Source organism: Pieris rapae, chromosome 22, assembly GCF_905147795.1.
Source record: "Pieris rapae chromosome 22, ilPieRapa1.1, whole genome shotgun sequence".
Lineage (NCBI taxonomy): Eukaryota > Metazoa > Arthropoda > Insecta > Lepidoptera > Pieridae > Pieris > Pieris rapae.
The window spans coordinates 1,173,484-1,297,713 of record NC_059530.1 but is presented as its reverse complement, the minus strand read 5'-3'; the positions used below and the strand labels follow the sequence as shown (position 1 = coordinate 1,297,713).

General features: G+C 34.2%; 7 protein-coding genes, 2 long non-coding RNA genes and 3 other non-coding genes across 19 annotated transcripts; 7 read left to right on the top strand and 5 right to left on the bottom strand.

Annotated features, from left to right (window-relative positions):
- Positions 1-5,813: 5,813 nt before the first annotated feature.
- Positions 5,814-32,232, top strand: LOC110995989. The gene is made up of 12 exons (XM_022263465.2): positions 5,814-5,958; positions 6,661-6,732; positions 8,198-8,376; positions 8,859-8,997; positions 17,954-18,087; positions 18,786-19,702; positions 20,979-21,107; positions 22,951-23,075; positions 24,680-24,843; positions 30,987-31,134; positions 31,571-31,716; positions 32,092-32,232. The coding sequence occupies exons 1-12, from the start codon at positions 5,877-5,879 to the stop codon at positions 32,224-32,226; spliced, it is 2,370 nt and encodes a 789-aa protein (XP_022119157.2). The 5' UTR covers positions 5,814-5,876; the 3' UTR covers positions 32,227-32,232.
- LOC110995991 (putative aminopeptidase W07G4.4) lies at positions 14,485-17,029 on the top strand. Its single transcript, XM_022263467.2, has one exon. It carries the CDS (start codon positions 14,528-14,530, stop codon positions 16,061-16,063), a length of 1,536 nt encoding a protein of 511 aa, XP_022119159.1. The 5' UTR covers positions 14,485-14,527; the 3' UTR covers positions 16,064-17,029.
- Positions 27,584-30,978, top strand: LOC110995990 (heat shock protein 68). The gene is made up of 3 exons (XM_022263466.2): positions 27,584-28,626; positions 29,724-29,818; positions 29,973-30,978. Exon 1 carries the CDS (start codon positions 27,697-27,699, stop codon positions 28,618-28,620), a length of 924 nt encoding a protein of 307 aa, XP_022119158.2. The 5' UTR covers positions 27,584-27,696; the 3' UTR covers positions 28,621-28,626; positions 29,724-29,818; positions 29,973-30,978.
- Positions 32,233-35,090: 2,858 nt separating the features above from the next.
- LOC123690180 lies at positions 35,091-38,327 on the top strand. Its single transcript, XM_045633286.1, has 4 exons — positions 35,091-35,863; positions 36,876-36,985; positions 37,431-37,556; positions 37,848-38,327. Exons 1-4 carry the CDS (start codon positions 35,302-35,304, stop codon positions 38,325-38,327), a joined length of 1,278 nt encoding a protein of 425 aa, XP_045489242.1. The 5' UTR covers positions 35,091-35,301.
- A 512-nt stretch (positions 38,328-38,839) lies between these two features.
- LOC110996007 (myoneurin) lies at positions 38,840-46,258 on the bottom strand. 4 transcript variants are annotated; one of them, XM_045633259.1, is made up of 9 exons: positions 46,224-46,258; positions 46,084-46,147; positions 45,595-45,704; positions 44,360-45,320; positions 43,050-43,255; positions 42,132-42,254; positions 40,586-40,780; positions 39,604-39,811; positions 38,846-38,932 (listed from the first exon to the last, which is right to left on the bottom strand). In XM_045633259.1, the coding sequence occupies exons 3-9, from the start codon at positions 45,645-45,647 to the stop codon at positions 38,849-38,851; spliced, it is 1,830 nt and encodes a 609-aa protein (XP_045489215.1). In that variant the 5' UTR covers positions 45,648-45,704; positions 46,084-46,147; positions 46,224-46,258; the 3' UTR covers positions 38,846-38,848. The 4 variants fall into 4 exon arrangements, with proteins under 4 accessions (XP_022119179.2, XP_045489215.1, XP_022119180.2 ...); XM_022263487.2 differs by lacking the exon at positions 46,224-46,258 and having other exon boundaries at positions 38,840-38,932; positions 46,084-46,223; XM_022263488.2 differs by lacking the exons at positions 46,084-46,147; positions 46,224-46,258 and adding an exon at positions 45,938-46,077.
- Positions 43,474-43,547, bottom strand: Trnan-guu. The gene has a single exon. It is a non-coding gene; the product is annotated as a tRNA-Asn (tRNA).
- A 787-nt stretch (positions 46,259-47,045) lies between the features above and the next one.
- LOC110996003 (oxysterol-binding protein-related protein 8) lies at positions 47,046-86,736 on the top strand. Of its 5 annotated transcripts, XM_045633244.1 has the most exons (22): positions 47,046-47,195; positions 47,352-47,478; positions 58,990-59,081; positions 59,471-59,534; positions 59,988-60,091; positions 61,217-61,387; positions 62,061-62,147; positions 62,416-62,560; positions 63,705-63,825; positions 66,291-66,391; positions 76,041-76,222; positions 76,763-76,941; positions 77,514-77,691; positions 78,132-78,228; positions 78,477-78,616; positions 79,056-79,112; positions 79,470-79,595; positions 80,382-80,522; positions 81,268-81,388; positions 81,857-81,899; positions 82,685-82,855; positions 84,028-86,736. In XM_045633244.1, exons 2-22 carry the CDS (start codon positions 47,436-47,438, stop codon positions 84,275-84,277), a joined length of 2,613 nt encoding a protein of 870 aa, XP_045489200.1. In that variant the 5' UTR covers positions 47,046-47,195; positions 47,352-47,435; the 3' UTR covers positions 84,278-86,736. The 5 variants fall into 5 exon arrangements, with proteins under 5 accessions (XP_045489200.1, XP_045489201.1, XP_045489199.1 ...); XM_045633245.1 differs by having other exon boundaries at positions 47,046-47,478; positions 76,068-76,222; XM_045633243.1 differs by having other exon boundaries at positions 47,046-47,478.
- On the top strand, positions 55,097-57,646 carry LOC123690173. Its single transcript, XR_006750972.1, has 3 exons — positions 55,097-55,491; positions 56,782-57,077; positions 57,622-57,646. It is a non-coding gene; the product is annotated as an uncharacterized LOC123690173 (long non-coding RNA).
- Positions 58,294-58,367, top strand: Trnan-guu. The gene has a single exon. It is a non-coding gene; the product is annotated as a tRNA-Asn (tRNA).
- Trnac-gca lies at positions 60,353-60,424 on the bottom strand. The gene has a single exon. It is a non-coding gene; the product is annotated as a tRNA-Cys (tRNA).
- Positions 86,737-87,276: 540 nt separating the features above from the next.
- On the bottom strand, positions 87,277-88,349 carry LOC123690166. The gene is made up of 2 exons (XR_006750963.1): positions 88,286-88,349; positions 87,277-88,038 (listed from the first exon to the last, which is right to left on the bottom strand). It is a non-coding gene; the product is annotated as an uncharacterized LOC123690166 (long non-coding RNA).
- Positions 88,350-93,064: 4,715 nt separating this feature from the next.
- On the bottom strand, positions 93,065-123,420 carry LOC110996006. Its single transcript, XM_022263485.2, has 28 exons — positions 123,348-123,420; positions 119,330-119,421; positions 118,148-118,204; positions 115,271-115,417; positions 114,215-114,296; positions 113,211-113,332; positions 112,091-112,260; positions 111,369-111,475; positions 110,094-110,201; positions 109,322-109,394; positions 108,545-108,726; positions 104,865-104,944; positions 104,249-104,361; positions 103,657-103,811; positions 102,945-103,038; positions 102,504-102,610; positions 101,252-101,389; positions 100,846-100,949; positions 100,252-100,453; positions 98,682-98,764; positions 98,288-98,382; positions 97,602-97,740; positions 96,677-96,866; positions 96,332-96,458; positions 95,432-95,589; positions 94,263-94,349; positions 93,563-93,671; positions 93,065-93,294 (listed from the first exon to the last, which is right to left on the bottom strand). The coding sequence occupies exons 2-28, from the start codon at positions 119,391-119,393 to the stop codon at positions 93,166-93,168; spliced, it is 3,222 nt and encodes a 1,073-aa protein (XP_022119177.2). The 5' UTR covers positions 119,394-119,421; positions 123,348-123,420; the 3' UTR covers positions 93,065-93,165.
- Between the last annotated feature and the right edge of the window lie 810 nt (positions 123,421-124,230).

Here is a 124,230-nt window from a genome sequence, read left to right as displayed (position 1 = left end):
ACTGAATGCTTAAATGATAAAATGAATATAGGCTGCGTCTTTCTCGATATGACAAAGGCTTTTGACTTTGTATGTCAAGATTTTTAAAAAATCCAATGCTACGGGATAAGAAGTACTTAATGCCTGTAACTGGGTGAAAACCCTTGAAAACCGAATGCAATGAGTATGGAACATCTCAGGCAGTATTTTGGCTCCACAACTTTTTCTAATATGTATATATAAATGACCTCCAAGATGCTATACACCAGAACTGCATACTATTATTGAGTCCTGACGTAACTACACTTAAGAACGAACGAGATTTAAAAAAGAATTAAATCTCAAGACGTCGCCATTATAATAATAATAATAATAATAAACCTTTAATTTCTTGCAATTTTATCAGGTTACATGTGTAGTTTTAAGCAAGAAAGAAATAATAGTAAAGACATTAATTACACTTGTTTCCGATTAATTTAGAAAATAGTTTAAATGTATAACTAGGTTTGTTTTGCATGAACCCCTCCTCAAGTGAAGGTGAAGGCCTCCTCTAAAGAACTCCATGAGTCTCTATCTTGAGCTATTTGCGGCCAGCAGGTACCAGCTGTTTTTATCAGCTCGTCTGCCCATCTTGTGAGCGGTCTGCCTTTGGGACGTTTGCCGATTGGACCTTTCCACGTTGTTACCCTGTTAGTCCATCTCTCGTCCTTTAACCTCGCTACGTGCCCAGCCCACTTCCATTTCAATTTCTTAGCGTAGGTTAGAGCATCAGACGCTTTTGTGGTTTCTCTAATTTTTGTGTGGCGTATTTTTTGCATCTTTTTAATATTCAGCATACTTCGCTCTATTCCTCGTTGGCAGGTAGTGATTTTGCTTTTTAATTTAGATGTATATTTCCAAGTTTGACAAGCGTATGTTAGACAAGGTAGGAGGCATGACGTCATGACTTTTGTTTTAACATTTATTGGCATGTTGCTTTTGAATATCTCTTTTAAGGACCAGTACTTGTTCCAAGTGTTTTGCACTCTTCTTTCTGCTTCTAGTTCGTTTTGTTTTCTGCTGAAGCCCATTTGTTTTCCGAGGTAGATGTAATTTTCTGTATAATTCAGAGTTTCGTTTTCCACTGATATTCTTTTCTGTATACTATTTGTCATGACCATGGTTTTCGAGAGATTCATTTCTAGTCCTACTTGTTTACTGGCTGTGTTCAGTGAGTCAATCATGCTTTGTAATTGTGTGCTTGATTCTGACATCAGAACCAAGTCATCTGCGAAGCGTAGGTGGGATAAATACTTGCCATTGATGTTTAGTCCTGTCTTTTCCCAGTTGAATCTTCTTATTATTGACTCTAAGATAGATATAAATAGTTTTGGAGACAGGGGGTCGCCTTGCTTTACGCCTCTTTCGATGGAAAACGTAGGGCCAGTGGATTCCAGCTTTATTTTTGCTGTACTACCTTTGTAGATGTTTCTGATTATATCTATATATTCTTGTTCAACTTTTTGAGCTTGCAGAGCGGTCCAGATACTTGAATGTGACACAGTATCGAAAGCTTTTTTATAATCGACATATGCGATGTAGAGTGTTCTTTGCTTCTCTTGATATTTTTCTGTTATTTGTTCGAGAGTATGTATATGATCTATTGTTGAAAAGCGCTTGCGGAAGCCTGCTTGTTCGACTGGTTGCTGTGCTTCTATTGTGACACTTATTCTTTTGTTAATTATACAGGAAAACAGTTTATAAATACATGAGACTAAGCTAATAGGCCTGTAGTTTGTGATATCTTTTGAGTCCCCTTTTTTGTAAATTAAGATAATTTCCGACTCCGTCCACTGCGACGGTATTTCGGCAGTTTTTAATACAAGGTTAAATAAATATGTTAGTGGGGGAGTCAGTAGCGGCCTGGCAACCTTTATGGCTTCATTTGTAATGCCGTCTGGTCCAGGGCTTTTGTCGAGCTTTAGCCTTTTTATTTCTTGCGTGACTTCTCTTTCAGTTATTGGTGTTATGTTTCCGCTCTTATTTGTAGAGTAAGTGTCATTTGCATTTCTATAGCTAGTTTGCTCGTTTCCTTGGGCTTTATATAGGGTTTTATAGAAGTGGGTTGCTACATCTATAATTTCTTTGCGATTATTTACAATTTTGTCTTTGCTGTTTAAGCCTTCTATCCAATATTTATTTGTTCTTAATTCTTTAAGGGCCTTTTTTGAGCTTCCTGCTTTTTCCAAGTGGTTTTTTATAGTTTTCGATCTGTAGTTTTTGTAATCATGTTTGATGTATTTACTTATTAGTTTGTATAGAGCTGATAGTTCGTTTCTTGAGGCTCGAGTTTTTATCTTAGCATGTTGTAACTCTTGTCTTCTCTTGATAAGTGCTAGAGTACGCTCTTTTAGAACTTTATGTTTACTTTTTGGTACTTCGTTGGATGTTCGAGCGTCCTGTAAACTCTGGGTTATAGCCTTAGTTAATGTGTCATAGAAATACTGTACTGGTGTATTTTCTTGGTATTTATTTATATCCTGTAACTGAGATGCTATGTTTTGTTTGTAAGATCTCATTTCTTCTTCAGTTTTCAGTGATGAAAGTCGGTTACTTCTGTACGTTGTGCGTTTTTTCTTTTGCTTTGTGAGAGACATTGTTGCTCTGATTGCCCTGTGGTCTGACGGGTAGTTCAGATTTAAAACTTCTATGTTTTGAAGGATATTTGGTTGATTTGACAAAATGTAATCTATTTCATTTTTGTATTTACCATTTGGTGATCGCCAGGTCCATCTTTGGTTTGGTTTTTTGTGGAAGAAAGTATTTAAGATGGCAAGGTTGTGTTCAAGGGCAAAATCAATTAGCCTCTGACCTCTCTGGTATCTTTCCCCATACCCGTTTGGTTTCATTATTAGGTGTTCTTCTTTTCGCGGTTGTCCTATTTTCGCGTTAAAGTCGCCCATTATTATATACTTTTTATGAGCTTGGTCTAGGGCTCTATTAATATTCGAGTAGAAGGTGTTAATCTCTTCTTCACTCGCAGTTTCAGTCGGTGCGTATATTTGTATAATCGACATGGACATTCCTTGTATGTTTAAGTTTAATAATGCTACTCTCTCGTTTATGCCCAAGAAGCTTTCAATCCAGTTCTTACGTGTTTTATTTATTATGAAACCGACTCCATATTTGCCAGGTGTGTGTCCTGTGTGACATAGTACGAAATTATTGTATTCTTCTATCCGGGTACCCGCCCTTCTTATTTCACACAATCCAATTATGTCGTATTTGACTCTAGTGATTGCTTCGCTAAGTTCAATTAGGCGTTCGTAGGTAGATAAAGTTCTGACGTTGTAAGATAATATGTAGAGCTGGTCTTTCTTCTTTTTAGTTGAGTTAAGTATTTCTAGGGATTTAGTTTCTTTCGTTGAAGAATGTTGAAGTTTTTTCTTTAGAGGGTTTTGGTCTTGATCTTCCACGGTGACCAGCCGGGTTGGAAGATGGTTTTCGTCGTTTAGTTGAAATTTATTAGATGTTGTATCTTTGAGGGAGGGGATTGTTAATTGCTATGAGTGTAAGCTACTGGCTGTTTTGTCGTTGATTTGTTTATTGGCGTTATTTTTCGCTAGGTAGCTTAGTATGCTTGGTTTTAGAATTCCTTCTGAGACACTGTTTGATCGAGGTAAAGATGGGTTGGATTGGTTTATTTTGTTTTTCTTGGTGGCTCTCGTGTTGTTACCAACTAGTCCTTGAGACTTGGGATCTGACTCTGGTGAATTCGCCAGTGATCTTTTGTTGTTTGATTTTAGTACAATGAGTTTATCGTATTTTATTGTGACTTTATTTCCTTTCTCACGCTCTTTATTCGCTTCTTCTTGTAATTCTTTCCTTTTTTCCAATATGTATTTAGGGTAGTCTTCGTTCAAATAGTATTGGGTATCTTTCAATAATCTTTTTTGCTTGAGAATACTGACCTTTAAACCAAGGGTAGAAAAAGTCACCTTTATTGGCCGGGGTTTATCACCTTTCTTTCCCAGTCTCTTTGTTTCCTGAATATCTCGGCAATTCAGTTTTAAGGACAGTTTTTCATTTATAAAGTGCAATATATTGTTCTCCAAGCTATGGTACGACGTCTCGTCCTCTTCAATACCGAAGAAAATTATATTTCTTTGTCTTGCTTGTTTTTCCATAAATTGAATTCTTTTTTCTTGTTGTTCAACTTTTTCATTCAAGATCTGGTGTTTTCCTTCCAGAATTGTAAATTTTTCTTCTAGTTTGTTGGTTATGTTATGTGTTATTTGTTCTGTCACCCTTTCACCATTTTTCTGAATTTCAATTTTTTGTGCGTTCAGTTCTTTTTGGATATTTTCTAAAGCTTTCATAATTTCCTCCATGGTGACTATTTTTGTTTTGATACTCGTGGCGCCCTCTAGTAGGACTGGGTAGTATTATTTGATCTGTTGTACGCTCTGTAGCGAACAAGTCTAGTCGAAGGTAGTGCGTTCCTTTTCAAATAGATGGCGCTGTACTACAATTCTTTATTCTATGACAAGGGAAGTTGCAGATTCATTCAGGTGTGAGGTTATGTTTCTCAAAAAACGAGATAATTTTCACCATCCACTATTTATTTGCACTCCGGGTCTTCGGCACTTTCATAAGTTAGCACTGGTACAGTTTAAGTTCTTGGATTAGCGAGAGTAGACTTGAAGAGCTTCGAAATTGTTGTTTCTTTACACTTCAGATTTTTGTGGATTTTTCTGTATTATTCGTTAACTTAGAGTCTTGCCTTCACTATATAGACTTAATCACTAGTTTATAGTCATTTGTACGATTTTGTTATCACTAAATTCACTTTTATTATAATTTTTAGTAACTTTTTATACGGACTGTGTTGTTTACCGCGTCTCAGTAGCGCCCTCCCTCCCTTATCATCGTCGCCATTAACTGGATGAAATAAAATATTCATTTTCAGACATATAACTCAAAAACAGAACAATTTACAATATAAAAGCAATATACTAAACATAATGAACGAGTGCGTATTTTTAGGTAATGAATAACACTAGATGAATTTTGAAAAATTACCTACAGTGCTTCGTTTATGTGTTAAAACGTATAGGGATAATAGTTAGCCATACTATATTAGCTGCTTATCATGCATATGTCCCATCTATACTTAGATATGGAAGTATAGTTTGGGGAATTCGGTCGATGTCGATAGGGTATTTAGCAGTATAGAGTGAACATAGTAGACTAAAGTTGGGACGGCTAATGGCGACGTGTATCTCGCTCGTATAGGCTTAATTAATTAAATTTAATCAGTTAGTTAATTGTATTAAATACTTTGTTTGTTTCTTCCCTTTTGTCAATCTTTTTGTTATATAATGTATCATGTATTCCATCTGTGGCTATGTTCTCGGTGTATTTGTTTGCTATTATATGTAATTTGTGTTAGCTGTAGGAGTACGAAATAAATAAATAAATATATTTGTATTAAGTTTCTCATGTAAATAAAATACATTTTTGTAATGAGAAATAAAGTTACTTAACATTAATATACGAACTTTCAGTTGTACTACTATATTATTTTCGTACCATAATCATGCAATAAATAAATGAAATATATATAATAGAGGAAATAAAAATATTATAAAATATCTGGTTTTGTTTCCGAATATAAAACTCAAAAATTGATGTAAACGACTTTATGTTGAATAGTTTATATTGACGTCATAAATTCGAAAAGTATGTATAATGTTCATCAATTCGTTCGCGTTCTATCGGTTTTTAATTTGCAAAAGTACATGCGAGCGAGTAGGTATATAATAAAAAATCAAATCACAGTTTTATAAGCTCTACTAACTTTTACGAGCCGCAATAAAAACAAATGAAACTGCATTTCAAAGAGAAAATTCGCCACAATGATGTCGACATTTTATTTAATTTTTCTATTTAGTAATTTTATATTAGTTATATGTAAAATAGAAAATTTTGATGACGAACGTAAGTATATTTCAAATGATAAGGAAAGTAGTTTATTTTATTGCACGAGTCAATGGACTCATCTATTTTTCGTGTTTAAAAAGTGTGTGTGTTTGTCGAATAGTAAGACAAACACACACGCAGAATAAACTGCGGAATGCAGCTCAGTTTAATATTTATTTTATACAAAAACAATTTAAGCTATTCTAATTGTTGAGTAGGTATATAAAGCAGAATTTTTAGGTTCTATTCCCTGTGAATAATTGTTTCGGATTGATAGGCTTTAATTTATCAATGAAACAGTCTCATATTGAGAGTGTCCATGGGCGGCGGTATCACTTAACATCAGGTGAGCCTCCTGCCCGTTTGCCCCCTGTTCTATAAAAAAAATATATATAACATATGAATTGATGGCAAAACAATGGCAGCACACGTTGGCATTAATATTTTTGCGTCCCCCATCACATATATTATATTTATACTTACTACATTCAATTGTATTTCTTCTCGTCCAATCAGATTTAAAAATAGTTTGTACGGCAAGGTGTCGAGAAAAAAGTTAATAATTAGTTCTAACTCCCACACTTTACATTTGGTTCGTTATTAATGAAGCAATTTCTGAATAGCGTGCACCTATAAAGCATTGTACCATGGGGTTACATTTGGGTTAGGGAATTGAATATCTACGTAACAGGTACTCGTAAAAATTAATTATAATTACAGTTTCCCCGCAACGTCGTTTCGTCTACTGGCCCAATGCAACAGTGCCTTTTTATATAAACTCTGATCATTTTGGTAAGTCCTTGCTATATTTAATAAGAGAGTAAGATGACCAAAACACCTACCGAGGTTGTGGTGAGGTGGAGTTGGAATTATTAATTTATTTTCTGGTTGTTAGGACCACATTTTGAATCCTCTCATACTATGAAGCATTTAATTTAGAAATCCTACAACGAAATGTACTTTATAATACGAGCAAAGTATGAAGTTACAATGCATATCACGAATTGATAATTTTCAATTTTGAATCAACCAAAATCTAGGCAACGCACTCGCGAGCCCTCTAGCATCGAGAGTGTCCATGGGCGGCGGTATCACTTAACATCAGGTGAGCCTCCTGCCCGTTTGCCCTGTTCTAAAAAAAAAAGAACATAAATGTAAGCAAAATTAAAACAGCAACAATATTGAAATTAACAAATTACAAATGAAATATTAAAACTAAATCTAAAAAATGTAAAAATCTAAAGATTAGGTTGAATTGAATGTTGAATAACACTGTTCGGTTAAAAACGTAAGTTGGAAATGTATGAGGTGGTGCATCAGTGAAGTTTTTTCCACATAATTCGACAAACGCCTGCACCCAATAATTAGCCCACAATCTCAGATTGTTTTTAATCTGAGATCAGACCGTAACAGTCGATCGATCTCCTATCTGCATCCCAATAACCAAACCCTACGAAGGCAATCCATTTTTGGCGACGGATATGCAATCTCTTCACTCTTTACACTTATATTTGATAATCAAAATACACCACATAAAGTGAAGAAAACCGTACAAATAATATTAAAATATACATGTCTATGTTTAAAACATATCAAATAGCTTTTTAATTATTTTAATAAGTGGTGTATGTTAAAATCTTAAGATAGGATATTGGCAGAGTTGAACTGTCATTTTCATACAAAGGTCAATCCACATACACCGATCCGACCTCCCATGGATAGCTTGCATCGACAGATGGCGACAATCCGTTGATTTGGCACACTTTAAAAAAAATGGATTAAGATGTCTATCTCAAATGGTTAAAAATGGATTAAGATAGGTTATTTGGTTTGGGCGTTAGACTAACTTAATATCTATTATTTGAGACTGGGAGCTAGATAGTCCGTAAGCAGTATTCGTGAGAATACGCGTGGGTTTTTCTCTTTTCAACGTTACATTTGTTTTTTTTATTTTTTTTTAATAGAACAGGGGGCAAACGGGCAGGAGGCTCACCTGAAGATAAGTGATACCGCCGCCCATGGACACTCTCAATGCCAGAGGGCTCGCGAGTGCCGTGCCGGCCTTTTAAGAATTGGTACGCTCTTTTCTTGAAGGACCGTAAGTCGAATTGGTTCGGAAATACTTCAGTCGGCAGCTGGTTCTACAAAGTGATTAGGTTGAATTGAATTGAAAATTCAATTGTTTCCGAAATATTAAAACTTAAACGACCAGCCGTGTGAAGCCTTGACACCTGACAGGTGCGGTCTTAATTTTCAGATGCAGAACAGTCGCTATCAATTTTGTCCTCCCTGTCTCTCTTCGCGTTCAAAACGTGTCTCAAGTTCGCGCCTGTAATGGCTGAACCTGTCAATCATCACGTCCTTTTAATTGAAAATCCCAACGGAAGACGAAAATGCGATGTGAACAACGAAGCTCACAGTTTTGAAGAACCACATGTAAGTATCCCGGCACGGGATCTATATGTGGAAATTTGGATTGGTTTGTAAGAAAAGTTTTAGATCTTTGAACTGTCTCACTCATCAGTGGGCTGACTCTGCGACCCAAAAAGTGTCATGGCGTCCAAAATAAGAAACTTCTAGCTCTTCCTGACTTACACCTTCAGAAGGTTTCTATGTCGACCACTGAAGGAAGCTTACATAAGTTGTCTATTTTTTTATATATTTTTTTTTATTTTTATTTTTTTTTATTTAAGTATTCCTACAGCTAATCACTAAACAATATCCAAACAATTACATTACACACAAAAGCCAAAACGGATATTTTTCATTATATCGTATAATGGTCTAAGATCAGGCTGCAGGTGCGCTGTCGAATACTCGCAACCGACAGCTAGGGATGTCAATGGTTTAAAAAAATGAACGGGATGTTCGCACGGATCTAAGAAAAGAGCACTTAACGTGTTAACGAATATTTCCAGCGTCTAACTCTTGGCTACGAGTGCCTCAAGTCACCAGACATCGACATGATGATAATGAGGGCACTTGGCTTCCCCTTCGAACATAATCGAGCCAGTCGCGATGTGTTCATTGATGTGCAGTTCGAGAATATTGAATCAGGTAAGTCAATTCAATGTAAATTTATTGGATTTAAAAGTGTTTTTAACCTTTTAACACACACACTTTTAAACTAAAATATTGCGCCTAGTACATGCGCTGTCGGAAAAAATCATTTTATGCCTTAATCTGATGTTAATTATTTATGGTTTAAAATTTACGGCAGTTATGTTAGTGCACAGTCTTGACACCCTTAAGAAAAAGTAACAATTTTCCCAATATTTAAATATCTATTAATGTTATAATTTATTGTAGTCTTTTTACTTGCAAATTTTAATATACCATTACCCTTAGAGATCAACCTAGATTTTTTATTAATTATAAGTATATAATAATAGTAATTATGACTATTGTATATTTATTCGTAAAAATCGTAATCTACTCTGAGTAAATTTACTGTGCACTTTGCACATCTCGTTCTGAAACTGCTTATCTCTTGTTCAGTCTTAGTCGTATCTTTATATTTTATAAAAATCTTCTTCTTGCGCATTTCTCTTGATCACTTGAAAATGAATCACAAATGTGTTGGAGTGCGCGTAACTCAACAACGCCTAGACCAATTTTACCAATTCCTTTTAATGTTCGTTGAGGTCCAAAGATGGTTTTTACGGCGAGAAAAAATCTAGTAATTTCCGGGAAAACCCTAAAAACATCTCTTTTCCCTATACAAACGTTTCCTAATTAAAATTTACAGTCAATTTGAAATTTATTGCTGTTCACTAAAGTTAATAATATAAAAATAAAATATGTTATTCCGAGTCATTAAATTTGAATCTTTAGATAGTCTTGTACGGGGAAATTTCAGCCTGCGTTTGTTCCGAGTATTAACATTGCACGTATTTTCTATTCTAGTAAACTTATCACTATTGTATATATACATAATGTTTTCATGAATATATTGCAAGGGAAAGATAAGTATATTAATTTTCTTGAGTTTATCTCTCAGAGATTCCCTACATTTTAAGTTATAGATTGCACAAATCTTCTGCAGGATGAAAATAGTTTCGACATCAGCAGCATGACCCCATAATAATAAGCCATAAGTCATTAAGCTGTGACAGTAACTAAAATAAATTATCATGTCGGTTAATAACCTGTGTAACTAAATGTTATGTAGTTGAGACACAGAATTTAAAAAAAATTGTCATTTTTCGGTGCCCATTGTCCCTTTAGATTAATTTTCCCATCAGGTTTCAACCCTACTACCTTCGCCTCTTAGATTGAAGCAGACACCCCAGTCGGGGTTTTTAGTGGGTCACAGAAGGGTGGCCAAAGTTGGTGAAAGCGAAGATACTTTGGTCACCCGAGCTGAACTTCATACACCGCCCTATCAGGGTGAAGGTTCTGTTTTTTGCGTTGATATAAAATAGGTCCGAAAAAACACTGCCACATTCCAAATCTTTTTGATAGTAAGAATTCTGTCGGGTATATAATAATTATGACTCATCAATCATAAGATTAGCTTTTACATTTTTGTGATAATATTTTTTTAGTTAATTTTTAATGCACTTCTTTTACTTTTCTCTCAATAAGTATGCCATTTTTTTCACACTAGGAAGAAATCGCTTGTTAACGATAAGGCCTCATAACTTATGTAAGTTTCTAAATGTATGTTTTAGGTGTATATAAATAAATAAAAAATCAGTGGCGCTACAACCTTTTTAGGTCCTGGCCTCAGATTTCTGAATCTGTTTCATGATCATTTTTAAATCTAATAGACACGTAGGTGATCAGCCTCCAGTGACACACGTCGTCGACTTTTTGGGTCTAAGAAATGTTGAGCAAATGTTAAATTTGCAAATAGAATGAAAGTCCATTGGTGCACAGCCGGGGATCGAACCTACGACCTCAGGTATGAGAGTCACACGCTGAAGCCACTAGGCCAACACTGCTCAATATAATAAAAGTATGTAAATAAATAAGTAATATTTTTGAATTACTTTAATTTATTATCTTAAGTTATCAGAAGAAATATAATATGTATAACTGAAACTAAAAAAACCATTTATGCCATGAGTTATACGAGTACATAAACATGTCTGCACTAGTGTAGTAGGTGTACCTACTTATCTGTAACCTGTGTTGACATTTACTTGTAAATAATACATATATACAGTGGCATTGTCTCCTTATCAAAGTTTCTGTAAATACGAGAAATATATCATTAATTCCATTGTGTTTGTAAACGTTTTAAAATTGACGCTTTGAGTAAATAATCACACATTAATCTATGGTCACTTTAGGTGTAATATTTTAAAAATGATCTCTCAAGGGAAAATCTTTTTAAAAACGGAATGTCTAGTTTAGAGTTCCCCAAACTTTTTTGTGTCGTAAACCCCTTGCCATGTTTTTCCGTGTTGGGTAGACCCCCTATTTACCTGATTCTATTGATTTCTAACTGTAGTGAAGTTTAGTGTTAAAAACTTAAAGTAAAAGCACATGTTAATTTATACATTTATTAATAGAATTGGTTTTTTTGTTTTCCCCAGTTCAAAATGTAATGTGACCACAAAGCGAATACCAACATCCTACAACTTACACAATTTTATGAACATATATAATATTTTTTTTTTACTTCATAGGTACTTTTATAAATAATTTATATGTTTTGATATCATAAGATAGGATGACGTAAGTAAATAGGTACTATCAGTGAAATGTTGAGATCCACTATCGTGGACCCACATTTTCTTTTCATGGACCCCCAAATTTTTTTTTGGTGACGTAGACCCCTTGCAGATTGTCATAGACCCCTAGGGGTCGATATATACCACTTTGGGAATCACTGGTCTAGTCCCTAAAATTTATCTGTTTACAGAAAACAATACAGTCTTCAGAGCGCCATTATTCTAAACTAAATTACTCGATACGATGTTATTTTACTAGCACTAGTGTTTTAAAAGAGTACTCATCTTTGCCGATGAGTAGGGATGTCCACCAAGGCAAATGTCATAACGTATAATAAGTGATAGCATCTTATATTCCATAATAAACATATTTTATTTTTCATACACCTGTCTTTGGATAGTGCGAGTAAATAAAACATTTTACAAATATAATTTCACGTTGCATATACAGTTGCATAACAGTGTCGTCCCTTTTTCGGAAGGTTTAAAATTAGCAGATTGTTTCACATTCCGTCTGCAAAAACCAACCTAGGAGTTCAGCCATTCGAATTCCAATTCTCCGCGAATAAAACAAAATAAACACTTCTTAATCGGTAATGGGATCACACTATAAAAAAAGCGTTATTTAGGAAAAAAACCTAAAATTAGAAGTGCAGTAATTATGTTATTGTAAATTTTATGTTCACGGTAATTGTCTTGTGATTAAGAATATATAACTTGTAAAAATGTAGAAAATGCATGATGTAGTGTACTTTAATAATTACACTATAAATGTAATTATTAGAAATTAAAAACTAGATAATAATTAATTAATACTCTAGGCTCCGAATATAATTTTGTCCCATTCAGTGTCGAGACCCTTGGTCCGTGGGTTCCTAGCGCTATAAGGCTTTTTAGGGAAATGTAAGTCGACATCTCAGGAGACCGTAGACCTGGCAGCTACTTCGGATAAAGAATTAGTCTAGCTTTTCAAAGGGGAAACGCTGCCAGTACATTCGGAACCTTGCTTAAAGGGACTCCTTTTAATAATATATTTTAGTAATTACATTTTAAGGTTAGGTATTTGTTAATATTTAGAAATTATCAATATTAATTATTAGTTATAATTAATAATTCGGTAACAGATAAAAAAAGATAAATCGCTTACCTTTTAATGCGTGAAATGCTAATCATATATCAATAATAATATATCATATTATGTAAGCAACAATTTTAAAGATTATTTTTGAATTTTGAAATATCGGATTATAGGATTTGTACAGTTATATATACAAAACTTAACAAACATTGATTATTTCGTATATTATCGTAATGTTTATTTATTTATTTACAAACGTTTACCAACGCCCGGCACACTAATTGAAGGCTAGCGTTGAATCACAAAAAAAAAAACCAAAATACTTTAATACATTTTTTAATAATTGATAACTTAACTAAATACTTATGACAAATAAGTCGGCCCGATATTAGGGGCAAGACAATTATCTATATTATACTTAATACTATCAAGTTTAACCGGTCCGATATTAGGTATCCGATCAAAAGCCTTCGGTGTTTTTTTTTAATGGAATCTCGCTGTTGGCCTTAAGGGCCTTTACAGCTCAGAACGGGCTGTTTGACGAGCTTAGCTCAGCCTGAAAGGGCGGGTTTCCCGGACGGAACTCACTGGAGTGAGTGAAGTACAAAAGTAAAGGTCCTCGCCTTCCCCGGTGAAGGCGGTTTTTTACCCTAGTCTGTTGTTTATCACTGCTGTTATTATTTTTGGCCGTGCGGGCGGGCCTCCGGTTTACGTTGTTCGTCTAATTTTATCAAGGTGTTGCGTCAGAGGGGTACCGGTATTAGCTAGGCGGGGCAAAAGGAGTGCAATGGATATGTGACACACTGATACATTGGTACAAGAAAACATAAATACAACTAATAATGTGACAACAAATACGAAAAGAAAAAAAAATATCAATTTATATTTAATTAATAATAAATTTAATTATAAAGAAATGATCTAGGTTTATTTTCGTATTTCGAGGCAACTTTTTCTATAATTATAATACTAATAATTCAACTAATACCTCAATAATACAGATTATAGAGCCAAAAATATGGTGGGCTCATGACATAACAGAAAAGGCAGGAAAAGACTGCTAGCCTATTACCGGAAAAGGAATTATCTATATTCTATCTATATTATTTATATTTTCCACCTCACAATAAAAGATGTGAAAGTATTAGAAGAGGCGGGAAGATTCTGATTTTGTATATTATTTGCCGTTTCAAATTTTAAATTTCAGATTTTTTTAGTATTTTTTAAATGTATATTTCTTCTCTTTGTCTATCCACGTACTTATTTATTGTTTCAAATATATTGTTTATCTATTTATCTGTTTTGGCTTTATCTATTTTCTTAGTGTTTTGTTTTATAATATGTATATAAGCTGTAAGATTACTTATAATTACATAAATAAATACAGGCATCTGGAAACCATATACCTAACCGACTATACATTAAGCCATAATTAAATACTAAGAACCTTTGAAATGGAAATTATGGACAATGCTTTATTATTATTATTTTTGGTGATAGGCCAGTATTTTATGGGTATCTTGTAGAAATTTGCGGGTTTTTCATGGTGGATTTAATATTATTGCTTTTTGAAGGATGATGTAAATGGTTTCAGGTAGATCTAATAATTTGATAGATTCGTGTAATTAATCCCAATCCTTTTAATTTCATTTTCATGGTCTGTATATTTTTGTGTGTAACTTATTATTCAAAGCAGAAGCGATTTATAAAGTTTTCACAGAGCTATTTTAAAATAATTATTGGAACGCAAAGTCACGGCCCGCACAGCACCAGATAACATTTATCATACATTAAGTACGATCACTTCGTATCAGTGAGTGCCGGCGCCATGTTGGTTCAAGAATTTAAATTGTACGAGAATATTTTTATTGAAACGAATATACAAGCGGCGAATTACGATGGAGTTATTTTTATTCTATATCCACAAGAGATGAATGTGGACCTTCCGTGCCATATAAACAGCTTTATAGACAACATTTCGAAGCTGGACAAACATATATACAAAGTGCCTACAGTCTGGAATTGTGACTATGTGTCAGGAGGCCGTCTTGTACTCTCTCCAACGGGAAAGATAACGCCATACCATGACGTAAGTGTCATTAGAGATGCAGCCAAGAAGGGTATGGCTAGAGCGTTAGACGCTGGAATGAAGAAACCACTGCTGGTCATTGAAAATGTGGTCAATTTCCCAGATGGACAACTCGTCGGTATCCTTGGTGCGTTGGAAGCTATGTATGTGCCATTACAAGTTCGCGAGTTTAAGGACTCGAAGAATTTTATCCATATAGGATTCCATTCTGATGAAAAAATTACTGAAGCATTCGAGAAGGTTGTGAGAAATGCTTTGGCGTTGGAGAGATCGAGGATATTTGCGCGTGACATCGCTGGAGGGGATCCAGAAAGAATGGCACCTGCTAAAATTGTTGAGTATGTGAAGCACTCGTTCGCTGGTGACACCAACATAAGCATCAACGTCATTGAAGATCAAGAGGTAATTGCGAAGGAATATCCTCTGTTAGCAGCTGTATCAAGGGCTGCCAATAATGTCGAAAGACATAAAGCGAGAGTTGTAGAAATTCATTACAATCCTTCTATTCCAAGCCGCGTGATTGAAACCCTATTGTTGGTTGGTAAAGGAGTGACATACGACACAGGCGGAGCAGATGTTAAGATTTCCGGTAGGATGGCTGGCATGTCAAGAGACAAAAGTGGTGCTGCAGCGGTAGCAGGCTTTTTAAAAGCTTGCTCCATTTTAAAACCACCACATCTTAAAGTTACTGGCGTACTATGTCTATGCAGGAACTCAATTGGTGAAGATTCGTATGTAGCAGATGAGTTGCTCATATCCAGAAGTGGTAAGTCTGTACGAGTGACGAACACAGATGCAGAAGGCCGCCTGGCAATGGCGGATTCGGTGTTCAAATGTTCAGAGATTGCACTAAAGGAACTCAATCCACATATCTACACAATTGCTACGTTGACAGGCCACGCCAGGGCGTGCTATGGAAACTATACAGCTGCGATGGACAATCACAGCGCGAAAGCCGCAAACCACTCAGGCAAATTGCTGTTCAGTGGTTCCAGGATGGCTGAAGGCATCGAAGTTTCCACCGTCAGAGCTGAAGACTTGGCTATCAATAATGGTAAATGTAAGGGAGACGATTTGGTTCAGTACGACACTGATGCGAAATGTCGTAACCATCAGTTGGCTGCTGGTTTCTTAATCAAAGTGGGTGGTGTTGAGGAGAATAACATTAAATACACACATTTGGACATCGCTGGTGGCGCTGGCTGTTTCCCTGAGGAGCCAACTGCTGTACCTATTCTGACACTGTGCCACGCCCATAAAGTTTTGACTATGTAATTTAATATAATACTGTTTTATCGTAAACCAATAATCAAGGTTTCGCGTGCCACAATTGCGTGGTCACGGGTGACTGAAGATGTTAAATGTATCAGTATCAATACACGCGATTCCATGACCTTAATAACATATAATTACCTAACCGCCAACGAGGCTTAGTTAAGGAGACAGGCTCGAAATCCAGAGTTTGATTTCCAGTAGAATGTTATTTATAGGGAATAAAACATTGGATATTTTAGTTAATATATTTTTATATTTAATCAGATAAAACAGTATTGTATTTTTACCAAAAATGGTAATAAGAAAATGTGTATTGAATCATGATTTTTCAATTATAAAAGTCAGGTTAAGGGAAAATGTTTTAATTATTTATAGCGTACTAAATACTTTAAATAGGTATTGTCTGTTTCATTATTTTGCCTTAAAATATTCGTAGTTCGTAGTTATTCATGGTTAAGTACGATAAAAATAGATACTCAGGATAAATAAAAAACTATATTTCTACATAGATTATATAAATGTTTTATTATACAGTTTTTCATTATTACATAGCAAGAATTATAATAATTAAATGATATATAGAAAATTAAATCAAACTTAAAAACTTAAGGTGTTGTGGCAGTGTACCTAGTACAGTACTTTTACGTTGAGCGAGGAAGTACCAGCTCCGTGGTTACCGATTGTACCTATACAGAATACACAAATTAGTTTTTATTCAAATCAATTTATTATTAAAATTTCATACTAAACAATTATACACTTTTTAATAATATACTTTATTGAATTTGTTTATACGCCGCCATAGACATGGACAATCTAATTTCTTTAAATAATTATTGCATAATGTTATTATGTTTTATTAACTGCGCATTCAAAACCATATTCAAATTGCTTGTACCTGTCCCATACCTCTACCCCCTAGATAATAAAAAAGACTACAAATTGTATTCAGAATAAATTTCACTTAATATAATTTCAAAACAAAAATTATCAGCTAGATAATATCTGCATTGCATTTGCTTGGCAACATTACAAAATTTTCTTATCATAGTAATCGATTTATTGCTACTTTTAAAGTATATTTTCATTATACATATATATAATTAAATACACAAAAAAAGATGTTGCATTAATATAACCTCATTTCGAGTTCTACTAAAACATAAAAAATAATGTTTATTTGTGCCTGGTACCTAAATCGTTTAATGTTTAACCCGAGCCATTATCTATCCCATGGACACCACAAAACAAATTCACACACAAATAAAATGAATTTATTTCTACATAAAATGAATTACACACACTCAGTCCCTCCGTTGGCTCTGCGATCCAAGAAGTTTGGCATCCGAAATGAGAATTTTTCAGCACTCGCTGGTTGTACCACCGCCAATTATTGAGTGGCGGTACCAAGGCTGACCTTCTGGTCTCCAACCTTGAAGCTCAGTTCAGCCGCTTTAACCGACCGTCCATGTGCTCAAGGCCTTACATTGTTAAGGGCCTATCCGACACATAATCCGCTGTTTTGCTAATTTTTTGCTAACAATAAGGATGTGTAATATTATTATTATTTAATTTTTTGTAACATTTATGTGTACTATAAATGTATTTATATTAGAAAAGAGAGAGAACATATACTGTGGATATAGAATATTATGATGTAGTGGACTTCAATAAATAATTTGCAGAGATGACTAGCCTTTACCTGACACATTTTATGTTGAGAGTGAGGTTTAGAGAGAAGTATGACTCCATTATGTCAATATCCAATACATTTTTGACATACAATAATCAGATTTAGCTCAAAATCTCGATGGTTTTCTTCTCTTTTTTCTCAGTTTGAGAATCGCTTAGTTATCAAACACTGAACATAGTACTTATATATATTCTCAGGTCATATAGATCTATTCACAAAGGATTTGAGGCTGCCCCCAGAATTAAGAAGTTTGTCCTACGATGTGAACAGTGTTCTGCATTTTGGCGATCGGGAATTTAGCAAGAATGGACATAGGACCATTATATTTAAGGTAATTTGATAAAACAGTGTTAATTCTGATTGCCTAATGCATCTGTGACATTATACCTAAGGTTGATAAAGGGAAATTGTTAATTATTTAGCTTACTTCAATTGATTTGCTCCAGTTCATACAATTTGTTTGACTCAAAACTTGGCGGTTAAAAAGAGGGCGGAGAGTTTATTGCCCGCTTGACGCCCTTGACTTGCGGACTGTTAGTAATTGTTGATTTGACTCAATTCAACATCAATGTTATTTAATTCTTATTTTACTTGATTACCTATATGAATAAAGTTATTTTGAGTTTTAGTTTAACTGGAACTTGAACATAAAAGCTTATAAATTTTTTTAGGTAAATTAGTTTTTTTTTATAGAACAGGGGCAAACGGGCAGGAGGCTCACCTGATGTTAAGTGATACCGCCGCTCATGGATGCCAGAGGGTATTGAGAGTGTCCACGTAGCATGTAGTATGTAGTAGTGTAGGATTATAGCTTATTTAGCTGGTCAGTGAATTTTTTTTCGCATTTGCCATATGTTTAAATTGTATTCAAAACTGTTAGTTGATCAGTGTTAGATTTTTTATAGAAATCGTTATATTGGTAATACTAATTATATTTTACTACGTTTATTATTAATTTTTCAAAAATTTGAAAACTTTACTCAAACCCAAACTCTCCATTGAAATATTGACGCAATATCTGATTTTTAGGATCGCAACACAAAACAAAATAGAATCGGCCTAACGACTTCGGATCTTCGGAAGATTGAGATTGTCTATGGTCCAGAGTGCCAAAAGCGTGACCGCCAGGCCAAAATAGATTTATGTCAACACTACCCTGGAATAATACGTAAAAAACGAAACATCGACCTAGAACATACTAGAAGCCTTCGAGTCAATCCCGACATCACTCCACCACCAGAAAACCTGACAGAAGAAGTATCTAAAAGTATCAAAGACCTTGGTATACACGATGAAGTACAAAACGTAATAGAAGACGTCTATAAAATAACATCATTAGCTTTAAAAAACGCTAGAATCAAATACTGCAATGATTCTAAAGAGCCCCTCCGCTCGGACTCGAAAAGAGAAGATAAAAGTCCCAAAGCAGATATACTAGGTATCATTGAAGTTATAACGGAGTATACACAAAACATAGTTGATAACGCACTAACGAATTTGACTGAGTTCTGCGAAACATCACAGTCTATGGACAAATACGTCAGATCTAGATGTAGCTGGTACGATTCGAATAATGGTAGGTGTAGACAATACTTTAAATCCACCAAATTTGGCGCAGTTAAGTATTCTACTCAACATAGGCCTGTTTATTTCCAATCGACTAAGCATAAAGGCAGAGCTGTTGTGTATAACTATGCGCCTATGGGCTATAGAGCGGGACCAGAAAATAGCACTGATAATACATCAATTGAAAGAACAAAAAGAATTGTTGCCATTGATATAACAGCCGCTGTAGATGAAGTAAAAACTACTAAACATGTAACAGAAAAAGCAAGTGACACAGATAATATTGAAACGCCAAAATCTATTTTAAGAATGGCAACAACGATTAATTCCCAAAAGAAAAAGAATTACGCGCCAATAATGCGAAGATCGTATAAGAATAGGTAAGACATTTTAAAATTAAACGATCTAATGATAACAGTCTTTATATTTATCTCAAACATAATTCCCGTTTTATAAAAATATAAACTAACGACTGAAATCATAAAATATTTGTTATTCAGTAATAATTTTTTGATGTTAATTATATATGAACGAAACTATAGCTACACGGATCACAAATCATAGATTTTGGTATTATTTCTTAAATACAGTAGGAAATGAGGTTTTATAAGCTTACTAGCAGACTCGGCCAAGCGTTGCTGTGGCTAAGGTTTTCGTTTTAACACAGCGCCATCTGTTAGACTTGTATCAAATAATAAACAAATATTTGCAATAAAATAATTGCGGGTATAAATTGAGATGTAAGTTATCCTATCTTTTAAGTTAGATCAAACCACACACGGTGTGCCTTTAATTATATATTTATATTTAATTTAATTTAAAATTTTATATTTATATTTAATTTACAAACATCGTGACAGGAGATTTATATATATGTACTAGCAGACTCGGCCAAGCGTTGCTGGGGCTAAGGTTTTTGTTATATTATGTGAAAGGTAGATAGATAGCTTTGGTACGTTGGTACTTTTAACACAGCGCCAACTGTATCAAATAATAAACAAATAATTTGCAATAAAATCAAATTGCGACTATAATTAAAGATCTAAGCTGTCCTATCTCTTAAGTTGGACCAGACTGCGTACGGTGTGCAAATTTGATTGAAATTGGTTCGGTAGTTTAGAAGTCCATCGCGGACAAACATCGTGACAGGAGATTTATATATATTAAGATTAAGAATTAAGATATAACGAGATGGGGATAAATCAAAAAATATATAATAAATTAGAAGTTACGGTAGAATTTAGTTGAATGAAGTCAAAATGTATTTAGATATTCATGAACTTTGAAACCCTTATTATTATAATATATTCTTCGTAAAAGGATATTTTAACTTTGTTCTAAGACGTACGTTATTTCATTATTAGGTTATTTTACCTTACGTTTGTATACCATATATCGTGGCAGATTTTCCCCCCAGTTTCGGATCATCACATCTAAATTGTTATATACAGGCCCACACATTTACTTTTTTTAAGATTGAGCATTAAAATGCTGAATGTACTGCCTTTTAAAGCCTTGATTTTCACACTTCTGCCATCAGTCTCGCAAAAAAATTGCCGAGTCCGCTAGTAGGTTCTTTGGTAAAATCTATTTAAATATGGCCCTATGTTAAAATGTGACATTTCGTTTTATACTGATGGAGACGAATATTTCAAGACCCGATGACGATGATTCACAACAGAAGAGAACTAGAAGATTACGCCACAGAAAGAGACCGCACAGAACTGAAGAAGACAGTGAGAAATTAGAGATTGTAGAAAGGAATATCGATGCAGACCAACAAAGGTACGTTTTTTTATTTTAAAGCCGAGAAACAAAATCAAGAAATGAGCTAAACAAATCTCCTATAAATCTTCATGATTGCTTTTGTAGTTTTGTAGGTAAAATACCAAAAGGGAGGTAATACTGACAGACCTTTCATAGTTGTGTCAACCAAGGGTGTATATTTTGATCGAAAGGCTTTCTTTGTTTTATAAGCGCGACGATCATCGTCGAAGTTAGCAGAAGAGTTAGTTAGAAGTTAGCCTACGTATTAATAGCATTTATTATATTGTTATACGGTCAATATAAGAAATCTGAAGTGATGTTTGGGTTGAACCCCTCCTGCCTCATCATCGTACGAGACGTATTAAATCAAAATTTCATCCGCATCACCTTGCTGGCTCGAAGCTGGCGGTTTCTATCGCGAGACATTTTCTTTTGCATTCTAGCGAACTGTGAAATCGACGGAGATACTAACTCTGATACACCCTCTAAACTTGGCTTGTTTGCCTATAAATCATAAAATAAATATCCTCTATTAAATAAAGCATCCGGTTGATCCAGGAATTTTACAAAAACATTAAACAAATAAATAAATGAATGTGAACGTATAGTAGATAATTATATTATATCAAATGATACATTACTTATCAGCTTATTAGGTATTATAAAGTTTTCTACTGATTTAAAGAAAACAAAACTGCGTAAGCTAAAACTGTGGTCAGCTTTGAACCAGATTTCTGTACCTTTCTCGGTATTATTTTGTGTATGAGCAGGTGATCAGCCTTCTGTGCCTGACACACTACCGGCTTCCTTCACGGAACGAGCCAGTGTCTCTAAGGTATGAGAGTCACATGGTGAAACAATTCTGGGATACCTAATATCCCAGTTCTGAAATCTCTGTTCTCGGATCCGAGAGGAGCGGGTAATAATACATTGCCCACTGCCCATGCGCTCACTCGGATCGGTGCGAGCATACCCATGTTTCGTTTACAAACATATTAATATACACTCATACATATTTTCAAACATTCAAATTTACTAAATCAAAATTCGCCATAAAAAGTTTTGGATTTCGGCTATTACTTTGTATCGATTGTTTTATTATTCAATGAGTTAATATAATTTGGGAGAAAATCATCGCTGCACTTCTTATATCCAAGCTTTATTGGCGATTGAAAAGAGTGGCGGATAGATTCATGACAGTTCTTCTTTGACGTTTATAAGTGTACTTGTTTACCTATATGAATATAGATTTTAAGTTTGAGTTTAGTACTTTAATTATTTATTCACACTTCATTGCTAGAAAGAAACACAAAAAACACAATATATATAAATTACAAGGGATGCAACGGGCGGCCTTATCGCTAACAAGCGATCTCTTCCAGGCAACCGTAGTAAGAAAAGAAAACAATAAATAAAAAAATGATGAGTGCAAGAAGTGCATAACCAGAAGTTATATAAAAAACAAAATATATTTATATTAATCTATAGAACCTTAATCTAGAGAAAATAAAAAAAAACAATATTGATAGCTAACTAAAACTAAAAAGCTAATCTTACAGATTAGAGAATAGCAAATAGTGAATTACATTTACAAAACGAACAGGAGATACAAGAATTACACAGGTCACGATTGATCAGGATATGATAAGGTTAGGAAATATTTATGTAAATATTTCCTAGTTCCATATTGCACATGACACATTGCATTGCATGTAAATGTCAAAAATAATACTCTAGCCTCATATGTAAATGAATTGCACCGTTATAACGAATAAATTCCTGTTCCCGCTCATCATAAAGAACAATTGTACCCAATATATAAAGTATTTTCCTCATATATAACATTGTTCCGATATTCCAGTCCTAGAAAAGAAAAGAGAAAGAAAATTCCAAGGGTCAAGCTGTCAGCGCAAAACAAAGAGTTCTATAACGAGAGGAAATGGCAGGAAAATGTCGTGAGATATATCATAACTGATAATGGAAAGTGTATGTTTTTTTTTTCAATCAATTCATCTTATATGTAAAATTCTCGTGTCGCGGTGTTTGTGGTTAAACTCCTCCGAAACGGCTTACCCGATTCTCATGAAATTTTGAGTGCATATTGGGATGGTCTGAGAATCGGACAACATCTATTTTTCATCCCCCTAAATTTTAAGGGTAATCCACCCCTTTTTTTTCAATTTTAGATAAATTATTTTTTTGTGCTACAGAATTAGTAAATACATATAACCCTTTACAATCAACCCCCATTTTTTAGTTAATTATTAAAAACTTATGTTGTGAACTCTGCGGTTTATACAGAGAAAAATTCACAGAACAACCTAAAAAGATTTTATTCCGGAAAACCGAACAGTCTCTGGGATAGCATAGCAAAATGTTCCATGTTGGTATGTACTAAACAGTTAGGCTCAGTAAAATCTCATTAAATCTCAAGTAGACACGCAGTTCGCGGGGGCAGCTAGTAAATATATGTATATGTATATGAGCCGTACATTGTGCTCAGTCAGACTTTCTTAGTTTCATAAGCGTGGCTACCTAGAGTCGGAGTTACGCGAGACTCTTTAACTGTTATATTGCATTCATTTTTTACATAGCAATTATCATTTTATTATTTAGCTTACCTATATTGTATTGTTGTACGCGAGTGGTATAGAGTAAACTACAAATCTTATATTATTTAAAGCACCCCTGATGACCCTGAACCGTACAATTAATAATAATAATAATAATAATAATTTATTTATTTTTCTCCCTTAAACATTAACAATAATAATTCTTAATATAGTAACAGTATTGGGAGACTGGTTTCCAAACTAGGTAAGAACCTGTAATATGGATAACCAGGCTTCCATTCCATAGCATATACATAACAAAAAGGAAGTTTGTAAGGGATTGTGTATGTGAGTGTGTGTGATAGTGGGGAAGGGTACGCATGCGTGTGTTAGTGAGTGTTAAAGGGTGTTTGACATGACAAGAACATATTATGTGAAAATTATTATTTTATAATGAAAATATATATTTTGTATATGTATTTTTATTGTATACTAGGCCCCGTGAACATCGTTTCTCCATAATGCCTAGTCTGCCTTTTAAGTACACACTATCATGGAATATTTTGCTACACTGTCCTAGTGACAAACCAGAGTCCTTAACTATCAAATTAAAAGGGTTGATGAACATTAAGGGTTGTATGTAATTTGTATGTTTAAAGAAAGTAAAAACACAAAACATATAGGAAAAAAATTGTTTATTATTATTAAGCATAATTATTTTCATAAGAATCGGTCGAGCTGTTTCGGAGGAGTATGAGAACGAACATTTTATATATTATATAGAGATTTTATATATAGGGGGCAAACGAGCCTACCGGGCACCCAGTAAGGGCTGTTATCACAGCCCATGGTCATGCATTTATTTCTCTTTATACGTTTAATGTGGTTTATAAACAAGAGAAGATAATATGAGCCTCAAAAGGCTTCCATTTATAATCGGACCGCTTGAACATAAACAATGATCGATTCTTATGACAGATGACAGTTGTCGCCACGCAACGCAAAATCTTGTTGAGGCCTGATGAAATCTATTTCCAGATAACATAGAAGATGTAAGGTCTCGTCTAGAAGAAGTGAACAGAATATTGATGAAGAAGACTTGCGTCCGCTTGGAGGAGATCAGTGATGAGGATCAGTTCCACGATTACTTGGTGCTAGACACAAGTCCTGATTACGTCACAGGCAGAGTTGGTGGGAGACAGGTGAGTAAAGCATTATCAGTTGATTTGAGAAACTTCCCATCGGGTTCATCATCTCCTGGGCCAGTGCAGTCGAAATTTTAGAATTAATAATAAATACGCGTATAATATCATCAAAGCGGTTTAGTTAAACGTGTATAAGCGTACATAAAGGCCGGCAACACACCGGGTCGCCGCGGTTGCAGGTGTAGGCATCAAATACAAAAGTATTATAAAAGATATAAATGATTTTAGATGTGATCAGTATCTATATAATAATTACTGGAAATCGAACTCCATATCTCCAATTAATACCCCATATCTAGCGGTGTTGGCCGAGTGGCTTCAGAGTGCAATAGTCATCCCAGAGGTCGTAGGTTCGATTTCCGGCAATGGAGTTTCTATGTGCGCATTTAACATTCGCTCGTACGGTGAAAGAAAACATCGTGAGGAAACCCGCTGGCCTATTGACAAATTATCATGAAACAGATACATAAATCTGAGGCCTAGAGCTATAAATATTTTGCCTCTGATATCCTCCATCCCTTATTACTTTATTGTATTCATTTATTTGAGACACAAAAATGTGTCTGTACAAAAACTTAATTTAATTAACACATTAAATGGTTTCAATACAATTATAGTAACTAATTACGGTCACAGCATAAATCTCTCTGTTGCAATATGGTATATTATTGTATTCTTTTTGATCCGTCTTTGTACGAAGGCGCCTGTTTTATCTCGATAGGCATCGCGCCTTCATCATTCATAAAGAAATTGACAATAGACTAGAAAAAAAATCACGTCAAGGAGGTTCATAATCTATTGATATGTGTATTGATATTTCTAAAAAAGAAATTTCTCGACAGAGCGGAAATTTTGAAACTCTGACCTATAAAAGGTCATTGACCCCGATTTTGGTTTCTCCAACTCATGTTGTATAGAAAACTTTTTAAATACTTATGTATAATTTTACATGCATCATTAAATATTTTTATACTGGACTAATATTAAGCTTATTCAACTATAAAAAATATGATGAAATCAGTAGTAGTAGTTATGAATATTTTAACATATAAACGTCTTTACAAATAGGTTTTTTGGTCAACGATGTCAATATTTTTTTACAAAGAATTTTTGAATCATCGAGCTTTTTTCTAAAATTCCGAAAATTGTCAGTACATAATAAATCTGCCCAATAACCAAAGAATATATTTCCAAGATGTATAAATAACTGTAATTCGGGTTGTTTTCATAAATAATATTGTTATTCAATTCAAATTGGCGCCTTGTAAACTTGGTAAACAGAGACAACAATATAAGTTTTTATTAGGAAAACAGAGACGGAGAATGGTTACGTCTGTCTATTGGCTATGTGTTAGATATTGCTATACCTGCGACAGATCTAGGGCTGCCATGCTTAAAACATTTACCCCATTCTGGGGAATACATTCAATATTAATATCATTAGTGTATAAATGTTTACCTATAATTAGTTTGTTATAATAAATGTTGGAAACATTTCATCGATTGTGATAAACTTAGTTTATATTCTAAGTTAAAAATCGTAAAACGTGTAATGTTACATACACAAATATATAGAAACTAAGCAACTGGCAATTTTATCAATTTATATATGTTTAGTAAGAAAATAACAAATAAAACTATTTCCATTATTATATTCGAAGCATTGCATTGCACATATGCAATTATATTACATATGTCAAGGTAATTTAAATTCCTTAAGCTGGCAACCCATTTCTGGCATATTCGGTGGATACAGGTTCCTGATTGGTAGATACGGTTCTAGAAATCTCTGCATTTCATTCGTAGTATAATATAAGCGCGCGCTAAACTTGACATCAGCTTTAATGTTGTTCGATTTTCAAATCGGTACTTTATAGTAGCATAATGGTGGCAGTGGGTATTGACTTAGGAACTACTTATTCGTGTGTGGCAGTGTGGGAAAATAACAATGTGAAAGTGATTGTAAATGAACAAGGCAATCGAACAACACCATCATTCGTTGCGTTCACACATCGCGAGCGTGTAATCGGCCAAGCGGCGAAAAACCAGGCCGCTGTCAATCCAAAAAACACAGTTTCTGCTGCTAAACGCCTCATCGGACGTAGATACGATGATGTGGGTCTTCAAATGGACCTACGGCACTACCCCTTCAAAGTGATCAACGAAAATGGTAAGCCAAAGATCCTAGTCGAGTATAAGGGCAAGATGCGGTCGTTTTCACCCGAAGAAATTAGTTCTATGATACTTTTCAGGATGAAGGAGGTTGCCGAGGCGTATTTAGGTAAGACTGTCGATAAGGCCGTGATAACTGTGCCAGCTTATTTTACAGATGCTCAACGGCAGGCGACTAGATTGGCTGGGAGTATTGCTGGCTTAGAAGTTATTAGAATAATTAATGAACCGACCGCCGCCGCGCTCGCGTTTGGTTATGATAAGAAATTTAGCGGTGAACGAAACGTTTTGATTTACGATTTAGGTGGTGGCACTTTTGACGTTTCTATTTTAACTATAAGTGATTCTGTTTATGAAGTCAAGGCGACAGCTGGAAATTCGCGGCTCGGTGGAGAAGACTTTGATAATAGATTAGTAGCGTATTTCGCCGAGGACTTCAAAAATCGCCACGGCAAAGAGGTGCTTAGATACGGCAAGTGCTTGAAACGTTTAAAATCCGCGGCTGAGAAAGTCAAATTAAGTTTGACCTCAGCAGCTGAGGCTACAGTGCACATTGAATCTTTATACGACCGCATTGATTATCATAATCGCATTTCAAGAGTGTTATTCGAAGACCTATGCTCTGATCTGTTTGAGGATACAATCAAACCAATAGAGAAAGCCCTAAAAGATGCTCGTATGTTAAAAAGCCACATTCATGACATTGTATTAGTTGGAGGCAGTACTCGAATACCAAAGATAAAAGATCTCTTAAAGGAGTTTTTTAATAAAGACCTAACTAGTTCTATCAACCCAGAAGAGGCCATCGCCTGCGGTGCAGCGATTCAAGCAGCAATCCTGTCTGGACATACAAATGAAATCAATAATTTGCTTCTAGTCGATGTTGTGCCATTATCTTTAGGTGTTGAAACAGCAAGGGGCATGATGTTCAAAGTAATAGAACGTAACACGCCAATACCATGCCGTAAAGTCAAGGAAATCACCACTTTGGAAGATTACCAGAATTGTATGACAATAGAAGTGTTCGAGGGCGAAAGAACACTGACAAAAGACAATATTTTATTAGGTGTATTTGAGCTGAATGACATTCCGCCAGCACCGAGGGGAGTTGCCAAAATCGATGTAATTTTCGATATAGATGCAAATGGCATTTTAAAAGTTTCAGCACGTGATAAGCGCACAGGCAATTGTGAGACTATCACTATAGAAAATTCGCATCGTTTAAGTAATAATGACGTAAGCAGAATGATCGCTAATGCTGAGAAGTTTCGAGAAGAAGATATCGAGAATAGAAAAAGATTGGAGGTCAGGAATCAGTTGGAGACTTATATTTATGGGGTTAAGCAGACTGTGGTCGATAGCTTGGAGAGTCTGAGTAGCAACGAGTGTGCATTTTTGATTGGGGAATGCAAAGACGCTATCGCCTGGGTAGAAGAGAACATGGACTGTCTTCGAGAGGAGTATGAGAGAAAGATGTCGGAATTGCTACGTCGTTGGTCTGCTACTATAAGTAAATTGAATCAGAGATGGAGGCATCGTGCTAAAAGACAGAGAAGTGAAAACATAGAGAACGAAGCGACAACAATTACGGAGGTTGATTAGGTTTAGGTATGTTTTTTTTTAATTTGGTATAGTACCAATCTATGAGACTTTTTTTACAATTAAATAATTAAAAAGATAACGTACAAACTTTAATAATGTTCCTTACTTTTTTAATTATAAGCCATTGTTATATTCTTTACCTATATTTATAGATATGTCAACAATAAATCAGCATCCAAATCCGTGAATTCGTTTATCGATGCACACATACAGTAACATTTATAATCCAACTTTTTATCCAGAGTTAAAAACTCAAATTTAATAGAACTATTGAGATAAGTTAACATTAACATTAGTTGTACAAAACTTGTAATCATGTACATTATATTTATCTAGTAATATGACGTATGAATATATCATTTATGATGGGCGAGTATTATTGTCAATAGAATTTTTGTTTCCGTATCTGGACCGAAAGCTAATTTTAATCGCTTCACAGATAATGTACGTGTGTAATGTGAAATGTGAAAGTGAAATGATCGTCAGTACACCTGACATTTCAGATAAAGTATGAAGTTTTCTTTAGGTATATAAAGTTTGTAATGCTTATTCGTTGTAAATACAACAAGGACAAAAAAACTAGATTTTGAATTAAATGAGAATGTAATGAAAGCAGCGCTAATGTCAAACGCACGTGACAGGTCTTTTAAACTGTCAAAACTGTTACACATGATCCATAAATAATTTTATTGAGTACTAGCAGACTCGGCCAAGCGTTGCTGTGGCTAAGGTTTTTGTTATATTACATAGTAGTAAATTAATCAAGGGAAACGGTAGGAGAACTTATGTGAAACGTTGGTACCACGACACGGACCTAAACTAAACTACCTTTAACTCAGCGCCATCTGTTAGAATTGTATCAAATAATAAACAAATGTTAATGTTATCGTAATTTTAGTAAGGATGCCTATTTTTTTTGAAAATGAAATATAGCCTATGTCACTCAGGAATGATGTAGCTTTCCAACAGTGAAAGAATTTTTCAAATATGCCAAGTAGTTTCGGAGCCTATTCAATTCATACAAACAAACAAACAAACAAAAAATCAAACCATTCCTCTTTATAATATATTGAGTATGAGTAAGACTGTCTTTTTGTTTTCAGGATTATTCTGTGTTGGAAAATGCGCATTATAATAAGAATTAAAAATTAAAATTTAAGAGTAGTTCTAGAATTTCAGATCACCAATTTTCTAGAAGGTAAGTTTTGGTATAGTCTATTTTTACTATAAGGTCTTCATTTTCATTTTGCATAGATAAAAAATCTTCAAAAACTTTTTCGTCTCTTTCTAATTGTGTTGCTTATACTGTGATATAAAGAGAGCGAATGTTTAACAATATCGATAAATTTCAGGTTTAATCAAGGACTACATTTACCCCATAATGCCATATGGGTCATACATCTAGAATATTTTGAAAAATAGCTTTATTACTTTTGCCTACCTCAATTTGTAATTAAATTAATTAATTTAAAATATAGTAAGCAAAATATACAGTGTTTTATTTTTAATCTCCAAAACATCTTAGTAAGTATATTTCCAAGTAAAAACTTATATTGTTTCCTTCTCGGCACCTAAGGGAGTGTTCAAGTATTACGTCACTCAATTTTTAGAGATTCTTGACCCCCTCCATGTATCTCGCCGTAATATTTTTCTGTACCCAATAGTAAAACGTTTCGTTACCACCCAGTGACTCATTAAACCTAAAAGTTGTATGTGGTGTATAGTATCGGAAAGTCGAAAATAATATTAACAATAATGCATAATTCAATCCCCGACCCGCATTGTAACTTTTCGCCCCCCCCCCCCCTCAAATTCGTAACGTAGTACTTGAACACTCCCTAATGCCGTTTAACTTTCGTACATTGGGTGGTGATAGTAACAATAGATAGAAACCTAGAGGCGTCACATCACTCGTTCGTAAGAAGATTCTTGCTTATTAGAAAAACAATCACGGAACAGATACATAAATCTGAGGCCCAGACCTAAAAGGTTAGCGTTACTGCTCTGTACGATACGGGTCAATTTATTTACCACACACACACACACAATCCTACCAATGTATTTTAATATTTGCGTTCAGTAAAGTTCCATTTTTCCGTGTTCCTGTCACGATCCACTATGAAGATAGTTAAATGTTTGTATCTATTCATTCCTATAATTGAGATATGACGTAATATATATAAAATAACACTCTCAATGTGTGACGGAACTTTAGCGACATCATTGAATATCGATCTTTATTTAATTGTCTAGAGATTTAATTAACTCTCTGATTTAACGGGAACTGTATAAATAAACCAAACCATATAAATTCTGACATATAGGGTTTGCAAGTTGCGTTTTATTATTTACGTTTATTTTCCCAGGTATTCGGCGCTCTAGAATTATTTGAAGGCGGGCAACACAAGCAATATGCCGCCATGATGGTTATGGCCATGCTTGGATTCTACTTCGAAGTATCACGTCATGACAGAGACGAACATATACGAGTACATAACAGACATATACGTGCGGGTAAGGGCGAATTCGTAAACAAAAAAACACATTAAATCAAGGAAATTAAGTAAAGTTTTTCCTTAACTTAAACCTTATTAGGATCATTATTGTAAATTACACAGTAACGATACGTTTCTGAAGTCTAAAAGCATATTTAAAAAGTTCTGCTCTAAGGCGGAAAATATTGGTCATAAAACATTATTCAAACGCCCGTCTGAAGTGATCTAAGGATTAATTTTATTCATGTCTATTATATTTATATTCATTTTACTTTATTTTAAATTATTAAATGCATGCTTACAAGATTGAGTCAATGTGTGACTTCCGTATGTCACATCTATTTTGACATGTTATTCATAGACTCCATTCGGTACTTTGACGTTTAAGGCTTTGAAAGATTAACTATTTGACTAATTACCAAAGAAATAATTAAGTGAAATCATATAATCTTCAGATAAATTGCATCATTTCGAAAAGATCCGTTCTGACGCCACGCTACCTTTGCCATACGACTATGAAAGCGCAACACACCCAGCTTGGCAGTTCTGGAGGAGGCTAGGCAAGAAAGGAATATCTTCTGTCGCTACTTATAAAGATAAGGTAAGAAAGGCGTTCAGTATTGGCTGTGGATTTGTGGACTTAAATTTCTATTTGCGGATACGTACGATAAAGAAAAACATCGTGAGGAAACAGATACAGAACTCTGAGGCCAGTGCAGTGCCTCTGTTTTTGTTTGAAGGGTATGAATATTCAATGTGTGAAAGGTGTTGAGATATCTTTAACTGATTAAATATAATGACGGCGAAGTAAATTGGCGCTGTTTTATTTTAACCCTCGCTTAAGCTAAAATGCATAATACCTTCCTTAAATCAGTTGATAACCATTTAATTTACTGTTATATTTGAGTTAAATCGATCTTTAAAATATATTTTTCTTTTGATAAAGATTAAATATTATTAATGTTTTTTTTACCAGGATCCAGACGGAAGCATAATGAAATCCTTAGGCCAACATGAGCAACTACTATCTAAATACGATATAATAAAAATTAATAGTGTTTATGGTATAGACTGTTTTGTAAACCAACGACGAATGAAGATTAAAGCGTAATAATTGTGTTTGTCTTTGTTTCACCTCCTAAAGATAATATTTTTTAAATAAAGAATAGTCGATTATGCATCATCTGTAATTTAATCCAATTATTTGACAACTCTTTCAGTGTAATAAATGTGCCTTGTCAAATAAATAGGTCGTTAATTACCTACTAAAAATATACATATCACTTAAATAAAAAATAAAAAAATTTGGGGTTGCCATATATAAAACGCTAAATTAAACAAATATGTATTGACATTTATATTTATTGAAAATTACGCCTCAATATTCTGTTTTGTCAAACTAATATCACTCTTACTTATAACGTCGTAGATGGTAACATTGCCCGCATATTGCCGTCGTTCAATGACGCATTTTTCTGCATAGATTATCATACCTACAGCTAAAAAAAAATAATTAAGTTTTTTTTAAATCTTATTGTGTTACTTGTTTTTATTTATATAGCCGAAAGGTAAGTTTTTCAAACAGGATATTATAGAAGTTTAAAATTAATTAAGCAGTTTCAATATCTTATCTCAACTCCTTATACTAATAGTATTTATTATATAAATGTTAAATAATAGTAGCATTGTTAAACAAAACATTTCTACGTTATAGCAGATTATTTAATTTTTTGTTGGTAGTCCGACTAGATGAGTGAGTCGCTCGCTGCGATTTATTTTTAAGACATGCCTAGGTAAGAAACTTTCTTAGGAATAATTATTACCTCAATCTTCAAAAGTAAAGAAACAGCAAATTAGAAAACACAAAATACCTGGTCTTTCAACAGCAAACGTAGTCATTCTCTCAATTTTATGCTCTTGTTTCCAATGAAAAAACATTCTCTTGATTATCGCTATGACTAAAGCTATCATGAAAATACTTATTCCGAATAAAATTGTGTATAATGCCATGTATACCACAATTTATTAAAAACATATTTTTGTTAATGTACAAAAATAAATAAAATGACAAATCAAAATAAACAATAATTTACGATCTATGGTAAATAATAGATATCTTAGTTCTAGAGCCATAGACAAACCTGTTAGATATACTATTGTGAATCTGTGTTTTGTATGTAATCTGAACAAACTCTATGGACGGAAATAGCGGGAAAATATGATGTTTACTCATGGTTCACTGCCCTTTCCGATTATTTATTTCTTAATATTTTTTTATAAAACTTTATACATAAGAATAATATTAACATCATAATCAATGTGAACTGTTAGTTAATAATTTTTAAATAATATGGAACAAAATTACGGTACATATTCTGTTATTGCAAATAGTAATGTGCATTTTATGTTGTTTCTGTAAATAAAAAAAATATTCCTTTCAGTTGAGCTTTTGTTGCAAAAATACCGCTTAGCAGTCGTATTGGCTGTATTACGAAATAAACCAAATAATATAAGTATAGAAGATTACATAATGGAATTGAAAAATAATTTACGGGAAAGTGAGTCACAAGCAATTAGTGTCAATGAGGACGATTTTAATATAAGCGATGAAGAAATAAATTTAAATACTTTATCTTTAAATATCGATGACAATTCCAATGAAAGTGTGACGATTTTGCAAAATTTCGAAAAGATATTGGAAAACGAGGATTTAAATTTAACAGATGTGGATAATGAGGTAATTTAATCCTTTTTATCAGAATTAAAATTATTATATAAACTATTTTTTCGTTATTCAATAGTTTTTCATAAATGTAGCTGAGTCATGAATCTTACCTTAAATAATTGTTTAGTTGTTCCTTGTAAACGATGACTTAACTAACATTTGAACTTTATGTGATAAACGAGTATATTTTTTTTTTATAGAACAGGGGGCAAACGGGCAGGAGGCTCACCTGATGTTAAGTGATACCGCCGCCCGTGGACACTCAAAATCTACCTGTATAATATACGGGTACAAATGTACCTTCAACTTTAAAAAAATACTGTCTGAGTTACGCAAATGCCATTTCAATTTCTTTGTCCTTTGTCTTTCATGTAGTCCAATGTGCTACCGATGGAACAATCATATTTTAATATTGGCTTATCAGATTACAAATGTTTCTAAATCATAAAAATGTCAGGGCCAGTTTCTTATTGAAATAGCACATAGCCATGGCTTTGGGTTCGAATTGATTGACGTGGATTAAGTGATACCTAGATGATCTTATGTTCCAAAATAAACGTATTTTTTTTTCCTGAAGCCTTTCCTATGTCTAACTATTGTCATCTGTAATATCCTTAACGTGCTGGTTGCCTCTCAATGTTTCAAGTATTAATTGCATACATTGATAGAAAAGTCTGGTACAAAGCCAGGTTTTGTACCTACCATCTCAGGGTCTAAAGGACACAGGCATTTTACACGGTTCTTTTAAGTCCTCAATTAAATCTATTCAACGATAAACATATATCCTTGAAAATATTCCTACGCTCCAAATATTTGCAGAGTTTATTACACGCAGCTAACTCGCCAGCCTCCCAAGATAATGAAAATGTTAGTTTACCTATACAACCAAAAATACAAACAAATACTAATTTAGAATTTGGAACGTTGGATAAGGAATTAAAACAAAGATTGGAAAATAATTTATTAAAAGAGATTGAAAATAACCAGCCTCAATCGATATCTACTAACATACTTGAAGCACAAGCCTCAAACTCGTGCTATACTCAAAACTACACACACATAAGTCAAAGCCAAGATTGTATTTCCGTACAACCGAATTATTTAAACAATAAGAAAATTCTCGATATGAAAAGAAAAAACGAAATTGAACACAGTGGACTAGAAAATAGAGTTGATTCTGAAATACAAGTTCACGTAAGAAAAAAATTAAAACCAATTGTGTACACAGAGAGTATTATAGATGTAAACAGTGTCCAAACAGCTGAAACACAATATGAATCTCCAAAAGTAATTCAAGTTTCAAACGAAATTAAAAACGTCCAAACACAAATAGATCATATAAACCCGAAAACGATAGAATGTTCAAATACTATAAATTCGCCACAAAACAATATTATAATATTGGAGAATGCTACTTTAAAACCGAAAGATGTTAATTTTGATGAATCCAATGAAATACAAATGATCGATAATATTATTTTTGAATCGCAAAATACTGTAACATCAAATGTAATTCAAAATTCAACACAGATAAGAGAGATGACTGATAACTCAAATAATATTTTTGAAGAAAGCCAAAATGTACTGACATTAGAATCTCCGTGCGTTAGCGCACAAATCTATAGCAGTCAAAATGAGTTGATATACTTAAAAAACAAATGCGACTCACTTTTTGATACAAATCTTCAAAATATAGAAAGCAATGGAGATATTAAAGTAAAAAATACTAATTTAAATAAAATAACACCTGGAGACAAATTGAAAACGAATGTCAATACTGAAAATGATTTAAAAGAATCAAAAACAAATAATACTTATGAAAACGAAGCTATTAATACAAATACTGAAAATTCACGATTTAATGACTTCGAATTGAACGAAAGTGATGATTTAACGGAATCTCAAGGGGAAGTAATACCATTCAAAGTGATGGGGGAATTTAATAAAATTAAAGCCTATTTAAATAAAATTGATGTTGATAGCCATGCATCAGATTCTGGTTTTAAAAGCAGATCATCAACTGGTAATATGCAATTTAAGTATATATTTAAAATTACGAGTGAAATTTATGTGTTATAAATTATTATTGATAATGATACATTTATATATCGGCAATTGGTTTAGGGTGGAAGTGTTTTGTTGTTTTAATGGGAAATTTCATTAATATCGGGGTGAATCCTTTTTATATAACAGAGCAAACAGGAAGATGGCTCACAGACAAGTGATACCGCCGCCCATGGACACTCTTAATGCCAAAGCACGGGTGCGTTACCGGTCTTTTAAGATACGCTCTTTTCAACGACCTTATATATGTCGAATTGATTCAGAAATATTTCAGTGGGTATCTGGTTCCCCACAGTGGTGAATATCAAATTGCTCATTTAGAAATATATTTTTTTGATTGCTTTTACATAAATAAAAAAAACACTATATTCCACTTAAAACGACTATACGAGTACAGGTTGCATGACTGTAGAAATTCCGTTTAATTTCTTACTACAGCAATTTATAAGCATTTACGTACGCAAACTGTTCTGAAGCAAACAGGTACAAAGGTTTCTGTGCCTATCACAGGTCATCATTTAATTGAGCAAATTTCACATATTATATTAGTGGTGGAGAGTTTATTGCCTTGCCTTCTCTTCCGTTCTAAGCCCTTGATTTGACAACTGGCAGTTCATAAGTGTACAGTATGTTACCTATATGAATAAATGAATTTTGACTTTGACTTATCAAAACCAGAATTAATTAACTCGATGATCAAATTTCAATTAAATACATTCTTCACAATCTTTTACATCTACGTACTTTATATGAATATGTTTGGATATTGTCATAATTTCTAAAAAATTAAACGTTTTTTCAATTCTATATAATATATTCTATCTATATATAATATACTCATAGATGTATATTATATATAAGGTTGACCACAATGAATGTTGTAATATGTGTAATGTGGTATTTGTTTTGGGTCAAATAAAGAATCTTTTTATTTATTATTTATTTATTTTATTTATTCTTATTGTTTTTAGCATCTCAATCTACGCACTGGCTTAACCAGTCCTCACATTGCCTATTCAGGTACCTAAGTCAAACACCGCTTTTTGATTCTACCGTCGAAATTAATTACGAAATCGCTAAGGTACCCTCTTTTAACTAACTTATAAAATGTATTAAAATCAGTAGGGCTAAAACTTTTTCAGGTTATGGGATTATATCTTGATTATATAGATTATATAATCAAGATATAATCCCATATATAAAGAATATAGATTATATTCTTGATCATTTATCATGTGATTGATCAGCCTTCTGTGCCTGACACACGTCATTTTGGGCCTAAGACATGTCGGTTTCCTCACGATGTTTTCCTTCACCGTTCGAGCAAATTAAATGCGCACATAGGATAGTCCATTGGTGCACAGCCGGGTATCGAACCTACGACCTCAGGCATGAGAGTCGCACGCTGAAGCCACTAGGCCAACACTGCTCAATGATTAACCAAATATTAAAAAAAACCTATGTATCGTGTCTTTGTTAAGTTGCAAAAATAGTTTTTGTTAGTTTTATCTTCAACAAATTTTCAGGTCCTAGGTGAACTTATAGATAGATTACATGAAAACGAAAATTATCCGAGTTTCCTTGATGAGATGTTGGAATTTATAGCAAATTTAATTTCGACAATTTACGAGAGGAAATGTGATGTGAATGTGGTAATATTCGTTTACTACTAATATTTTTTTACCAGTTAAGGGAGGAAGACTAGTCTACGGGAAACACATAAAAGGGCTGTCATCACAGTCCATGAACACCTATGTTAGAGGGTGCGTTGCCGGCCTTTTAAAAACTTCTGTCAAATTTTTGACGAACGGAAGTCAGCTACTGTAACCTTGTGCTTAAGCACTCGCAGCTCATTTGACTAATATGAATTTAGTTTTTATGTTTTCGTAAATATTTCAGTTTTTTTAGTATAATATTTTTGTTATTTCTCAATTTTTTCACAGTTTTTCAAAACAGACGAATCTATCGGACGCCTGCTTCTCCTGAACAAATCGAAAAACATAATAAAGTATACAATCGAAAAAATCATTAAAATTCTCGAATCGTTCCATGAAAATTTAGAAACAGACACAATTGAATTAACAAATATAGATAAAACCGAAAACCTCGCTTACATATTTCATTTATTGGAAACATTGTTGAAAAAACATATTAAAATAACACAATTCAGTCAAAACACAAGATTTAGTCAAAGCAATAAATTTAGTCAGTCACAAGATGATAAATCTCTTAAACGCTCGACTATTACCGAAATATGGCGAAAGAAATGGAATTTAACTAAAGCTGAGGTCTTTCAAAAAGAGGAAAAGAACATTCTAGTGGACTGCAGCGATATTTTAAATAAAATAATCGTCAAAGCCATGAACAATTATAGTTTGATTGCATTTGCCGCATTGCAATGTTTCAATCTATTGCAATCTTGAATAAAATATTTGAATTTATGCCTTCTTTATTTTATTATATGCATTTCCACTTTATTTAAGTTTAATATATTATATATTTATATATAAATAAGTTTATAAAGTTAGCGATTATCTTGTTGATCAAGGGCCTGGGATTAGCGCTAGGCTGGCTGCTTCTAATTAATTTGCTATATTTGGTTTAAATATTGTAGTATTGTTTGATGATTTGCTTTTTTAGAGAGTACTGAGAGTTTTTAACTAGGCTTTTTCTCTCGGCCAACACCCTCTGTCTTCTTTGCCGATGAGTAGGGATGCCAACAGGTTCTAATTTAATGACGTGGAATAAGTGATACCTTGATGATCTTATGTTCCAAAATAAACGTATTTTTTTTTAAAGTTCCTCTTACATTGTGTCAAAGAAGAGATTTTCAACACAATGCTTATTAACACCAAATACTTTTGCCATAACTTCACACTTTAAATACGAGTTTATTTTAATAAAAACACATTTATTTAAATAAATATATTTTAATATCACAGTTTTATTCATATAAAGAAGCGAGTTGTTCCTCCAATTTTGCCTTCTCGCACACTTGTTTCAAATGTCTGTTTAATTTGTTCTTGCCCTGAAACAATTTATATTAATAATAACTAAAAATTTCTAACACGTATGCAATTCACATCTGGTAGAAAATTTCTAAAATGTTGTTTTCAATGAGACGAATGTCATTTTAATATCAATCTTTAATTTTGACAAAAACTAAAATAATTAAATTTTCAAAGTCGATAAAACGAAAAAGCGAAATTCAAAAGAGACAGACACATTCATAAGATTTAACGGGAGAAAATCTAAGATATAGTGTAAAAAACTTTAAATGTGTGTGTTTTCATCATTTAAATTAAAACGAATCTGAAAAGGGGGATTAATAAGTCCCCGTGGATACAGATTTATATTTTTTGTGGATGCGTCGCCGGCCTTTGAGGGAGGAGAACACACTCTAACTTTGAATAGTTGAAGACCCTATCTCTCACCACCAGGATTCCACAGTTCGCAAAAAAAATGCCTCCTTTAACTGACTGTGGAAGACTTCCAGCCAGGGGATGATGAATCGGTGTTGGAACGAGGCAGGAACAAAAACAATTCTTCAGAACTAGTCACTTTGTAGAAAACGCAAAGAGACGCAATATCTCCGAGTAGAGAGAGAGAGAGACAATTCGAGAAGTCTTTCACTGAATTTGACCAGTTGGTATTTGGCCGGCCCAGACCAAATTTGGAAATTTTTTTTTTATAACTTACCTTAAAACTATTTCCACACAAATGGCAGACTGCGGGCGCTATCAAATCCCGACCCGTATGTCTCCGCAAATGTCGTATCAACGACTTTCTAGTACTGTATGAGTTAGTGCAATGCGTGCACGTGTATTGGGCGGACGTGTGTGTCTGCGCGTGCGCCTCCAGCGCTACTTGTGTTGCGCAAACTCTGCCACATATTGGACATTCTAGGCTGAAATATTTACAATTTATCTCATAATTTTATACTTTTTTAGTTTAAGTCACAGGTTCAAGTATTGCGTAAGCAAATTTAAAAAAAATCAGTGGCGCTTACAACCTCTTTAAGGTGTTGGCCTCAGATTTCTGAATCTGTTTCATGATCATATTTAAATCCAATAGGCAAGTAGGTGATCAGCCTCCAGTGACACACGTCGTCGACTTTTTGTGTCTAAGACATGTCGGTTTCCTCACGATGTTTTCCGTCACCGTTCGAGCAAATGTTAAATGCGCATATAGAAAGAAAGTCCATTGGTGCACAGCCGGGAATCGAACCTATGACAGGTATGAGAGTCGGACGCTGAAGCCACTAGGCCAATACAAGTAAGCAAATTTACTGCAATTTAAAACCCTCCTCTCCTCTTGTCAACAAAAGTAAGCAAAGCTCTCAAAAATATAAACTTTTTTTTTATTCGTGGGTAAACAAGTAAATTACTGATGACGTAATCTCATCAATAAAAAAATCAAATACTTTATCAGTATTATGCAGGTGCACGTCTTTTACGCCCCCAGGTTCGAAACCCGGCTGTGACCAATGGACAAGATTGTGAGGAAACCCTGCCTTAGACAGAAATGGTACCGGCATCTGTCAACCACATTGACAAATGACAAGAAGAGTGATCACCTGCTTGACCAAAAACAAAATGATCACGATACAGAAACACAAATCTGCGGTTCAGACCTTTTATCTTTTTATTCATCAGGCCTTTATAAAAAAAAAATAACTTACACGTTATTCTGATGAGCGGCTGTCCGCCGGAAATGCGCTAACAAACTCTTCCGACTATCAAAAACCACATCGCAAAGTGTACAGCAGTGCTTCTCACCGAACACCTGGTGTTTCCTCTTGTGTTGCGCAAGTGTGTACGGGCTTTTGTACACCGCCGGACATTGCTCACATTGAAACTTTCGGTTTATATGTTTTCTAAAACAATAAAAAAAAATTCTTTTACTTTAATTTATATATAGTATTGTCTTTTATTAACATAACTTTTACACATTTAAAGAAAAACACTTTTTTACGGATTATAGTTATGTATTATTGTTATGTCGATATCAACTCCGGGGAAATAAATACAGATAATACAACATTTTCTGCAGCTGTCATACTTTTTGACATTCAACACCTTTGTCTGCAGTCACCGTGACCACGCACGCTGTAAAGCACGCGAAACGTCGCATCGGTTTAAATTTAAAATTATGTCTAAATAATTATAAGTTTAAATACAATAATACATAACTATAGTCCGTAAAAAAGTGTTTTTCTTTAATTTACATAATATGTCAAAAACTCACAAGTAGTATCGCCTGATTTAGCACACAATTTCTACCACAGAACTGAACGAAATATTAGCTGGAATCATTTTTATATAAACCAAACCAAAAGGATTTCCCAAACAATTCGACTTGGGTCCTTCAAGAGCGAAACAATTCTTAAAAAGCCGGCAACGCGATTCTGACATTCAATTTCAATTTCTATATCAAAAATGCAAATCTCATCTACAGATCGCATGGTTCCCAGGTAGTTTACCTCATTGTTAAATTTAGTTTGTTATTGTTAAACCTTACGAAAATTTTTATAAGTTTATAAAAAGCTTTACGACTTTAAAAACGTCTATTAAGTGTTTTACATTACAGGAAATGCGAATTTCTATTAAAAATCTTTGAAATTGATTCTGGCATTGAGAGCCTTTATTTAGTTTATTGCCAGTTCTTCTCTTCCGTTCTACATCCTTGAAAATGTAAAATTAGAAGCATTTTAATACATTCAATTTCAAAAATTCTTTAATATGTTCAACAATAATTAAAAATGCTACATGTCCAGTGTACATTAATTTCCTGGAATGTAACAGACTTATAACTAAACCCCTTTTTTTAAGCCGTATAATTGCTCTTTTTAAAAACTTATAAAAAACAGATAAAAACTAAAGTTATAATTTTTATGATTTTTTTCATTATGTTACCAACATGAATAAATGATTTTTAATATTGATTTTGATTTTTGATAGTGTCCATGAGCATCGCTTAACATCCTGCACTTCCTTTGGTGATTTGGTTCTTCAGGCGCTTGACCCCCCACGATGGCCCAAGCCGAGGTTCGAATCTCACAGGAGACGCCCATGAGCGAGTCGTGGGAACCCCGCCCTTTCAGGCTGAGCTAAGCTGTAAAGGCCTTTAAGGCCAACAGCGAGATTCCATTAAAAAAAATTTGGTGCCTGTTCTATAAAAAAACCCGGGTCAGAAAAGAGTAGAAGCTAGTTTCTTTGACTACTTACATCATATGTGTCTTCAATACAGACGGATTAGTGAAATTCTCATTGCATATCGTACAAGAGTGTAGTCGGTTCGATGACTTGGCATGAATCCGCCTCAGATGCTGCTGCAAGCCGTTTGCATCTCTGTAATAAAATCTAAGTAAGGGGGCGTCCATAAATTACGTGAGGTGTTTTTTTTAATTTTCTGCTTTTTTTTTTGTTTCAATCAGAAAAAAAAATTGCGTGATATTTGCCGAGATTTCTAAGATTAAAAACGTAAGATTAGATGAGATTTGACTCGATCCCCTCCCCCCCTTAAACACCTCACGTAATTTATGGACGCCCCCTAAGTCTAACTTTAATGTATTTAAATAAATGCTATACGCTATATATTAGGGAGCGTTCAAGTATTATATTGTATAGTAATCTTATTTATTGTTGTAAATGTTATATGGGAGTAAAATAAATAAATAATAATTATTATTATGTAACAAATTTGAGAGGGGTGGTCGATATGTCTTGTAAAATGAGGGTGGGGCTTGAATTACGCATTATTTACTTATTTATATATTGTCTTGTAACATGGTAATATTTAGATATAAAGAGTCACTGGTCAAGAAAATTAGGAACGATGTTTTCCTTCATCGTTCGAGGAAATGTGAAATGCACACATAGAAAGTCTATAGCTGGGGTGATCTGAAGGATTAGAGTTATACACTGAAGACACCAATAAGAAGAGTTTATTCCCAGTTCTTCTCTTCCGTTCTACGCCCTTGATTCGAGAACTGACAGTAAATGTAAAACTAGAGTCATTTTTTTTTTGACGTTCATAAGTGTACATTGTGTTACCTATATCAATAAATGAATTTTGACTTTGACTTTGACACTAGACCAACAACAACTTTGACAAGACGCTTGCGCAGTTGAAGCGATACCCACCTAAAAAGATTCCCACACAAATGACACGAGACATTTTCCTCGCATTTCGTTTTGAAGCATGGGTGTGTCCGTTTTGCTCTCGGCTTTAGCACTTGACCGCAATTCAGACATTCATATATGTCCGAGTGGGATGTATTGTGTGTCCGTAGGAGCGCATGAGTTGAGAATCTTAGCGTGCATGTGAGACAACGAAATTCGCCATTTGACTGCAATACATTTTTGTTACAAATAATGTAATTTGGTAAATTAAATCGAGACCCTTTAAACATTGTCTAGATATCTAGAAATATATTTCAAAAATGATTTTAATAAACATAATGTCGAAGATATTTATTTGATTTAATTTTGATATATTTATGATACTGAAGTACAGAAAATCAAATGTTTTCTTTTATTTGCATAAAAAAGAAAATATAAAAATATCCGCCCCCGGGTGGGCTCGAACCACCAACCTTTCGGTTAACAGCCGAACGCGCTAGCCAATTGCGCCACGGAGGCTATGAATGCTGACGCGAAATTATCAATGACTATCTACTACTTATTGCACTGGTAACATAACAAGATAATCACTACATAGTATAAAACAAAGTCGCTTTCTCTGTCCCTATGTCCCTTTGTATGCTTAAATCTTTGAAACTACGCAACGGATTTTGATCCGGTTCTTTTTAATAAATAGAGTGATTCAAGAGGAAGGTTAATATGTATAATAACATCCATTAAATAGTGGAGAAGTACTGTTATTTTTGAGGTTTCTAATGTGATGTCGTAAATAATTACATTTTTTCCGCTTATTATATATTTTTGCAAACGCAGGCTGAACCCTACGAGTTTTATCAAAATAATGTACCTACTAAGTATTGTACACATTGAAAAGGTCTACAGAGTCCGTGATGGTATATGTCTGTCTATCTCTTATGTATAACCCACATTTTTATATACAACGTTCACAGATTTTCTGTAGTGTCAGTTTAGTATCAGCATTGCACCCGTGCCAAGCCGGGGCAGGGCTCTAGTAATTAATAAAAATACATTATATTGTCTAAACAAATTTTTTATCAGAAAATATTTAAAATTACTCGTCATAGCATACATAGATTTTCTTTGAAATCCGTTAGAGTGATACTTGACATTGTTTATGAGAAATCATAATTAAAATCGATATTAAAGCTACATTGAAAGCTCGCTTGTGCCACTGAAAGGCTGATCTTTAAAATTTGGCTACGAAATTACTTTAAAAAGCTTAATGAGTGAAACATTTTTAGAATAGAGAGCAAATATGTTTATTTTGATATTACTCGATATCTACTTACCTCCTCATGCCTCATCATATGAGCCTGGTATGTGTCCTTAAACAAGAAGCCAATTGCACAATTATAACATTTAAACTCAGCTTCTGTGTACTTCTTACATTTTCTATTTCTTTCTAATTCCTTTTTCTGTTCTTCTAAGGATAAGACTATCTTTTTAAAACCTTTCTTCTTTTTCTTTTTAATATTTATTTCCTGTATACCTTCAACTTCACCACTTTCTTCAACTTTTGTATCATCGGAAGTATTTAGTATGTTGCTCTGAGTTTCATCATCAGTTGATATATGATTAGTTTCTTCATTATCATTAAAATCATTATCTTGTTCAATAATATGATCAATTTCGTTTACATTGTCTAAAATTTTCTCTCTATCCTCCTCAATAACATTATTAATTATATGGGCATTTTGTGAATAATTGGTTTCTAAATCATTATTTTTTTCTGTATTTACATTATTTCGCTTCTCTACATAAGATTGATTTATAATTGTATGTTTTATTTGATTCTCATAATCATCTAATGGAATATCAAAGGTATTTTGACTAAAAACATTTGAATAATCATTAGTTCTACCGTCATTATAATTAAATCCAATATTTTCATTATTTTTATTTACTTGTAAAGTATTTATCTGTGGTATAACTTCATTATATTTAAAATAATCAAAATTTTGATTAAAATTATGAAAATGTTCATCATTTAGCACCGCATCTGGTTTTTCATTAATATAGTCATAGTTTTCAGTAACCTTTTCAACATCATATTGATTTTTATTAAAATAGTCATATTCATCCTCTAACTCAACATACTGGTTATCATTAAATCTATTATCATTAAAATGTGTGTTGAAATCATTATTATAGTCATAATGATATTGTTTTTCTTGGTATTGGTCACATTCTTCTGGACATAATATGTTTATTTCTATATCACTTCTGTGTAAATTGATTGTACCCTTTTCACTGAAAATTCAAGTTTCAAAATTAAGATGTAATTGATACTATAAATGTCTTGACCACAATTATGACTTTTTATTATAAGTCGATTCGACTTGATACACATTTAAAATAGTAGAGCAAATTTGACTACTATAACTTTTAATTAATTATTTTAATTGCAATTCTAGCAAGATCATCAAACTAAATAACTTATTAAAATTATGTAAAGCACACAAAGCAATATGCTGCTTTTTATAAAACTTTTATGTATTTTAACATCAGATATTAGTAAACTCACCTAAATAATACAGGATACTCCAAACTACGCTTCAAACAAATTGAACGAAACATGAAGAGTTTATGTAAGACATGGCAACATATATAGCACAGGTGAGAGTCAGGGCACAACTGAAATAATACATAACATTGTCAATTGAGATCCCACAATGGGATGAATTGATGCTACGGATCATATCAGATTTATATATTTTTCTGTTTAGGGAAGGAAGACCTACTTCCTTCCTTCCTAAGGTAGGCAGGTATAAATGTTATGTTTATTCCAAAATTGTCCTTATTTTGATGAAATGTGTTTTTATCTGTGAGTGATTGTGATAAATTAAAAACAATTGTATAAATAGAACCTGGTTGTAATAAAATACTACTTCACCACACCGACGGTTAATACAGCAGTGGCTACGTATATTTCAATAGATCACAGACATACAGGCGGTCTCCTAAGTATGCAGGCTTACGCAAATATTTTAAGAATAACTAAATTGGTTTTTACATGAATACCGACGACTTCCTTATATTTCTCGCGTGTTTCTTCATTGGTCTCATCATTCACTGTACTGTGGCATAAAAAACACAAAAATGATGACATAATTTATAAAACTTTTCTTATTTTATTCAGATCATAATATTTACATTGTATTTGCTAACAAATTGTTTTTTTTTTATTTTTGCCCAAGGCGCAGGCCAAATTGAATTGAAATTGCAGTGTTACCATCGCTAATATATATATATATAAGATTTTTTGAAAGATAAAAGACATTTATTTTTTAAAGACATTAGAGTATACAGATAATTAAGTAAGTAATTAGAAATAAAATTCACTGTAATATACACGAGTTGTATATTCCTGAAGCCATGTTGTATGTTAAAAAAAATATAAAGGAATTTTTTTAAATTTCATCAGTATATAATATTTGAATCAGAACTTATTTAACCCTACGACTAACCATGCCCACCAATTTATTTGCTCCAGTAAAATATTCATGGCGGCGGCGTCATGATTAAAAAGGGAGCCAGAGAGTTTCTTACCAGTTCTTTTCACCCGATCTACGCCCTAGACTTGTGAACAGGTAGTTAACGTAAATTTAGAATCAATTTAACAGCTTTTTTGTCGACGTTCAAAACTGTACTTTGTTACCTACATAAATAAAGTTATTTTCCCAATAAAACCGTTCCCAAAACAAATTGGAAAATCACAAGCTATGACGTATTAAATATCAACGAAATTTATATTTTGACAGTTAACCTTAAATTTTAATTTTAAAAGCTTTTTAGCTTTTAACTTTTGGTATTATTCAATATAGTATGTATCGTCTTAGTATGGTAATACAAAATAAATAAGTGATTTAATGTAGAAATATATTTTTATTAAATTAGTAGTACATTATAGACATCTATATACATAATACATTTTAGTAATTGCACAAACATTTTACAAATGGCAAGTGGCAACATTCATTCACGCATGTCGTCCGTCAGAAAAGAAAGGCGATTTTTGTGCTTCGATGCATAAAATTATCCAAAAACACTCAGTTTATTTGTGGAACAATTGCATTCAGTGCTTATCGGTGGACCAGAAGTAGGGGGAAAATTTGTTGTAGACCGGTACCTATGTATATTTACATTAACTAACGAAGTATTTGAGCCTTGATCCACATCTATCTCTGCATAGCTATTAGCTCCTAAATTATATTATTTGCGTAGTTTCCTGTGCTCGCGCGACAATTGTCTTGTTTTAAATTGAAATAAATATCTTCGTAGCACGGTGACCTCCTGAATAGTGATGTTTTTCGCAATATTTACCGGTGTAGAAAATTCCGCAGTGTGTGCTAAACAAGTTGATTGATGAAGAAACAATCTACTGATGATATTGGCTGTGAGACCTTTGGTATGTAAAAATATTATAGTTTGCTTAGTTAATATTCCTAATTGAATTTTAAACATAAAAATATAATATGGCATAATAAAATAATAATTGGAGTTTTTTTACAAAAAATTGTGTATAACATCTTGTAATCAGGATTAATTTATATATAAGATGGTGTCTAATCTAATTAGCACTATTAGGTCAGTAGGCGCTTGTCTAATAGGATTCCACTTGGATTGTTTATAGCAAGACATAATTTATGCTAATGTGGGGTAGATAAATAATTAATTATATTTTTGTAATCTTTTTTTAAGTACAGTGATCATATATATTACATGCATGATAATACATATAAGAATATTACCACAGGTTATATAAGGAATACTTTTTGCAAATATTTCATAATTAGGATATAATTATAAGTAAGTATATTGATACTGATCTAAGTATTGGAATGCTTATTAGATATTGATCTAATAAGCATTCCAATACTTAGAGTAATCTTACACGTACATATTTCAAATTTTAATTATTGTAATATTCACCAATGATGATGATTATATCTTTGATTTCAATAGATATTGATTTAATAAAACTAGAAAATATAACTATTAACATCTATTTGGCTATTTTTTATGTTTGAATAATATGTAACTATTATTTACATGAATTTCAAAATTTTGCACTTTTTGTCAGTTATGCAGTCAGTTATTTTGACTGTAATTGTAAAAATATATTAGTGACATTTAAATAAATAAATCACTTATCCACGCTAGCTCAAATATTAAACAAACCTGTAGTTCCTGAGATCAATCTCAAGAAAGAGTATTAGTGAAAGAATTGCTGAAATTGATTTTATAGTTTATTCATTACAAACAATAGCAATAGTCTTTCCTCTTTATCATAATACTGTAGTGATTATAGAATATATAGATAAACAATACATTTGATAAGGATCTTTTTCTTTTAAATTTAAACTTAAATTTTGACTTGTTCTACCATTACAATATATTTTTTTATTCAGTAAGTCGCACATTTCAGTGAGTCACACCATGATCACCTATTACTAATATAATAAAAGATTTCATGCAAAAATAACTATGCTGTGTAATAAAAGTAGTATAAAAGTAATGCTCATGCCATGTGTATAGATTTACTTGATATTATTTTATTTTTTATCGTTATCTACATAACTTTATCTGATTATATGATTGTATTATCTGCCTTTGTAACCCAGTTATAAGAAAGTTTTAGTTTTTACAGCAGCAAAGTTATATATAACAAAATTGTATTTGATGCAAGTTAGAGTTTTGCAGCACATATTACAGGGATGATTACAATTATTATTACAGGGTTATTGTAGACACAATTAATTACATTTTTTGCTTTGAGATAATACAAAGGTGATTTATGCCTGGTGGCCTGTCAGACACAGGATTTCTTCTATTTCTTGGCAAGAAAAAAATTGTGTTTTGGAAATGTATTTAAGAATTCATGTATGAAAATATGCCGTTTAAAATTGTATCATTCTTATAGATCAACATTGGCAAAATGTCAAAACTAGTTACATAAATACTGAATATGAAGACAACAATAAAATTAGGCCTATTATCTCTCTCATACACAATATTATATCCATATATATGTTTGTGTGAGAATATAAAGTTGTTTATGTGGCAAGATATGATATCTACATTGTTATCCTTAAATTTGATAACTATTTTTACCCTTATCATAGTAATGTAAGTACCTATTTATTTGGTTAATGAAGTACAAAAGCTCAAAAAGCTAGCAAGACACAAGATAGGTCACTCTTTATTATATTTTTGTTCAAATATATAATATGTATATTGACTAGCAAAATATGCTTATTATGAAAATATTGGAAACATATTAAAGTTATTTTATTACAAATGTATGATCATATTACATACATGATAAGGCTATCAGGTTATCAGTTACAGAGCCGGTTGATTGATTGCTTCCTAAATATTATATAGAGTGAACATTTTCCATCCTTTTGTATTATTTATTATTTTATTATTTGTGTATGGATAATGAGGAGTTATATCTATCCCTTCTTGAGAACTGGCAGTAACTGTAAAAGCATGCAAGCAAGCAGTAGAAGCATTCAATGTATATTTCTTTTTTGACGTTCATAAGTGTACATTGTAATATGACTTTGAATTTGAGTAGTTTTTTGGGCTAATGTAGAATGAACTAGTAATTTATGAGTGTTAAAGAAACTAAGGACTCATTTTGGCTTCATGTGTGCTATGATTGGAATATTCGGTTTACGCTTCTAATTATTTACTAAAATATATGTGTGTGACTTAACTAATGTTAAGTTAATTATATATACAGTGTAAACTCCATGTAACATCACTTGGTTTAACGACAAACTCTCTTGGTTGGTTTAGCTTGTCAACCATACAATGATACACTCTTCATAGCATCACAAACACTCTCAATAACGACAACAATTGAGGAATGAAAAGTACCTTTAAAGTTTCTAAAATTAATAAAAACTGCGCAACTGTGTACATTTTTGACCATGACTGGTAGCAAAAGACGTCAGACAAAAATAACAGACTATATTCAATATTGTTCAAATAAGATTCATTTTGTGTACATAACTACTAAGACTAGACTGAAACATACTTTTCTTTTTTCTAATTCTGATTTTTCTTCTCTCCATTTAACGACGACTCTCTATAACGCCATAAAATGCACAGTCCCTGCAGTGTCGTTATATAGAGTTTACACTGTATTTTATAAGTTATCTATATTGTTACGAAGACGGGTCAACTGCAATGTTTTTAGATTTTTCCACTACTTAGAGAACTTTTCAGCAGGCTGAAATATGATTTATGACCGTTTCAGGAGAGGGTCAATCACATATTAGAAAATCGAAATTTACACAATGTTGCCGTAGTTTTCAGGAGGCTGAAACATTTTTTCAGTCGGTTTCAGAACACGTATAGACGAATGGTACACTTTTCAGCAGACCCGTTTTCAGGCGTTTTCAGGCCTGGTTATACCCCTTCGATGAAGGAATATTCTAGAACGAATTTTCTAGGTGTGGGACAAGCACTGTTTGATACGCGAAAGAGAGAAAAGATAAGAACCTTCTCGAAGCTAGACCGAGAACTCTAGAACGTCGTACGACAAGCACGTAGCAGTGTGCGAAGGAGATAGCAAGTACGCGCGTTCTAGAATTAGGCGATCGCTACTCAGTAGCGCTCCCGCCTAGAAAGTTCTCGTAAACATCGGAAACATCGTTCGAGATTCTTCCCAGGGATATATAAGTGAGCCGAAACGCGACCACTCAGTTCAGTTTTGAATGCGATTCCAAGCGATAAACACCGAAGAGAAAAAGTGCGAATAAGTGCGAACCAGTGATAAAGTACTGAGTGTTTTAAGTGATTAGTGACAGTGTTTCATTGTGTGTGTTTTTAGTGCTTTTCTGTGCGTAATTTCCAGATATTAGTGTTAACGAATTCCTCGTAGATTTTATTGAAATAAACCCTTGAAGAAATCGACGGCAGTTTCTATCCGATCCGCTAGCTCGTAACATTTTGGTGTCAGAAGTGGGATAGAAAAATGCCAATTACTCCAAGGGAGAGTCAAGAGGAGTTTGTAACAGAGTCTTCAGCTGCGGAGGGAGTGCAGACCAGGGCACAAGCAGCACGCGACGCCGCCCGGAGACAGAGTTTCGATGCGAACCGCGGGATAGGCGAAAGCAACGATGCTAACATCCTCCTAGCTCTGCGACAAATGATGGAAGAACAGGCACGACGACAAGAGGAACAGGCACGACGACAAGAGGAACAGGCTCGACGTCAAGAGGAACAGGCCCGTCATCAGGAAGAACAAGTTCGGCGCTTGATGGAGGAACAGGCCCGCCGTCAAGAGGAACAGGCTCGCCGTCAAGAAGAACAGGCACGCCAAATGGTTGAAGAACAGGCTCAGACACGTCGTATGATGGAAGAACAGGCTCGTCGTATAGGGGAAAAATTAGGAGATTTGAAACAAGAAGTTGATAAAAAAATTGAAAATTTGGAATCTGACGTGGATAGCAAGCTAGCAAAACAGGACAAACGGATTCTCGGATTGGAACATGAAATGCAGTGCTTAAAGACCACGGGTGTCGTAACGTCTGTAGCACCATCTGGAAATCTAAAAGTGCCTCCCTTTGATGGTAAATCTTCTTGGGGCGCGTACAAGGTACAGTTTGAGACTGTAGTAGAGTCAAACAGGTGGAATGACGATCAAGCTGTCACCGCCCTTATTATGGGACTGCGAGATGAAGCCCTCACCATACTAGATACCAAGACAGGTAAAGTGACGTTGAAGCAACTGCTGGATGCCCTGGAATCACGGTACGGAGATGCACACTTAGAGCACGTCTATAGGGCTCAATTAAAGGATAGGATACAGCAATCAAATGAAAGCTTGCAAAAATGGGGAGTAGAAATAGAGAAGCTGGTAAGGAAAGCTTACGCATCCTTACCAGATGTAGCAGACAAGATATTAGTGCAAACCTTCATAGATGGAATAAGAGATCGTGAAGTCAGGCTGAGAGTGAACCTTGGTCACCACAAGAACCTGAAGGACGCTCTAGCCCATGCGTTGGAGGTAGAGGCGATTCAGAAAGATCCTCGACCTTACCGCATTAGGGCTGTCACGGAAAGAGCTACTGGTCAACGTGGGCCAACCTGTTACATCTGTGGGGAAGTAGGGCACATGAGGTTTTCGTGCCCTAAGAAAGACTTCCGAGGTGATGTAAAGGCTAGACGTGGAAATACCTTAGTCATCGACGGAGAAGTCAATGGAACTAAGTGTAATGTGACACTTGATACTGGAGCTTCACGAACAGTAATCAGACACCAACTTCTGAAGACATTTTCTAGAAACCCTTCTAGAGGAACTGCACAGCTTGTTACAGCTACGGGTCAATGCATAGCCGATCGGGGAGAAGGTATCGCGACCTTCAAGATTGGTGAACGTTTTTACAGACACAAGGTAGTTCTTGCTGACATAGTAGATGACTGTATAATCGGTTTAGACTTTATGAAGTTTTACAAATGTAAAATAGATCTGGAAAAAGGGATCTTCAAGTGTGGAGAACAGGAAGTCTCCTTAAAAGGCAATTCTTCAAATTGTGGTTATGACATCTGTAGAGTAATCGATGTGGACGGACAGGCCAGTAAGCAACAAGAGTGGAACGCAGTTCGAACATTTCCGGGTAACTATGAGGAAGCCTTGTCAATACACCTATCAAAGGCAGAGGAACAATTAAAGAAATTTTCTGATTTGTTATCGACGCATGAAAGAGAGCTAAGAAGGTGTTCAGATGATGCGTCTCAAAGGCCAAGTGAAAAAGTCACCAAACAGGACGGAAGGGATGGTAACGTGAGGATGCTTCGAACAGCTACCATTCATTCAGATTTCGGTGGGAGATTGATGCAGATAGCACAGCAAGAGGATTGTGACATTAAACCAATTCTGGACTGGATGAAATCTTCAGCTGTCAAGCCACAATGGAGTGAAGTTGCATCTACAAGTAACACTACTAAGAGTTACTGGGCTGAATGGGACAGTTTAGTTCTACATAATGGAGTGTTATGTCGCAAATTGAAAAATGCTCAAGGCGATCATTTGCAGTTAGTGGTGCCAAGATCCAAGGTTCGCGACATATTAGAAATGTGTCATGTTGAGTTGTCTAGTGGACATTTAGGAGTAAAAGGGACTCTTAGTAAGGTTAAAGAAATATTTTACTGGATTAATTATCGGGAAGATGTAGAAGACTGGATCAAGAAATGTAAAGCTTGTGCAGGCGATAAGGATTCACAGACTCGGTCGCGATGTAAAAGGATAATGAAGAAAGGAAGTGATGATGCTCGGGACGAGCATGTCTAAGGAGAGGGTAGTGTTACGAAGACGGGTCAACTGCAATGTTTTTAGATTTTTCCACTACTTAGAGAACTTTTCAGCAGGCTGAAATATGATTTATGACCGTTTCAGGAGAGGGTCAATCACATATTAGAAAATCGAAATTTACACAATGTTGCCGTAGTTTTCAGGAGGCTGAAACATTTTTTCAGTCGGTTTCAGAACACGTATAGACGAATGGTACACTTTTCAGCAGACCCGTTTTCAGGCGTTTTCAGGCCTGGTTATACCCCTTCGATGAAGGAATATTCTAGAACGAATTTTCTAGGTGTGGGACAAGCACTGTTTGATACGCGAAAGAGAGAAAAGATAAGAACCTTCTCGAAGCTAGACCGAGAACTCTAGAACGTCGTACGACAAGCACGTAGCAGTGTGCGAAGGAGATAGCAAGTACGCGCGTTCTAGAATTAGGCGATCGCTACTCAGTAGCGCTCCCGCCTAGAAAGTTCTCGTAAACATCGGAAACATCGTTCGAGATTCTTCCCAGGGATATATAAGTGAGCCGAAACGCGACCACTCAGTTCAGTTTTGAATGCGATTCCAAGCGATAAACACCGAAGAGAAAAAGTGCGAATAAGTGCGAACCAGTGATAAAGTACTGAGTGTTTTAAGTGATTAGTGACAGTGTTTCATTGTGTGTGTTTTTAGTGCTTTTCTGTGCGTAATTTCCAGATATTAGTGTTAACGAATTCCTCGTAGATTTTATTGAAATAAACCCTTGAAGAAATCGACGGCAGTTTCTATCCGATCCGCTAGCTCGTAACAATATTATATAATTAATTATATATATAATTTGGCACTGAATGGTTGACCGCAACAGATGTACTGCGTCATTGAACTTCTTTTAAAGTCAGTTAGGAAATTAACCCAAATTGTGTTTAGTTAGTGATTAGACAAGTGTTTTCAGGCCGCTTGACCTTGCGATGGCGCTAACTTCGACCCACTTAAACGGGATACGATAATTATTGTAATTATTTTTAGAAATAATTACTTGTTAGATGTTTAGGGTCCTCCGAGCTTTGAGTTTGATTTATTTTTGTATTTACACTTCGTTACATTTATACAAAAACAAATACTTAAGATAAAAATTATAAGGGATGCTATGGGCGGCCTTTTCGCTAACAAGCGATCTTTTCCAGGCAACAAAGGTAAGGAAAAAATCTAAAAGTATAAACGTGATGGGTTGGGCCAACCTTTATCTAAAATAAAACTAAAGAATGTAATCTTGATTGATTTAGCGTTATTTTCATTTCATATGTACATTGTACCTAAATTGTCATGCAATTGTAATTCTTAAAAAGCTGGCAACGCATTTGTGAACATTCGGACAATGTGAGTGTCAATGGGTGTCATTTAACATCTGGTGAGCCTTCGGCCGAATGTTATAATACAATAAGCTGTAAAAAAGTCAAGTGGAGTGTAGCAGCGGGGAATACTGGACTAAACTGGTTTTCAGGCTATATAAGCACGGCGCGCTGTATGGTCGGGCGCACATCTTCGACGTTCGCACTAGATATAGGACGTTACTATTGTTGTTGAATTTGTGGTTAATTTCGTGTAATTTAATTTGGTTATTTTTAGTAATTTTATTTGTTAATTTCTTACTTCAGAAGTGGGATTCGTTCTCATTTCTGATTAGTTTAAATTAACGCCCACGTGGTTTTATTTTAGTCAGTTTGAAACGCGAGTGTTATACCTTTAATAAAAATAATGCAGGGTAGGCGGTGAACACGTAAAAAAAGACGGTGTGCCCGTCTCTGGACTTGAAGAAACGTTACAGTCGATATTAAACCGTCAACCGACGCAAGCGACTGAGCTATGTCGACCAGTGGTGTCACCACAACTGTGCTCAGCAACACCACCGCGAGGGGATCGGCCCTTTGCACCGACATGCGCAACACCATCGGATTTGCTACTTTCTTCCTTAAGCGACACTCGTTACCACCTGGTACTGACGGTTCGCACAATGGTACTGAAAACGCTCCGGTGCCAAGTTCAAGCAGCGCATGCGAGTCAAGCACTGATCTGGTACTTAATCAGGTGACCGACAAACTAGTAAGTGCGTTGAGCACAATTCTGGTAAGATCTAACTCCATTTATATTTCTAATTTTGATCCGTCTTTCAAATATTTCGATATATGGTGTGAGCAGGAAGACTGCGCGGTTGTCTAATTATTAGGATGACCGTGAGTGTGTATCTCTGATTGGATACTGTTTGAAAGGGGATGCTAAAGTGTGGCTAAATGAGTGGCTTTTTCCGTAGCGAGTAGACTTAGCAAATATTTTATTCGACGTAATGACAACAGACTCTGATAGTTATCTCACGTATTGCGTGTTGTACGAGGAATGAGTGAAGAGTTAATTGTCGCAGTAGTTATTTGGGGTATTAAGGACCCACAAGTTCGCACCGCCGCGACTAGTGCTAATTTATCATCGGTAGGCTTAGTTAAAATCCTCTCATTTTATACCAAGCCCCTAGAACCGCGCTCTATAATACAAAATCACGTTAAAAGGCCAAATTTGCGAGATAATTCCCGAAAACGAGATAATTTTCAGTCTAATATCAACTGTTTTTCATCTGGGGAAATTGGTCATATACAAATTTTGTGTCCAAAAAAAAAAACTAAGTATGAAACCGCACCAGAGACCCAATCTACAAACAATTCAAGTTTAGAAAAAAGGCAGTTTTCTAATATCAAAATTATTTGCACATTTTGTAAGAAGGTAGGACATAAAACGGAGGACTGTTTTGTTCGACAGCGTTCCGAGTCGAGCGGTAGGCTAAATTAGTTATAGTTTACCGCCCTTATAAAATGTCGTATGATGAAAAATTACGCGTTAGAGATACCATAAAAGATGTGTTAAATCAATAAATAATTAGAGATAGAGATTTGTAAAGAAAGATTTGAGCGATTCAGATAGGCTTTGTGTCGACTTTAAACTTAAAACTCAAACACAGTTGGAATACCCGCTTCCGTTAATTGAGGACCATATTCATTGGCTAGATAAAGCTACCTATTATATTTGCCTTGATATGGCTACTGGCTTTCACCAGATAAAATTAAATAAAAAAATCGACACCACTCCCGAGATTCGTAACACCTGAGGGTCATTATGAGTACATAAAGATGCCATAAGAATTAGGTAATGCACAGGTTGTATATCAACGAATTATATCAAATACGTTACGATTTTACATTGATTAGGCAGAGCCCTTGTGTGTTGTAATTGTGTATATGACGTATTATTACCTAGTAAAACAATAGAAGAGGGTTTAGGTACATTACATGATGTGTCAGAGATGGGGGTAAGGGTAAGGGACCCAGGCAGGCTTTTCCATTAATTTAAAAAAAAAAATGTAACTTTCAGACTACGGAGATCGAGTATCTATGCCGAGTCATTAGCAATGGTCAAGATATGAAGACGTGCATTGCGAGGTTGACTCGCAAGGGTGTGCATTTCAATGGCGGCGATTTTGCATTTGTGCCAAGCTGTTGGTAAGCTAGACTCCTGTATGCGCGGACCATATGTGGTTTTAGCGACGTTGTCGCAGGACAGATATGAACTAAAATTAGTCGCTGGTTCTTATGGTAAAGCTGCCGCGGAATACATGTTGCCCTGGCGCGGGGAATGGACCCCTGATGTGTGTGCCGCATTCTTTGAGAGTAAGTAATTTTTACTTGCCTTTTCAAAACTTATGTATGTTGATAAATGTTTGTGAAAACTGTCATTTTATTAGAACTGCTTATCATATCGGTAGTACCTATTTTGGTAAAGACCTGCGGGAGTCTTGTGTGATAGTAATGGAGTCGCTCTTACTATCAATAGCAATGGATTCGCTCTTGCTTAGTGTGATGTACAGTAATGGAGTCGCTCTTACTGTTAAAGCAATGGAGTCGCTCTTGCTTAGTGTGATGTACAGTAATGGAGTCGCTCTTACTGTTAAAGCAATGGAGTCGCTCTTGCTTAGTGTGATGTACAGTAATGGAGTCGCTCTTACTGTTAAAGCAATGGAGTCGCTCTTGCTTAGTGTGATTTACAGTAATGGAGTCGCTCTTACTGTTGAAAGCAATGGAGACGCTCTTGCTATGTAAAAAAAAATTATTTAATGGATGCTCATGTTGTGTCGAAAAGTAATGGATGCGCTCTTACTTTCGATGAAGTTATGTTAATTTAACGTTATAATAACAAAAATGGTGTAATTTTTAGGTGGCGCTGATGATGACGATAGTCCTTCACCACAACCACCGCACGTGATACAAGAGTCATCAGCAGGTCAAGTTTCAACATGCCAACCTGCCTATCATCACACGGGCGAGGACGCACCGTCGTCAGGAGAGGCCGAATAAGCTGTAAAAAAGTCAAGTGGAGTGTAGCAGCGGGGAATACTGGACTAAACTGGTTTTCAGGCTATATAAGCACGGCGCGCTGTATGGTCGGGCGCACATCTTCGACGTTCGCACTAGATATAGGACGTTACTATTGTTGTTGAATTTGTGGTTAATTTCGTGTAATTTAATTTGGTTATTTTTAGTAATTTTATTTGTTAATTTCTTACTATACAATAAGGGTCCTGAATAAACTTCTCACTATATGTATATGTATGTTCTTAGAACATTTGTTGTTTAATACTAACGTTTAATCATTGGGGGTATGTGTCAATTACTTCCGTGTTCCTTTAATAATTTTATTAAGACAGTGAATTGTTCTACTAACTATTCGTTACGAATTTAATTTGGTCCACTGTCATGCGTTATCCACTTAGCATTGGAGGTGGCACATTTAAATGATTTTTTTAAATATAGTAACGATATTAAATAGATTTAATCCTATTTTAATTTTTTTAAGAAATATACTCATAATTTCGCGTCAGCATTCATGGCCTCCGTGGCGCAATTGGCTAGCGCGTTCGGCTGTTAACCGAAAGGTTGGTGGTTCGAGCCCACCCGGGGGCGGTTATTTTTTAATCTTATTATTTTTTCTTTTTTTCAGGTTATATCCTTTTCATTCCCATTCCCATACTATATTTCCTAGCGACATTCCTTAACATATAAACACTGCCAACGCCATCGTCATTCCATTAGTTACAAACCCAGTGTCTTTGTCAGTGATAAAAAATATATTTTTATCTATAAAATTCACACGCTTATATTGATATATATCTACTTTTTAGTAGAATTTATGTATTTTATACCTTAGCTTGAATTTTTCTTAATCGAAAAATTGTAATAAGAATATTTGCACTTTAATATTTTGAGCACACAATAATTGACAATTTAATTACTAAATAGAAGCAATAATTAGTATTAATATAAGATATAGCACTATATTTGTCGATTTGTTTTAAGATACAATACTTAATCTTACAGTAAGCGAACGACGATATTTAATCGACACATTCGAAATTTGAATTTAAACTTGACACATTCAAGCATTTTGATTAACTGACAACGCGTTCTAAATTCGAAATCGACGTACCCATTCGAAAAACATTTAGACATTGACAATTGTGTTCTATATTCAAATCCTGTTCCAATTCCCATGATGATCTGATCTCCACAATGAGTTCCTCTCCAGCCGTGGAGTCGTCGACACCAGCGCCATCTTCGCCAGCCGTTCGCCTGCCGGACTACACGCACTTTCAGACCTCTACGCCAAATTATTTAAAGGTATATTGCTTAACCCTGAGCGCGTGCGTTCGAATCACGCTTGCTCACTAATTGACCTATTTCGCATTTAACATTTGCGAGTACGAAAGGAAAATACCGTGTGGAAAATGGCATGGACTACCCAAAAATTAGAAAACTATCTATTAAGTATAAGTATATAGCAAAATAGATACGGGAATTTATGGCTCAAACCAAAAAGGTTGTAGTGCCTGTTTATTTTGTCAATTGACAATTGACGTCTGTCGCCATCTTCTGTCTCATTCACTCACTAAAATTTTCAAGTACATCCTTCTCCTAATAATACATCTAATTTGGTGCAGTTTATGTATTGGCTATTAATTTTGATTATATTAGGCCTCATTAAACTCATGTATCGTCTATCATTTCAGAAGACACACCAGCCTCTGAACGTGGTCCTGTCAAGTTCAGCACCGTCCTCTCCGCCAGTTTACGGTAATTGCTATTATGATGAATGATTTACAGTACGTTCCTATTCACGGGTATTATGTATGAATATTAATGTAGATGTGTAGGGCAGGAATGCCATATGCAACTTTTTTTAAAATATTTTAAGGGCCATTCAAGTATTACGTAAGCACATTTAATGCATTAAACCCCTCCCCCTCCTTCTTTGTCAGCAAATGTAGACAAAGCTCTCGGAAATAAAAGTACATAAACGTATGACGATATTCCATTGTAGGAATCCTCGAAATATTAACTCAATGACAATAATCTTAGACACTCGTTCCAATGATGGCCGTCTGACTCTGTGGTCGATTTGAGTTCTGACGTACCATACGGTAGTAGACATAAAAAACTAGAAGACAAGCCAGGACTTTTTACCCATCACAATTTTGACCTCAGTCAGTGTTGCTTATCTGTGTATTAAGATCGCTTAAATCGTAGGTGAACCAACGCTTACACCTCCACCCCGATCCCCGGGTGCACCCTTATCGACCCCTGCTTCAGGAGACAGAGCCCAACTGCCCGACGGCACATCTTCAGATAAGGTATGTACCTGAATCATGGGACTTTGAGTAATAAAGCTAAATTGGTAAATGAATATAGAATACGTACAGTGGCGCCATCTGAGATTTCCACCTCATTATTTGATACAAGGTTATTTTATTTTCTAAAATGTTTTTGTCAGTTGTTTAACTAGTAGGAAATCAAACGTCTGCTGTTGGGTTTTTAATGTTTTAACCAAATTTTTAACTTAAGAAACACAGGTTTAAAAAATTTATAAAATAAAAAAAAACAAAACTTGTCCTAGGGGACACCCGGGTTTGAACCGGGGACCTCTCGATCTGCAGTCGAATGCTCTACCACTGAGCTATATCCCCATATGTAGTTTATGTTGAAACACGCCATTGTATAATTTGCGTAGCAGTTGATTATGTTAAACTTACTTAAATAAGTTTATGAATTAAAATAAATTCAACAAAATTGGTAACCATGGTAACGGTATTTAGTCGACGTTTTCTTTGAACAACTGTTGTCATCGAGAAATACGAAATTCCACTCGTAACTTCCGATGTCCATCGTTACACAACATCTGCCATGCACCACCGCTTTGTGGAACCAGCTGCCCACTGAAGTGGGTGAATGTGTTGAACTGCCCTTTTTGGTCGTCCCGTAGGCTCATTTGCCCCAATGTGATTCTAATGTAACGCTGCCTCTGCTACGAGAATGTAAGCGTGCTCTTATTTCACCATGCCTCCTACTGATAGAGGACAAATCTTTGCTATTAAATTATTTTATTAATCTTTATTACTTAACATGTCATGTGGAACATGGTGCATTGGTTGCAGCTCCTTACAAACGTTGTGGAAAAGAAAAAAACTTGGCGATTGAAAAGAGTGGCGGGGAGTTTATTGCCAGTTCTTCTCTTCCGTTCCACGTCCTTGATTTGAGAACTGGCAGTAAATGTAAAATTAGAAGCATTTAATGTATATTTCTTTGACGTTCATTAGTGTACACTGTGTTACCTATATGAATAAATGATTTTTGATTTTGATTTTGAACAACTGTTTTGGTCTCCAATATGAGAAACTTCCAGAACAGCAGGTAGCACATCTGTTCTTAATACTTCAATTATTATTATATTTAACGTGAAATGAATTCTCTCTCACCAGTCCTCAGAAACGGCAGTGGGCGTATCGAGGAACTCAAGCACGGCGTTGTCTCGGAAAGAGAGTTATAAAGCGCAGAGGCAACATTATAGGAAAGAGAAGAAAAGAGCCGCTACAGCACTTCTGCACTCGATTGAGGACCCCTCGGTTGTGGTGTTGGCTGATTGGTTGAAGGTGAGGTGAATCAAAGTAGATGTTTAAGTCTTTTTGTATGAGGTTTTTATTTGACAGCACTCAAGAGGTTAATGGAACTTGAGATAAGAATTAGACGATCTTAGGATAAGGTTCAGAGTTCAGTGCGACTCTTGTCAGATATCGTAGGTTCAGACCTTGGCTGGGCATTGTGGACTCTATGTGCGCAAATAACAATCGATCGTACGTAAGAAAAACAACGCCTTAAGACCGTCTCGGAATATCTTATATATAAAAATTCTTGTGTCGCGGGGTTAGTAACCGAACTCCTCCGAAATGGCTCGACCTATTCTCATGAAATTTTGTGTGCGTATTGGGTAGGTCTGAGAATCGAACAACATCTTTTTTTCATCCCCCTAAATGTTAGGGGTGGTCTACCCCTAAATTTTTTTATTTATTTTTTAGTCAACATTTTTCGTTTTTATTTTTTTACGATACACCCTTATGTTTTTTTGTTAATTATAAACTTTAATTTTTTGGCACAAAAACATGGCAAAACAACGTTTGCCGGGTCAACTAGTAAAATCTAGAATGTTGACAGCATTAACAAAGAACAGGGCATGGTCAAAAGACTCATTTGATGTGATAAGTAAAGACGCTCACAATTGAGGGTTCGCGTATGTGTTGCCGGATAATGTTTTAAATGTGATTTCAGGTTCGGGGGTCGTTAAAGTCATGGACTAAGCTGTGGTGCGTTCTCAAACCTGGTCTTCTGCTGCTGTATAAGAGTCCAAAGGCAAAGGTGGGTTATAATGTTATGTGTAGGAGTAGTGGAAGATGTTCACCCAGGTCTACCAATGGACCTTCTATGTCTGCATCGTATTGTGAAGGAGAACGAGTGGAAACACAAAAGGCTGATCACTTGCCTCTCTTAAGTTGGTCGAGAAGCAGGTAATGTTTCAGGATGCTCACCTGATGTTAGTTGATACCCGTGGACACTCAATTCCAGGGGCGAGTGCGTTGCCGGCCTTTGAATTTTTTATATTAAAAGCTGTGATAATTTGTTGCAGAGAAGTCATTGGGTCGGTACTGTTCTGCTGACGTCGTGTCAGGTGATCGAAAGACCAAGTAAAAAGGACGGGTTTTGTTTCAAACTCTATCATCCGTTGGAGCAAAGCATTTGGGCGCCGAGAGGACCTCATAACGAGACTATAGGTATATATAAAGTGGATATTTTGTATGTTTGTAATGAAAAACCTCACTATTGGATTTGGTTTCTTGCTTAAAATAAGGATATATATTTACAATTTTTTTTCAATTAATATGGACCTTGATGATTCTTTATTTATTAATACTAATTTATTTATTGCAAGAATATGGTACAAAATGTTAAGGTGGTACAATCGTAAGTCGTTCGTATATTCTGCCACACACAGTGGCGCGCAAATTTATCTTAATTTACATTTTACATTATTACTTACTTTATTAAATTACAACATCTCACGCAAATAATCATTTATTGAATAGTACATTTTTTCCAAAAGTAATGCACTAAGTCGCACTAAGACTTGGAAGATCTTTTAATTCATTTGGTAATGTATTGTAAACTTTAATTGCCATACAAAAGGTGTTTTTCCGAAACAGTTCTAAATTTATTTTTGGAACAGCCAATTTCTACCCATGTCTACTTCTTACTTGAATATTGGGTATTTCTAGGATATTTCTAAAATATAAATACATGGAAGAGATAAAATTTTGAGTATCAATACAGTTTGCTCCACAAATTGCTCTAATACATTTCTTTTGAGCCTTAAATATATTTATTTTAAGAATACAGGCTAAATATATATGTCGCACCTAACTAGCTTAATAAGCCGTTGGAAACGGAAGAGTAGTGACAATCATAATGTGAATTTAGCTATGACTATTAAAAACAAGTATTTATATGTCACATGTTTCATCTTTTTTATTTTTGCCAAATAATGACTCTATCGTACGAATGGCCTAAGCATTAGACAGCCAGTTTATTAAATGTATAGTATGTATAGACTGTAAGTAGTGTTACGGAACGCTTTGTTAAAATATAAATTACTAGCAACCCGCCCCGGCTTCGCACGGGTGTATGTATTATTGTATAAACGTATTTTTCATAAAAAAAGCATTCCTTTTTTATAACCCTCAAATGGGTAAATTTTTTTCCCTTTTTCGGTAAAGAACTTTTTTTAGAAGCAACACTTAAGAAATATCAGAATTCTACGGAATTAATCAGAGTATAGGTTAGACAATCTTAAAATAAACTAGATCGTCATGTTTAATTGTGTCTTTGGGCAGAGTCAACTGATAACATTTATATCTTCAGGTGCAGTAGTCCAACCGCTGCCAACAGCCCACTTGATATTCCGAGCGCCATCACAAGCTGCGGGTCATTGCTGGCTGGACGGCCTCGAATTGGCTCTACGATGCAGCAATGCTATGCTCAGGTTAGTTTGTGGAGGAATATGTGAAGAGAATTAAATAAAAGTCTTGTGCCATATATAGGATAATGTACCTCGGCATACTTATAGACCATAATCTTAGCTATAATGGTCACATTGAATTGCTTTCGTGACGCCTGCGTAAGCTAATGTATGTATTCATTATGCGTGGGGTTGCTGACTCTACTACAATTAATAATAATAATAATAATTTATTCATTGCACGAATATGGTACAAAATGTCAAGGTGGTACAATTGTCAGTCGTTCGCATATTCTGCCACACACAGTGGCGCGCAAAATTATCTTAGTTTAGATTTTACATTATTAGTCAGATTCATATCAATTAAGTCAATTATCATACATAATTAAATTTGTATAAATTACCATGTCTCACACAAATAATCGTTTATTGAGTAGTACGTTTTTTCTAAAAGTAATGCACTAAGTCGCTTTTTAAAGATTCCTGTCGGAAGATCTTTAAGTTCTTTCGGTAATCTATTGTAAATTTTAATTGCCATACAGAAGGCGTTTTTCCGAAATAATTCTATGGTGAGTATAATTAGAATGGTGTACGAGTCGCTTTGCCAATCCAAATGCCAATTTACTGTGTAGTGGTCTGGGGAGGCACCTATAAAATCTCTCTCCTGAAACTTGAGCGAGCCCAACGAGCAGTTCTTAAAACCTCATTGTCTCTCCCCTTTCGATTCCCTACTGATGAACTTTATAAAACCTGTTCGGTACTTACAGTTCGTCAACTATTTATCTTATACGCTATTCTTAAACAACATTCGCTGTTATTCTTTGATACCGCTATATTGGACAAACGTCGCAAATATAACGTTTGTACAACCCCATCTTTTTCTAATTTTTCTCATCGATCGTTCTCTTTTCTGGGCTGTTACTTGTATAACAAACTCAACAAAACATACTTAACATAAATAAACAATTCATAAACATAAATAAACAATTCATAAATTTTTACTTACCTTGAGCTATGATCAAACAGAAATTCTACTAGAAGTAATAAAATAATTTCCACATAATATGTTCTTGTCATGTCACACACCCCCTTTAACACTCACTAACACACGCATGCGTACCCTTCCCCACTATCACACACAAATACACACACACTCACAAACACAATCCCTTACAAACTTCCATTTTGTTATGTATATGACTTGCTATGGAATGGAAGCCTGGTTATCCATATCACAGGTTCTTACCTAGCTTGGAAACCAGTCTCCCAATACTGTCACTGTATTATGAATTATTATTGTTAATGTTTAAGGGAGAAAATAAATAAATTATTATTATTATATTATTAATCTTTTGTGCCATGACTGGTGGCAAATTTTCATTCACTCTGCTAGCGATCCAAAAGTGGGACTCCGAAATGTGAATATTCCTGGGTGAAGCCAGCAATGGGAGGGAGCCATTGCTGGCATTTTTCGATCTGCCAGGTTTTTGGTCAGCTTCTTTCACTGGCCGATCTTGTGCCACAGCCAACGCATTCGATGGGTTAGCATAGCTAGCATTTGCTTATGATGTTAGGTTGGGTTCTTCTATGCTATTTCGACCGAAATCCTTTGAAATGCTAAAACTTGGAGTTGAAATGATCCCTCTTTGCCAGTCCCAAGATTTTACGCAATGTTTTGCGTTTCGCTCCAGTAGATTCTGTCCCTTTCACTATTAGCGCCTTTTTTTTAGAACAGGGGGCAAACGGGCAGGAGGCTCACCTGCTAAGACACTCTCGATGCTAAGGGGCTCGCGAGTGCGTTGGCGGCCTTTTAAGAATTTGTACGCTCTTTTTTTTGAAGAACCCTAAGTTAAAACATAACATTGAAACAAATATTCGGTTTTTAGTATTCTTTACCGTGTTTTATTTGTAACTCTGTTATTCCCCAAACATTGAACTTCGCACTAAGCGACTAGAAAATTACGAATAGTATTGATGAAATTATTAATTTCACTTTTATATCAAATTCACCAACTTACAAGGGGTTAATACATATTTTATAGACTTTTCCAGCTTGCCCTGTGTTAATAATAATAATAAAAGTTTATTCATGACAAATAGGTTGTGGCAAAATGTATCTATCGCTAGTCCCTACAATAGGAAGTATTTGTGTTTCGTGTAACTATATTAAAAATAGTCAGTCATCGTACACATTAAAAGCAGTCTTGAGAAAACGTAGGTTTAGTGTTATATCTAATCAAACACAAATCGTATAAGACATTAAGTATGTGTAAATGTGTGAGTCTGTGAATGGGTGTGGGTGCGTATGTGTTGTGTATGCGTTACTTTTTATCGATCTCAGAGTCGTGTCAATTTATGTAGTAGGGCCTCTGTAGAATCTCATTCAGCTAGCTTAATTTTGATGTGGTTTGTGATTGTATGTGGATTGTATTAGTTGTATATATTTACTTTTATGTTAGATTGTTAATATATATTTTAACTATGTTTAGATGTTCCCGCTCACGACCTGAACAAACGGTAGAAGCGGATGCACCGTCAACCCAAACGAATATATCGCACGAAGAACTAGAGAAACATTTTAATGAACACGGTAAGTCCGGTTCGAAGGACCAAAATTTTTGTAATACCCTTATATTTAAATTGTTTAAATAAATTAATAATTTAGTTTCAAGAAGTTTATATATATTCAACTTATTATTAACATGGACATCAACAGTGAGAGGTCAACCAGAAATTATTAAAAAATCTTAAAAGTTTATGTATTTTATAAATTTTCAGTCTTAAAGTCTTAGTGATACCGAGCGCTCGTGTTTTCTATTTTTAGAAATATGTGAGTTAATAACTAATATATATTGTTTTCACCCCGTCCTGTACGCTAAGTAGGATTCATGCTAGATTCATCCATATCGACACCCGCAAAATTACCTAAACGATCATCATCAAGCGATAACATAAAAACCCTGGCAGTGAAACAAACTCGCCACAGAAGTCTCACCTCCAGTCCAATGGCGCTAGAAATGTTCAAACGCTCGCCGATACTTAAGTTGTTCGATATGCCGAAAATAAAATTACGCGAGTCGTTTGAGGAGAAACACGATAGACGTAGTTCAACGCCATCTATTAGAAAAAGATGCGTTAAAAAGCGAATTTTGAGAGAGTCCGGGGTTAAGACCGACTCGGAGGATGATGTTCATAAGTTGAAGAGTATGGGGTTTTTCGGGGATTCAGAGGTTATATGTAATACGCCGGAGAATATTTTGATTACGAAAACTGCGCCCTCTGATGAGAGGTTCAGAGATACGACTACGTCCTCGTCTGATGACGTACCCAGTAACTGTAGTAGACGGTGGGTAGACTAGGAAGTTTATTAACAATTTTGGAGATTTTAAATTGGCACTGAATCGCAAGGATTTAATATTTATTAAATTAACAATCTTTTGTTCAATATTATATAATATTATATAATAATATAAATAGTATACTATAGTTTTTGGCACGTTGGTAGGAAACGATACATCTATTTATCTGGAAATCGTTTGCTTACTACTGCTATACTTCTAAAAAAATCGTGAGATTGTCCGATTTTGGTTCCTACCCTCAGATTTAGAAACAAAACTAGCGGGTACTTACATATTTCAATGTTTTTAACTTGCGGTTGGCACGCTTAGCGCTAAGGCAATGAAATTTACTGTTTGTGCAAATGTCAGACTAAAAATCATCTTCATAGGAATAAAAATATCCTGAAGACACGTATGTCATAGTTTATGATTTAGAATACTATGAATTATACTACATATTATCACTGTGTATTTGACAAATAAAAACGGAATTCAAACACTTTTAGGACGACGCCGTACAAAAAGTATTCACTAATAGATTACACCAAATTGCCGTCAGCCAGCTTTGAGGCATCTCAAACTGGTAAAAGGGACGACAGAATTTCCCAAAACAGCGTTTATATAGCTGGGAAAATTGTTGCTAACGGTAAGAAAATGGATTCAGCTAAATGTGTGTGTATGCGGGTATTCGCAAAATTCAGTTATTGCTAGTATCAAAACATTTTTTTAAATAATGAAAATCTTTTTAAATAATCTGATCAATGATTTAAATAATCTTAGATCCATAAATATGTTTTCGTGTGCCTAATAATGAACCTTTTAGCTCTTTATAAATGGAGTACCTTTTTGTACTTCATCGCGTTCATTTCATGTGCTAGAATTTGTGTGTGGATTCGCAAGAATCTTAAAAGGTAAAACACGGAATGTTAAATCTATAAAATTATCTTAAAAACGATTTATCAAAAGCTTACGTCGTATGACGTTTATTCATACAAAAAAGAGTGTGTGTACTTATGTACACGCGTTAGAAGTTATACTTCTTTGGCGTATGGAAAAAAAAATAACTAAAATGCAGTAGTGATTAACGATAAATATTAAGATTAATGAAAAAGATTTTATTTAAATGTAAATAAATTATTAGTAAATACTATCACCGTCGTATATGAAATTGATTTAAAAACACCCAAATAATATTTATTTATTCACACTGTTTAATTGTACTGTTACGAAACACGTGTTTTTAATATATTAATACTAGAATATACAACTTTAACATTGTTATCGATTTCCATGCCACCTAGATCTAGAACTTTACGATGTCGAATTTAGGTAAAAATTCACTCTTATCATTTTTCTTCATTGCGCCAAAAGAAGTATAACTTCAATAATTTTAATACATAATAGACGAAAATGTTTTCGTTATGGTTGTAACACACACATTTTAAAACCACTACTATTAAGTATTTTGCTGCGTGTTTTCCTACAAAGCTAGGCTTCCTTCCTGTTTGTTATTTTTAGATAGATTCTTAATCACAAGGCAACAGCCGATGGTGAAATCGCATTGCGTACCCATAACCAACGAGCATGCATGGTGAATGTTATGAAAGTGGATGATGAGTTGGAGTGGCTAGTGGAGATACCCTGTCTGGCCACCTTCTGGGAATAATCGTGATGATATAAATAAAGTATTTCAATTATAAATTATCTACGAATAGGTTCTAAATAAAAGGCGAAACAATGCCGGTACTGTCATTGTACTTAAATGTCACTAGGCTTTTAAATAAACAATAAAAGTATATAGCTGGTAATATTGACAAAATAAATAAACTGTCAGTATTAACATTCTTATTTGACTTTGACGTTGTGAGGTTATTTGTGTGAAGTGTAATGACAATGACAGCTGACAGTAACATCATTTCTCCGACGTGTATCTTATAAAAATCTTTGAAAACTTGTGCGGTGTGATCAGCTGTGAAGCCGAGGTCGTGAACTTTGAGGTGAATGACCCCGGGTTTGAGTTCATATGCAAAATAAATGTGATTTATATAGGATTAAGTTGTGTTGGGCGAAAAATTATCTAGCGTGCTTGAACTTAGTTTACGTCTAACATAGGGTTGTGAACCGCAACCATCGAATTTGGGGCAGCATAAACTGTTGATCTTGTCTTGATTTTAGTAGTAAAAAATTTTCAAGCAGAGATCTTAGAATTTGAGTCCAATTCTCACGGCGTTCCTCTTCAAATCATTTCCATAATATTTTTTATTTTTTATACATTCCTATTTTATGGCAAACGAGCCTATAGAACTGCCCAAGTCATCGCGATCATGGACCCCCATTTTCGTAGTGTAGTATTTCTCAGGGTCCCCCACCGGGAGTCGATTCCACAGTTCGCAAAAGAAAATGCCTTGTGAAACGGAATGTGGAAGACTTCCAATCAACGTGAAGTCGATGAAATTTTGAAACGGCTAGTTCAGTGTTGAAACGATCTAGGAAGGATCAACGCAAAAAATTCTTCAGATCTCTCACCGTAGTATACTTTATAGAAAACGCATAAAGATGGAGTGTCTGCGTATTGTCTCATTTTTCTTCGCAAATACATATTCAGACTAAAAGTCTTTTGATATCCTTTTCCTTGGGGTTCCAACTGAGCGCCTTGGAGATATGATGGGAATCTTTTCGTTCTCGTTGGAGACGTCCCGGGTAATTAGATACCCAGAATTGGGCGTTGTGTAATGATTTTTATTATTATTTAAGACCCTTAGGTAACATAGACAATAACTAGTTTTTTCTTTTTGATGTTTGACACTTGACGCCTGACATAAGGGCACCGAATACAGCGAACTTTGATATCAAACAGCAAACAAAAAATATATAAATAATTTTAGCGAGAATTATGATTATGTAAATAAGATACGACGTGACCTTGTTTGTTAAGCGACTGTTATACAGTCTTCAATATATCTTTAAGGTAAAGGAATCTTTAGTCTCTTTTTGACAAGTTGTATTTAAGCTGTAATAAAAAGAGACGAATATGCTTTATTAGAAAGAAATTAAAAGGGAGTTTGGAGTTTTATAAGTGGGCCCGTCACATCCCTTACTTGGGATGGCCCATATGGTAGAAAGATTGAATAAAAGGTATCGCGGGAAAGGTTGGAAATTAGAGGCCTTTACTCTGTTGGAGGTTCTGGAATAATGCTAAATATAATGACATGGACTTAACGTTATCCTAAATATCTACTTGAATACAGGCTATTTTTATTTTATAATGAAACTATCTGCCCCCGCGAACTTCGTTTTTCCTTAATATGATTTTACTTAGCTTATCTTGTAACATACCAACATGGATCATTTCTATTCTATTCTACCCCGGAGACTGTTCGGTTTTCTGGAATAAAAACTTTTTAGATTGTTCTGTGAATTTTTCTCTATTTGAACCTCAGAGTTCATGTCATAAGGTTTTAATTAACAAATAAGAAATGGTGGTTTATTGTAGAGGGGTGAAAATTAAGGGTTGTATGTATTTTTGTATGACGTAAAACAAAAAAAAAATATCTAAAAAATAAGAAATAATAATAATTGGGCTGGACACTTCTTATCGCTTAGGCATTCTAAAGATAGATAGTAGCTAATTTTCAGACCTCCTAAATATGCATAATAAATTTTATAAGAATCGGTCGAGCCGTACGCTGTTCATAAAATATATAAAAAATGACGAATCCTGGTCAATACTTGATTATTAAAATAATTTCTCTTAGTAATTAGTTTGACAAAAATTAAATTTATTTAACCTTCCCCTTGGTGTAAATAGCCTTAAGTAAAATCTAACAAATAAAATTTATGACACCCATTACGATAATGAACAATTATCGCAGCGATAACACAGTTGTGTATCTTATTGTGTGTTGTGTGGACGTGTTTTGTGAAGTGTGATATAAATATTTTCGTTAAAAGTATGGTAGCGATTTCACTAAAATTAAATCACTGTATTCATGAAAACAATAGTGCTATAGTTTAAAACTAAAGTTAAGGGTTCTCTGTTAACAGACTATAAATGTTATTAATTTTAAGAATTTGAATTTGGAATGTTATTGCATCCACCAAAGAGATCGAATACGAATTTGAAAACTACTGGCTGGAATAAAAAAAAAGATTGTAAAAACTTCGCGCGCGAAACGTTTTTGTTTTTCTGTCTTTTATGAATTTAAAATTATATTTATGACTGTCTCAAATAGTAATTAAATAGTAATTCTACCTATCCCTTGTTGTAATATTTAAATTAAATACGATTAATACTGATATAGATAAGTTGACAGATCTTATAATCAGTGGTGATATTATGTACACAGCTGAGATTTCTATGATTACTAACACACTATTAAAGTGAATCATTTGGTATCACATCACAATAATGATGAAGTATTTTTATGTTTGTGTCGATGAAACTCAACTTCTGGTTCTGAAGTTCTTCAATCGTAAAACTTTAACTTTAACACTCTCCGCTGGCTTTGCGACCCAACTTCCAATGCTCGCTATCTGTGCCATCTCCCTACTGGCTTTCTGCTGCAGCAGATCATCCATAGTGAATCTAGAGGTACTTTAGCCGACTTGTCTGCGGCTACTGTCGAGTGACGTACTTTATTTACAACATATTAAACATTGGTCTCCAAATCGATCTCCTCGAATCGAATCCTGCTGGCATTAATAATTCATATTCATAATAAGACGTAGGCTTAATTTTTTCCCTAATTAATTCCAAGTTTTAGATGTTGAAGTTTCTTGTAAAATAAATTTGTTAATAACGGTTATCTATTGATAAGATAAATAATTAAGCATGAAGTTAGATAAAAATACTCATTGGACATTTTTTGTATTACGCCGCTTCAAATGTGTATTATTTTTAATGTCTCCGTGATTTAGTGAGAGAATTTTTGAAATACATATGTAAACAGTTGGAGCTATATCGCTACAATATATCATTATATCATTCATATTAAAACACAATATATCATTCATATTTTTAAGGCATTATGAAACCAGCTGCCCAGTGTAGTATTTCCAAACTGTACTTAGCGTTCTTCAAGAAAAGAGCGCAGATTTAAAAGGCCGTCAACAGACGCGCGATACATCTGGCGTTGAGTGTCTCTTGACGGTATCATTTAACATCAAGTCAGCCTCTTGACCGTTTTTTGTAAAAAAAAAATTCAATTCCAAAAGTTTCAAATTAATTCGAAAACCAATAATATAGCTAGCACATCATTACAGTTTTTGCAATTAGGTTTGTCCTTTAGGCAACCCGCCATAGGTTTTTATTTTGTTGCGAAAGTTCCGGTACGTAAATAATTTATTAATAAGTACATATATATATAGTTCAATGGCCCGGTGTGTATCGGAATAAATATTTGTAAAGCGTTTACAATGGTAGGTCAAGAACGTTCATTGCTTTTGCTAGGGTTGTCAAATTTTTAAACATTCAACAGGAAAGGAAAGGAATTTCAAAAATTAGGTATGCATAGGTATGCGTGAGTATATGAGCAGTGTTCGATTCTCGGCTGTGAACCAATGAACTTTCTATGTGCTGTAACAGTTGCATGAACGGTGAAGGAAAACATCGTGAGGAAACCGGAAAAATCTAAACGTATCTGGCACACGCACAACATATAAATTTACAAAATGTCGTGAAATTGTTTGATTATTTGAACTGTCAATAAAACTGCAATACATGAACTCAAAATATTTTGATAAATTTCTTATAAAACAGAAACGTCATGCACCTTGCGCTCTCATTGGTTGAAATAACAACATGGCGGATATGTAATTTAAAATAAAATGATTTTTGTGTTCCGGTTACTGAATAATTAAACAATATTGAATAGGTACTGATATTCGTAAAAAATAAGCATGTTTTTAGCTATAATAATTTAAACTATTTTATTTTTATAATAAAATAGTTTAAAGCAGTCGCCAACCCTAAATAATCTACGCATAAGGTAAATTTTGTTTATAATGTCGATTCTGTAAATTATTTTGTGCAATTTACAAAGTTTCAGATATCAATATGTAATTAAACATAAGCGTTAATAGAGTGGATTTTTGCTTATTTGCGAAATAACAATCTTTATATAACTTTTAACAGGAATAAACGAAATACACGTTAAAATAAATTTTAATTACGACGTATGAAAACGGAAATCAAAAAAATGTGTAAAAATAAATAAATTAGATTTACGGAAACGAAAAATTCTTCATCACCTCATCATCATCATAAAATATAGATATATTTTTGTTATCAAAAAAGTTTAATTTTACTTAGTTATCTTAGTTTCGAATGACTTCCTTTTAGGTTATTACATACACATACAATCTATTAATATACAGATTATACTTTACAACTAATATGTATTATATAATATATACCTAATACATTTTTAATTCGCAACAATAATTAAAAATATTCCGGTTACAAAAAATTCTTGATTTCAAATAGCTAATGAAACAATTTTGTTATCAGTCGAATTTTAAGCTTGATTCAGATAGCTTGTAAAAACAACATTTCTAAATGCAACATCTTACATAGAAGATAGTCCGGGAGATAGTGACACAGAGTAGTGGGTCATTGGTCATTGGTCATTATTATTATAAATCAAACAATTGTGTAAAATCCAAATATATAGTCGTATTGTTGCATTACTGAATTTTCTTAAGCTTTATCTTCATGAATACAGTGGTTTTGAAATCTTTTTATGGAACTGTGATGGTTGTAACTGTTGTACTGGTCTTAAGTGATGTTTCGATGAAGTACTAAAGACTGGAGTTGAGAGGATCACTAGATTATTAATACTAAAAGAGAAAATGACAATGGACGTCGAACCAGAGATTCTGCGAAGGATGAAGGATAAAGGTCGGAGGCGATCGAGTTTATTCTCGTTATTGAAACGAAAGGTTGGAAAGCAACCATCAGACCCAAGCAGTTTCCATACCTTGGACTTGGGGAGGAAGTATTCGGTGGACTCAGCAATTCACACTGGGATGGAGGAAGTTTTCATTCCTTGTAATGGAGGTATGGTGATGGCCAATAATTAGGTTTAGCCAATTCGAGTTAGTGTCCTTCAAGAAAAGAGCGTACCTATTCTTTAACAACATGGCATGGCATGGCCGGAGGTATTACTTAACATCAGATGGGCCTCCAGCTTATTAAGCCCCTTTTACATAATGACAAATTAAGTATGGCAGAAAATAACTTTTTTAATTTTTTATACAGCATACATGTATGATGTATTTTACATACAACCCCTAATTTTCATCTACAATCAACACCTTATTTTTATTTGTTATTTAAGAACTTATATTTTGAAATCTGAGGCTTATATAGAGAAAAATCACAGAAAAAGAAAATTTCCATGTTGGTATGTACTAAAAAGGAAGGCTAAACCTAAAACATAACAATTTTTTGTCATTCAAGTATACGTGGCCATGTCAGAGAACAAAGCTAATTACACTATTGTATGTAAGGTCATTAAATAAGGCTTTAATTTGCTTGGTAAATAAAGTTTTGTTTAAAAGGCAATTTGCGAAGTTATTTTGATAATAAAATGCTATACTCGACCTTTTAAGGTATAATTTCTTAAATGTATGGACTGCTATCTGGATATATAATAAATAAATTTATAAATAAAATAAAAATAAATAAATATCCTGACGTTTTTGTATGCAAGTTCGATATTTTAATATCTGTAGCGATGACGTTGCAAACTTCAGATCCAAGTTCACTCATAGTTTGTGTCTCTGCCCCCGTCATAATGATAGTTGTATTAAAAAAATATATATATATGAAAAAAACTGAAACAGTATATGGAACTTATTGTGAACGAATAAATAGGTTATATACTAAACTATATCTTATAGAAGGTTGTGTATTAATTAATTAATAATTTAAAAAAAGAACTGCATGACTAATAATTTTAAGAATTAAGAATAATATAATAAAATTTCTAAATTGGAATCGTCCCAAATTAGAAATGTTCAATAAATATATAAGGATTTCTGAACGTTGTATGTTATATGTGTATGCACAAACAATATGACAGGCGTACACAATCTTATCTCTATGTCCTTTCGCGTCATTAGGATTCATAGAGGATATTTAAAAATAAATGCTGTTGTTGATAATCAGCTGTTAAGTACAGTGTTTTTAACTGTGGCGCGCGCCACAACTATGTGGAACCAGCTGCCTAATAAAGTATTTACGATTCGACTGAACTGACATTTTAATGCTGTTAACGCATTCAACCTCTCAACGCATTAGAATCAAAAAATTTAGATAAGATCGGTTTTTAAACTTAAATCTATCTAATAGATATTGTCATTGATATTATCTATAAATTTATTACTACGGTCAATAATTGTATTTTTTCAAACTTATGATAATTTTAAAATAAAAGAGCACAACGTTTATTTCTTAAGAGGTTGTACACAGATCATTTAATTTTTAAAGAGGGTGGTTAAACAAATACAAAACATGCTCTAAATTTTGGGGTCACATAATTTCATTAAATGGATTTTAGAGTCGCAATATAAATAGGGCAGTAGTTTCAAAAATAATATATGGTATTTTACAGAAATATCATAAGCATTTTTATTTTTTTAAGAGGGTAGTTTGTATTTTTTCTATAAAAAAACAAAACATTGTCACAAATGGGGGGGTTACCTAATTTCAATAAGCCGATTTTTGACTGTCGTGATATTAATAGGCCGGTAGTTTCAAAAATAAAATATTATAATTTAACACAAAGATCGTATACATTATTAGAACTATTTGAAACAATCAGTAGTCGGCTAGGCTTGTTATCTCAAGGCCCATATTGTGTGGTATTGCTAATTCACTAGTACCAATTAATTCGCTAGATGTCCTCATCCCGAATGTGTCTGCAGAACTAGCAGGTGCCGCGTCAGACACAGACAGCGAAGCCTCCAGGCAGGGGATGCCGGTGGTGTCGCTCAGTGCTGATCCCTTGGCCAGGAAACGGGAGGTTCTCAGTAGAATAGAGAGTCTCTACGTGGAAGACCCGGATCGGGAGATTGGAGTGGTAAGTTTTTTTGTTGGAAAAACGTAATTGTAGGAGTGGATAGTGTGATTTCTCTAAATCTAGCCTTGACAAGGTTTCCTGGAAGATAAACGAACTTGGTATGGAAAAGGACCGTAGACTAGCAGTATAGTTTTATGTATTTTTTTGTTTTTAAGCCTACACAATATATCTCGGTAAGTAGCCATCTGACAATGTGAAGGTCTATGAGCGGTGGTATTACTTAACATCTGGCGAGCTTCCTGCCCGTTTCTCTTGTTATATAAAAAAAAATATGTGCATTAATTATAAGTATTTGCCGAAGAACATTAAAAAAGACTAGAAAAATATTATTCCAAAAATTGTATTAATCATTTTATAGTGAACAACGTTTTAAATAAAAAAATCTAATCATAAATCTCAAATATACAAAAATATCAAAATCGTTCCATCTCCAGGGGTTTAGTAATAGTTACAAATAAGAAATTATTGGACTTTTTACCTAATTAATACATGGTTGTGGTAGTGCTCTTGAAGTATGAAAATGGAATACATTATTTCCAGGCTGGTGAATTAGTAGAAGAAGTAGCAGAAGAGAACAAGTCGTTACTATGGTTCCTACTGAAGCAAGTGCGGCCGGGAATGGATTTAAGCAAAGTAGTTCTGCCCACGTTTATTTTGGAGCCTCGGTCGTTCCTGGACAAGTTGTCTGATAATTATTATCACGCGGATTTATTAGGACAGTAAGTATGACTTTTAGATGTTTGAGAGCAGTGTTGGCCTAATAGCTTCAGCGTGCGACTCATATCCCTGAGGTCGTAGGTTCGATCCCGGGCTGTGCACCTATGGACTTTTTCTTTTTTCACCTTGGACTCTTTCTTTGTACGCATTTAACATTTGCTGAACGGTGAAGGAAAACATCGTGGGGAAACCGACATGCCTTAGACCCAAAAAAGTCGACGGCGTGTGTCAGGCACTGGAGGCTGATCACCTACTTGCCTATTAGTTATAAAAATGATCATAAAACAGATTAAGAAATCTGAGGCCAAGACCTAAAGAGGAGGCCACTGATTTATTTATTTTTTAATATGATTCTTCCTATGTGCTGGTCCTTATATGTATTATATACTTTTATTTTTATGTATTGTTACTTGTATTGGTGGTCAGGGAGACACTCCTACATTGCTGCAGTTACATTACAGTATACGATATAAAAATACTTATTATAAATAGTTAACTTATGATATTCTTAATTCAATGTTGGAGAAGGGACAAAAGAACTGAAAAAACTCTGCATAATTTCAATTAATTCCAGGGCACAAATTCTAGAAGACCCGTACCAAAGGTTCAAAGGAGTCCTTCGTTGGTACCTGTCAGGTCTCTATCGGAAGCCCAAAGGTCTCAAAAAGCCATACAATCCAGTCCTTGGAGAAACCTTCCGATGTTGCTGGCGACACAAGAACGACACCTACACGTATTATATAGCTGAGCAGGTATGTTGTTAATGTACAAAATGTGGGTACTACGAAAATTTCTTTTGACGGTAGTGTAATTAATTTTGCTAAATGTTTGCTCCATACATATCTGAACAAAAGCTATATTATCTAAATTTACTTAATTAGACGTGTCATACAAATGTGACTGCTCTTTTATATTCCTTTTAAAAATAACAGTTTTGGAAAAAAATCTCTAGGAACTTAAAGAACTGTGAACTCTCTTTTTCTGACTCGTAACGACTTTTTTGCCGGTTTGTCACGTCTCACACTTGCAAGTGGAAACCCCATAAATATGTTTATTACTTGAAAACGAAACCCCATCAAATCCTTCAATACTTGGAAGCGAAACCCCATCAAATCCTGAAGGTTCCTGAACTACTTGCAAGTGGAACCACATCAGTTCAAAGTTACAATACATGCATTGGTTTTCTTTCCAGGTTTCACATCATCCTCCAGTGTCGGCGTTTTATGTATCGAATAGGAAAGATGGATTCGTTATTGAGGGTAGTCTGTTAGCTAGGTCTAAGTTTTATGGTACGTACGTTGTCTTGTAATATGGGCAGTATTATACGGGGCTATAATTGTATTTTTGATTTCCCCTAATGTACACGGCTTTGAACGTTACATTTAAAAACGATTACTTATTTGCCGTGTTTGTTATAGTAACGTTATGATGGTTACCATGGTGACGAATACTGTTAACCAACGTTTTAAACAAAGCATTTAGAAAAAGTTTTGCAAATAAATTGAAAAACGGATTTTAAAATTGTAAAATATTTTAGGTAACTCAACGTCCGCCATTTTGGAGGGGTGCGCGCGGATACATTTACTAAATTGGGGGGAGACGTATATTACAACGGCGCCGTACGCGCATTGTAAGGGAATTGTTATTGGTACACTTAGTATGGAGCTTGGGGGAAAGGTAGGACCAAAAACTTTTTATAGATTCTATGTTTTTTTGACTTCCTATTTGCAAGTAATATATAATTAAACTAACACACACAGTAAAAAGAAGATTCGAAGAGTTTTTTTAAATTAAAACACAGATTTTAAGTATTTTTTTTTTCACAATGTTTCTATGTTTTTTTGACTTCCTATTTGCAAGTAATATATAATTAAACTAACACACACAGTAAGAAGAAGATTCGAAGAGTTTTTTTTAATTAAAACACAGATTTTAAGTAATTTTTTTTCACAATGTTTTCCAAAATATTACAGAATTGTGTTTTTTAGATACAAGGATATAAGGCTTTTTTAAGTGTAACGGAAACTAAATATGAATTCTTAATCTTTCATTTGATTATCCATATTTAAAAAAATAATGAACAAGTTTTCTAAATGAAATTTAAATTTTATTTCAGGTGCACATAATATGTCAGGAGACTGGATATCAAGCGGACGTGGAATTTAAACTGCGGGTGAGTTTTTACAGTTTTTCAAGATTAAATGTTTGGATTGGCCAATTGTCCGACACTGTCAAGTTGTCAATCCGGTAAAAAGTGTTTTCTTTAAATGTGTAAAAGCTATGTTAATAAAAGACAATACTATATACAGCTCTTGAGAGTTCAAGAATCTCCAGAAATTGCGTGACGTAATACTAGAACGCTCCCTAAAAATATTATTTGTATTGTTATTAAGCTTCCATTGTCGTGGTCATTTAACGGTTTCATTCATTATTTGCAAGTTATATAAAACAGTAAAACCCGTGAATAAATGTAATATATTTGCTTCTTATTTTACATTTACCAGTAAAATGTTTTGATGTTATTTTTCAGTCTTTTCTCGGTGGCGCGGACCAAACAAATGCTATTTCGGGAAGGATTAAGCGTGGCAAGGACACAATCGCGACCGTCGAGGGATATTGGGACGGACGGATCGATATTAAAGATAAGAAAACTGGGGTGAGTTGCTTATAGCTTGATAAAGAAATGTCCTAAATATTAATAGTGTGTTTTTTTATAAGAGTACAATAATTTATAATAACCTCTTGCATAAATATAGTATAGTTTCCCGCGTAGCTCGCAGTCCCATCAAGTATTGTTGATTTCACCTCTGACATAGGCATCTTATAAAATATATTTATTTATATTTAAGTATTATGTAAGCAGATTTATCAATTAACATCAGATGAGCTTCCTGCAAGTTTGCCTCCTGCAGTAAAGAAAGATGTTAAACTTTTTTGAAAATTATTACTGAGATAAAACCCTCAATAGACGATCATATACCAGTATATGATAACTGCATATATTTGTATATCTATATTTACATTATACATGCTAATGATGATATAATAGAAAATCGGCATTTATTGCACAAGACGTTATGCAGAGATAGAATTTCCATCTAAAACTAAAAGATCAACCAATAGGGTTTATTTTTTGATCGATCTCCGTTACTCTCTCTCTCAATCTTCCTCACTATAGCTCTCCCACCTCTCACTCCATGGCTATTCATGGCCTCACACTCTCTCACTCGGTCTCGATCGCTCTCTCCCTTTTCTACAACAAAAACGCTGCACATCTTCGTGACGCTATTACTATTATTGCGTAAAAAAATTACCCTCCTAAAGAAGTTTCACTTCAAATCATATTATTATTATAATGTTTTGATAATTAAGTTATTTATAATGGTTATTATAAACTGTGAAAGTTTAATAAAATTTTAATATACAAATATGTTATGTATAGGACGAAACAAGTCTCCTAGACGTATCAGTATTAAAAGAGCAACGTCTGCCCCGGTATTTGGTGGATGTCGACAAACAGCACGAGTGGGAATCCCAGAGGCTGTGGATCAAGGTTTCTGAAGCCATATTGAGTGAGGATCAGGTATGTGAAGGTTTGGCTTTTAGCGTGGGATTCAGAATTTGGACTTTGTGCTGTACTCTCACAACTCCTGTATGACACAGAAGGTTGATGTCAGAGAATGTTTGTGAATCTTGTTGGAATGATAATCGTGTTGAGTGGATTCTTTCGTCATCATTCATCATTCATCAGTCTATTTGTAAGATTAGCTTTTTAGTTTTAGTTAGTTTTTATAATATATATAGTTATTAATAGATTAAGGTTCTATATATTAATATAAATTTATTTTGTTTTTTATATAACTTCTGCACTTCTTGCACCCATCATTTTTTTTATTTATTTCTTTTCTTACTAGGGTTGCCTGGAAGAGATCGCTTGTTAGCGATAAGGCCGCCCGTTGCATCCCTTGTAATTTATATATATTGTGTTATTTGTATTTCTTTAGCAACGAAGAGTAAATAAATAAATAAATAATTCATCATCAATGGTAATACACCTTGTGCCTTAGCATCCTCAAGTACACATCGCCATCGCCATCTATCCAGTGCTTCCTGCTACCATTGCGAACCCCTATTGTTTATTTTATAAAACAGGGGCAAACGGGCAGGAACCTCACCTGATGTTAAGTGATACAGCCGCCCATGGACACTCTCGATGCCAGAGGGTTTTCTATTTCTTGTCACATCTTGATTACTAAACAACGGGCATAAAATTCAGCAAAAAAGAGAAAAAAGAAGAAAAGTGTAATTTTGTTGCCTGGTGTTTTCAGGTGCTAGCGACCGAACAGAAAACGATAATTGAAGAGGCGCAACGTGCACGTGCACGTAATTTGTTAACTGCATGGACACCGAGACTGTTCCATAGTGATTCTAGAGCTGTGCCGCCAGAAGGTATTTGACAATCAATATATTTTTTCCAGTTATACTTCTTTTGGCGCGTTAGCGAAAAAATATGGAGGTAATATTTTTCTTAGCGTGCGCACACCGTCACAAAAAACCGATTTTATGACGTTGCTGTAGTCAACCTTTTTTTAATTTTTTCTATTGTAGTATCGTTTTTTCCACAAACTTATGATAAGAATTTTGAAAAGATTTTTGACTTGTTTCGCCAAATAGTTATAAGTTCTAAAACGTGGTTTTTTTTGGAGGCAAAAGAGGCTCACCTAATGTTAAATGATACCGCCGCCCATGGACACTCTCAATGCCTCTCTCTCGCGAGTGCATTGCCGGCTTTTTAAGAATTTAATGTATATTTATTTTCAGACGTCCATAAGACGTGTACAATGTTACCTTTATGAATAAATGATTGTTGACTTTGAAAGTGTACCCTTTTTTAATGTTTTTTTTATTAATTTTTAGGAATCATTGACCAAGGATGGAGATACAATCATACAGATACAAGGTAAGAGTTTTAAAGTCACCCAAGTGCAACCAAAAGGCCTGCAAGTAATTTAATTACGATTTTTTATACGAGTGCAATATTAATATCCGACTTCTCACGATTGAAGATATTTTAAGAATATTTCAGCTTGGGGAAAAAGTTTTTTTTGTTTTTTTTTTGCTTTTGCTCGTATCAGCTATTACATATATAATACGTAAGATATAATTATGTGGCAAATAAATAAAAAAAATCGTATTTTCAAATTATCTGATTACTTTAGGTTATAAATTTTGTGATTCGCTCATTAAACAATGGGAATAGATATCTTTTGACGTAGACGTGGGGAGAAATTGGCTGTGCCAAAATGAATCTGGAACTGTATAAAAAAACATCCTTTGTATGGTAATCAAGATTTATTATATATTATTATTATTATTCACCTCGACACATCGACACACTCTATAACAATGTATTATTATACTAATAATTATTTACCGTGAAACATTATAATTAATATGAATTTGGCAACGTAATATGTTTGTATAATGTGATATTTTAGTATAAAAAATATAAAAATTGACTCATAATGTGTGTGTAACTTCCATGTAAAATTCCTTTTAAGGCAAATTTTGATGCCATTGTGTAGCGGAATAATCACTAAAAACTTCAGATTTGTACCACATTTGTACTATCGAAAAATCTTTGTACCACATTTTTACTATCGAAAAATCTTTGTACCACATTTGTACTATCGAAAACCTTTGTACCATATAAACAAATAATAATGAAACCCACAATATTTTCAGTCCCTGGCAACCGGAAGAAATAATAGAGTATGAAGATGATTTCATAATAACGTCGATAAAAACTGGTGCATCCATGGGCCCAAGTAACGAGGCGAGGCTCAGGGAGATGTCGCATCGGGCTTCGGATTCCGAGAGTCATGATGACTTGGCGAGGAGATCCAAGACTTCTACGTAAGTATCTGTTCCTGATAGAGGATTATCTCTTGTTACTCTTGTCACTCCTCCTAGTTTTAGCCAAGCCTCAGACCCTGTGGCCAAGTAGGAGTGTTTACTTGGTCGATCCAGCGTAGTCTTGTGCCAGTAAAATGTTTTTTTTGATGATTACTGGACTGGATGTCCAAAATAGTCAGGATTGGTAACGACGTGTTGAAGGACGAGGTTTTACCTGTAATCTTTTAGTATGAATATGAGTTTTTTTTTGGGGTTTTCAACAATAGGACAGCTGTTTGGACAGATGTCCAGGGAGCCCAAGCTTCTTCCTACAATACCATACTTCCAGAGTACTCTTTTTTGAAGTTATACTTCATTTGGCGCGATGGAGAAAAATGATGAGAGTGAATTTTTACGATGCGCGCACACCAACGCCTAAATTCGACATCGTAAAGTTAGGTCTAGGTGGCATGGAAATCGATAACTATGTTCAAGTTGTATATTCCAGTATTTTTATATTTATACCACGTGTTTCGTAACAGTACAATTAAACAGTGTGTAAATATTATTTTGGTGTTTTTAAATTACTTTCATATACGACGGTGATAGTATTTACTATAAAATTTATTTATTTAAATCTTTTTGATTAATTTTAATGTTTATCGTTAATCACTACTGCATTTTGTTTCCATACGCCAAAGGAGTACAACTTCTAACGCGTGTACATAAGTACACACTCATTTTTTTGTTTATAGTAACTGTTAACTATGTTTCATGTTTGTTTGAATGTGTATTTAATTATTGCCTTTTATGTAAAGATTGTAATTAGCAAATTGATTGCTTTAACATGTGATGAGGATCATATTGCAGCTCCTAAACTTTTGAAATAACTTTAGTTTAAAGGACTACCGGAGAGTTTATTCATTGCTTTTATTTCTATCTTTTTATTTTATTGTAATGTTTCGATTATTTATGTCTAAATAATTATTGCCTTATGTAATTTTGCACCTACTTTCATTCCTCTCCTGTGAGAGGAACAACTGTTTGTTGCCTGGAATTGATAGATCTAAACGATAAAGCCACCAGTTTTCCTACTTTTTTAAGATTATTTTTTGGTAGTCCATTGAGGTGTAAATAAATATTAATCAACACATATCTAAACGTCAAATTAAAGATTAAAAATCTCTTTTCAGCCGCACATTAAAGCAAACCCTACACTCGATAGACTCGACGCTACGCGAACAATCAATCGCCATAGAAAGATTAACGAAAAATGTTGAGATGCTGAACGAAGGCCAGCGGGCAGCTGCCTTTCACCCACAAAATGTTGCCAGGATACCCACAGCCTCGCACTCTTGGGACCTTTTCGGTGGATTTGTGCTGGCGATGGTGTTACAGGCCCTTTTGAATTGGATCTTCCACCAACGAGAGCAGAGGGACTAGTGCGAATGCTTTTGTAGATGAGTTCTGACTATTGCCGTCCCGCTCACGCTGGTTAGACTGAGCGAGACGGCGATAGATTGGGATTTTGGCATGTGTGAAAATCCTTTGTGGACGATTTGTTAATTCATCGATGATGACAGCTGACAGCTGTCATTTTGACAGCAGGAAAGTCGTCTTATACATACTTGCCTCTAGCTTTTGTGAATTGTATATTATTAATTTAGATATTCAGAGCTTATCGATAAAATAATTTTTATCAATAATTATAATTATTGTATTGCTCGAATTGCGATTTTTTTTTAATTGTTCAAGTCAAAAATATACGCCATAACAGTTTGCGATGACATTTTTTTTCACTTCGGTATATAAATTAAATGCTGCTAAAACAAAAAATCCTTAGGTGAATACATTATTTTGCATATATATTTTTGACTTCTACAATATACGCCAAATATATTGATAATAAAATACAATAATCTATATAAAAGAATTGTGTGCGGAGTATTTAATAATCGAATGGTATTTTCGGAGCTTTATATATCCCATAAATATTTAGCTGTCAAACATACTCTGCATACAAATTTGACAGGTCTGTCAACGTCCAGTTTGGCGCCGAAATTACTGTCAGTAATGCCGCGCGGGATCTCGCAAGTTTAGCGAAAACTTTTTCGTGGATTCCCGCTTGTTATGTAAATCATAGTTTTAGATTCCCTAAAGTAATGTTTGAATCGCTTGATTTTTTTAATACAGCATACCTACGGTGCATCGGGCCGTGAAGTTTTATAAACGTTTGTCTATGGATACCACAGATTGCTTAGACAATAGACAGACTCGCCGCCATACTTAATATCAAGTATGACTCGCGATTGTCAAAGTCGTGTTGTATTTTTGTCCGCGTTATAATTGATTTTTTTTTTGTAATCATAACAGTTATTTCGTATGTCAAAATTGTTTTTGGATAGTCTGCGTTTGAATACACCAATTTTCGTATTAATTTCTAGAATTAGACTAGCGTGTATATTGATTGTTAGCTTAAAATCGAATAATTAACGTAATTGTATTCTAACGAACGTCCAGAAAACACGAGCTGCACTAACTAAGCGGAAAGAGTGTCCCAATTCTTAAAAGGCCGGCAACGCACTCGCGAGCCCTCTGACATTCAGTCCATGGGCGGCGGTATCACTTTACATCAGGTGCTCCTCCTGCCCGTTTGCCCCCAGTTCTATAAAAAAATAAGCGGAAACATCGCTTGAATATAATACGTTTTAGAAACTGAATGGAAAATCGAGCTGTCAAAATATTGACGTATAACGTACGTATGACGTGACGTAAGACGTATACGACTGGATGAAACGTCAAAACGTTTAAACCTTCACGGCTCAATGTATAGAATTGGATTTAGACACTTTTATACTACGTATTATAAGCGGTAAATTATTCCTAATAAATTCTTTTATCACATTCCTTGCACGCTTTGGAACATTTTTCGTCCGATTGGATTGCAATTGTAAGGGTTTTGTGGTTTTAATTATTAATTCAGAATATTTTCTGTTTCCGTTCAATGATCGTAGAATTCGTAGAGAACAGAAACTGGCAATCCAAGAAAATCGATAAATCTGACACCGAGGCTCGCAAGTTTGCCATATGCGACTATATATTTATTAATTTATATTGTTTTTTTAGTATATTTTATTAGTATAAATACGAAAGCGTGTTTTTTACGCTGTGACGAAGTTATTATAGATTTTGATAGAATCGGTTTTAACGAAGCCTTTGATTGGGTAATAGACATTTTTTTGATCAGCTAATGAAATTTTTTGATGAATGGACATGGAATCATTGAATACAATCAGAGAGTGTTAGATCGCTCACTGTTAGTTGTTTTAAATAGAAATCGTTCGGTAATGCTAAAATTTACGTTTTGGTATAAGTACCGTATAGAAACATAATGTACAATTTTTTAATGTGCATAAATAGGCCTCTTCCAAAGCGTCACTTAAATAAATAGAAATGACTGGCAATGCATTCACTAAAATGGGTATATATGGGCGATGACAGCCCTTTTCTGGTTACCCGTATATGGTCTATAATTTTTTTTTGTTAGCCAGAAAATGGAATCAAGATTGAAGACAAGAAGTCACTATTAGGAGTTGCAAAGTAGCCGTGTTACTTACTACGTTACTTTTGAATATTTTTAATTGCTAAAATTTATATTTCGTCTTTAGCTTTGAGAAATAAATATGAATATGATTTAAGATCTATGTGGGAGACCGATAACGAAGCATCAAATTTTGTAGGCCCTTTAAGGTATCCCTCTAATAGAATTTTCATTATCACAAAACCCTTTTCAAATTTAATACGCCATTGCCCAATTTTGTGTAAAGCATTTAGATAAGATAATTTAGATTGTTGATATTTTTGTTGTTTTATTCATTGAATATATATTTTTTTCCAATTGAGAGTTTGTTTTAATTAATTCTGAATTTTAGTAAGCGAATGTAATTAATATGGTTCTTTATAGAAGATAAGGAAATGTAAGGACAGAATTATTGCGAGGTACAGATAATTCTGAATCTGTATCACTAATTATTTTTTAGGAAATTGGTTTAATTATCTGTGCTTTATAAAGACTCGCCAAAAGTACCTGGAATTCTGATACAGACAATACATAATGGACACAATAGACACTTGATTATTGACACAAGAGTTGATGAATCTAAAATATGCAATATATCTACCAAACTAAATCGTCATGGTCTAAACTCTAAAGCAAACAAATCTAATACTTTGTGCTTGTTGACCTAAGAAATTTCTTAGTGAAATTGAAGGAAACGACAAATTCCGCTGAAGCGAGTGAGTGCATCTTTGAACACTCACTAGTAGCGGTAAAGTCCCTAATGGTTGACAAGAGGTTGTCTATCTAAAACCATCGAGATGAGGTAAGGAACGAAAAAGGAGAGTTGAGGAAATTGGATGGATAACTCGAGAAAGAAGCCATGTAACAGTATAATATTATTAGAATTTTTAATTTCAATAAGGAATCCTATAGGCCCCAGGATACTTCCCCTGTGGACCGTGAATCCAGTAATTTCTCAATTCTTTAAAATCATTTTCATCCCAATAGTGTCTTTTTGGTAGGAAATGTGGCAGGCGTCTCCGTCTATCGAAGTTCATTTCGTAAATCCTTGATGGTCCCTGCATATATCGATATGGGTCCTTACGTACAATTTTTTTAGGCTTAAACCTTTTCGCTTGAAATGAATGTTTATATTTCTGTATTCTTGAATCGGAATCAGAACTTTCGGAATCCGAATCTGAGTTAGTACGCAATATCTTTTTTAAAACGAAATCATTTGCTCGTCTACCGTCTTCTTTACCTTCCCGAAGACTAAAAAAATCTATATAATCATCAGCAAAGCCATTTTTATCTAAATTAAATTTAGCTACTAAAGATCTTGATAAATCAGCCAATTTGGATGTTTCAACTGTGTCCTGTATATTATCTTGTTGATGCCATGATCTCGCATTCCTCTTGTCTTCTAAATTGTGAATACACTGCAGCTTTTCAGCCTTTGTCTTCTCTTCGAGGATGCATTTTTGTATCGCATCTGAAAGACCGTCTTTGCTTTGGTGCTTTTCAGCAATATTAATTATTTTATTTAACAATTTTGTTACTAATACTGAATCTTTGTTTTGGGTTCCAGGTGAGTCTTTTAATTCGTTGAATTTCAGATGTAAAGTGTAACTTTCTATTAATCGCACTGCAAGAAATTAAAAATGCTTGTAGATTTTCGTACTTTTGTGTATTTTTATACTAATATTATAAAAGATATATTTGTTACTAAACACAAACACAACATATCAAATCATTAGTATCCTATCGATAATCCTAGCAATAATCGCTAAAAAAAACACAGCCAAGTGAAGCTAGTTTAAAATAAAGTTATTATAAATTAAGCTACATCGTTAATAGAGAACAAATATTAAGTGATTAAAAAAAATCAATACCTGGGACGAAACAAAATAAACCAAAGAAAATATTAAAAATCATGTTAAAACGTTTACATTGTCGACATAAAAACTATTAACTGGAAACTCCAAGTATTACATGAACAATAATTTGGTTTGTTTGTTTGTATTTTGTCGTTATATGAAACGATAATAAATGATGATTATTTTATAAGAGAGTTCTTTAAACCATATTTTAAAGTTTCATTAATTAGATATTTCAATATCGCTATAGGTATTATTAGGAAGCTAATGTAGTAAACTTTGTTCGGGTATATTTGTCTACATTTCACGGACATTGAAAGTCATATTAGATTTTAATAAGGTTGTAATAATTTCGGGTTCACAAAAATCAGTTTATTAATTTACGTGTTTCTAGATGAAACATGTAAAATATATAAGTAATGTTGATGTTATAATGATTAATGTTATCTGTAGGACGCTTTTATCGCTTTTGAGTTATACGTCAAATAAAATTAATAGTCTGTGGGACTTACGTATGTCAACATATTGATGACATACAGGAGTCCCGCTAAATTCTTTTAAGTACATATTGTTTTTATTAGACAAGAAAACCCGCCGGTTGTATTAAATAAAATTTTATTGTTTTAAAGATTTGTTAAAAATAATGAGAGTTATGCTTCATTGACATGTAATTGATAAATTCGATTTTCTTATGAACACGAAAATACGCAATTTGCATCACGTTATTCAAGTGGAAATGACATCTTCAAGTATTAAGTTGCACAAATTCTACTAAGCTACTAAATTATTTTTACTAAAGAGTTATTCTTGACTCTCATCTCTCTAAGGTCGTAGGTTCGAACCCGGGCTATTCACCAATGGAATTACTTTCTATGTGCACATTTAACATGCGCTCGAGCGGTGAAATTACATGTCTATGTTTAAAACATATCAAATAACTTTTTAATTATTTTAAAAACTGGTGTACAGTCGACTGTCGTTAATTCCAACCTGCGATAATTCGAACCTCTCTATAATTCAAAGTTATCACGAGTGCCCTACAAAATCTATTTATATTTCGATCTAAATCAATACATATTTATGCACTTGGTAATTCGAACGAAAAAATCATTGCTGTATAATAAAACGACGCGTTAATTCGAACTCATCGGCGTCCAACACTCGACAATTCCAAGTTGCAGAGAGAAAGAGGTCGAATGATTGTTGATTGAAGTTATTGGGCAGTCTGAGCAGCAGCAATGTGTTTTGAAGCAAACCAGTATTTAACAGAGTTCTTTCGAAACATTAATTAATTCACATTATGAATAGATTTATGTATGTACACTCTAAACTTTTTTCATTGTTATGGAATAGCAGTTAGTAAATAATTATTGATCAATACTTGGTAATTCGAAGTTTTATCGATTTTCTCTCACAAATTTCGAACCATTCGATAATTCGAAATATTTTAAGAGTCCCTCGAGTTTCAAATTAACAAGAGTCGACTGTATATATATAATACAGTAATAAATACATTTCACTGCTGCCAATAATCTATTTCGCAAGTGACGTGTTACGCGTCGGGAAATACACCCCGACTATTACTATAGGCACGTAAGTCTAGCGCTGGCCGATACGTAGAGGGGATTGCTGCGCATGTGTTGCTACTAATACATCGTTAAAAAATTTATTTACAATATTCATGGGCGAGCTGGGACCCAATTCCCCGCGAGACACGCTCTTTCGGTCTTGTTTGCCGCCTTTTGTTTTGTGGCTTGAATAAAATAACATTTGTTTTAGGAAAGTTTATTACAAAAGCAGATACAAAATTATTTTTACAATAATAGATCTACAGTACAAGATGATTCTAAAACTTCGTCCTAACTTTTAAAACCCGTAAAGTAATTTTACCAACAGTTAGTCTTATCTTGCGACATTTTATTGGCATGCTAAACCTCTCCGGGTTTTAATTGTCACAATGTGGAACTCAAAACTACATCTAAGCAAATGAAATTTACTTTGACAATTTACGTAATTTTTATTTCGTTAATGTGTCATTAATTTATTGTATAAATAATTCAAAGTCAGCAATAACTTTCAATGTATTACATATATATTAAATAAATAATCAATAAAAATAATCTACCAAAAGGATGGAGAAGGTCTGCCAAGAATAGAGAGACGAACCAAAGTGGTTGATAATAAATTATTGATTTCGCTATGTAAATTAGATTTAAGAATAGATGTTTAATAAGAATAGCATTTAAGTTAAAAAGGTCTGCGGATAAAGGAATTTTATTATTATTATATTAAATATATACCTTTTTTCTATTGTATACATACAACATGCCACATTGTTACTACATGCCAAAGTATAACTTCTAACGCGGGTACATAAGTATGTACACACGTGTTTTTGATTCATGAAATATTTTTTTAATTTAAATTTAAAATTGTATTACTTAGATGTAGTTTTTGTTGCATATACGAAATGCATAAAAGACATTTTGATATGGACAATAATGGACGATTCAGACAACTTACGGACATATTTTTGACTACCGGTAAGTTATAAGAACCGGTTAAATAAGTGAACACTACGATTTTGTACAGTCGAATACAATGTTTAAATGGTCGGATTTCGTCTACAAAAATTTATCTAAAAGTTCAGTTATAGTCCTAAGTCTAAAAAAATATAGTTTGTAACAGAGTATAACAAAAACCTAGTGCAAATTTTACCTGAAACAAATAATGCAAATTGCTTGTACGTTGTTCGATTGTTTTTATAATAATTTCAGCCTTATAATTATAACATAACATAAAACTCACAGTAAAATTGAAAATTTATTAAAGTGAAACTTCTTTATCGACGTATGGAAGAAATTTTGTAAGAAAACCTCACGTTTTTCGGTTACGCGCCATGTTGCTTTTTTATCGAAGTTTAGTATAGTGACGTAAAGAATATAATGTAATATCACTATACATAGTATACATAGTATAAAACAAGTTTCACTTTTTACCTGTGTACTCTGGTACACACACATGTTTTTTTATATGGCTAATGGTTCCTAAATATGGACTTGTTTTACCCTCAATAGATGGCGCTCAAACGTATGATTTAAATACATTGCAGTATTATAGAAACTTATAATTTAAGACAGCTTACTCCTCCCATAAGCCGGCTTCACACGCACAAACAATGCCGTCGTTTGCCTATTTTTTTAATCATATATCAAGGTTTTTGTTATACACTGTTCAGAAGTTTTGTTTCTAAATTTGGTGCTCGCAAAACACCTAGAAGACACAGGCGTAGATATACCAAACTGCTTGATTCCTATATTCCTACGAGACGTAATAACATACGTCTCGTAATTATATACAAACCAGTTTCCATATTAATCTATACACATATAAACATGGTCTATTTTGGCCAAGTTTGACTTAAACAACATTGCTCCGTTTCTATATTCAACTAACGGATAATTTACGTCGTGTACTTTTTAATTAGGAATTTTTATATGCATTTGTCAGAGTTACCAACCTAAACGAAACGATACATTGGTCAGTAAGGGCACGAAAACCCAGCGATGTTGAGTTATGTCATATTATCTTCAAATTAAAAAAAAAAACTATAACTTGCCGCAAATCCATACTTAGAATTTTTGACAATAAGCGTAACTATAAACTTTACAATCCATACGTAAAACGTTTAGAATCATCAGTTGAATATAGGAATCCGGCGGTAGCTACATAAACATTTATTGTGTGCGTGAATAACTGAGTGATTTATCATTGCAAAGGAACTAAATTCAAGCATAAAATTACTAGATATACAGACATACAGCTGAAGTCAAGATCATTTTAGCATCACATTCATTTAAAAACGCTTACTATGGTACTAATTAAATACACTAAAATGGTAAATGGCAGACAGAAAACCAAAGCAAGTTTGGATTGCGATCGTACGCATGTTTTCGCCAAGAATACGGATGACCAAACAAACCAATGCAATGGTTTCTCTCATCCACTGACGGTATCGGTACATAAACTAAACCAAATACTTTTAACAAATAAGCAAAGAAGAAAAAAACTTAATAATACACAATATTTTAAAGATTCTCTTTGGCGTGTGCAGTTAGCCTTCTGGCATGTTAATTGAACTTGAAAATCATTTCTAGATCACACATTATACAACTAAACTAATATATAAAAAATTTCTGACCAAATATAAAGCCTCAAGCTTTTCTCACATAAATTAATTTGTAAAACTAAGAAACAGACAGCTGAGTGCTTTTTTTTATCGGACTCGGGCAAACGGGCAGGAGGCTCACCTGATGTTAAGCCAATGACAGAGTGCTCGCGAGTGCGTTGCCGGCCTTTTAAGCTTTCCTCGCTCAACGAATAAATATCGCAATACAGCAAGGATGTTGCCATCAAAGGGACCGAACTTTTAAAATTTGTTTTAATTATTTATAAATGTTTAATAATTATTGCTAGGTACGTTAAAAATATTGTAAATAATGTATATTTGAAATTATGGTTGTTATTATAATTTAAACTTATTAAGTACCTAAATAATATGTAGAAATCACTGAATTGGCTCCTACCATTTCGTTTCATACAAACTTTGTTAAAAATCATTAATGGCGCATCATGATTACTTTTATGGTTCTACATTTATTTTGTTGATAACTTAAGAGAGACATCTCTAAAGTCTTTTATTTTTTTCCCCAAAGCATAATCATTTTATCAAAAAGTCAATGGCTAATCAAACGTAATTTTAATAGAGTTCATTTAAAATATGTATATGATGAATCTGGAATCAATTTTGGAATCGGAATCGGAGTTACAGTGTGAGCATACCGATCGGTGTCAGTTTGTAACATAAATAATACATTTCTAAGATTTTAGGATGTCTAAGTTTTTTGCATTGCCTGGAAGTATCTCAGTAGATCGCTATCAGCCTTCGCGACCCACGCAGAGTTTAGGGCGATCGTGTCTAATGCTGTGCTTGCGCCGTACTGATGACCAAACAGATCTTTGAACTGAAAAACATATGCTATTTACTACCTATCTCGAGCACAGATAAGCGTGGCGTTGGAGGGCACGCCTATCCAGGACAGGCCATGAAAGGGAAGATTATTATTAGCACCTGGGGATGTCAATAACGAAGGGAAACTCCAGATGAGCTTGTCAGACAGAAGGCCGATCATCTACTTCAAAATGAATCAATGAATTGGAACGTTTCAATACCTAAGGGATATACCCCAGCTAGCTAAAAGTAGTTTGTTATGTGATGAAATATATACATACCCTGAAATAATCAGCTGGTTCATAGAGACATCTTGCAGCCGCATGCAAGGCGGAGGGTGGCAGTGGCGAATTGTTTAATACACGCCAAACTCCAGCCGCTCCGCGCCATCTAGTTGACATAAAAAGCATAACAGATGACATATATATATATATATATATATATATATATATATATATATATATATATATATATATATATATATTATTTTTTTATGGCTTTAATGTGTGCCAACTGGGCACAAGGTACTTCGCCAGTGTCAATGGAGAAGGCACGAAGGAGATTGATCGGTAAAAATAAAAAGTATGCACCTAAAAAAAATAATTGAAATTCCATTGCATTGTTAGTTTAAAGACAACACAATTATGAGTAACAACATGATTAGATCCTACTTCCTATTTATGAATAATTTATATGTATATATTACTCTTTAATTTTATTACTTGCTATATATTTACATAAAAATCTACAATATGTTTGTGTTTAACATTAACAAACATTTAACACTTAAAGCACGGGGGAGATGACATCAAATCAATAATATACAGTTGTCAAGATTCTAAATTTTAACGTTAGAATTCAATCATAGACGATAATTATTATTCTGTGCTAGAATTTGGTTTGGCAACAGGTTGACAGGTTGGAACCTGTCATATAAATTAAATATCCTATTGTATTTTATGCTTTTATATGAATTCTTACCGACAAAGACCAGCGCATAATGCAGTTGCCCAAGTATTCCATTCCCTGCCACGTTGCGCCTCACTGGACATCACCGTGTACGCGAATCTGAAAGTAAATTTTCCATTATATTTCTTAAAACCGAGAGTCCAGGATTTTTATTTAATGGTTTTTATTAAACTATATAGGCTATTTGTAATATGAAAACAGTGTTATTGAGAATAATTGATGTTTGTTTGAGTATTGTCATGGTACGTCGTAGGTACTAGTGCGACGCCATCTTGTCTAGAGAGAAGTTTCGGCGAGTTCTTGATATATACATTATAGGTTCAGAAATTTGTTTTTATAACATATGTTATCATATATATGAGAAAAGAAATATTAAAAATCAAAAAACCTAATAATATATCACGCCTCGCACGATGTTATTGAGTGAGAGTCTATCAAGACTTCTAAACGAGTCCACTTCTATTTCCCGTATCTCAGCAGGCAAGCAAATAAAGACCGCTCCGAAATATGTCATTTTTGTCACCGTATACGGTTTTGATTTTAGGTAGATGTATGCTATGCCGGCTATATGTGGGATTGAAGTAAAATTCAATGCTTGTAAATTGTAAATACACACAAGATTGTGATTTTTGTAACTTTAATATATGTTGTCTATAGAGCTGCTTAATGTATAATGCTTACCAAATATAATTAAAAACAACAATGTGTATAGATTATTTAGTCACTCTGGTTCTAAAAACTTATGAAATAGCAATAAAGAAAAATACTGCTATTATATAAATAAATATAATAGCAGTATAGGACAGCTATAATAGTATACAATATCTTGTTAAGCTGTCCTATACTGATACAGAAAACATTCTTATTGTACAAAAATAGTATAGATATAAATGTGTTATGTAGAATTAATTAAGCAATACTGTTTAGATGTGAAAAGGAAGAGACTGGCTGCCCACAACACAGGGAATCCTAGTGTGGGGGCCAGTGCACTCTACTTTATCGAAATATTCGTGTATATTGTGTTTAATAAAGAATAAAGAATAAAACCCTTTAATAAAGTATTACATTTTTTCGATAACTGTATTTGCATCTTATTTGCTCAATTATTGGGCCTAAAATAAAGGTACTTGTCTTCTAACTGTTAGAGTCGAACTCTTTGACGAATCTGAACTTAAAAATACCTGTATAAAAGCCAGTCATCAGTGGGTGATGCTAAAGCTGTGAGCAGCGCACGGTGGGAGTATAACGGCCTTGGAGCTGAATATGAAGACACCAATGCCTTCCAGCAAGCACGCCACGCAACTTCACCAATTTTGCGAACACCTGCTGTGAACGCAGCCTGAAAAATGTTTTTAGGTGTCTTAGCGTATATTCTTTGACTATGAATAGAGGACTTGGATAAAACGTCATGTATTTGTTGTTGTACTAGGTACAGGTCACACAGTTACATCACCAACTTGCCTATTAGAAACATATAAGGCTCAGGGCTAATAATTAGGCCAAAGGGCAGATATACAATTATTACATTACAAACACACTCAATAATAATAATTAAAAAAGAATAATAACATTTGAAATCTGAATTTGAAAACTGTTTATCTATGTAATCTGTTTTGGCTTTCTGTATTGTCTTAGTATTTGTATTATAATATGTATAAGTATAAGCTGTTAGATTACTTATAATTAAATAAATATTATGACAAAAAAGTAATAAGACACATTTTAAGAGTGTAAGTTGTGTGTGTCTGTTTTTCTGGCCCTGGTTCAGCATTGTGCTGTAGAGCAGACGTGTTTCATAGCGCTGGCAATTTTTCTAGAAACCACAACAGTTGGTTTGCGCCTCAGACGCAAAAAAATAGAAGTATAATGTAATAATAGTAATAGTGCAACAAATAATGATAGTAAAAATTAAGTAAACAGTTGAGTAAAGAAGCCTTCAAAGATTTGTTTTTAAAAACATAAAGAAAAAAAAGAATAATAATTGTTACAAAACTACTATAAGAAATGGATAAATAAATATTTTTAACATCTCTTGTCTATTCATGGTTGACTATTTGACAGACATATTCCTATCACAGTACCTCTTGATAAATCTCCGGTATACTCTCATTTCCATTTATCCAAGCATCGAACAATTCTAAAGCCTGATTCGACACGTTGTCATTGCCCCATTCGACACCAGCTGTTAGAAGAGCGCCACTTAGCCACCTGTGTAAAAAACATGATTGCTTTATATACAAAATAACATACGTATAAAAAAGAAATTGCTAACTAACTGACTAGCTTTTTAAACCAATCTAAAGGTCCTATCTTGAAGCTTTAGCTAATATACAACATATTAAACAAAAATCATAAGAAAATACTTATGCTAATATAAAAGAGACGTATAGGGGAGCAGAAATGTACAGTACAGTATGTCTACTTACAGCTGATCCTCGCTTAAATGTCCTTCTTCAATTTCCTTGTTACTGTATAATGTAATCTCTTGGGGCAATGTACTGAGCAGCTCGTGAAGGTATGGTGCAGATGCTGATACCTGGAGTAGCTCTCGCCACTGGGAGAGGTGCTTCATCACAACTTGCCACACGGCCCAGTGGTGTTCCAGGCGGAGACGAGCTAAAATAAATTGTTGAGTCGGTTAAAATAACTATATTAGAAAAAGCAAAATCACTACATAGTTTAAAACAAAGTCGCTTTCTCTGTCCCTATGTCCCTTTGTATGCTTAAATCTTTGAAACTATGCAACGGATTTTAATGCGGTTTTTTTTAATAGATAGAGTGATTCAAGAGAAAGGTTTATTTGTATAATAACATCCATTAAATAGTGGATAAGTACTGTTATTTTTGAGGTTTCTAATGTGATGTCGTAAATAATTAAATTTTTTTCCGCTTACATTGCAAACGCAGGCTGAACCCTACGAATTTTATCAAAATAATGTACTAAGTATTGTACACATTGAAAAGGTCTACAGAAAAGTCCGCGATGGTATATATCTATATGGTATATGTCGCGTATATTATCGGAGCTTTCCAGCGACGGAAATAACAATACATAATTAAAACCTGCCTTTCATCAGCATTGCACCCGTGCGAAGCTGGGGCGGGTCACTAGTACTTTATATTTAAAAGCGGCATATGAATAATTTTATAAGGGGTTGACAAAGACCACGAATCTCTTGCTACGGTCCTGACAGACCTTCATCCGCTTCATGACATTCACCATAGACTTTCTTTCTATATGCATTTAACATTCGCTCGAACGGTGAAGGAGAACATCGCGAAGAAACCGGCTTGATTTAGACCCATTAACCCGGGTGTCAGACACTGGCGTATTTATCTAAAAAAACACACCTGCGGCAGCAATCGCCCTGCTAGCTGGCAGACGTCGCGCCCGACTCAAGACGAATGCATCGTCAAGAAGTAAAGCCCGCTCGGAGGCTGCGCCGGAGTCGAATAATATCGCAGCACGGGTGGCCGAAGTTTCAGCTGACTGAAATAAAAATCACCTAATCAAATAACGTAATAGCAGCTTGACGGAGAGTGATTAGAATAATTGAACAGTCACTTTCGGGTGGTTTGATCCTCTGGTGTTGTGTAGAGATGCCCCCCCATCTGTGTGCATCTTCTACAACATTTATCATGGAGTGTTTAGAGTTGTTCGGTAATACCTTCTGAGGTATTAACGTCGAGGCAGAATACGAAATTCCACCTATATCACCTCGACGTCCGTTGTTCCAGAACTGAGCGTCTTTTAAAGGCTGTTTTTGGCACGCAACACCATTATATGGAAACAACTGCCCACTGAAGTATTTTCGACTCATTCGACTTCAATCGCTCTTTGAAGGATCCTTCAAGAAAAGAGCGATTGAAGCGAGCCAAAGAGCGTACCGATATTTAAAAGGCCGGCACGCATTTGCAAACCCCTATGAGGAAATGTGAGTGTCTATGGGCGGCGGTACCACATAAAATCTTAGTCTCCTATTACATAAAATAATATTTCACCTCCTCCTTCGAAAATTATTAGTGTTAATAGTTACCTCTCCAGGTTGATCCTGAGGGGCAACACGATACAGCCCTCTCGCTCCTACATTGTATCTCACCCATTTGTGTTTTCCCAAATCGGGAATTACCACTGAAAAATTATTTATTTGTTTTATTTATTTACACTTCCTTATTTCCTATACAACATCTAAAAAAATATCTATAAAAATTTAATTGGAAAGTGTGCATAATGCATGAAAAAGAAAATTGTATACAGATATAATTTTGAGACACATAATTGTTAATAAGAAAAAAAAATAGTCTAACTACCGCTTTACATGTCTCTTTTCATTACAGCGTAAACAGCCTTGACAGAGAGAGAGAGTGAGAGAGTGAGAGAGAAAGTTTTTGTGAACTATTATTACAATATAAAATAGTATATGTACGCACTTTCTGTATCATTCATCCATACTAAATATGTCACATTTTCCGACCATTTTGATATAGTTTTCGTCTCGTTTATAATGTCGTACCTGTAATAAAAAATAATTTCAATTTACGCCTAGTAGATCAACTAATCAGTATCGCAATACAGCGAGAAAATGCCAGCATTAAAGGGAAAATGCCACACTTATTACATTTTTTTAATTGTCTATTAATCAATAACTAACCTTAAAATTTAATAATTAAAAAATATTATTAAACGGAGTCCCTTTAGGCAAGGTTCCGAAGATACTAGCAGCGTTCCCCCTTTGAATAGCTAGACTAATTCTTGGTCCGAGGTAGCTGCCAGCTCTTCGTTCTCCTGTGATGTCGACTAACTTTTTTGATAATTCGCTAAAAAGCCTTAGGTATATTTTTATGTATTAGGTTATTCATATAAAATTATTAATCAATATTTAATTATTATTACTATGCAGGTTAAGAATATTGTAAAAGCGTATTAGAAATAAAAACATATAATACAAAATGAAAAACACAATTAAAAAATTTATATCCAAATTGTAATGAGTAAAATGAATGGTTTATTTACATATACTGTCAGTTCTCAAATCATGGTCGCAGAACGATCGAGAAGAACTGGCAATACTCTTTTAGCTTGACAAGAAGAGTGCATAGATTTAAGTACACTTAATATTAAATCGCTATTGTATTAAGCCTGACGCTTAAGCTAATAGCGATGAAGGTGATTGGGTTCTTAAAGGCAAGGTGCTTTTATAGCGTGGGCGACTACCTAGATCATTAGTTTGAAATTAACGCGGGGAACATCACTTCAGATGTTATTAAATACAATAAAAAGAGGCCTAACGTTTAAATCGTTGTATTTTTTAGATAAGAATTTTTACAAATATTGGTGTCTAACTAACCCTGCGCTGTCATTTTTCTAAATGTATTTCTCTAAATGTAAGATTTAATGACTAGTCTTGTTATTCAAAAGATCAAATAAATCTTAATATATATATTTCTTGTGTGCGTGTGTATGTGACTGAACTCCTCCTAAACGACTGGACCGATTCAGACGAAATTTTTTGTGTGTGTTCAAGGGGATCTGGGAATGGTTTAGATTCACAATTTTGTCCGCTGGACAATGTTTTTTTAATTAATTTTCAATTTATTAGTTGTTGTTGATTTTGGAATGTTTTACATTGGATCCGACAGACGGCGCTACCATCGCAGTGTCAAATTTTAAATAATATTCGAATTTTAATTTTAGTCTGTCCCGAAATTTAAAAAAAGTTTTGTTATCATTGTGTTATATCGTGTATGACCATGTGCTGGATCGTTAGATATTGTCATAACATTTGAATAATAATTTTCATCAAAATGGCTTATTAAAAATTGAAATTTTGAAATTAAAGACGTGTAGACAGGACAACGTCTGTCGGATCCGCTAGTAAAATATAAGATGACATTTGCATGCCTATATATGTGGCGGATTTTTGTAATTTATGTAACTAATTGTAAGACTATTCTGGCAAATAAACGATTTGATTTGATTTATATGACAGAATGATTTTACCATGTTCCGTTCTGCAAGTCTGTCCCGTTTTTCCACAATTTCGGCTCTTCTTCTATTATTGGTCCCACGCTGAATGTAAGTGGGATTATCCATTTGGGTCCTGGGGGTGGTTTGGTTGTTTTGACGGTTGTGGGTCGTTTGGTTGTCGTCGATGTGGTTGTGGTTGCGTTAACATCCTCTTCTATTGCTTCTGTGAAGTTTTCTGGAAATAATGAGAATCTTTTGAGCAATTTTCGAATGTTTTGGCGGGTTGGATTATTCCTTGAATTTAGACAAACTAGCTGCTGTAGTCTCTGGCATAATGACCAGCGCTGTGATACAGTCTGCTCCTCAGCATAATGCTGAGGCCAATTACTACCACACAAACACACATTACACACTTATAAATAACAGAAAAATATTATTGCTATTTTGTGTGTTTCTGTGTGTTTGTTTTGTTAATTATAAATGGTGTTTATGTCTATAATTAACAAAACATTATTTTCTATACATTACATTATTTTACCGACGTGTTGAGGGTGATCAGACAAACTCTTGGATTCTAGGGTCAAATTCATTATGTATTTTTTGTTTAATATGGCCACCAGTACTAACCAGGTTCATAGAAAAGTTCATCCAGTTCCGCTCGTAGGTGGAAGGTGAGAAGGTGGTTTCTGAATGGAGGATCATGGTCCGGTGGGTCTGCTGACATCACGAATCTGGAATAATATGTAGTATTAAGACTTAAACGCTTTATCTGATTTGGCAATGGAAGTCTTGTGCAGACAGTGCACTCTATCATCCATTAGGCGACTCTCAAAAAGTTCCAACGTTTGGCTAGAATTAATAATTGCAATTCCATGTAAGAACGAAAATCAAATTTCCATGTTATTCGATATGCATAACTTGGAGAGTAGTAGGAAACATCCATGATTGAAGTTACAGGGTTAGCCTGCATAAGACTGTCAAAAGATGCGACATCTTTTTTTGGATTTTGCCAAATGTTCCTATAGCACCATACCTCTCCTGGCGAATGATGACATCATTAGAAGAGGCAGTAGCGCTGACTAGCGGATATCCTGCGCGTTCGCACCATCCGTCCCACGCGTTTTCAGGGGATTCCCCTCCGCCCTCTTGTTGTAGGGCGCGCCATAGGTCACTAAAGAACGAAAATTTGAACAACATATAAAAATCTTTTAAGTATTAAAGCACAAAACAGGCTTTGCATGATGTGTACATATAAACTTGGTTCCGCTTGGCCCCAGATTTCAATAATGTTTCATGATAATTTTTCTAATAGGCAAGTAGGTTATCAGTCTTCAGTAACACGCAGTCGACTTACACCCAAACCCAATAACCTATCCCAATGCATTTTTGACCATCTGAGAAAGAGATCTTAATCGAAATATTGATAAAAGTGTGCCAATAACCAATCGACGGATTGATATTAGATAGGAGATCGATCGATCGACTGTCACGATTTCTCTGGGATTGTGGATTAATTATTGGGTTCGGGCGGTAAAAGGATTTCGTTACGTACGTTGCGTAAAGGAAGAAAATTCCATTGATTGGTCGATTTACTCGCGAATTTGTGTTTTTTTAATACATATATTATCTTTTAACTGAGATATCTTGGATATTACGATTTAGGCGTACTTAAATAAACAAACAAAAATCATTTATTCATATAGGTAACATAATGTACACTTATGAACGTCAAGAAAAGAAAAGAAATATACATTAAAGTCATAGTTATAGACTTAAGACTAATAAGTAATTTTAAACCACTAAAAAGTTATTTAACATGAGAATGTGTCGAATAATACTACTTATAGTATCTATTAAGGCCGAGTCTCTTCTTGTGACTTTTTTCCATACTACTTTATCCATTAAACACTACCTCGCACTAACACTAAGCCACAAATTCAAATGTTTTGTCCTTTTTATTATTAAATAACTAAAAGGGTGTGAAATGAGCAGTGTTGGCCTAGTGACTTCGGCGTGTGACTCTTATACCTGAAGTCGTAGGTTCGATCCCCGGCTGTGCACCAATTGACTCTCTTTATGTGCAAATTTGCTCGAACGGTGAAGGAAAACATCGTGAGGAAACCGACATGCACTGGAGGCACCTACTTGCCTTTTAGATTTAAAAATGATCATGAAACAGATTTAGAAATCTGAGGCCTGTGAGGAGGTTGTAGCGCCACTATTTTTCAGGGTTTGAATGAATTGGTTTCATTTAATCAACTAAGATTACAGTTTCAATAAATTACCGAGCATCGGCGCTTGCGGTGCGATGATCGCGCAGTAAACGCGCTAGTGCCGCGCGTCCAGCCGACACGCCGGCCGCTTCTATCGCCATGCTCACTATAGCAGCACCCTGGAAAAATCGAAATTTTTACTAACTTAAAGGTTTTTTAACCTTGTTGTTGTGTGTTTTAACCAGTGTTGACTTATGCCCTGGGGCCGAGGACGATAAAATAAACTATAGAATGTTTATTGTTTTTTTTTTATAAAACAGGGGGCAAATGGGCAGGAAGCTCACCTGATGTAGAGTGATACCTACTACTATCTGTATATTATATATTTAATTATCAAAGTAAATATTACCGTATTGGCATAGTAATGTATGGATAGTGAATACGTATGTATTTTTGTCAATAGGTAAGAAAAAGTAGGCTTTAGTGCGAGGTTCTGGTTTCCTGGGACAGTACCTTGTGTAAAGATAGATCATCAGTCGTTGATTCAATGTCAGCTCGTTCGAGTCTCGGCGAAGCAACAGCTCGTACTGACGAACTGGAGTCTAGTCTGAAAACATAATAGACAAAACTCTTTTCTCGAGAATTATAAATAAAAATAAGTAAAACAATGATGCCACAATTACATCTCACAATGAAATTAAAATTATTAATTTATATCAATAAGAATTGTCATTTTAAAACTGTTGAATCCTCGTAAGTGTTTTTATGAACTCAAATCTACAAAAGCGCACACATATCAATATCGCCAAATATTTATTGTTAAAGGTTCTGGAACAAATTTTTACTATATGGTATTACTTATTTATTTACTTATGCCTGGAGCACAACAGACAGGTCTCTGGGGCAGAATACCGCCACTGGGGTAAATACAGTGCTATACCAAGCTGTTGAAGCGAGTTGCAGGGTTTCGGTCGTAGGCGGGAAAAGGTTTTATTTTTATAGAACAGGGGGCAAACGGGCAGAAGGATCACCTGATGTTAAGTGATACCACCGCCCACGAACAATGACAGAATCTCAATGACAGAGGGCTCGCGAGTGCGTTGCCAGCCTTTTAAGAATTGGTACGCTCTTTTATTAGTCAGCCTGCAATTGGGTCTGTTTTCTTATTAATACCAAATAGTTAGTTGCAAAATCTGTTTTCTGATCTATATATTTTATAACATACGTTAAAGCTGGCAACACATGGTCCAGCAATAGAGCGTCCTCCTGCCTTTCTGTGACAGCACCAAAAGCTGGTGCCTTCTCTCCAAGGACTGAGGTCAGCGCCTCCATCAGCCATTGGGAACTCCACCATCGTGGGGAGACAAGGCCACCGAACCACTGAAATTTGTGTAAATTACCACAACGATTGATTTAAATTTTCTTTTAGTAATTCTTCTCATTATAACTGGTTTATTTAAATCTAAACATAATAAATATACAGTATTTACAGTTTTCTTAAGCTATACGGTAAAAAAAATTATAAAAAAAATCGGCACGAGTGCACAATTTTAGAACGACATACTCTGGTCGCGCACATTGCTCCGTCCATGTCGTACGGCGTTCTAGTTCAACCTGTCTTCGTAACAAAATATATATATATATCTAAGACTACAAGATATAATAATAATGAATAAAAAAATGATGATATAACTGCCTTTTGAGGCACTAACGATTTATCGAGTAGCTGTACGCCTTACAGATTTTAATAATACGGTAATCATTATTATTACCACTTACTGAATATACTTACAACAAACCTATGTAAAACCACTCACCTGCTGAGCCAATAATCTGGCGATGACCTTTGTGTCAGTGAGGGTCGCTGGGGAAAGTGTTATCAGCCCCCAACCTTCAGAATATAGACTGTTGCTCTCAACCACGACTATATCTGCAAGTGAAAATAATTTTACACTTTCTAGAATGAAGAGAAGTCATCCCGTATCATCTCGACGTCAAACATTTCACTACTGCGCGTTTTGTTCAAGGCAGTTTTTGCCGCGCACCACCACTTTGTGGAACCAGCTGCCCACTGAAGTATTTCCGAACCAATTCGACTAAGGGTCCTTCAAGAGAGCGTACCAATTCTTAAAAGGCCGGCAACGCACTCGCGAACCCTCTGGCATTGAGAGTGTCCATGGCCGGCGGTATCACTTAACATCAAGTGAGCCTCCTGCCCGTTTGCCCCCTGTTCTATAAAAAAATCTAATAATACAAGAGAAGAAAGTATTGTTAGAAGTTGGATTGATTTGGAACTACAAAATAAGGTACATGTATTGTACACAAATGGAAATCATAATCGCGGTAAAACTGACGAAACACATTTTCGTGAAAGCCAGTTTACTCAGTTCTAAGTCCCATCTTCAGTATCAATAGAATTATGAAAATACTTACCAAATTTAGGCAGTGGATACGAGGTATTCAATTCGTATGAATATAACTGAATAGTCTTTTGAACCCATTCTAAGAGCGGTCTGAAAAGATATTTTATAGAATTTAATAAAACCTTTTTAAGTTAAATATTCATGCTTTCATTGCAATTAGTTTGCAAATGAATTTCAATTCAAATTTAAATATTTGTGTTAGTATTTGCAAATCGTTTAATTTACGAGAATAATATAATACTAATATATATAAATTTTCAGATGACTTAAATAATTAAAATGAAAAAAAAAACGAATTATTGGATTTGTAAATTAATACGTTGCATTTATAATATATTTTATCAAAAAATTACATCGTACATCGGATTTAAGGTATTTTCAAAATCTGTAAAAAGGTGAAAACAGGTTTCTAAAACTGTAAATAATTTTTATATTTATCTCATGTATGTGACATTTTAAAACATACATAGCTTCATGTGTTTTATTTTTTTAAATATTTCACTCAATTGTAACAAAATATGTTTTATATTAGCGGACCTGACAGGCGTTGTTCGCAATGCGAACGAAAAATAATTCGGACGGTTCAGATTGTGAATCGAAACCAGATCTTGTTTGGTTACGCTCTAAAACCTCTACTAGTTAGGCAAGATACGGCAGCGCCATCTGTTGGGCTGATTTGTGAAGCCGCCCAAGCCTCAAGAGTTCTTGTTAAAAAAAAACAATAATATTCTCATTCTTGAGAATCCCGACACCTCCCATAAAGATAAACAACTTCGGATACTGACACCTTGGTATGAAACAATACGCCACTAAGTATAATGAAGCATTGTTGAGGAAGTATAATGAGGCATTATTGCAATGACACCAGTGACCACCGGCATCCTACCTCATGTACGCAGTCTCAGTATATAAGCATGAGACTCGCGACAAATTACTATTCACATCAGAACCGAGCACTAAGCTCTAGCTAATTTAAATCATTTTGTATACTTTAAAAGTAATCTTTAAATAAAGTATTTTTTAATATCTCACTACACCACGTAATAATCACCCAGTAATAATCTCGTCGCATATCAACGCGATCATCGATCCAGTTGATTTCAACTACCAAACAATACGCTGGGAAATAAATAAGTCAAAATCTCATTAATAAACGTGAAGAAGTTGTTGCACATGTTCAGGGAACTTACTACAAAGTCTTCTGTAAGTACCTTTGCATTTCCCGTCAAAATTCCTTTCTCTCTCAAACCTCCGACTATTGTTATATAGTGTGTGTTAGTGATTGTGGTGTGAATCACGCTCCTGGTAGTGTGGGAAATTTAAGCTAACTCCATATTGTCACTCAGGTCTCCTGTTACAGAGACCAGTTTATCACATACACTACCAAATGTCGTCTTAGTTTAATCATAATAACTTTAAAGATTATTTATGATTTATTAGTATAGTGTGCCAAGTTCGTTACATATTTTAAGATAACAAATAAAATAATCAACCCCAAACTTTATTAGTATACGTCCCATCATATAACGCAAACACATTATATTATTATTTAAATAGTCCAAAACAATGGCTAATATTCGTGGGAGTGAGTCTCCAGAAAGTACCATGATTAATGGCAAATTAGAGAGCAATGCGTCCCAATGTGTGAGTATGATGGACCATGAAATTAAGAGTGAATGTGGCAATCGTCATGAAGTGAATAAGTTGTTGATGGAAATAATAAATTTAAAAAGAATAAATACATTTAGTGAATTAATTTTTGAACTAAAGCAAAAACTATTTTTTATTAAAAGTAATCTTATGGATAGGTTTAAAGATAGGAGTAGGGTAGAAGATATGATGATAACATATGTATATGTAGCGCAAAATACTTTACGCAATAATCTTCCATATCACGATCAAACTTATGTTACGAATTGTAGTTTTTCAGAAACTGTAAAGCGAGTGTTGCATTTAGAGGCAGAAGGTAGATTTGATCATATCAAACCAAAAATATCGCAAATTTTACCTCAACCAAAAATTATTCAACATAATTCTGTAAGACTAAACTATCCGATACATAATACAGCAGGAGTTAGCTATCAGTATCGATCGTATCACGTATCGCAACACAACCCAAGACATGTTTATCCACCGACACAATGGTCAATTAATCAGAGAATACAATCAAATAGACTAAATTAGTCTTGGACACCGAATCCAAATGTATTTGCTAGACCTTAACACTACTATTTCAAGGGTCAACAGCAACATAACTCAAAGTATAAAAACAAAATCGGTGAACAGTCGTTTTGTATCATACCAATCGCCCAATCTTGGGATTACTAAAAGGACGGTGGGCCATTATTCATAAAATAGATATTAAACCTGTATAACATATAACCTAGATAGTATTGAAAATTCCATGGGAAATGCACTCGATTTAAATTTCATAAAGTCAAACATAATATCAGAGGATTGATTTGATGAATGTTAAAGAAATTTGTAATTTGAATAGGATTAGGATCTGTACTTAAATCTAAATGATTAACACAATATTCAAAAAGATTTAAAAATGTTACGAGTAGCATATAATAAACAAATATCTGTAACAGATGATACACTAGAAGTATGTAATAAATAAATTGCAAATATTACCTTTTTTTCAAGATTGAGTAATAATAGCTATTTCTTTACTACTATAAATAATATATAATCATTTATAAAAGTAAATAGCCGTATTATAAATCAGATAATATATTTTATTATTAATATACCTACTCTATATTCTACTATATTCGTTAAGATTCAAATTTATAAGTCAAGAAAAATTGTTTCCACTGTCCAAAATAACCCCTCCTATACCTATCCTATAATGCAAAAGGTTACTTTATCAAACAATAAATGAAGAAATCTAGAAGACGATTTTTTAGATTCTCTAATATGCAAAGGAAGTTTAATCAAAATGGTAATCGGAAATATTAAACAAGGAAGATAGTGACAAGTATGAAGCCGTTCCAACAAGATGTCCAGTTTAAGAAGTATTTCAAATGTCACCAAAAGCCATATACTTATTTTTGAAAACTACAGAAGCAGATTGTACTGACCAAGAAACTATATGGACAAGAGTATCAAACATTTTGTATGGAGAACATTGTGAATTAAATGTTCTGGTCACTAATTACATGTTCTAAAGACTACACAATCAACGAATAAATAATAATTCCGAATATTCATACGCCAATTATAGAAACTGCATCGGAAATAAACAGCACGTACACACACAAAATTAAAGCTGAAGATGAAACAACTAAAATACATAGATTATCTCAGTGGACAGTGGACACAGACAATTGTTCAATATAGATGGATTAGCATTGAAACTATGATAATTGTTATTATAATTTAGCACTAAGCTCTACCTAATTGTAATTAATTTTGTATACTTTATAATTAAAAGTGTAATCTATGAATAAAGTTTTTTTAATATCCTACTATATTTTCAACACAAACATCATTCAAATCGGTCCAGCCGTTTAAGAGGAGTACAGTTACACACGTACAGAATATATACTTCGCCGTGTTTAACCTCTGTTTAATATAGTTTTATTGAACAATCCATGACATCTGCTTGACACAACAGATTCTTTTACCAAGAGGATTTCAATTTATGAACGTTTATATTATAACTTAAATATAAATCTTTCTTACCCAGATTCGTCCAGAATAACCTGCCGGTCACTGTACAAGCTAATTTCAGGTGGTGATTCCTCTAAATCTTCTGATACACTCGTTGCTTCCAGAAGAGGCGCAGAACGGCGTTGTAATCGACATACAGTTAGTGATATCATATGCGGTGGCGTCGGTGGAGTGGTAGCAAAAACGTCTTGTAGCTAAAAATAACATCATTTAATAAATCTCCAAAACTCGCTGACTGATATATCTAGTTTGGTGCTAGCGGAGTTAAAATTTATTGAACCGTTGAATGACAGTTTTAAGCCCAAAATAATATTTGAATGACCAACCCATTTCCTCTGAAAGAATCTCTCTGAAAGAAAGTCTTCTGGTTTGATTTTTTGGACTATTTGGATCTTATAATGATTAGTCTTAAGTCAAGGGCCAAAATTGGTTGAAGACTTGAAAGGTGAAGGCTCAAAGAGGCAACAAGTTTACTAGCAGATCGTCGTGGATGCAATGGTAAGCATTATTTCGCTCTCAAACCACGACTTAATTAACTGAATGTTAGGGGCATCAGTTAAACTTAATTCAAACCGATTGCAATACTTGCGTTGTGCCTCACTCAACGAAAACTCATTGAAAAAGCAATTAAACACGAACGTCGCCTATGCTATTCTCCCACTCTTCTACCGCTAGCAAGTTACACAAATTTGTGCTAAACTTTTAAATGGACGCTGATACTAAAAACTAGATATCAACCATAATATAGGGTTTAGTTTTTTAACAAGAGTTTATTAAAATTGCACTCACAAGTCTATGTCCCAGATAAAATCCAGCCTCTTCTGTTGCGACGATTGGCATATTGGTCAGCGAAACGTGGAATCTAAAAATAGTGATGGAATTAACATTTTTATTGTTATTCTAGTTGCTGTAATAACTTTTGTTTTTAATGTTTGTGTGACCCTTACTGTTACTGGTTTATTTATTTATTAAGGAAACTATACAATACAGTAAAAAAAAGTTAAAAAAAAAAATACATTGGACATATCGTCAAAAAGTTTCACTGATAAAAAATATAAAACAAAGCAAAACAAAACATGACAGCACAAAATTTATAAGGATAATTAGGAGAACGACAAATAAACTAGTAGCTAAATTAAAGACGAAAGATACAAGGCTTAGGACATGAATAGTTTTAACATATTCTTAAATGATACAGTGGAGGAGTGAATGAGTTTTTTTTTTATAGAACAGGGGGCAAACGGGCAGGAGGCTCACCTGATGTTAAGTGATACCGCCGCCCATGGACACTCAATGACAGAGGGTTCGTGAGTGCGTTGCCGGTCTTTTAAGAATTGGTACGCTCTTTTCTTGAAGGACCCTAAGTCGAATTGGTTCGGAAATACTTCAGTCGATATTAGTTGCAATATCCAAGGTAGAACACATCCTTTATTGAATTGGTTGAATGATAAATCTATTACAGCCAAGAGCTGAAGCTGAGAGAAGTAGTTTTTACGAACTTCTACTACTTGCACGTTTTTCTACTCACAAATATCAAACAGCATACCATATTAAAACATACCGATCTCTGACAATTGTTAGCTTGAATGTTGCCCGTAGATAGGGTTCGTCGAAGCACGGGAAAACTGAACGTGCGTGCGTCAACCAAAGACGAGATATTGCACAGCGACTGAAACATATATTTCATGATACAATTTATGCTTATCAAACGTTACCATCATTTAATTCATATAGGTAACATAATGTACACTTATGAACGTCAAAAAAAAAGAAATATACATTAAATGATTCTAATTTTACATTTACTGACAGTTCTCAAATCAAGAGCGTATAACGGAAGAGAAGGACTGTCAATAAACTCTCCGCCACTCTTTTTAATCTCCAAGTTTTTTTTACACAATGTTTGTAAGGAACTGCAACCATTACACCATGATCCTGATGGAGTTGTACACTTAGAAGTCAGAAACACTTCGATAGCCCGATTCAAGGTTGGGAGGCAAACGGGCAGGAGGCTCACCTGATGTTAATTAATACCGCCGGCTGTGGGCACTCACAAGGCGAATCGTAGGTGTCGCACAAGTAGGTATTTCTTTTAATTTTCATATATTTTATCAAAAACAAAAATATTTTCAAAAGCATCCGTTTCACCTTCATGGTCTGCAACAGAGCGCTTTTGACACACCTGTGCATCTTCATGGAGCTAGCTGCCATTCTAGATGTTTCCATTACAACCAAGAAGGTACCACTTCTACTACTTCTGCTTATTGCAGATGCAGGTGTTCATGCATTCAACAATAAGCGACCGTTCTTTTGCAAACGAAACAAGATCTTTCTACTCAGTATATTCGCCTAGATACAAATGACTACTCTTAAAATAACCACCAATCCTTCCATATATATTTCTGTTATATAAAATATATTATATGACTTTCATAATTGTAAATTTAGTTTATTTTTGTTTCCTCCTAATATTTATTTTTTTCTCTTTAATAATTTTCAAATTCTTGCACATTGCTTCAACAAGTCTTGCACATTGAATTTTTGGATTTTATTTTAATAATTTATCTAGCTAAAAATTCCTTGACTCATTAAAAACATTATATCAAGTCTTTGAAAACTGTTAACTTCATTTTTAAATTTACTTATGTCGAAAATTCTAAGACACTTATAGCTATACGTCATGAAATTCAAAGTATCTTATTTGGAACTTTTATCTTTCGAATAATTTATGTGTTGCATAGCTATTTGGCACTTTATCCATACATTGTGAAACAGGCCCTTAAAGTATAATAGATTTATGTTCTTTATATATATTTATTTTTACATTATTACTTACTGTCTATGCGAGCCTGTCAAAAAGAAACCTCGCAACTTGTCACTTCTATCCAACTTCGTGACAAATCGAAGGCTTAACGTGTAGTTATACTTGCGGCGGAGTTTTTCCTGTAAAAAAATATAGTGACATACATATATATTTCTATGTTTTCAAATCGCAATGAAGGTGCTGCAAATTTCCATTATTTAGCAAAGATAATGTCTCTACCATATAGGGGCTCCAGATAGAGCTCAGAGTGAGACAGATCAGGACTTCACAAGGTGACTGCTTATATATATATATATATGACGTTATAGGGTGCGTTGCTTAGCTATTTTCAGCGGAATAATAACTGTTAAAGGGTATTGAATAATAACGGTTTCAGTCTAGCGTTTCTTACGCGTATAAGCTTGGCTTTGGAAGCGTATGTAAGCACGTATAGACGCGCTTTTTGGCATACGTATAACTCGTACGAGCTTTGACGCGCTTTTAAGCTCGTATTAGTTCGCATATTAAAGTGACCCAGCATCGTTTTCGTCTTCCCAGTCGTTCTTCATCAGAATCCATGTTCATACTGGCACGACACCACTACCGGTTTGAGCGAACACGCCGAAATATGCCAGTTTACTCGCGTCTGGTTGAGAAACAACGCGTACACGCGCAGAAAAATACGCTAGTCTGAAACCGCCCATAGCTTCGTAAGGCTAAGAGGCGATGATGATATAAGGAAATAAACTTCGTACCTTGAACTCAATGTATGTTTGCTCGGCTGGAGGAAAGTCCAACGCTTTGACGATTTTAGGTCCAATAGACCCGCCTTTGAATAGCGCCCTCTCTGTTACGTTCATGTCTCGAATATTAAGCACCACGAACATCGTATCCCGATCTACCTTGAAATCTATTGAGACTTCACCTGTAAAATCACACCAAAAACCCATACAGTTATTAGGTACAAGCAATGCAAGTAATAAAATAACTAATCAAATGTTTTACTTTATTAAGCGGGTAGTTTACGGTACGGAATAAGTTTTAAGAAATTAAATATTATGACACTATCTGGTCAATATATTTTTTTATATATTTCTGTCTTGCTTATGTATGGAAAACATATAGAGGATTTTTAAAGTACTCTCCAGTATAATACTCGAAACGAACTAATTTAAGCGTACGACTAACTAGGCTACTTATTTGGGAATTGTATGCGTTTTTACAACAAACTCCCAAGCGAAATTAGAGAATTATTACTGAAGAAATTCAAAACTTTTGTTAAACGTTAATAAATCAAAAGAGCTTTTATAAATTTGATCATTATTTAAATGATCCTAACCCTAATTGATGTGCTCCAGTTCAAACAATTTGTATGACGCAAAACTGGGCGATTTTTGGCAGTTCTTGACTTGCGAACTGTTTGTACGTAAATTTACAATCAATATAACATCTTTTCTATTGACGTTCATATGTGTACTTGGTTACCTATATGAATTAAGTTATTTTGAGTTTGAATATCTTTGATAGAGACATGTACTAGGCATATATTCTTCTATACCGAATATATAATATTATTAACATAACTCAAAAGATAATTTATAATTACGGAATGTCCAGTCGTTCAAATGCGGCAAAGTCAATACAATATAAATTAAATTAAAAACGACCTTTTGGTGTCCATTGAATATAATTAAATAGAACTTGGAACTCGAATCTAAACCATGAGGTCACGTGTTCAAGTTTTCCAAATTCCAATTCCATTCCAAATCTGTGACACTAATGCAAGAATCCACCTGGTTCCCTTAAAAAGGGAGTCACTACTTGTATATATCATAAGACATCTCTCAGAAGCTGCTCTATAACGCCATTACCTACCTCTCATTTCGCCAGTGGTAAGGTTCGGATGAAGCCACAGACTGTAATGTTTGGGTATTATAGAAGTCGGTAACCTCGCTCCACGCCATGGAAATACCATTCCGTTTGTTGCTATACGATCTCTGAAAGAATGGAATAATAATGTTTTTATAGCCAGAACCTGTTAGTAGCTGGAGCTACTGCATGCATACCTACTCTTCTCCATTCATTTATTATTGGTTAAGTAAGTAAGGAGAATTAAAATGAGCAGCTCTTTCATGCAGTGCGACTCTCATACCTGAGGTCGTAGGTTCGATCCCCGGCTGTGCACCAATGGAATTTCTTTCTATGTTCGTAATTATTAACATTTGCTCGAACTGTGAAGGAAAACATCGTGAGGAAACTGACATGTCTTAGACCCAAAAAAGTCGACGACGTGTGTCAGGCACTGAAGACTGATTGCCTATTAGATTAAAAAATGATCATGAAACAGATTCAGAAAATCTGAGGCCAAGATTTATTTTTATTTAAGTAAGGAAAATGAAGACGTCACTGATTTGTGGTTTTTGCTTTTCTCGATCTTTCTCGATTTGCCTTTGAGTCCAGACTAGTCTTTAGATAACAAAATTAAATTCAAACTTTCAAACAAAATTAACAATATTCATGGGCGAGCCGGGCGCAATTACTTTCATTTTTGTTTGCATCATTTTTTTTGCAGAACCGTTCCCGGCGTTCTACTCTGTGCTTAGTTGACATGTCCTGTAGGCCGTTACGGTCTACTGTCATCTGTGTTTGTGGTTCCGGGTCGTGCCTGGATGGTTTAGGTCAATATATTACGTTGACTTCTACAGTTTGTTCGCCATATCCATGTTGGGCTTGGCAGATGAGGGGTTACTGGGTTTTATTTAAATATACAGAAACCTTATAAACGTTTATTAAACTTAATTCAGGTCCATATGTCATTGAGACAATAAGATTAATCTAAGTGATATTTTCCCAAAAAAAAAACTATTAAGTGTTCTTACTTATTAATAATCGTGGAGTTTTCATCAGATTCTGTTGGCGCTTGTCCAGGTACAAGAGTGTTTTCAGTCGTACAAGGGCAATCTGTAATTTTTAATAATGTATTAAACTTTTTTATTAAGCTTTAGAAGGCGTGAGCTTTTTAAGGAGGTCCTCCATCAATTAGAATTTTCGCTTAATTCGTCGCATAATTTGTATAATATATAAAAATACAAAATAATCGAGTGACAGATTATAAGATATATATTGTATAATAAAACTTATTAAAGATCTTCCTTTGGTCTCAATAAAACATCAATTTCATTTCAGAAAAAATATTATATATAAATATATTATATATTTTATACATAAGTATAGAACCAATTACGGCAAAAAAACATTGAGCGTTGGGGGAGTAGTACGGTATAATAGACTCCCACAATATAAAAAAATGCAGACAGCCTAGCAATATTTAAAAGACCATCTATTGATGTCCCAATCTACGGAAATGAAAGTCCACCCAAATTTTACCACCTCTCATCTAAACTATTGTGTATTTTGAAAATAAATGTCTTTATAACTAAATATCAAAATTCTAACTTCATTTGTTTCAAAAATTCAAAATCATTGATATTGGTAATACGATGTACATTTATGAACTTCAAAAACAGAAATATATATGAATTTCTTCAAATGTTACATTAACGGAAGAGAACTCCCAATAAAGTCTCCGCCTTGTTTATATAGATATAGGTATAAAAATGGAGGATGCTAAAGATTCAATAGCAGATTTATCAAATAGTTTCGTCAAAACTACGCAAATAAAGATATTCACGCGTTATTTATTTATTATTTTATTTTGTCGACAATTTGTCTTTTTTGAATTATTTTATCTAAGATATAGTATAAAAAGCATGAGAGTGCCCAATCCAGAACATCTAGGGTTGCCTGGAAGAGAATGCTTGTTAGCGATAAGGCCGCCCGTTGCATCCCTTGTAATTTATATATATTGTGTTATTTGTGTTTCTTTCTAGCAACGAAGTGTGAATAAATAAATAAATAAACATCACACGAGTTACCTGGTTGTGGTGTAGCGTAAACCACTAGGAGTGCAATCACAAACATCGCCGAGAAGACCAGACCAGCAAGACATAACGCTCTGCGCTGTGAGCAAACAGCCACCGGCGTGTCACCAAGTTCCCTGGCCTCTCTGGCTTTATCTGTATCTGAAATTGTATTTTATATATGTACTTGAAAGCCAAGGACCTATTTTAAAAGATATCAGTAAAAAAAAATACGTTTATTTTGGAACATAAGATCATCATGGTATCACTTATTCCACGTCATTAAATTCGAACCTGTTGGCATCCCTACTCATCGGCAAAGAAGACAGAGGGTGTTCGGTAAACACTCGGTCCTCTTTAAAAAAAAACAAATCATCAAGCAATTCTGCAATATATAAAACAAATATAGCAAATTACTTAGAAATAGCCTGCCCAGCACTAGTCCCAGGCCCTTTTATCAACTAGATAATCACTTACTTTATAGTAAGACTTTTTACACAGCTTTTCTTTAACACATTTCTTAAATTTTATAAAATATCTGCCTTTTATATAAGCGAGAATATGTTCAATTATATTTACTAAACATTCATATATAGGCGGTAATGTGGTAAGTCTTTCTCACACGGCATCAAGTATGTCTGAAAGGTGTAAAACGTTTTCAAGTGAGTGGTTAAAACACCGCGGTGGTACTTCAAAAGTCACAATCGCGATACGAGTTTAAAGGTATATGGGCAAAGTTAGTATGAAAATGTATCCATTATATTTACATATTAACTCTGCCTGTTTTTTATCAATGAAACATATATTACCGTATTCAAATGTATGTGTTTTAACTGTATATTAAATATGAACACTAGTCAATTGCGTCTTCTTTTATAAAACGGGGCAAATGGCTGAAAGATGTTAAGTGATACCATACCATACATAATAAGCAGTCTTTTGTTTAAGGGCCTGTTTCACAATGTCCGGATAAGTTCCAAATAAGCTATTTATTACTTATTGGTAGGATAAACCGTATTTTCGCGTTTCACGACTATCAGATAGCGCTATACGTCATGAGACGCGAAGTATCTTATTCGGAACTTTTATATTTCGAATAATTTATGTGTTGCATAGCTATTCGGTACTTTATCCATACATTGTAAAACATGCCCTTAGATGCTCTATTCTATCCTAAATAATTTTAGCATAAATGTTACAGAGCAAAATTTAAAAAAAAACCGATATACGCAGTCTTTTGTTTTAGATTCTATATTCTATCTTAACTAATTTAAGCATAAACGCCATGAATGCATGTCACAATTAAAAAGGCGCCATTAAAAAGCTGAATCGACATCTCGCTTAGTCCTACATTCGACACTTGACCCGCATCGCTTCTATTCAAGGACAGAAAGGAGAACTCAACTCACTTGACATGCTTTTGCTTGTTTGTTATTTATGCTGTTTTAAGAAGACGACAATTATAATATGCCTAACGAATGCTTTCTAGGCTTATTTATTTCGTGAAAATAAAATACGTTTATTTTGGAACTTAAGATAATCATGGTATCACTTATTCCACGTCATTAAATTCGAGCCTGTTGGCATCCCTACTCATCGGCAAAGAAGACAGAGGGTGTTGGCCGAGAGAAAAAGCCGTGCGTAAAAAAACTCTTTGTACTCTTTAAAAAAAAAAGTAATCTTACAGCTGACATACATTACATATAATTAAAAACAAATACACTGAAAATGTAGCCAAAGATGGAATACAATTTTACTACAAAAAGATTTACAAAAGGGAACAAACAAACAAAAAGTATTCAATACATTTAACTAATTTTGATTCAATTTATTTATCTAAGCCTAATTTGGTTGTGTTGTGTGATGGTGTAAAAGTGTGGGTATGTACGTAGGCTTCCTACTCAAAGACTATTTATTTTATTTATTTATCTTGGAGAGTAAACAGTTTATTTCAGTCTTTCAGGCTTACAGGGTTATCAGACGTGACATGAGAAAAACATGTAGTTTCTTTTTTATCGAATAGCGATTTGTAGGTCGCTGCTAGATTGGAGTGTCAGGTTCTTCAGCTTTAGTGAGGGACACAAAAACTTGTGATGTCTTTTCCATTATTATTAAAAGCCTGGATTAAACATATTAAATATTAATACTGTTACTATTCGAATTTTCTGGTGTTGTGTCTCCTGAAATCCTCATCTATATCCCAACTTAGCTTGCTGAAAACGTCTCAGTTGTAAAGATATTTAGAAACGTTTCCTCTATTTAGGATAGGAGGGCATAAACAATCCTCTGAGACGCCAAAAAACACAATCACACATTTTGGTTGATGCGTTGCCAGCTTCTGAGGGAGGAGTTTTTTTTAAACTATTGAAGGTCGTATCTCTCAGGGAAGAACTCCCACAGGGAGTCGATTCCACACTTTGCTAGTTGGCCACAAAAAGTGTCTTATGAAGCGGACAGTGGGTCCTCCAGCCATCAGGACAAAAGCCCGTCTTCGTAACAATACATAACTTGCTTATTTGGTTGTATTTTAAATTACATTAATATTGCCCGTGATTTGGTAAAACTTTCCAACGTATTCTCTTTTAAATCTATACTATATGATAATGCTATTATTTAAGTCATTTTAACAAACTACTGGAATATAGATTTCATTTTCAATATTTTATAAGTATTGTAAAAAAAGTAGATAGAATTTTTTTTGAATATTTTATAAGTACGAATTACAGCGCTATTTACGCTATTTACGCTAATTTACGAAACTTAACTCGATTTAGGAAATCGCCACCCTTATAAAACTAAGAAAGCCTTAATGAGCAAAATATACAGCCTTAGCTTGCTCATTTAACTTTTCAATAATTGCAATATTATATTAAAATTAAAAAAAGTTCTTACCTGCCAAAAACGCCACATCGTCCAGATCTTGATCGACCATGTTTCTCCAGGCAGCTGCTGCAAACATGGATGTTTATTTACTATTATTTGTAATTAGTATATAAGGGAAAATGTACGTGAACAGTTTCTCCTCCTCCTATATCAAAATTTAATTACTTTTTCAGAAGACCGAGAGTTTTCTTAAACTTAGATGTCGACGTTCGCTCGTATATAGTAGGAAAACTTCCTGTTGGCTTTTACCACCCCTTTGCCAGACATTTTTTTTGCTGGGAAGACCCCTGCTGGGCCATGAGGCAACTTGTTCAAGTGACGCGGCGAATGTGGGTGTCAGTTCGGCAGATGCAATGAACCAAACTATTATCTAACTACTATTTCCAGCCTACCTCAACTCTGGTATCTCATAGGCTTTTATACCAACGCAATAGCCTAACTCATCTATTCATATGTTAAAAACAGCTTTTACTATACGCTGATTTAATTATAAAGACTCATCAACAATATGGACACTTGCAGGTCCTAACAATAAACAAAAGTGGAGAGTTTCTTGCCAGTTTTTTCTTCTAGGCTCTTGATTTGCGAACTGGTTTAATCTTTCTATTTTCATTTCTTTCATCTATCGCATTGGTTTGTATAATATTCCGTTGGTGCTAAGTGGAGGGTTGGAATTTTGCAGACACGGTCTAAGATACAGTTCACAGCTAGAAGCTGGTGGGAATAACTTTTTTCTTTATTGGGTATTCTAATCCACCCATTCTTCCTTCTCGATTGTACAGTGTGTTTCACTTCTTGTCTTACCTCGCACAGACCAAGGATGTCCCACTTAATGTTGCTAAATTCTTGTTCTTTTTTTTTAAATAAAAATAAAATAAAATACGTTTATTTTGGAACATAAGATCATCTAGGTATCACTTATTCCACGTCAATCAATTTCTAATTCGTGTATCATCTGTTGTCATCATCCTGATATGTGGCCACATGCAGAGGTTTGCGGCAGTTCGTCGTCATCAAAGATTTACTTGTAGCATCCCTGCTGTTGCCAGACTGGGGAGACAACATTGGGAACTGGAAGTCGCTGTTTATACCATAATAGTTGATTGAGAGTAAGAGTAAGCCGTAATCGCAACGCCAGGGCAACTGGAACGGGTAGTTTTATTTATTCTAACAAAATAATTACAATCTTACCTTTGGCTGAGCCGTTTCTATCGGACTTATATTTTCCAATTGGCTCCATTTGAATACCATCCATCTCACGTCAACCGCATTACGAAGAATACCTGAAACAAATTATTGCAAATGAGATTATTTTTCGTACATATCTTTCAATGTGAGCATAAATATGAAAAAAAGACGTAGATATTATACACGTTAGTATGACAATAATATATTGTTACATGTATATTTATTAATAGTGTTAGGGCCTGTTTCACAATGTACCTATGGATAAAGTGCCAAATAGCTATGCAACACATAAATTATTCGAAAGATAAAAGTTCCAAATAAGATACTTTTCATGACGTATAGCGCTATCTGACAGTCCTGAAACGCAAAAATACTATTTATCCTACCAATAAGTAATAAATAGCTTATTTGGAACTTATCCGGACATTTTGAAACAGGCCCTTAATGTCTAAATCTTACCCCATAAGTTCATGTCTAATAATAGTTTAGTCAATATAATCATGTAACGATCAAAATCGCAAGTTTTGTAATCGTTTTGAAATCAGCTGTTTAATTAACGCCTCTAACATTCTGTTAATTACGTCGTGGGTAGAAAAGTTCGATACGCGAAATAGACCTGTGCGATCGATTGAACGCAAACGATATCGAGCGAGGGGTATATTGACATAATTTGTATTTTTTGTAGCGCAGCTGCGAGAAGATATTGACAATTCAGGTGTACGGATTTAGCATGGGGACAGAGTCCTAACAGACTAGGGTCTCCATGGACCTTGGATTGTTTTTTTAATTATTTAAGTATTACAACTATGACTGAATATATATGTACGAATGGCTGCATATACACCGCATGTATCTGAGAAAGTAGTTGTGAGTTGTGCATTTCTGTGTTAGTTTTTGGAACCTCAGTCATGCCAAGTTAGATAAGTAAGGATACTGTAGGTTGGAAATACATTTTGGCTAGCGAAAGTTTTATGTGACTTGCGAGATTGTATTAGAATTTATTTAAGATTTAATTACTGAATCTGTATAACCTTGTAAATTAATAAAAATTATAAATGTCAAAAAGCCGAAGAAAACTGAAAAGAAAACTTTTACTCTAAAATAGCAACCCTTTGCAATCTGTCTGCAATACCTATTAAAAACACTGCATTGTGACAAAGGGAGAAACCACAGCCATTAAGTTGCACAAAAATACAAGGGGAGTTTGTGTTGCCATCTCTCAACTAATCCAAAATTAACTTTCACTTTGTGGAACCAGCTGCCGACTGAAGTATTTCCGAACCAATTCGACTTAGGGTCCTTCAAGAAAAGAGCGTACCAATTCTTAAAAGGCGGCAACGCACTCGCGAGCCCTCTGGCATTGATAGTGTCCATGGGCGGCGGTATCGCTTAACATCAGGTGAGCCTCCTGCCCGTTTGCCCCCTATTCTATATAAAAAAAATTCATCGGCAAAAAAGACTGAGGCTGAGAGAAAAAGCCGGCGTAAAAAACTCTCGGTACTCTTTTAAAAAAAGCAAATCATCAAACAAACTACAATATTTAAAACAAATATAGTACCAGGCCCTTTTATCAACTAGATAACCGAACGTGTATTTTGTACGTTAGCAGCGGGTGTAAGGTTTTATTATTAATAAAATTGCTAACCTAAATATTATATAAAATATACACAACTAAATTACCAATTAAAAATATATTAGCCAAAATTGAGTAGTCAATTAAAATACCGCTTTAATCAGAATTTCACACACATCAGAATTTAAATCTTTTTCGGGAATTAAATAAAGCTGGCAACACTGCGAAGTGAGGGTGCAAGGACCTAATCTTATAACGAGTCATTGCACTACTCGACCCTCTCAACACTTGGGGATGTAAGCATGTTGCACTTTTGAGCAAGAAGAATTCATGTTATTGGAAAAACACAATATGCTGAAAGCTTCTTCAACAGATACTAAGCAATAACATATATTTTTGTATATTATGTTTTTTTGATACAATATGCCACGTGGATATTGCAATGGTGCCTTAAAAATATAACTCTTTCAGTCACATGTGGACACCTATATTCAAAATTTGCATTACAGCCTTTTGGGAACGGTCTAACTTTAAATAGTTGGAGTTCTTGTCTCTCAGGAAAGACCTCCCACCCGGAGTTCGCTAGTTCGCAAAAGAAAGTGCCATGAATTACTCACTGTGGAAGACATCCAAAAAGGTGATGTTAAAACAAATGTATTTTAGAAAGAGTTGGTTTCCAATTTTACATTTTAATTTTATTTTATGGAAATTACGGTTTTCAAATCAATTTGAAAACTGTAATTCTAATAATTTAATATGAAATATTTAAACATTGTCATGGAGGAGGCTTTTACTATGCATATACAATAACACAACTAATACTTATAATACGAAATGTAAGATAAACAATTATTGTGGAGTTACAACGAAAATTTTAAATATGGAAGAGGGCCTCCACAAAAGAGAAATTTTCATAATATGTTTGTTAAATACCACAAGAAATTACTTTGATTTGGAGCCTTACACTCCTTTGTTGCCCCGAGGCATTCAAGCCTCTAAAATTATAAATCCGGCCCCGTTTTCGCCAAATATATATGTAAGTCAATCTCACGTTCTTCGAAAACGGATATTCCCATTTCTCTTTATTTCCTGTCTGCCTTCGGACTGTTTTCAATTTTATAGATGTCTACTTTGACGTTATGTATTTTAAATTCCGTTGGGTCCTTAATTATCTGATTTGGCGGGAAATTAAATATTAAGTATTAATTGTCATTTATTCAATTTTTAAGTTTAAATTATATTTTATTTTTGTCTTATATGTATTGACTTATATTTTCTGTTCCATACGTACTGTTTATCTGCTCTGTTTTGGCTTTATATATTGTCTAACTGTTATGTTTTATAATATGTATGTTAGCTGTAAGATTACTCAATAAATAAATCCAATAAATAGATCCAAAAAAAGGTTTGAAGAAAGTTCTTCCCCCCATGCTGAAGCATCCAATCTAAATTAGTACAATCATATGCACATTAAAATCAATTGAGTAGTTTTTGAGATATAGGTACCACGTATCCACGCATTGTTAGTCAGTTGGCAGGTATTAAAGCCGGTTTAAGTTTTTTTAAATAGTGAGAGTACATAACATATATATTAGGTATTAAGTACTTAGTTAAATGTGTTTACCAAATGTTATGTATTTTTCCTACCGTAAACGTTTAAACCTTTTTTTATATAATACGTTTTCTACATTAAGCTAAATCTTTAGTATAATTGTTTTTGTTATATGTAACTTATTGTAGCTGTTGGTATGCGAAATTATAAAAACATAATTTTAGAGTCGACCTAGTGAGCATCGTACATGACGACGTTATTGAATGACATTTTAACGAGATAAAATCTGACTATAATTGAAAATCCGTATTCAGATTAGGGTGTAATGCAAATACAAACAAACAAATGTGTAGTATAGTATCCGAAGTAATTTTTAAATGTTAATATATAAGTAACTAGATTCAACCTGACAACACCACGGCATCGAAAGCTTTTTTTATTATTAGAATTTTGTACATACATAAAACGCCTGAGAAGTCAACAGAAGGTCAATTTAAATATATACTATTTTATATGTAAAAATAACATTAATAAAAACAAACAAATTTAACAGAAAAAAATCTATTCTAAGCTATAATGACACTATAGGTCCATGAACCTTTTACGGTAATACATTTAATTAATAGATTTACAATTAACAATTGCACCTAATTATCTTAAGGGTGCACAGGCGTTAATAATTAAAGTTGGCGTAATACCGGTGAACCCGAGAGCTGTTGCCTTCCACTCTCAACGAAACGCATTACAGCGAGGAAAAGTATTAAAGGTACACTGTCAAAATCAAACCTTTTAAATTTGTTTTAATTTTATGTTTATATAATTTATTATTAATATGCAGGTACAAATACTGTATTCTATTTACCGTAATACACACAAGTACCTTAATAAATACATACCATTTATCGAATTGATATAGCACGACACAAACAATTATCACAACAATATTTGCAAGTGAACACGGCGGAACGCAGTCGCGGTATGAAATCGATTTTCCTCACTACGGGATCAGAGTGTGGGGGCGAGATGGAGCGATACATTTTCACGTTGGAGGGAACGGGAGATGCTGTTATCGTAGTTTGTATATTGAACTCCCTCGAAATAGGGTTGTTTCGCGTATTACCACCGGTTTTCGTTAGACAAAACGGGGAAGAGAGGTGCTTTTCGACTACTCATATATACAAACTATTTATATTCTTCTAATTAAATAGGGTTGTATAGTCTCCGTTGCTATTCAATGTATATTCCGAAGCAACTATATCAGAGGCCATTGATGGTTAGAGGTTGGTGTGAAAGTTACCGGAAAGATCATTAACAACCTTCGCTATCAAATCAAATAAAATCAAATGAAAAATCATTTATTAATGTAGGTAACATAATGTACACTTATGAACGTCAAAAAAAGAAATATACATTAAATGCTTCTAATTTTACATTTACTGTCAGTTCTCAAATCAAAGACGTAGAACGGAAGAGAATACTATGCAGACGACACTGTTTTATTAGCCTCGTCAATGGACGATCTACAAATGCTTGTAAATAATGGTCATGAAATTCATGAGAGATGGTCTGACTATTAATGCAGTGAAGACGAAGGTGATGGTCATTTTTCGAAACAAAACTTCAAGTCCTAAGTTATCTGTAGTTGGAAGAATGTTGGAATCGGTGCGGCAACACAAGTATTTGATAACTTGGGTTACGAGTGGAATCCTGATCAGGAAATAAGGTCTTGAATTGCAATCTTTCAATAAAATGAAGAAAGTTTTATGCTGCCGTTACTTG

Coding starts and splice junctions, on each gene's coding strand:
- LOC110995989 (XM_022263465.2), top strand. CDS start 5,877: ATGATGTCGACATTTTATTTAATTTTTCTATTTAGTAATTTTATATTA. Junction 8,998..17,953: donor GTTCGAGAATATTGAATCAG/GTAAGTCAATTC, acceptor ATATATTCTCAG/GTCATATAGATCTATTCACA. Junction 18,088..18,785: donor ATAGGACCATTATATTTAAG/GTAATTTGATAA, acceptor TCTGATTTTTAG/GATCGCAACACAAAACAAAA.
- LOC110995991 (XM_022263467.2), top strand. CDS start 14,528: ATGTTGGTTCAAGAATTTAAATTGTACGAGAATATTTTTATTGAAACG.
- LOC110995990 (XM_022263466.2), top strand. CDS start 27,697: ATGTTAAAAAGCCACATTCATGACATTGTATTAGTTGGAGGCAGTACT.
- LOC123690180 (XM_045633286.1), top strand. CDS start 35,302: ATGATCGATAATATTATTTTTGAATCGCAAAATACTGTAACATCAAAT. Junction 36,986..37,430: donor TTAATTACGAAATCGCTAAG/GTACCCTCTTTT, acceptor ACAAATTTTCAG/GTCCTAGGTGAACTTATAGA. Junction 37,557..37,847: donor GGAAATGTGATGTGAATGTG/GTAATATTCGTT, acceptor ATTTTTTCACAG/TTTTTCAAAACAGACGAATC.
- LOC110996007 (XM_022263487.2), bottom strand. CDS start 46,179: ATGTCATCATTTTTGTGTTTTTTATGCCACAGTACAGTGAATGATGAG. Junction 45,321..45,594: donor GAGTATCCTGTATTATTTAG/GTGAGTTTACTA, acceptor TTGAATTTTCAG/TGAAAAGGGTACAATCAATT. Junction 38,933..39,603: donor TGTGTGGAAATAGTTTTAAG/GTAAGTTATAAA, acceptor AAATTGTTTCAG/GGCAAGAACAAATTAAACAG.
- LOC110996003 (XM_045633244.1), top strand. CDS start 47,436: ATGAAGAAACAATCTACTGATGATATTGGCTGTGAGACCTTTG. Junction 76,223..76,762: donor CGGATCGGGAGATTGGAGTG/GTAAGTTTTTTT, acceptor CATTATTTCCAG/GCTGGTGAATTAGTAGAAGA. Junction 77,692..78,131: donor CGTATTATATAGCTGAGCAG/GTATGTTGTTAA, acceptor TTTTCTTTCCAG/GTTTCACATCATCCTCCAGT.
- LOC110996006 (XM_022263485.2), bottom strand. CDS start 119,393: ATGGATGGTATTCAAATGGAGCCAATTGGAAAATATAAGTCCGATAGA. Junction 110,202..111,368: donor TTGACAGGCTCGCATAGACA/GTAAGTAATAAT, acceptor TATATGTTTCAG/TCGCTGTGCAATATCTCGTC. Junction 96,867..97,601: donor CAGGGCGATTGCTGCCGCAG/GTGTGTTTTTTT, acceptor AATTTATTTTAG/CTCGTCTCCGCCTGGAACAC.